Consider the following 144,179-nt stretch of genomic DNA (forward strand, 5'->3'; position numbering starts at 1 on the left):
ATTTAAGTCCAAAAGAACTTAAGAATCAACCAAAGTCTTATGCTCTCCATTAGAAGCAGCAAGCCAGAGACATGAATGGTCTTACCCATGATCCAAGGGAGACCCAAGCCATGTAACCCAACTTTCTGGACATTAACTCCACATATTTGCAGTATTTGACATTGAGTATGTGTCGGGCCCTGTGTTGGACGATTGCTGTTGAGGTAAATATCGTAGTTACCCCCATGAACAAAAAAGGAAACTGAAGCATAAGTATGCTCAAGGCCCAACGTTAGTATGGACTGGAGTAAGGCTAACTCTAGCTCTGGACAGCTTTGAACTCAGACTCAGAGGAATTCCTCCTGCTCAGTAATTAGCCCCCATAAAATAGTCTGTATAGAAACTGCTGTTCTCTATCAAAGGTGATTGGCCTTCATTGCAAAGCAACTGGTTCCCACTTATTCCAGATATACTAGTGGAGTGTGCTGTGTTCCAACTAAGGATGGCCAATATGTAAAATATTTAACAATAGAAAGCTCTGGGGGAGGCAATCTATCAAAACAGACGCCAGACCAAACACGAGAGAAATTGGCTGTAGACCATGGGAATGCCAGTATTGATTTATACCTGTGGAATAACTGCCTTGAAACCAATTAAACTCTGCAGTCAAGAACTAGAAGAGAAAGTATTTTTCCCCTAGCATCTCACCTCCTGCATTTATTAAATGAGGAAAGGGATAAAAAAGAAAATAATGCTAATATGGACCCCAGTGGGTGAGCCGCTTTGAGGCTATTTTGTCTACCATCAACAGAAAGTGTACAGAAGGAAAAAACATGACCTGTCTGAAGAGGATGCATGCATTGATTACAAAGAGTTAGCGGGGTGTCAGCTGGTACAGGTTTGCATCCGCACTGCAAAACCTTTAAAACATCCTTCCAGTTTTTGCTACCAGCCCCATTAACAGCCAGCCAAGTGCAGCTGTGGATCGTATGGCTGGTCGTAGAGTAAAATGAAATAACATTATGCCATTTAACGTTATAGTTTCCAGCACAGAAAGTTATTATCTTGATTATTTTTATGTTTTAATTTCCCAATGTTTTCTGAACACTCCATTCTGAAGTGCATTTGATACTTCTGAATTAAATTTCATCAGTAATTCCATGCATATGTTTTGAAGATCAGAGAGGAAACATGCTAACTACTATAAAGAAGACTATAAAGAAGTCTGTTCTTTTCTCCATTCAACGGTGCTGCTCAGTGGTCCCACCCATCATGAGACAGAGGACCTGGTATGATGCTGTGCTGCCTGATGGCACCTCCTTTTCCCCAACTTTTCCAGGAAAAAAAAAAAAAAGAAAAAAATAGGGAAAATGGGAAAACCCCTGTCAACATGTATCAATAACAGTTGTACACAGTTATGTGGAACTTGGGATGCTAATTACTTTTGAATAGTTGACTCTTACGTATAATTCTGATCTTAATACTCAAAAAGTTTGGTTTCTTCATACAAAGTTGGCACTACGTCACCCTGTGCTCACGAACGACGTTTGTCTGGAAAATACATGGTGCTCAATGCCATGCATTCAGTGCTTGCCTTAGTCTGAGACTGCCAGCTGCTCTCCAGGCCTGCAGTTCTGACATCCTCTGTATGTGTTCAACGTCACTGTCTCTATTTCAGGTCAAAGAAACTGATGGTCATAAAGTATAAGCTATTAACAAGGTCAATGGGCAGAGACAGGTTTCCAAAATAAGTCAGCCTGTTTCAGGTGTGAGTTCTTAATAAATACCACCTCCCCTGCCTCCTTCTTTATGGGAATATCATTTCTAGAAGATGACTACTTATTCTTGTAACAAATAATTGAGATAATAATATGTGAACCTCTAAATGATACATGCCATATTTTAGATATAAGATATGACACAGTGAATAATGACTGTCCCGTTTGATATTGCTGATGGAAACAAACAAACAAAAAATGATCTGCTTCTGTGTTTTACATGTGAAAAATTCATGCGGACTAGCAAACTGTCAAAGTGTTTTACTTTGATTTTATGTCTACCCATATGTCAGGTACTTCCCATATGACATTTTGTTTTAACACAATTCTTCAAGATATCTCTTTACATACCTTTCTGGAAGTTAGTTCAGAGCTTTTAGGTTGTCTGCAAAATATAAAAAAAGTATGTTCTTCAAATAATTTGAATAGTTCTCTCAGCCTTTCTTGTAGGTGCAGACATATCCTGATTTTCTAATCTAGGTTTCAAATCAGATAAATGTGTGGTCATCAATCATGAAAACAATAATTGCTATAGAAATTGCCATGGGTAAACAAGAGTTTTGTTTTATTTTTGTTTAGAAAAATGTATGTTTTGTTTATTCTTGTAAAGTGTACATTGTGGTATTTGAGCAAGGCTAATTCTACATATCCAGAATTTCACAGAACTTTCTGAGGCTTTTTAGAATGGCATCAAGCCATAGAAGATTGACAAGGTAGCTATCATTTGAACAGTTGCTGTTCGGGGAAGCCTGACCCCACAAGGAGCCTGCAGTCATGGCAGGGTCTCATGTGCTCTACTCACATTTTACCCAAAAGCATGTACTAAACACCTGCCAAGGTCTGGACACTATACTTAGCACTGGATGACGTACAGCAGTTGACAGAATATGTCCTGTCTTCAGGAGCATATTCATAGGCATGAAACAGACCCATGAAAAACCACAACATATAGATGCCATAAATAAAAGTATTTTAAGGTTATATTAGCTGCACAGAGAGCTCAGATAATTGACAGATATTATTTGAGAAACTTCCCGAAGGTGGGGGCACTTGAGTTGGATCTTGAGGAAGGAACATGTCACTGAGCAAAGCAGAAAGTGCCTATCGTAGGATAAAAGACCTTGAGCAAAACTACAGGAGTCAGGAGTTGGAGGTTCCTTGGAGAGACACTCTGTTCATATCAAATTTGGATCTAGTCTAGAGCACATAATGAATGAGGGGGACACTCTGGCAAGGAATGTCAGAGAGCAATGTATACATGGCATATACATCATACAAAGAGTTTGAATTCTCTCTTCAAGTCATGGCAATGGAATATTTTGAAACCAAGACAATGTCACAGTCAGACTTTCTTTACGGATCTTTGTCCTTTGTCCCACAGTGTGTAGGAAAAATGTAAGTGGACTAGAGACCACAGGAAGTGTCTTAGCCATGCCAGAGTTTAGAAACTGAGAGAAAAAAATACATTCATGAAATCTTACAAGTGTTGGAAGTAGAAATGTGCCAGATTATTTAAATGTAAGAGTGCGAGCACTTAAAGAAAGCAAAGAAGTGGGAAAAGCCTAACCCATGTGTTGAATGCCAGTAGCTTCCAGGGAAGATTTTCATTGATACAGAGTTACTGTCAGCACCAAAACTTACCAGGCCTCAGCAAGTATTTGTGGAATGGAAGAAAAAAGAAATGAAACTAACAAAGGCCCTTATGACCCAAATCATGGAGATTAGCAGACTCTTAAAAAGCACAGTTTTATATTTGGTTAAGAATAGAGTGACCCAATATGGATGTAGATTATGTCATTGAAATGATCAGAATCTCCTTAAAGATGCAATACATTTTCATTTAGTTTAGACTTTGTGCCAAGAAAATGGGTAAATGGGTTCATCAGTTGGTGTGTGTGTTAAAAAGGCAACTGTTTTAGAGTGTACCATTACAAATTCTTTACCCTTAACTTTCAGTATAACTAATGAAAACAAAACTCCTATATCCTCTAAAACACACATTTTCTATTTGTGCTATGAAGAAAAAAAAAAAAAAGCATAAATCCAGAAGCCGTTTGCTAAGGCCCTAATAGATTCTGACATACGAGCATCTGCAGCAGGATCTACAAAATACTTCGAGCAACCTCTCAAGTATGAACCAAATTCATTACCAAAAATAACTGACTCAGGTCCTTTTAATAGTTCTTTCAGCTCACCCTGTGGGTTTACGCATATCTTGATTCCATCTGAAGCTTTCAAATCAGATAAATATGCACTCACTCAATAATAACAAGCACAGAATTTGTATTAAAAAAAAACGGGATTTAAAAGACAGATTTTTTTTAGGTTTTAAGAATGTTCCCTTGATTTGTCATGAACAATAGTTAATATCATCCACTGAGGGAATCATCCCTCATCTCCATCATCACAAATTTTAACCATTGACAAAGAAGTTGCCTTGAAGCCTAGTCAGTCTTAAAGCTAGTTAATTTATTAAAAGACAGGAAATAATCAAAAGCCTAAGAGTCACGTTTAAGTTAATTCCGACTCTTGTCATTTTACAGGTTTTGTGATCGTGGGCCAATCACTATACTTCTCGGGAAACTGGGCTTTACAATCTGAAAAATGATAACATACCTTACATGGATAAAGACAAAATGTGACCACGTGTATCAAAGCATTCTATATATGGACTTACATAGGTGATCAATGATTATAAGGTGCCATTATTCTTGTTTTAGATTAGTTTATATTCAGGTGCCCAAAGGAAATTTAAGGTTGCATGTCTAATTACCAAACACAATTCCTAAATGTTCAATCATGTAGTATATGTTTGAAAAGTTAATTCAAATTCAATTCTAATTTTATCAATGCACTATCACTTTGTGTCATCTATTAAACACCAAGATCATCTAATATATACAACTAACGCATCATCAAATTTACCAAGAAGTACATATATTTCTTTTGTCACCTTAGACACTCTGGTGAGTTTGAGAGAATGCAATCTCTAAAAATCTGGAAAGTGTTAGAAAATGAGCTTATTGAATGATATGAGCTCCTTAGCAGCAGAGTCATATTTTTTCTCCAAATCCCCAGAAGAATCTAACATAGTATTCTGTAGAAAGTAGATAAGGAGTAAATACTTTGGATGGACAGATTTCTTTAGGAACACAGGGAAGTGGAAGATATGCTTGATTTGCCTAAGACTACATTTTATTTCTCTCTGAAAACTCTATACTCACCCAGGTGCCTGGAACAAAGTGGAAGGATCTTAATAACCTTTTTTTTTTTTTTTTTTTTTTTTTGGTTATGAATTGTATTCCTTGACTAAGGGTCTGATTTTCACAGAGTAAGGTCTGTAATTCTTGGTAAAAGTAACTAGGAGTTGCCTGGACATTACTTGACATAAAATCTCCCAAGTGTAATGTGAATCACCTGTTACCATTGTCTTTCATCCTTAATTTTCCAACAGAGAGTCTACAAATAATTAACACTAGTTGACTCAATGTCGTGATTTTATTTCCTGATTTAATCTCTGTCAAATACATTATTAGTGAAATGGTCAAGAAGAGTTAGAGAAAGGGCTCTGGCAAACCTTGAGATTAATCTGAGTTGAAGTGGAGCATATGAATAGATACATTTTCATGAGTGCTCATTAGAAGTGTGGGTACATGAGCTGTAAACAGATCTGAAGTAGAAATGTACCATGAAAATATGTTAAAGAAAATTGACATTTAAAACCAATAGTGTATGTGTTGAAATAGGAAAAAAAGATTATTCTGATTGGATAACTACGTTGGTATTTATCTCTATCCTAAACAACACAGATTTTACAAATACAAAACAATATGTTTGATGTATGTGTGTATACTAAAAAGATATTCATAGAAACACACAGTCTAGTTGGGAAATAAAAAAGAACATGAAGATGTCATAGAAACCCCTCACACAAAAAGGCTCACGTGGCCTTAAAAAACACTTAAGGTAGGAGAAAGGGAAAGATCCTACTACCTTCTTCATCCCTGCCATCCTCCTGTATCATCAGGAAGCATCCCATGTTTCTTTTTAACATTAAGAATGCAAGTATTGGTAGAACCCCAAGGAACTTACTCAGATAAACACAATGTGGTTTTCTTTTAAAATAAGCCTTTACTGAATATATCAACAAGGTACTGTATAGTGTGGAGTGAAGTTGATAGTTAACAAAGTGTGTGACATGGTAGGTCTCAGAGGGTGTGTAATGCAGAATCTTCCAGCCCCTTGCAGTCTCTTGTCACTGAGAACACACTAAACGTAAACCGGAAGCAAATCAACATATGGTTCAAACAAATAACAAATCACTGGAATTAACTTTCAGTGAATATATACTGGTCCTAGGAGGAACAGACAGTGGCGACAGCTTCACCTTACCTCAAAAAGGTTATAAATCTTACATCCCATGGATATCATTATAAATGCCTCGGGGTGTGTATTTGTGTGTGTGTGCACACGCACGCGTGTTTTTCATACTCATTTAAAAATGTCTGTTGCAATGGCCTTGCTTTGTGCTCTTCGGTGAATGTGCCGCTAGAAAAAGAAAAATGAAAACCATAGCACAAGACTCTGATCCATTTGTTACAACAACAGTATCAAACATGTACAAATCTTTTTCCCCACAATCTGTGACAAACATCCCCATTGCCAGTAATTGTCTTTTGACCCTGCTGAAGAAATCAGAGAAGGATGTAAACTACAGCTTTCTTCATTAGTATTTTGACTGGAAAAAGCAAAAACAAAACCAAAAGCAAACAAACAAACAAAAACAAAAATCAGGCCAGTTTTGACTATGATTAAGAACTAGGAGAGTGTTTTGTTTTGTGTTTGTATCTCTTTCCCTTTGGGGCACAAAGAAACTGCTTTGCTTGCCCATGAAGCCTGAAAATCATGGGCAAAACCATTCTTCTCATGTTCTAAAGTAATGTCTTCTTGTTGTAGGTTCAAGAAAAAAGCTATAAACAAAGATGGCAATGGAAATGAACCACTTCATGGTCAAAAGTTCCACTGAGCTCTCCTGCTGAGGTTCCCCAGACTAGTGCAGCAACTGTTCCCTGTAAGTTATGTTTGGACTGGGTGTCCTGCTGGCCACATGCAGAGCAGGTTCTCCACAAAGGGGAAGTAAGTTGTGATCTTGTGAAATGACTAAGACCATCATGATCTGCACTCATAGGAAATGGGGACTTAGAATTAGCTACTTCATTAATAATTTTGCCAGACTAGTCACATTACAGGTTTTTTGTTTTTGTTTTTGTTTTTACCTCAGGGAACATATCTAATATATTTTCAACAAGCATCAATGCAAGAAATTGCATTATTTCTCATGGGATGGAATGTTTTCCACTTCTCACACAGGGAAACACACTTTTTGTCTCTGCCCGTGGTCGTGCATTGCGATGACTGTTAATGCATTTGACAGTTTTGAGGGACTCCCAGAGCCTCTTTCTATTCAAGCATGTCTCCCCAAACAAATAGGTATTAATGACAACCCTGGGTATGAATAACAATCCATAGTATCTGTGTGATCATGACTATATCTTTTCCTTTTAGAATTCCCTCTGCACAGTGACAGTCCCCTAGCTCTGAAAGTGGCTGTGTATTATCTGATCATCTTGTTTGGTCAAACAGTGTCAAGCTCTTTATAAGACAGTCCCTAGTGTATGGCTTTGTTCACGGATTGGGCCTGCACCTTCAACTGTGACTCTTTTGACTCATCTCAAAATACAAAACAATGACAGCAAAAGAGGCTTGAATACAGAGTAGAACACATTCCTGTGACTGCAAATGCCAGTCAAACCCTAATCCAACACCTATGGTTGTTTTTTCAGCAGTTTTCCTAAAGACACATAAGACATTACAAATACAGTGATGTGCTTTCTGTCCTGGTGTAAGTGAGAGCCCCAGCTATGCCATGAAAAATGACACATTGATATGAAATTTAGCAGTCTCTGCCATATTGTGTGCAAGAGCAAAGTGAAGCTTATAACTACATTCTATCTCTTCAGGAACGTCTTCTAGCAAAGGAACCACTTCAAGTGACTAGGTCTTCAATGTACCAGTTAAGCCCCAAATAATTCTATGAATCCCATAAGATGTCATAAAAACCTCTCCAACATTGGATTTCTTGGCCCAAAGCAAAAATGTTTCAGCAGCCAAATACCACGTTAGGGTTATACACAAAATAGAAATAAATGAGAATGATTATTTTGTGGATAAGAGAGAAAAAAACCCTCAAAAGTCCAAGTACCAGCATTTGAACACATAGTTTTATCTACACAGCCAAGGGGAAGAGGACAGTGGAAGGGAATTATCCAAGTAAGTACACAAAACCCCATGTCATTTTCCTGAATGTTACATGGCTTACTGTTTACACTGATCACCTTCACAGACTGTCTTGTCCCTTCGCTGTGTGGAATTAGGTTTAAAATAGCAACAGCCAAAATTTGCTAGCTAATAGACTAAAATGGAAACCTAAGTCACTTTAGAATTAATTCAAATTAATTCGTAGCTAATTTCAGCCCAACTGACTGCAGTTTCGATTCTTGTTTCTACAACATTATAACTTCAGTTATATTTTCTGCTTATTCTGAGGGACAAGGGAGATTAAAACATATAAGTTGGGGGTACATTATTAAAGAAAATAAAGCTCTTACTATAAAGAAAAACTTGCATAGCATTTTATACCTAAACTCTTACAAAGAAGACACATCACAGTTCTATTTTGTTAAAAGTGAGAGAGAGAGAGAAAGCAAAAATGATTGTGACATTAACTTCATAGGTTCCTAAAAAATGGCCAGCGGTAAAGGAAATATGCAACACAGGATGAAATTTGATTTTATAAGGAATTTTCCAAGCGTGTGTGTATTTTAGATAATGTATGCATTCGATAGCCCTTCTACATCTAAGGGATGAAAAGGAGTAAATTATACACACTTTGTGAAGATGGGCATTGCTTCAAAAATATCTAGAATTAAACACAGACATCCCTCCCTTTCCTATGCTTTCCTCTGCTATATGCCCCACTCCTCCAAGTTTAGGGGAACAAGCTCACACTCCCTGACTTGTTCATTTTTCACGTTATCCTGTTAATAAAAGATTGACCATCCCTCCATGATTCCCAAACAAGAGGGACATCTAAGACTGAAAAGGATTAAATGAAATTTCAAAACTGGAACAGGATCAAAATCAGTTCAAGGTGGAAACTCAGTATTGCTTTAAAAAAAAAAATCATCCAGCTTTGATGTGTCCTCATAGAATTATTAACACTGAAAATTAGTATACATTTTAAAGTGTGTAAGTATACATGGGTATTTTGTGCAACCAAAACTGTCATCTGAGATTTTCTTTCAAATTTTAAGCAGAGTGGGAAAAAAATCAAACAAATGTAGCATAAATAGCTAATTATGAAAATATATGTGAGGTGATTGGAAGACAAATTTGCGAGGGGATAAAGGTATTAATTCAAGCTATTTCAACATGATACGTGTTAACACATTCATTTGATAAAGTATAGCAGAACCGCTCATCACTTGTTTTTGGCTAAATGGTATCAATAGCTTTTTAAATAACACGTTCAGTATATTCCAAACACTAACCTCTTGTTGGTCTAAATATCATGTTGACACAGCTGCAGTGAATCTACCCAAATAATTCTCATTATCAAAAATAATTCCATTCAATATAATTCTTCCCATTATTTTATTAGCCTCTTCTAAAAAAGTATTCTAGAATATATCTCTGTTGAATGTGATTCAACCTGACATATAATTTGAATAGTAACACTTTTAAAGGGAGTTTTCTTGCTGGAACATCCTACCTGTCCCTGCAGATGACTGAAATCAGACTCAGGTCTCTAACTCTGTTATCATAAAGGGTCAGGGAAGCATGAGGAGTGATTTTTAAGCTCCCGGTCAGAAAGCCAACACCCGAGTTTGAAGGTCTTTTCCAAAATGTCATTTGCTGGGTTCTGCCGGGTTGGGTTAACTTATCTTACAGGAACGGGCTTCCTCATGATGCTTTTCTCTATTTCCTGCTTTGGGTCAACTCAGGGTAACTACCTCCTTTCTTCTATTTCGAGATTTTTAACTTCTCTTCCAGACTAGGAAGGGCAGAAATAGCATGAAGGTATCTGGGCCATTTCTTGTTTCACCCACATCACTTAGCCTTACCCTGATGAGCTCTTCTAATCTGCCCTTTCGTCTAACCACCGACCGACCGTAGGAAAGGAATTTACTCCGACAGCTTCCACAGCAAAAATGGTTAATGTACCTCATGAGGAAGAATCACTCCGTCTTTGCCTTGGCGTTGGGTTCTCCTTGTACAACCCTGTACAGTACTTCAGCGACTATTTTTTTTTTTAAGATTTAAAAAGCAAAGAGTTACAAAACTGTTTGTAATTAACTTGAAATAGAAAAGATAGCACTTTTTTTTAAATCCCATTATATAGTACACCGTATAAATTACAGAGTATTCAAATGCACAAATGCATCTGGGTAACATTTATCAAATGTAATTCGCATGTCTCTAGGTGCACACACGTGTGCGTTCTCGAGAGTCTCACCGTCCGCCTTCCTAACGCCGGGGCTCTGGCTGTCACGTGTGGCAGTGCTCCAGATCTGGAACGCTGCTGTTGCAGTATCGCATGTTGTTGGGGATATGGCAGTCCGTGTAATTAATGCCCCCGTTCGGGGTGTAAATGGGCTGCAGTCTGAAATCTCCTTTAAGGAGCTGATCGTTATTTAAGGAGACGATCTGAAAGCTGGTTTCTGTCATCTCCAGGATGGAATTGTCCTTCTTCGTGCCTGCCTCGCAATAGTCATCTTTCCGCCGGCCTCGGTTGTACTTCCACTTCTGGGACGTGTAGCGGCCCTTTTTGTGCATGTGCCAGCAAAACACGCTGAGCAAGACCACGAGCACGAATATCACTGCCCCCCCGATCAGGCCGGCCAGCAGGAAAGGGGAGCCCATGCTGTGGGAAGTCGTCTGCTCATGGCTGGAAGCCGTGTTGCTGCCGTTGTTCAAATAGGAGGCGTGGGTGGTGGCCTCAGAGCAAATGGTATCTTCCACAGCTCGGTAGTTAAAAGCATCCAGGGGTACCAGACAAATCCGGTAGGTGGATCTGGGCTCTAGGTTCACCAGGCTCAAGTGCTGCTTCTCACCGCTGACGATGCGTTCTTGGACAATGCCGCCCACCAAACTGTGGCCCATTTTCACCCACGTGAGTTTGTATGCCATCACCGTGAAGAGAGAGAGCCAGCTGACTTGAATGGACGTGTCGTTCACAAAATGAATAGAGAGCTGGATCCGTTCAGAAATAGGCGGGGTCGCTCTTTCCCTGCCGTCCCAGTTGGGAATGGTGGGCAGTCGGGAGGTGGTGGGAGTCAGGGGTGTATCGCTTCTGCTGGGGGTTGGGGCAGAGAGGGTGGGGGGCTGAGTCGTTGGAGAGGCTGTACTTGGGGCTGGGGTGAAGATGGGCGGCCCAGGGGTCATGGTGGGGCAAGACAAAAGATTCATATTCAGCTCCCTGACAGCCATCCCCCGGACTTGCTCGGGCCCTTGGCACATGAAACCTCGCACGTTGAGAGATGAAGGGATGTATCTGAGCCATTCCGTTACCCATTTAATGCTGCAGTCACAAAACCAGGGGTTATTCCGAGCAGTGAGCTGCTTCAGGTTGGAGAGATTATCAAAGACCCCTTGAGTCAACACGCGCAGCTGGTTGTTGGATATATCCAGCCGTTCCAGCTTGCGCAGGTTCGAGAAGGCTGTCAGTGGGATGTGGTTGATCTGGTTGTCCTGCAGGTAGAGCTTGATCAGATGTGTACCTGGGAGATCGGGAGGGGGGTGGGAGAGGGAATTCCGCACGATGGAAAACTCCTTGAGCTTGGTGAGGTGGCTGAAGGTGCCCTCGGCGATGCCCTTGTTGGTCAGGAGGTTGCCGTCCACGATCAGACGCTCCAAGCTCGTGAGGTTCTGAAAGGCCATGTCTGATATGACAGCGATTCGATTTTCATCCACTCTCAGCTCTTGCAAATCCACAGGAAGCCCCACAGGCACACTGCTCAGGTGATTCTTGGATAGAAACAACAGTTTGAGGCTAATAGCCTCCCGGAAGGCCCCGTCCTCCACCCCCACTGTGGATATAGAGTTGTCATCCAAGTGAAGCTCCTCGAGCTTCAAGAGCTGGGCCAGAGCAGCCCGTGAAATGGTCTGAATGTTGTTTTCCTGCAAATGGAGAACTCTGACGTTCTTGGGCAGGTTCATGGGGAATTCATCCAGTTGGTTGCCATAAAGGTAGACCGTGTGCACGGACCGGACGTTGTGCAGTTCTGCAGGAAATCCAGCATTATTAATTTGGTTGTTGTGGAGGTAGAGTACGGTTACGCCCTCCGGGATCCCAAGAGGCACTGAGGTCAAGCTTCGCTCATTACAGTAGACAAAGTTCCTATCGCAGCGGCACACACTAGGGCACGCCAAGATTTCTGACACTTGTGAGTAGAGCCCCAAGGAGATAAGAAGCCAAGATTTCAGGAAAAAAGCCCCATGGTTGGGCCACTGTGTGGTCTGTAGGCCCATTTCTGAAGTACAGAAACAAAATACAAGGTGGTAGGGAAACTAAAAAGAAAAGAAAAGAAAATATATATATATATAGCAAAAGCAAAATGATTGGACAGGGTTCTGTTAAAGTCCAGAACTCCAAGTAGAGGAAAAGTCTTGAAGGCCTGTGGTAAAAGAATTCTCCTATGGTCTCTGGTCTTATCAGCCTGTGTTGTCTTCTTTGTTATTGTCCTCCATGTGGAAAAAAAAAAAAAAATTCAATAGGGAGAATTTTCCACACAGGCAATGAGTGAAGCCAAGTTATCAGCGGTCACCAGGGGCCCAGCTGGGCAGGCAGAACTGGAACTCCCTTCTCGTATTGTAGATTAGGTCAGTGTTGATCAGACTCTGAACTTCTTGGTTAAGCTCAATCTGCAATCTGTTGGAGGAGAGCAAAGAGAAAAAAGTCAGCTAAGGGTCCTAATGGATGAAGGGCTAATCTGATTCTTCGCCCTTCAAGAGCTGGGACCAAGTGACCTGAGAGGCAGGAGCTGGCTTAAAGTGATGTTTTAAGTAACAATAATTTGGTTGACAAGGTATTCAAAAAAGGAACATGATTCAAAGTTCCCTCTCACCCTCAGGGGTCATCCTGTGAAATTTACATCCCCATCAGTACCTTCTCTTACATAGCCATTTGCATAACAAAATAGAAAAGAGCAAGGCTCAAGGTGGAATCCACTGAATCAATCCTGATGATCACCTACAAATCCAACCGGTCACATCTTGCTTCAAGACAGCACAGTGACTGAGTAATTAATACTATTTGAGGGCAAACACGTGAAACCCTTTCTAGTTATAAATAAACAAAGGCAAGATAGGGACTGATGAAGTCCTTTATAAAAAGATGTGTCCTTTTGATAGGAAGCTAAATGAAATAAAGTCAATCAAAGTAAAATACCATATGATCACTCGTATGTGGAATTTAAGAAATAAAATAGATGAACATTGGGGAAGGGAAGGAAAATGAAATAGGATAATTGAGAGGGAGGCAAAGCATGAGAAATGCTGAAGTCTAGGAAACAAACAAGGTTACAGGAGGGGAGGTGGGCGGGGGGATGGAATAACTGGGTGATGGGCATTAAGGAGGGCACATAATGGAAAGAGCACTGGGTATTATATGCAGTTGATGGACCACTAAATTCTACCTCTGAAACTAATTTAAAAAATAAAATAAAATAAAAAGATGTGTCCTTTTGATCTCACACTGTGAGGGAGGGGGATAAAAGTAACACAGAGAAGCCTGCATGAAGGCAGAGAGAAGATTTCTCTTTTCTTCCCACTTTTTGCCTCTTTTCATCTTCGCCCTTCTCCAAAATAGTTTACGCTTGAGGTACCAAGGAGAACGACTAGGCTCCAGTCCGTGATAACATTTCTATTTATTCCCCCTTTCGGGACCTCCACGTACAGATGCCACGTACAGATGAGATACATCCTTCCACTCCCCTTGAGAGCTGCCAAGCTCATGACTGGGAATAAGTTATTTTTCAACTCTACCACCTTCCTCTCATCTGTGAGGGCTTTTTTCCTACTTTTCAAGAAGGACCTTCAGCAGACTTTGAAATGATAGCACACCCAGTTGGGTAAGTAAAGGCAATCGGCAGATAGCAATGATGCCTTCCTGCTCTGTGTGTTCTGTCTGTTTTTAGATCAGAGAGGTAAAGCAGTTAATTGAAAGGTGCCAGATTTGATTTCCTTACAAAATAAGCTAACATGACAGGACATGGCAAGCTATGAGTTTCTTAATTCTCACCAACAGACAGAAATTCAAAACAACTTATATCTAGAAGCACAGAGGAACGACTTGAAATTATTACCTTAGTTATCTTTAGAAACATAATTTAAAAAAGAAAAAAAACCCACTGTAAATGCTGTTTAAGTGTCAAGGATATTATAAATTTGTTCCACAACTTTTAAAAAAAATTGTGAACACCTTAAAAAAAAAAAATGCCTCTGGTGACCTGAAATAGCAAAATGCATGTCTTACCATTCAAAAACTTTTAAAAGGAAAGGGGTGGGATAGGGAATGTTTGTCCAGGCAAAACCTGCCTGAGCTATGATACTGCCTGTAAAAATCAAACATAATTTAATTTGTTAAGACTTAAAAATATACATTTCACCACTAGACAGGAGCCATCCCCCCACTCCAGCAAAAATCTCCCTATCTGCTTAAAGAATAATTTACAATACAAATGGGATAGTACAGGAAAAATGAGTTTAATGTCATCAACCTGATGTCATCCTTAGCTCAGATTTCAACTTTTAAAACCATCTCGATGTTCCCCAATAGCTTGCTACTCGCAGGTGATCCTGGTCCAGGAATGTGAGCTCAAGCTGGGAAGTTGTTGGAAAGGCAAGAACCTAGGATGTGCACGTTAACATCTGAGAGGCATTCCCCTAAACACAGTAACATCTTATTTCATTATTCAAACATTTTACTTTATTAAATATAAAACAAATGCATGTCAAATAACTCTTAAAGAAGAGTAAGAGCATGAGGCATATTGATCACTTTTGTCCCCAGGAGACAGTCTCAAATTATATCTTCTACCTAAAGGACATCTTGTAGGAGGAGTAGTGCAATGACATGCCATACACTTGGCCTCAACATACCCTTGAAAATGTGTGTCTGAGTGACAAGCTGTAATGCCTGTAGGAGCTTAAAAAGTTTTTTGTAATCAGGGAAGCCTGCTTGATACAGCAGGATTTATTTCAGAACAAACATTTGTTTGGTGCCGTTAGCATTTACTCTTCACAGAAGGTAGGAAAGTGAGACCCACAGAACAGAACCTAACCCAGTTCTGAGTATTCCGCAGGAATCTTCGACATGGGATGCCAGCACAGAAAAAATACAATCTCCAAAGAGAGAAAAACAGCTGCTCCAGAGTTCTAAGTTCCTAAGTAAAAAGAATGGATGTTTCTTAACTATGTTTATAGCCAAGTTTTAGGGCCCTGGAAACAACAAACTAGTACTTGAGGATGATCGAATTTACTTAGAAATAATCACTGGGAGGTAACAAAGTACTCAGGTTTTGGACCTGGAAACTATCATGCTCCCAAATTATACATTTTCCATTTGTCTGCACCTTGTCTTCTGTAAGGAAGGGGGAAAGCCCCATCCCCCTCACCCTTTCCCCAGGCCTTGCTCTCTTGCTGACAGACTCTACTTAGGAGTGCTTCTTTTGTAATTATGTAAGAGGAGGATGTGGTCCTGAAGAAATCCTCTAATAGGATTACTTCAGACAAACTGTCACGGTTTATCCACCTTAAGGAAGAAAAGTGCCATCAAGATCACGATACATTGATCAGCTATGACAACTTCAGTTCTGAACAAAAACAAACTCTCAGGGTTCTCTTTGAATTTCTTGAGAATCCCACAAAATTACAGCAAATAGCAGATTTGTTGTAATCCTTGCATCAGTGACAGCCTATATATGACAGTCAATATATTGTATCTTTGTTCAAATTAGTCCAAGTGTAAAATTATAAACATCTAGGCAATAATGACTTTTTTTTTCATTGAAGTAGGCTAAAATTTCCTCTATATTTTCAAGCTAATTCCTACGTAATACTGAGAGCAGAAATGCTTTCAGACCTTGAGCTGGAGACTCTATTCATAAAAGATGGGATCCAGAGGGAGACAAAGTATAAGAGACGCTTATTCTCAGGAAACAAACTGTTGTGGGGGAGATGGGGAGGTGGTAGAGATAGGGCCACTGGGTTATGGACATTGCGGAGAGGATGTGCAATGGTGAGTGCTGTGAATTGTGTAAGACTGATGCTTCATAGAGCTGTACCCCTGAAGCAAATAATACATTATATGTTAATTTAAGAAAAAAAAAAAGAAAAAAAAGAAAGCCGTGTAGTAGCATGGTCAAAAGCATAGCCCCCCCAGTTCTTGTCCCACTCCTGACAAGGAATAGCCTCAGGATCTTGACCTTTCACACCTTCCTTCTCTCACCTGAGGGATTAGGATAATAATAGTTCCTAACTCTTAGTATTCCTGAGAGAATTAAGCTTTCATGATGTCTGACACAGGCAAGAACATAATAAATAGAAACTATTATTCCCTCCCTAATTATGATTATTTATGTTGTCCAAAGAGGTAAACTCCAACATGCACTGCAAAATAAAATCACCTTGAACCCGCTAAGTTCTATGCCTTTCCATATACTCCAGAATTTCTCGACCTCAGCACTATTGACATTTTGGGCTGGATAATTCTGTGTGGGGCTGCCATGACCATCTAAAAATGTTTCCAGTCACACTGTCATAACATATGCCCCCTGGGGTGACAAAATCATTCCCAGTTACGAACCACTGAACCCACAGCGTCTTATAAGTGCCTTAGAAGATTAGCATTATTATTCTAATTTTATAGGAGAAATTGAGCATAGATTTGTAATAAACAGAAGCTAAAGATGCTTCTTGTCATGGACACCAGAAAAAACCATGAAAATATAACATGTTTTTCATTCATTTATTCAACCAATATTACTTGGGCACTAGAATGATAATACAGTCTGAGGAGGAGCTAATGTGGGTTTTGGCTTCATGTGCTTGACTAAGCAGTGAGGGGAGAGAAACTAATAAGCAGGGAATTACGGTACTATGTAAAGTATCCCACTCTTAGGGTATCAGAGAGTTACGGTACTGCATAAAGAGCTCTAACGTAGCCCCTGGGGTATCAGGAAAAAACGCTGCAGGACAGAGATTGTCTATGTGCTGGTCTGAAGGCTAAAAAGTTGCAAGCAAGGGAAGAGATTCCAGAAGTTCTGTACATGGACCCAAAAGGTGAAAGCCAGCCCAGATGAGAGAAGAAATAAAACTTGGACAGCACGTTCTCCCAACTCCACCTGCTTCTCACTCGAGGAGTCCTACTTCCAGAAGATAATAAACAAACCTATGTTTCAAGTTCACTGGCCATTTCCATTTATAAGTCTCTAAATATTGGGAATAAAAGATTTTGCTTACAAGATGAGTTTCAAATATCGAGGGCAAAAATTGTTTTTTGTTTGGTTGGTTTTGTTTCTCCTTTCCTATTTATTTGAATACTGCACTGAATATGCTTCCTTTCCAGGAAAGCTAGAGATTGTGAAGAATGGTTTAATGGAAGGTGCTAAGGAAAAACAGGAATTTTCACTGAAAATAGAAAACACAGTTTCCAAAGGCTGAGTATAAATCAACATGGAACAAATACTCTTTGGAGACCCCAAGAACCTGGCCCTGCCATTCTGTTAAAGCTGACCTAATGGCAGCAGTTATTCTGGGCTACTTTACTCTAATTTAACTCTTTTCATAGGAACTAAGACTCAAAGCATATAAATCACGTAAAAGCTTTCAGCAAAGTGTTTCTCTCCCAGTGCTGCCTAAGAAGATTTTTTTTTTTTTTAATTAATTCCAGGAGCCTGTATTCCAGGAGCGCTTACTAAACTCAGACTATAAAAATCATAGTACAGAAAATAAGAATTGTCAATAAGCACTGCCGATTACATAATATAATGACACCAGGACAAACCCGATAAAATCTTAATGGTCTCAGCATTGGCTGGATTGTGACAAGACAGCCCAGTGCATGGAAGGCTATGAATGAGAAAGCTAACCCAAAGAGGGATTCTCTACAAAAGTTTCCCTGGGTACCTGGGACTTAGCACTTCTGGAGTTAGACACTTTGTGCTGAAAATCAGACACACAGGTGCAGAATCCATAGCCCCAACTATACTACAAGTGTCTCTGTTACAATCTGGAAACACTAAAACAATTTATAGAACTTGTGCACATTTCCACATTCCGGAAGATAGGTTATAAATACTGTTCTTACAACAGTCAGGAGAGTTCTATAGTTAGCAGGCCAAGATGTGGGGATTAGCAGAGGAATTTGGGGACAAATATAACAATAGCCACCCCTAACTTGAAGCCATTTTTCCATTTCATTCACTGACCCTTAACCAAGCCCCTTGAAGTTTCTCATTAGACGAATATTTTTATTTGCTGAAAGAAATAAGGGAAGAGGGAGAGAAGGAGGAAAAGAGGAAAGGAAGGAAAGGAAACACTTTATATAAACAGTTGACAATTCCCTGGCTCCAGTCAGTCTAGAATTGAAAACATTAAAATTGGACCCCCCCCCCCCAAAAAGCTATTCTCCTGGCAAGCATAAAATTCTCTAACACATTTGAAGAGTTGTTCCCACGGGGCTTCCAATGCCGTTGGTTCAAATAATAAGTTTAGAACAAGCAACCAATGTTAAAAACTCAAGTGCATAAACTTTGAGGACACATGTGTTACTGTCACTGGCTGTTCTTCACCGGCTACAGAGCTCCTACTGACCAGTTCTCGGTTCCACTAAAATCTGCATATCAGGATGCAAGACTGGGGCTTCATGGTGTTTAAACTTGGGGGTGAACAGACACTAATAGAGAAGAATTCTACTGAGATAGGACCAAGAGGACTAAAGAAAAGAAACAAGTATACAGTCCATAAAGGATGGATCCCCTAGAGCCCATATCTATCTATTTTTCAATCCATTTCCAAAAAAAGGTAGTTCGTTCAATTATACATTCATTCATTTGCTCAAACAAATGTATACTGAGAACCTCACATTTCAAGCAAGGAAAACGGTTGGTTTCTTAGACTCTTCTCTCTGAGAGGACTTTGCCCCAGCATCTGATTCAGAGAATATCCAACCCCAAGGGTCATCAAAAACGCTAGGGAAAGATGGTGAAAAAAGGAGGTTTCTAGGAAAATCCTGCAGATGTTTGGTTTGATAGGTCTTCAAAGAAGGCTGTGCATGTGCCTTTTGTCAAGAGGGGATAATAAGGCATGCTCACAAAATCGTTGGGAAGACTAGAGGTCACACAATTGAAGTAACTAAGAATACCAAGTAGGCACTCAATAAACTGTGCTGGGCTCTGGCAACAGGTGACCCAGACAGTTTTCTGACTTGCCAGTGGTGTTAACCTGGGTGAATCATTTCCCCTCCCTTGTTAACTGATTGGCCAAATGGAGAAATTGGTAGTATTATTTTCTCACAGTTGTTAGGCTGCAAATCATTTCAAGTATAATCGAACATGTGGAAAACATCCGCTCATTATGTGTTGGCCATTCCCATTTTTAGCTTTAAAAACGAGCAGCAATAGCAAAAAGCCTCCTGCACGGGGAGCTTTTGTCCTGAGTTTAGTAGAGAGTTGGTTCTTTTGAATCCATCAAATTTTACTTTCTTCTTTTGTTTACTGATCACAGTTCTTTCCTTTGGAGATATACATATACATCTTCCCACCCATCAACACTGCAAATATGTGGAGACATGTACTGGGTCTCTCAGATCTTCTCCTTTCCTATGTAAATGTCCCATTTCTTTCCTTTGCTTCAGAATCTTAGCAATGCTGATGCCTCCATTTCTTGATATGTTCTGTCTGGAATGGAAAACAAGATGCACATGGTGTGACCAGCACCATGTACAGCCTAGCAAACCCATGGGGAGTACCCACTCCCTGCCAGGCATAGACCCGGTTACAAGAAAGATATCTATGGCACAGGTTCCATGTTTGAGTATCTGTTCACATCAGATCAAATAACTCTTTGCATGAAGCTCTTTATAATTCTAAAAGGCATCATTTCTTGTAATCCCACAACAACCCATAGGAGATAGGCATATCAACCTCAAATGAAGTCTACAGAGATGAAGTAGTTTGCTTGAAGCCATATTGATGGAATGAACAGAGGATGGTATTATAAATTTTCCCTAAGAAAATACTAGCTACTGGCATGATTTTATGAATGGCATTAGTTTTGACGGTATTAAAACCAACATGCACTTTCCTGCAAAAACAAAAGCCTCTCCCCACTGATTAAATATACAAAACTATCAGTAGCCTGGCATCTGAAGAGAGTAAAACTTCCAAGATGGACTGATGCATAAATAAAGGGTAATTATCCCAGGGAGCCCATTGTCTGTTCTTCCCTGTGACTCCAGGACTCAGCAGGAGTGGGAAACCAAGCTGCAGTTCAGCTGGTGGCCAGCATCAAGGTGCCAAGGACAGGAGGAGTCTGAAGGACTTGAGGCTACTGATAGGCTGCTAGCAAAATGAACAGCAAAGCTTCCCCTCCTACTTCATCTCAAAGAACCCCAAGTTGGCTGCCACACATTCTATAGCTTGGAAAGGTCTTTATGTGGGGCCACTGTGGCAAAAGCTATTGAAGGAGTAAAGCTAGTCACCAATTGCCCAACATATGGCCACCTTCTGCATACGAATAGCTTAGGATGAGATGTCCGTAGGTATCAAGAATTCCTTGAATTCCAAGGGAAAAAATCTGTAGAAAATGAGATCAGCATTCTAACAGACAATAATTTTAAGGAGGATCTTGCTAGATCTTTTTTTTTTTTTTTTTTCCTTCTGTAGGGGACTGTTTCTAAACAATCCCATAAGAACACTTGACTCCAGAAAAGTCAAAGATTTCTTCTTCTGTCTTCTGCCCTATGAATTACACATGGAGTGCTCACTCTGAATACTTGTGTCCCTTTCCACGCTGTCCCCCAGTCTCTCATGCCCCCAAGAATTCACCTAGAGTGGGGGAGAGGGGAACGAGAAGCCATCTTCTTTTCTTCCCTTCTTCTTCCTTTTTTTTTTTTGAAAGGAAAGCTATGTTGGGACAGGACAAGAGATTGAGCTTGCTGTTCACACTGCCCTTAATAATTCAACAGAAGAAATAAGCAAATGACTATAATCACTCTATGCACCCCTAGACTCTGGTGCATTTCCAACTTGAGTTCAAATTCAGCTAAATAGTCAAATACCTATTAAGAACTAACCACTGCTAGTATGGTGCAATACTCACAGAGCCCATGAGAAATAAGTCATTACTATCTCGAATTTGGAAATGAGGAGACAACCTTGGAGAATTCTGTGACTTACTCAAGTTCAAACAGTAGCAAATCCTAGCCATAGAATCCCAGGTCAGTTTTTCTGATAAGATTTAAAAAGAGAGAAAGAGAACAAAACAAAAGAAAAAGAACAATTTGGTGCTCTTCCCACCACATTTCCCTCCTATCTTACTGGCTTAGGGTCTATAACCTGTTATTTCAAAAATTCCTCCCCTGTATTCTTTCACTGCATTTTGAATCAAGCAAACAAACCCGCCCAATCACAAATCCAGTCTCCCCTGCGCCTTCCCGAGTTTCAGATTCTCACCAGAGAAAGTCACCTAATGGCACACATGCGATCTACCTTAAATAAGAGATCACTCATCTACAGTGAGGCTATAGATCACTCATCTAGCAACCCTGTTCTACTGCTCTGAAAGATTCCTCCCTCATTCTCCTCAAAGATGGAGTCAGTCTTCACTCTCCTTAATCACTAACTTCTCTCACTTTCAGTAGACAACCTATAATCTGAAGACAAGCAGAAGACGTCAGACAGCATCTCCCACGTCTTCTCATTGCCAAACATCGGAGTCCGTCTGTGTCTGCACCTACTTTCTTTTCCTTAAAAGCTGACCATTCCATCTCTCCTGTGGGGCCTTACCCTATAGGCCTCTCTAGAATATACCTCTCTGTGTTCTCCTCCCCTCTGCATGCAAACTCTCTGTCTCAGACTGGATCTATTTCTAAACATTCTCTGGGGGCGAATGAGTGGTTCTGTCAGTTGGGTGTCCGACTCTTGATTTTGGCTCAGGTCATGATCTTAGGGTCATGGGATCGAGCCCCGGGTGCAACTCTGTGCTTAACGCAGGGTCGGCTTCTCCTCTCTCTCTGCACCTCCCCTGCTCGCACTCTATCTCTAAAATAAATTAATATAAAATTTAAAAAATTCTTTAGTATTTTCCACTTAAAAATAATGCTTCCTCCAGCTGTTGCCCCATTTTTCTCTTGAAGTTTAGCCAAACTTCTAGAAAGAATGGGTCATAATTGAATCTCTGTTTTCTCACCTCCCATCCATCTCCCACCATCACTCTCCACACTGGTTCCTGTCTCTGCTTTCACACCAGCATGTCTCACTGACGTCAACAATCAGCCCCAGGTTGGTAAATCCAAGGGCTCTTGCCTGTCTCCTTCTTTATCTCACAGCATCATTTAGACCTGCTGTGTGCGCCTTTCCTGAAATGTTCTTATTCTCTAATGGCTGTGACACCATAGTCTGCTGGGTTTCCTCCTGCTCCTCCTATCTGCTATTTTTCTGGCTTCCCCTCCTCTATCCAGGCATTCAGTGTGAGTCCAGTAAGCTCAGATCCAGGTGCTGTTCTCCTCCTCTTTCTGTAGGACCTGGCATCCAAGCCCTAAGTTTAAATTGTCATCTGCACATACAAATGGATCGCAAACTACAATCTCCATCCTAGCTTGTCCTCTTAGCTCCTCCCCTGTACAGCCAAACGCCCACTGGACTTATTCATTTCCGTGTTTTAAGAGCATTTCTAACTTAGCATTTGCAGTTTCAGATACTTTTAAAGAACCTATGTACTGAGTCATAATAAAGCAATACATTTTTTTTAAAGATTTCATTTATTTACTTGATAGGGAGAGAGATCACAAGTAGGTAGAGAGGCAGGCAGAGGGAGGGGGGAAGCAGGCTCCCCGCTGAGCAGGGAGCCGGATGCGGGGTTCAATCCCAGGAGCCTGAGATCATGACCTGAGCCCAAGGCAGACGCGTCACCATCTGAGCCACCCAGATGTCCCAAAGCAATACATTTGATACAGTTATTACCCCCACAGAGAGAAAGAGTCCCAAGTTAGGTAGCTTCTCCAAAGCCGATCACCAGATAAGGGACAGGAAAGGACAGCATTTTAACCCATGTATAAGCTGCAGGATCTTGCTCATAACCCCTTTCTTGCTTCCCTGTAAACTCTATATGGGCAGAGGTTGGACTGCTTTTGCTACTATTGTTTCTCCAGGGCCTACAAAGGCAGGTACTACATTCAAGAAGTGTTTTTGGAAAAAAAATAGATGAATCAAAAAACAAGCTTCAGATGATTACTTTGCTTGAAGAGGCGGTCTGTTAAAACTCTTTGACATCTTCAATCAGAGGTTCCATAAGGAACCATACCCAGCTAATATTTTGGAAAAGGCTTCACAGGTTTTAAGCAACACTAACCTATGTGGAGAGATTGAGGGACAGATAGAGAGATGGGAAATAGTTTTCACATACAAAGAAACTAGATGACCTGAGCAAGGGCATAAAACATAAAACATGGAACTAGAAAATTGTGATTGCCACAGCACTATACTTGTTTTGCAAAATAACTTCAAATTCTGTGCTATTATGGACTGAAATGGGGTCAGTCTGACCCATTATTACGAACTTGGCTTGATGAAGGCACATCTGATCACCCTAGATACCTACCCTTTCCGTTCTATGATTCTGACCCAAATTCAGGTAAGTTCTTATGATCTACTACAGAAACTCTGTTTCTAAAAAAAAAAAAATAAAAATAAAACATAAAAAACCAAATATAAACCCAAAACAAAAATGACAACAACAAAAAATCCAAGTGTTGTGTTTCTTCTCCTATAATTCCAATAGCTTATAAATATTTACACAAATTTCAGAGTGACAGTTCAACTGTGCTTTAATTGCACGGCACTGTACCATTCCTCGTAGTTAGAATCCATACAAAATAGGCCGGGAACTTTGAGAGCTATAAGAAAGCTCGTGAAAAAAATAAACTGAATCCAAAAATATAAACATGACCCATTTTCCCACCAAATACTGCACCACATATGTAATACGTATAAAGAAACAGAAAATCTTGTTGTCTCCTTCACACGGAGAATACAGATTTCAGTCAGTGATACTGATCAGGCACATGAAATAAAATTACATAGTGTGTATTTGCAGGTGAGTTATCTGGTTTTGAGTTTAAAAAATGAAAAATTCATTGCATAAGCCTATTTTGGTATCATAGGGATGGCTCTGAATGCAAATGGCACAAAATATCCTAACTGAATAAACAGGTTTTACAGAGCGCCTCCTCGTCTTCAGAACACCTGTCACGCTGAAGTGTCAGGCTATGTTCAGGGGACTATTTCTGGATTTGAGGCATGAAAGGGAAAAAGAAACAAAAGAAAGATGATGATTTCTTATCCTTGACCTTCTCCTTTTCTCAACGGCATCTCCCCCAGCATGGTCAGATATGGGATAAGATAAAAATCAAGTGATTTCCCAGACTGAAAAATCAAGTGATTTCCCAGACTGAGCATTAAACCCCATTAGTATTGTCCAGTATAAACTTCACATGATTCTTCACAAAAAGAATCATTCAAAACAAAATATTAAAAATACACAGCAGATTTTAAAAAGCTATCTTTGAAAAATCTACACAGCAGATTTTCTCATTTGAACGAAATGTTGATGTTTCCCAAACAAAGGAGAATTTAAATGTACGAGCAGATCCTGTTACAGGTTTATACACAGTTAGAGCACTCCTTTCATTTACGAACACTGCAGGCTTCAAACTTTATCCCCGATGCAGAAAGTTTGTATTTTCTTAATTATATGCTGTCAATCAATTTCAATCACTTAATTCTTTGTTTAAAAAAAAAAATGCTTTCCCCCAACCCATGACAAACCACACACACACACACACACACACACACTCATTGGAACATGATGACTTTTTCTTTCTTTCTTTTTATTAAGAAAGCAAACTACAGTCTGACTCAATGCACCCATGTCCATACACAAAGCCGCCACCAGAGGGAGGCAACACAGCAGAAAGTGCTCTCAGTAACACACACCCACACCCCACCCCACCTCCCCACACCACACCATGCAAGAAAACCATTTGGACTGTTTTTTGTGTGTTTGTTTGTTTGTTTTGTTTTGTTTTTCCCATCTTTGTCTCAGCTACTTGATAGTTGTGCAGAAAAGAGTTCCAATCTTCACTTCTAAATAAAATTAAAAACTCAAGTATTAGAAAGTACCATGATGTTTGGGATGATAAAGCAGATTAAAATACTGAGATGGAAGAGGGTGGCATACATGTGTGAAATAAGAGCAGATTACTCTTTGCTTCATTAGCTACATTCTCATGCTTGACTAAAATACGGGCTCCCCAGACCCTTGGGAGTATCATGATTGGTCTGACAAGGTTTATCTTCTAAAGGATTACATCTAAATGGCAGGTCTGCTCTCTGAGACAAAACATTCAAGAAATAGGTCAAGGAAAAATACATATTGAATGGGCAACCACTTAACATGATGTGGTTTCCTCTAAAACCTTTCCTCACCAGGTCCCTGATGCTTAAAATTTTATAATTAGAAACCAGTTCCTTTGGATTAGAATGCTACTTTCTCCAGAAATCCAAACATTCTTGGCAGACATTCTAATAATGCATGTGTCTGACCTTTTCCTAGAGCTAGTATTTCTCACTCATTCATTCATCAAACAATTGTTGAGCGACCACTTACTGTGCCTGGTATATGGTGGGGTCTTTGTGATGCAAAGATGAGAAAGATAAAGTCCTTAGAGTCAGGAAAGTGACTTGTTTAGGAAGAAAGACAGAAAAGGGGGGAAAAAAAACCAAATTACACACATGAGACAAGAATAATAAAGTCCTGAGCAATGTCATGAAGGAAATAAAGAAAGATGACAGAGAATATCACTGTGGATGATAGGTGTGGGTTTAGATATGGCAGCCATGGATGACATCTTGGAGAATGGGATTCCCAAAGAATGAAGAGTTGTAATGAATTGGGGATCTGGGACAAGGAAGGGCAGTGCATGGGAAGAGAGAGGCCAACTCAATGTCTGGGTGTAGTAAGAGCAGGTGTAAAGGTTCAAGGGAGGAAGAGCTTAACCTCTTCCTGGAATGAGAAAACCAATGTGGGTGGCATTTATTTTAGTGAGGAGTAGAGTGAACAGAGGCCCACTGATGGGCCTGGTCACAAAAGTCTCGTGGCTCTGGCAAGCCATTTGGATTTTAATCTAAGGGCAATGGGAAGCCCAAGATTCAATGGACTAGACCACGGAGGGTATGGTGAGAGAAGGTAGAGATGGAAAGCAATAACCTGAATCTGTACAGCAAAGAGGGGAAAGAAGCTTTGGGAGAAGGGATAAAGTAGAACAGAAAATGTTACCGAGAAGAGGAGCTTGGAGAGGAAAAGTAAGCTCTGTCCTCTGTCACAATTTTTTTCTTTCAATGTCCTGTTTCAGGATAAATAACCCCCACATTTTTCAGCTGTCTCAAACTCTCTTTGGAAAGAGATGAAGTATAAATAATAAATAAAAGAAATAGTTTTGACTAAATAAGAACTTTAAAGACAAAGCAAGGTACCCATGCTGGGTAAAGACAGCCACATAATTAATTAGAAGGGCCTCTCCTCTTCTATCCTGAGAACCGAAGCAAGCCACCCTGGTTAGCATAATGTCCCTTTCACTGAGAAAGGTACAGACCACCCGCTGTTCCCTAGCAAGTAAATTGGTCCCTACTATAAATAATTCTATGTGGTAAGGAAAAGCACTTTTTATTTATTTATTTATTTATTTATTTATTTATTTATTTATTCCTACCGCTCTGAAGGCTTGGAAAACAACCTTGAATAATTTGAAAACAAAACAAAACAAAACAAACAAACAAACAAAAAAAACCAGCTTTTATTGGCCCTAGTGGCAAAAACATTTGCCAGTGTTGTCCAGGGTTGGGCAGGGCTGCATCATTCCAGAAAGGTAGTTCTGTCTCACCTGAGGGGTTGGGCACTGCTGCTTCCCTCCCTGCGGTAACAGTGGGCCCCACTCAAGGGAGGCAAGAACCTGGGTATTTTCTGCTTCCACCTGAAAGCTCACATGCTTCTACACCCAAGTTTGTTTGTTTGTTTGCAAGTGGTGAGTTGGTCTTTTGTGGGACTTAGGGGGCCAAAACCTGAAGACTTAGGGTCAGGACTTAATGGAGAGATTCTCAGGTGAAACGACAAACTCCGTTAGCTTCCTTTGGCTGTTGCTAAGCCCTGACCCTAATATTTCCTCAGAATGTTCTTTCCCCTCTCTTGCTCACTCTTCAGGGAAGTCAGAGTATGAGAAGAATCTCAAAATCCGTGAGAGTTCCTCTAACCATGACTGACCACAGTACCACCGTCAGACCTGTGACTTGCACCCTCCTACCAGGTCAAGATGTGCTCTGGGCCAAAGGCCAGGACCGTCCAAGCCTGGATGGTCCCGTCCAGGGTATGCTCTCGAGTAGCCAGGTTGCGACAACCTTCTCCCGTGGCCTGGACTGGCTTCTCAGCGGGGGCGGTCTTCCTGAGGTTACAGCACCTCTAGGTCTGTTTTTCTGGGTGCAGGAAGTACAGAGCTGGTATGTGTGTATACGTGTGTGTGTGTGTGTGTGTTTGCGTGTGCACGTGGGTGCACACACAAGGCCCCTTGGGGCTCAGGATGGGACCTCTGAGGGAACAGAAGATGCTTGGTACCAGTTCTGTCTATATTGTCCCTTTCCATGCAGAATGTGGTAGAGTTGGGGCACCTGGGTGGTTCAGTGGGTTAAAGCCTCTGCTTTCAGCTCAGGTCCCGATCCCAGGACTCCGCCCCAAGTCTGTCCCTTGGGCTCTCTACTCAGCGGGGAGCCTTGCCTCCCTTCCTCTCTCTCTGCCTGTCTCTCTGCCTACTTGTGATCTCTGTCTGTCAAATAAATAAATAAAATTTAAAAAACAAAAACAAAGCAAACAAACAAAAAGAATGTGGTGCAGTTTCAGAATTCTAAAGTTAAACCTGACTGGCCTTCCAGGACATTCTAGAAGGCATATCCGTCACATAGGAGAATAATACACACTTTTTAAGCAATTTGTTAATAAGATTTACAATTTTTGAGAGATTAACTCTGCGGTGGGCCTCTCTGTAACCCTTGAGCAGGGCCCTGCAAACGTCTAGGGCTGGCCTGCTGGCATCAGTGGCTCTCCAGGGGATAGGGGACCTGCTTTCATGGAGGGAGCAAATGAACATAGTTATTAAAAAACCACAAATACCCCCATGGGATTTTGTCTCTTTCGAGGTAAAATAAATATAAAAATTTTAAGAAACTTAATAATAACTCACAAGTATTGACAGAATTGCTAATTCAAATTTGGCAAAACAAAACAGAAATAAAAATCCATCCATTCATTCATTCATTCACTGTTGAATGTCCACACACCATGGTAGTGAGTTGTTATGGATTCATTTGTGTTCCACAAAACTCGCGTGTTAAAGTCCTAACCTCTAGAACCTCAGAATGTGTCCATATGTGGAGACAGAGTCTTTAAAGAAATAACTAAGTTAAAATTAGGTCATTAGCGTTGTCCGAATCCCATAAGACTGGTGTTCCTCCAAGAAGAGGAAACAGGAGATCAGGACACAGTTACACAGAGAGGAACCATGTGAAGACTCAGGAAGAAGACGGCCATCCACAAGCTGAGGAAAGAGGCCACAGAATCCTGCTGACATCTTGATTTCAGATACACAGCCTCCAGGATTGTGAGAAGACAAATTTCTGTGGTTTAAGCAGTCCAGTCTGTGGGGTTTTGCTATGGCAGCCTGCATAGTCTGGTAAATAATTCCCTTCAAGAGTTCACAGTATGGTGGAAAAGAAAGATATGCCAGAGTCAATCGTAAAATGAGATGAATAAGAAGCAGGTCACTCATACCCCACTCTCAGAGCAAGACCGCAAAGCAATTTGTTTGTACACCCCTGGGAAGTCTTCCTTCCAGACCTCCACTCTGAACCAAACTTCAGCTTCAAGGCCTTAAGCTTTCTCAGTTGTGAAGCTAAAATCTTCTTTTCTCAAGGGCCATGGTCATATAACCCCAGCAGTTCCAAGAATCCATCCACTCCCTATTTTTCAGGCCAGCGAATAATGACTTCATACCTTTGATGACAATCCATTAATAAAAAATGAAAACTGCTAAGAGGTTATTAAGAGAAGTATATTCTCTAACTCTAATTGCTCTTTCAGATTCTAAAGGTCCATGGTGTGCTTCAATCCTTTACCGGGTTCTCTGCATCAACACCTTCCAAATCAAAGTGTCCATCGCAGGGCAGGCTTCCTCTGGCGAGGCAGGGAGCATGACTCCCAGGTCAACCCGCCCAGTCTAATATTGAGCCAGCCCCACAGCGTTGGGTGGAGGAAAAGCACAATTACCTGACATACAGTAGATCATACATTCTCTACAAGGGTAATATCACCCCCAAGGTGGGTAAAAACTGGTTCTTAGGAAAAAGAGGGAAAACAAAACAAAACAAAACAAACTTAGATATTACGATAGTCTGTGGCCTTTCAAGGGGCCACGTAACACTAACAGACATACTGTCGATCGCAGTACTAAAATGTAACAAGGGAAAGGGAGTTTTAGGGAAAGAAAGTATCTAGGCAACCTTCTTAAGGGAGCAATAAAAATAAAGTTTGAGAGATACTTGTATAGACTGGAAGTAAGAGTCCCAAGCATGGAAGTAAGAAGACTAATAACTGACACGTGCTGAGTGCCATGTAAAACTGAAATGTACAACGCCACATGCTTGAGCTTTGTCAACACCTTTAATTCTCGCCACGACCGAAGAATAAACATTATTATTATACTGCCATTCTAGTGATGTAGATATGGAGGCCTTAAGTGTTTAATTTTGTGAAGGTTACACATCTTAGATCTATAGTGGCTTGGATATATGTAGCAGAAAGTTCCTTACCAACAGGCCACTTAATAATATACCTAAAAATACTATGCTCTCATACTCTCACTGATGGTACCCATGGCATACGGGGCATTAGTGGCTTCTGAGAGAGTCTTCTAGTACGTCTGGACCTGCTCTGGACTTCTGAGTTCTACGCCTACCAAGAGTTCCAAACCATATTATGCTAGTTACGCTTTTGTACTTTAATTACACAATTAGAATAAAGATTTTGCGAAGCAATATGAGAGAAGTACAAGAAGGGAATTACTCATATGAAAAGATGGTTGAATAGTTTAGAAAAACTAGCTTTGTTTGTTGGTTTGTTTGTTTTGTTTTTTAATGGCAAGTCAGTTAAAGTTGCCAGCGCATTAGGTAAGACAAAAATGGAGAGAGCAGAATCTTAAAGATCTGTTACAATTCTATACTCAGATTATTCTCCTAGATCCTGAATGTTTTATATCCAATAAGAAAGGAAACCGGAAATCAGAGTTGCTGCATTTGGGAAAGAAAAGTGTATTAATCCAATCAGGTTCCCCATGAAGATGGAACCCTGGTGCTTACATCAAAAATTGGCAATTAATGTCCACTTAAATAGTTTTGTTTTATGTGTGTACAAGTTATTATTAACTTTTTAATTATTTCTTAAATAAAATCAACTAACTGGCCCAATTTTTTTTGATATAGGTATCTTGTGCACTATGGACATTTTCAAATGCATATTGTCATTCTATCAGCCCTAAAACCTAGAAAAGCTGTAATTTATTACTGAGGCAAAAACTTAAGCAAAACCGAAGAGCACCGTACAATGCGAGACAGCTACCACTGCCAAAATAAATAATGCTCTTTATTTCCAACTACAGTTGTGAGTTCTTGAAAGGCACAATGCAGCTAAAAGAAAACAAAACACTGTGCTCCCTAAATGACCTTTCTTTTTTGTTCCTGAATGACCTTTCTTGATGAAAAAAGGAAAGAGAAAGAGATGGAAGAGGAAGAGAAGGGAGGAAGGGAAGAAGGAGTGAAAGAAAGAAAGAAAAAAAGAAGAGAAAGAAAAAGAGAGAGAAAAGGAGGGGGGGACAGAGGGATGGGGGAGAGAGTAGGGGGGAAGGTAGGACAGACAATTGAAAGGAGGGTATAAATTTAATTAAATCGGATGGAAAGTCTGGGATGTTATTAAAGGAAAAGATGAAGAAGCACATTTAAAGGCTGCCCTACCCAGGCACTTCTGACTACCTGAATTATTTATCAGGTGCACTGCAGTTAGGCTCAAAGGGCTATGAATTCTTAGTGGTGTTTTTTTGACCTGTAATGATTCTGAACCCTCCGTGTCAAAGCACCCAGTCTTTGCTAACCAGCACTGACAGCCAGACTGAGGCTGGGAGGGCCACTGTGGTCTTCCCATTCTCTTTCCTAATCCCCCAGGGCCACCCCTCTGCACACAGGCACAGCAGGAAAGACTAATTTCTTTCCCATTTTCTAAACCCTCTTTGAAGGTATTTCTCTAGCACTGCTCTGAACTGTGGTGATTTAGAGCAATTTAGTTTATCTGCATCTTTTTATTTCCTCTGCCATTAGTCCAATTTCAAAAACAATAAGAACAAAAAGAAATCCTTCTCAGTTTTAAAAACAATCCTTAGGCTTATTTATCTTGCTTATGATTTTTTTCCACTTTTGGTGGAGTTTTCCCACTCTCAATTTCTTTATCCACAGCAATTTGTGCAAACAAATGCTGCCCACAGCCACCATTAATCCTTGAAGTGTGACCTACTGTGAATAATAATGTTCAAAACTCAGGCTTGCTTGTGCAAGGTCAAAAGAAGTCAAAGATATGATCCAAGTCCTTGAACAGTTCACAGATTGGTTGGGTAAATAAATGTGCACAATAGAGAAGATTACAGGCAACAGAAAAACACGGTGGAAAACACATGAAATAAGGTATAACTAAAGGAAAACCTGGATAAGATTTTGGAGATCCTGATTTTACCCCTAAATGTCCCACCAACAGAGGCATGTCACTTAACTCCCCTAGGCGTTGTGTCCTATAAAACTTTACGGAAGGAGCTGGACTCACTTCCGTCTAAGCTCCTTTCCAATGTTAAAATAAATGACAAATTCACCCCCCTCCAAAATCAACAACAAAAACTCCACAAAAAAAAAAAAAAAAAAAAAATGGTTCAAAAAAACCAAAACAGTAAAACAGGGTGGTATTAATTTAGGTAAGTCTGTTTTTGAAGTTCTCGAGTTCACAGAAGTAATATTAATGAAAGCAATGATGTGAGCCTGAACAAAAGCAATGTGCTGGAACACAATCAAAATGATCCCATCAAAAACAGTGGAGGCACTCTTTTTGTTAACCCAGAAATCTGTAGTGTTAATTTCTGACTTTTTTCTCCATTCTTATCCTGGTTCTCAATTACCTGCCAAGATCTGACAAAAAGACAAGAGAAGGAAAAATAAGGAGTGAACCCCTTCATCTACTATCAGAAGTTATTTATCTGGACATATCATCTCCTCAAGCAGAAGGCTTCACTCATCAATGAACAATAAGACAGAGTCAGTCTTTATATGCTGGTTTTGAGTTTATCAGTTATTCAGTCGATGCCATTATTCTAGAAAGCATTATGACACAATTCCCCCCCGCCTTTAATAATCGATGCCCAGAACCTCAACTTTCGTTCTCCCTACAGACTCAAGCAAAGAGGCCTCTATCTTCTGTTCTCTGGGGTTTGCCTCATTGGAACAGCTGCAGCAGCTACCAAGTGAGCGAAAGCTAAGTGGAGGGCTCTGTACTAAGTTCCTTCAGGGAATTCAGAAACAAATCAGTTCAAGTCCTTACCTGCACGTTACTTAGGAGAGAAGAAGGCAAAGAGGATGGATAAATGAATCAATGAAGGCAGAAGGTCATAAATGCCATAAAAAGGGGGCATCCACAAAATTATATCCAGGCTGGTAAGAAAGAGGGATATTTGGGAATAGCTGAAGGCCTTGGAAGGGAAGTGGCATTTGAGACTAGCTTTATTATCAACTCCCCATCTAGTCGTAAAGAAGAAAATCACCTCAAGATCCCCTCAAAATAAACCAAAGAACAGAGATGATCATTTATCTTGGGTTATGGCATATATATCTTCCAAATGGTTATTAGTTTCATTTTCAACAGGAATGAAGGATCTCCACACAGAATTCTCATACATCAAAGGGTATGCCATCCATTTATGACATTGTAGCAACTCATTTCCTAATAAATAAGTTGAAAGATCCATTCCACTACAGGGCAAATGAAGTTATTGATGTGAAGGTATGGCTCTTAAAGCAAAATTACACTCATCCTTTCCATTTTACTTTTCATAATAATTGCAGCTTTTACCAAATCACAGTCTTCTGCACTGAATGTAGAGCCCCCTTAAGCTACTCTCACTTTGAAAGCTCTAACTTGGCTTTGAACAAATCCTGATGAAGACAAAGAGAGCACAGAATGTAATCAATCCTGATTTCTCCAATTTGTTCTCTGAGCTACAGGGTGCTTTAATGAAATCGGAAGTGCCATCTAGCCTTCCAATAGAGGAGCTGGGCTGGGAGAGGAGCCAGAAGCATACCAGGAATGATTCTGCAGCACTAACTTCAAATCTGAGCACAGGGACTATTCCAAGGTTGTTATAGCAAGATGGTTACTTTGAGAAACTGGAATAAATGTATCATCATTTTAGAAGACAGCTTTGTAGGCTAGAGCAAAGAAAATCAGGTAGGTATATACATATATATATTTTTTTCATGTAACAAACATGTAAAATTTTATATGCATTTACAGAGTATGTACGTGTATATATATATGCAAATATATTTATACCCATAAAATACACTTCTCCACCCTTTACTAGAAATAAATAATAAGTTTATTTACTTATTTATGTATGTATGTATTTATTTATTTTTAAAGAGTTATTTATTTTTTTAGAGAGAAAGCACAAGCAGGAAGGGCAGACGGGGAGGGAGAGAGTGTCTCAAGCAGATTCCATGCTAAGTTCAGAGCCTGATGTGGGACTCAATCTTACAACCATGAGATCATGACCTGAACCAAAATCAAGAGTCACACACTTATCCAACTGCATCACACAGGTGATCCTAGAAACAAGTATTTCATGATAAATTTTAGATATGGTTAAAAAATTCAAATCTTTATTGTGAAAAGAGCCTTTCATCCATATAAACCAAGAAGCACAATTTGACATAGATACTAACGTCTTCCACATGACTTCTTGTCACAACCATTCGTACAGCCTCATATTCAGAACATTCCATGGTGGACTTAAGGACAAGTACATTTCTGAGATATGAGGTAATCCTCCTGCTAGTACTGTTCTTAGCCATTCAAATCTCTGGGCTTTACCAATAATAGTGACACTTACGAAAGAGATAATATTTGCATAGATCTTTCAATTTTCCAAGTACTCCCCCCATATATCTCCTTTGATCTTCCCATTTCTAGAAGACAAGGCTTATGGTTGCGCCATTTTATAAAGGGCAAAACTGAGGCTCAGGAAGTTCCAGGGATTTCAACCTTATCTAAGTAGTGGGTAGAGGGGCTAGGATTTAAACCCAAGTATTCTCATTCCAAGGTTATGCTCTTTCCTCTGGAAAGATCTTTAGGGCTTTTCTCCCAGGCCATCCATCCACTGCAGCTTGCCATTACCCAGCTGCTAGGGAAACCTGCTGTCTTCCATTACCTAGAGGCCTGTAGTCTCTCTAGGGAATTGGTGATGTTGGGCATAATTTTAGTCTTGGCAGCCTGGCTATGCTCCAGGACCTCTTTATTAGGATCGTGCTGTGTCATTCAAAGTTCAAAGGGGCTTGTAAGCAATGCTGACAAAACGGCTCAACAACGGTCTATAGCCCAGCGAGAGTTCAACCTGGCCCTGATGGTTTGGCACTGTCAGTCTGCAGCCGGTCCTGCGCCACATTCTGTCAGGTGGTCTCTTTCACGTTTTGCTTCCTTTAAATCTCATCGTGTGTCCCTTCAGCACATCAGCCTCTGTCCCTCTCTTCACTGCCTTCCTCAGCTGCAGCCTCTGCCTGGCCAGGAGTGAACCTTCTTTCTGAACTTAGCTTGGTGCTCTTCTTCCAACCTCCTCCCTTCTTTTCTGCCTGCCTGGGGACATGGCTTCCATTTGTTTATATGATTCCATGCTGTTTTTAATAACTAAAATGAGAGTAAATCTGTAAAAGTCTAAGTGACACCACTCAATTAACAAATGTCTCCTGAGCACCGGGAATGGATAAGGCACAAAGCAGCTTAATGTTAAGACAAAGGCATGACCTCCAGCTAGATCTTCCTTGATGACACAGTTGATCATGTCTTCGCTATTCCAAAACCTCTGTCCCAATACGAGCTCCCACTTTGCCTTTCTCTTTGCATTTATGTAAATTGTATTATCTCTGTGTCTTACCCTCTGGTTACCAAAATCCGGCTTACACTATTTAAAACTTTCTCTAAAAAGTTCACATTATGGGGGCACCTGTGTGACTCAGTGGGTTTAAGCCTCTGCCTTTGGCTCAGGCCATGATCTCAAGTTCCTGGGATTGAGGCCCACATCAGGCTCTCTGCTCAGTGGGGAGCCTGCTTCCCCCTCTCCCTGCCTGCCTCTCTGCCTACTTGTGATCTCTCTCTCTTTCTGTCAAATAAATAAAGAAAATCTATTAAAAATAAAAACAAAAACTTGGAAATAAAGTCCACATTATAGTTTCCAAATATAAAATCTAATGGTCTGTCTTCCTTCACTTTGACTTCTCTACAAGCAATGCTGTGCCTGACCACATTTTCTTTCTCTAAACTCTCCCTTCCGTCAGTTTCTCTGATATCCTGTTAGTCTTCTTTTTACTTTTCTGACCACATCTGTTTTCCTTCCAACCCCTAAATGTGAGCAGTCCTTATAGTTTTACCCTCATGTACCTTCTCTTCAATATTTGATTAAATGTATGAAGCTGGATTCCAATCTTCAGCCCAGTTCCAATATTGATACATATGAACTGATTTCCAAACCCACAGACATTAGCAGCCATACATCTATCTGGAACTTCAGTCTCTCAAGCTCTTCTGACTTCTCCATTTCAACCAATGACATCGACATCCCCTCAGTTACCCACAGTAATGGCACCCACTCTTTCTACTTCCTCCTAACTTACCACCCACATGAGTCACTAGTGAGATCAATTCTTCCTTTATAATTCCCTCTTCATATATTGGCTGCTATCCCCATAAAGACCTAAACTGCACTTGTCTCATATCTCCTTGTCCCTAGTCTCTCCTTTCTAGCCACTCTCCATTCATATGAATATCCTGAGCATATCCTAGTATTACCTCACTCAAAATTTTACTTCTACTGTTTGTGAAGGTTACAGCTATTTAAACTTTTCCATAGCTGGATGCAGCCTATCTTTTTTATTTGGGTCTCTGATTGAAATCCCAGATTTACCACTTCCTGGCTGTGTGACCTTGGGGAAGTTACTTAATCTTGCCATGACCTGATTCCCTCACTTGTAAAATATATGGGCTTTCGTTAACTTACTGATGAGACAGAGAAAAGATAGATGAACGAATGATTAAACTGAATGTCCAAGGTGCAATTTAAGAAGCAGGAATTAAAAAAAAAAAAAAAAGAAGAAGAAGAAGCAGCAGGAATTAATTTTGCTGTAAGTGGCATTGTTAGATGTACTTTATAATTCTTTAACATTAATTAACTTTAATTTTGTTAGGCCAACATAGTACAAAGGGAAACATGTAAGCTTTATAGTTAGAGAAACCAGTGTTCAACTCCTGGATATTCTGATGAGTAGCTGTATGACAATGTAGAAATCATTTATCTAAACCGAGTCATGGTTTTCACCTCATAACTAAGGATAATCATATCTACCTTACAGAGTTACTGAACACTGTTACGCTGTAAATAAACAAATAAAAATAAATAAATAAATTTAAAAAAATTAGCAATAGCAACATGGTTTATCTACAGTAGCCACCAGCCTGATGGTGGTTATTAACACTATTCTTGAGCATGGTCTAGGGATGAAGCAGCCGGAACACGGCCATCTCTGACATTGGAAAATATTTTTGGCCTACTGAGTCAAGAGTATTTCATGGGGTCAAAAGCTGTTTGCATTGCCATCTGAATTTAAAACAAACAAACAGAAACCCACTTTTCCTGTTCATCCTAGTGCACAGTTGTATGAAATATGTTGTATATGATTAATTAATGTGTATGCTCTATTACTCAACAATATTTTTTAAAGGAAGGCTTTCTGAATAGTAGGAAGGGGTAAAGCCATGGATTCCAGAGACTTGGGTCTTTGTCTTAGTGTTTGTCACTAACTAGATGCATAGCCTTGAGGGAAGTCATTTAATTTCTCTTCTTGAGTATTAAAACCATAATAGGAAGAAGATTTTTACAACACCTCAAGTCTCTTTCAGCTTGAAAATCCTAAGAGCCCCAGGAATGGAGTGCCACCTGTTGGGTCCAACTGAGAATTAGCTTTGAGCTTTAAAGAAATTGCTCAGAGCATCTGCATGTTATCCTCATAAGCCAAACCCCACAATACATGGAGTGAATATGATGTGTCCATGAGGATGACAGAAAAGACTTGGTTTCCTCAATCTGCTTCTAGTACCTGGGTTCTGGTAAGGATGGCTTACACTCTGCAATCTAAAATCATTTGAAAATCCAAGGACGTTTAGAATTCCAGTAGAATGACTTAACTCAATTAAAAAAAAACGTTTAATTCACGGATGGATAAATAGAGTCAGACAGACTTGGATGTCCAGACATCCTCTCTGTCATTAATGAGCAGTGGGCAAACATTCAGCAAATCCTTTAATTCCTCTAATCCAAAAGTTTCTCAGAAGGTGGGTATAAAGATTAAGCGAGGAGATCTATACAAAATCTTTACTTAGTAAATGGCCTGAATGGACTGAGTGCACAATAAATGATAATCATTACTTTCATCATTGGATGTAAGCTGTTTTACATGAACTAGCGAGAGTAAAAGAGCTTCGAAGGAGACAACTACAGTGAAACAGTAACAAGAATAGAGCTACCAATGTGAGTCTAAAACAGAGGAGCTCAAAAGCTTCTTCCCCAACTGCAGAAATTATATTTATGACTGTAAATAAGCCAATTTTGTTAGTGTAAAAAATGCCACCAGAGCATATCCTCTCTGCGATCCCACTGAGCTGTAACATCCTATCAGTATATAATTTTAAGCCCCACATCGACTGTATAATTCACGGATATCTTTAGATTTCTGCAGAAGTAAAAGTGAGTGAGCTGTAGAGAAGTGTAGCGCCTCCGTCAATCTGTGAACAGACAGAACTTCTCACGAGTTGTTTCAGCTCTGAAATCTCTTAAAAACCAACTGCATTTTATTTCCAATATTGTTTAAACTATGAAAATAGAACAATTTAAGAAAAAGTAACTTCACAGATTTTTATTTAGCTGGGAACAGCAGTCAGTAAAATCTAGTAGAACAAATGAAACAAACTTGGTAATGACACCGCCATGATGTCTTTCCTCATGAAGAAAGCAAGTATCTTGAAGTGGCTCATCATTTACTCACATACTTCTCTCAGTTAATAAGAGACTATGCACCGCGTACTATATACATAAATGTAGTTCATGCCTAAATAGTTAATATTTCTCTTCATCTTTCTTTCACAGCATGAACACATTTTCTCTCATTTTCCAGCTCCTTGAACTACATTTTTCCTTATTATATTTTAATTGACTTTTCATATTAAATTTTGCTTGAAAGGATGATTTGAGTTCAAAGCACCAAAGGAGTCATACCTTTTGAGCAAAGCCTTATGTCATATTTAATTTGATTCAAACTTCGATGGCAAATTCTGGTTTTCTCTTTATGTTTTCGCATTAACACAATAAAATATAATAAAGGCACAGCTGAAAATAATACAGAGGGAAGAAAGAGTTTCTGTCATTCAAACACTCAGATTTCACCTTGACTTCACTATCAAGAAACTCTATCATTTTTAAATGTTTTCTTGGTTTCTGAGAATCAAATTGTTAAAGCCATATGCTATCTTCCAGCTCAGCATTCTCATGACCATTTAAAGTGTGCTTAAAATCAATTGAAAGTCAACATATCACATAACAAGGCATTGCTAGCGTGTTCTGATCTGTACAGTTGCATGGTAACTGCTCGCATATGAAATAGCCAAATTCTCCCAGGTACCATGGTGATAGGCAGAAAGAGTTTAAATACTGAAAATGCTAAAAAATTTAAAAAAATAAAAAATCTTTCAAAAGATGATGCATTCAGCTACTTCAAATTTTTAAGTCTGAAATTCTTTTATTTATTTCTGCATTGGAAAAAATCTAAAAAAAAATAAATTTTCACATTGAAATCCTTTTTCCACATTAAATAAAGGAAAGAGAAAGGAAGAAGAGGTTACCTCAAAAAAAAAAAAAAAGCTGTCTTGTGTTTGTGTCTAATCTCCTTTGGTCTCTGACTCTACAAGGCAGAGGGACGACAAACAGCAAATGTGCTAGAGCATCACAAAGAGAAAACAAAAACAAAAACGAACTACATGGAAAGGGTGTGTCCAACTATTTTAATATTTACAGAAATGCTCGATTCATCGTAACTCACTTATGAAGTTGAGGGCTGATGATTCTTTAAGAGACCCTACCCCCACCTCAATCTGTGCAGACGGGTTCTCCATCATTCTCCAGATCTGGAAGAATGGATAGCAAGTGAAAACCCCTGAAGGACTTCAGGGAAGACAGTTCCTGGCCCTTAGGGGAGACACTGTCTTCCTGACCTGTGCAGGGAGAGATAGTTTGTTTGCTGGACGCTAATATTTTAAAATGTCCTTCCTGAACAGTCAAAAAATGAACTGTAATTTCCTGAGAGACGCAGGCCTAAAGCTTGTCTGAAAATGAATGAAAATGAGCCCAATCCCAACTGCAGAATTCTCAAAGACCCCCAAGCCTGTCCTTAGGGTATTTGCGGAAGTTCACTCTAAGCACCAGACCAAGCAAGGAACACACTCACCTCTTGCCAGTCAACTGAACCTTTCTCAGCCCTCTTCACGGCACCGAGAGAATGTATATGTAAAGACAGGAAAAAACAGCGAAGCAGACATGGCCTAGTTTTCCCGCTGGGCCTGTTACTTGATATTAAGAAGTGATCCCCCTATAGAAATAGCTATGGGTTTCATTTCCAGGGCCTTCTGTATTAGGACTTCAAAGAAAATTCTGAATATTAATCCTATTGATGCTCTTTGAACATGGGAGGCACTTATACCTTGGATAAAAGAGGGACATTAATTCCTAAGCTCTTTTCATACAGACTTCAAAGGGTTCTTTCTTCTGTATCTTTGAAATCCATGATTTTTCATAGCTATGTGCATATATACAAACATAAAACAAATAAGTATATATATATATACTTATTTATACGTATACATATATATACGTGTATATATATATATATATATATATATAAGTATATATATATACTCAAAATGTGTGCCTGCCAGCTACTAAGCATGTTCTTAATGCCAAGGACACCTTCTCAGTCGTTTTTTTACATCTCACCACAAATACTCACAAATCACTTGTAGGACATTATGACTAACCCAATTTTGAAACTTAAAAAAAAAAAACAAACAACAACACTAAATTTAAAAAAGTGAAATAACGTGCTCAAATTCACACAGATTATAACCATCAGCCATCAGCTCTTGAATCTAGGATTATGCAACTTCCAAAACCCAGGGTCATTCTGACATATCACACACATCTCCTACTAACTTAGTGTGGGTGTGTATGGAACTATTAAAAAAAAGAGCTTTTTCAGGACTATATAAAATAAGACAGGAGCTTTGAGTCAAAAGTACCAAAATATAAAAGCCTTGTGTATGTTCCTCAAATGGAAATGACGGAGACTGGGGCAACTGTAAAGGCTGAAATTTCAGAGCACAGGGAGCAAATTCCCAACTTTTATTTGAGCAAATACCACAGTAAGAGGGATTTAGGGTGTGTGATGAAGGGCTGAGTGGGTGCATTTTATTTTAAGATTCATTTTTTATTTGGGAGACAGTGTGTGCATGAGAGCTGGGTGTGAAGTTGGGTGGGAGGGGTGGTGATGCTGAGGGAGGAGGGAGAGAGAATCCTTAAGCCGACCACCCACCCAGCGTGGAGCTCAACATGGGGCTCCATCCCAGGACCCTGTGATCAGGACCTGAGCCAAAACCAAGAGTCGGAGTTGGACAATTAACCAACTGAGCCACCCAGGTGCCCTGAGCATGTACATTTTCAACAGGACATCTGAGCTGAGACTCGTAGGTGGGAGGGAACTGGGCACAGGGATAGCAGGGGAAGCAGTTCCAAAAAGCTCTACTCAGGCAAACATCATACTCAGAAGACACACATGCAGTACATTCCACATACAAGACAAATCCCCAGTGTTTAGTAGTCATGGCCTAGTCCCGCCCTGAAGCAAACTTAAAATACAGGTGGGACCTGAGCAAGACCTTTGCCATCACCCATAGTCACTCATCCTTGAACTGCGTTTTTAATTCCCTGCTAACAGGTCACTTCCTTTCACAGACTTGCAACTTTCCTTAGGGTCAAGACTCTGCCTGTTGACATACTTAGGGTGTGTCTGTGGAATTTCTTCTCTTATTATTTCTTTGCTGTCCCTGTGGGTCAGATAGATTGTTCCAACTGGCCTCTCCTTTCTGCAGATACTTTTCCTGGGCTTATTCTTATTCTAAATTGGAAGCCAACATCATCCCAATCAAAGTTTCTTTACCTTCCTAATCAAGATTAATTTTTATTTTAGACTTGGGGCACCTGGGTAGCTCAGGTGGTTGAGCATATGCCTTCAGCTCAGGTCATGATCTCAGGGCCTGGGATATAGCCCCACCTTGGGTTCCCTGCTCGGTGGACAGTGTTTCTCCCTCTGGCCCTCCCCCTATTTGTGTTTTCTCTCTCTTTCTCTCTGTCTCTCTCCCTCTAATAAATAAATAAAGTCTTCAAAAAATTAAAAAAAAATAAAGTGTATTCTCATTTTTGGAGATCTAACCAAAGGAAGTCACGCTAATAGGTACCAGAGAGTGGAGGTGGTGTTTGGGGCAGGACATTCAGCTTTATGTGTCTCCTCTCCCCACCTCAAGTTTCATGTTCTCAGTCATAGAAAGAGGCTCATCTTGGTTACATGAAGACAGAACTTTGTCTGTGTTTCATGGGGCTGTTGGATTACCTGAGTCTATCAACTGCATTATGAATCTTCTTGACAAAGTAGATTGAGGCACTTGGGTCTAGAGTCAGTTCTCAGAAGACCACAATTTGAGTGGCACATTACTGTTCAAAATAAAAATTTTAGCTAATTGTATTAGGTAAAAAATAATTATGGTCATTCAGTTACTATCAGTTAAAGCTTTAATCACTTGTTTGCTTCATATAATTTAAATAATTTTCAAATATTATATACTCCATATTGACTAATACTGTTTTTAGATAAATTTGGAAACAATTATTAAGAGATACTTGTAATCTTCATATTCTAAATAAGCAGAGAAATGATGAGATCCCTAGGATATAAGGTGAATAAGGATGTTATATAAAATATAATTTTTAAAAATCAGAGACTGAGTACATTTAATGCTCAGAGCCAGATATAAAGTTATCTCAGTTCCCAGGGGGGAAAAATTTTTTTTTAAAGTTAACTAAGAGCCATATAAATAATACTAAATAACCAAAAGAAATAATTAAAGGTAGGCAATGGTATAAAAAGCCCCAAAACTATAAAACATTATTAATTAGTTTCCAGATAGACTTATAAATATTCAACAATATTCCTTCAATATTTCCAATCCCCAGAAAGTATATGACATATTTAAAATTCTGATGACACCTACTGTCTTTTGTTCAACATGTTTCAATCTTATCAAATCAATAGGGTTCCAAGTGTATAAAAAAAAATCATATGAAAGTTTTGGTAAACCTTAAATTAGCCTACTGGCCATGCAGCCAGGAGATGAGGCGCAAAAACAGAGTTTGAATATCATGAAGAAGACGCAGCTGTTATCTTCATGGAATTTCAAAAGCAACACAGAATAGAGCCACGCAGACATCACAAAACAAAACCCTTAGAAGTTTCGAGAAAAGTCTAAAAACTCATTAGTTAACCATTTGAAAGCTAGGCTCAAATAAATGGAAACTTAAGGTAGATACTTTATATAGACATCTAACCAAAATCATCTTTTCCTCCTTTTTTCTGAAAATCAATGTTCTTAATAAATCCTAGTATAAGCCAGTGGCAACTGTACAGGAAAAGAAAATGTTACCCATAACCAGATGTGAACTGACCTGTAGTATATACAGCAGATGAAGACATATTTTGTGTATTTTCCATCCACTGATTTGAAAATATTATGCAAAATATTTCTGTAATTTTAAAATATTATGGATTGGCTGCAGAGAAGGCCCTGAGCTCGTGGAGCTGGCGAAGCAGCATATCCTCCACGTCTAGATCCCCCAGGGCACTCTGCGTGGCATCCTGCACGAACAGGTGCAGAATTCACGTGGTTAGTTTTTGACGGAGCAAGTCATGCCAACACTTCTTCACACATACCAGACCCCATTTATTCTGAGTTGATGCACTTTTATCACCAAGTGGGAAAGCGTGTGCTAATTCTTCTTACCTGTTAAAGAAGGAAGAAGGGTGGAAGTCACCAGATATTGTGTGTCCCACAATTGCTATCAAGTGGGGAGAGAAAGCAGTGATGTGACCCCTGGGATGATGGTAAAAGACAGAGCAAAGGAGGGGCTGTCTCCTTCCTTCTCTAGAGTCATTTCCTTTTTCTATTTTCTCTTCCCTTGTCACAGGGTATATCGATTAACATTAAGAAATAAGAAAGCCACCTTTATCATGTGTTTTCTCTTAAAAAAAGAAACTTATAAAAGATTTTTCTTCCTGTTCCCATCTATTTTAATGACACATTTCAGGCAGGGTGAAATCAACTACTATGTAGACAAATATTTAATTTGACACTTAAAAAATCAATTTGTAATTAACTTTGTTATTTCAATTTAGTGGAGTCAATTTCTTGACTGTTATATGTGCTTAAAACAACAAGATAAATGTATATTAAATTTATATAGCATTCTCCATAAACACAATGCCCCTTTATTTCTCACATCCATAAGAGTCAAGGCTTAGCTCAAGAAATATTTATTAGGCAATAAAAATGCTATATATTAAGTAGACAAAACTGAATCTCATTTATAAATTAGGTACTCTTGTACACCTGCCACTCAATAAATCAAAAGCAATTAAGAAGAACCATTTAGTTGCTTACTAACCTAGGTATATAAAGATTTGTTTAATTCTCAGCTATTTTATATGCTAATTGACAAGAACTTTTTTTTTAGAATTTATTTATTTATTTGACAGAGAGAGAGATCACAAGTAGGCAGAGAGGCAGGCAGAGAGAGAGGGGGAAGCAGGCTCCCCGCGGAGCAGAGAGCCCGATGCGGGGCTCGATCCCATGACCCTGAGATCATGACCTGAGCTGAAGGCAGAGGCTTAAACCACTGAGCCACCCAGGCGCCCCTGGACAAGAACATTTTGATGGCTATTGTGCAGGCTGAAGGTGATGGGATTTCTGATCACCTAAGCATTTACCTATGTTACCTTTCAAGTGCTAATAAGAACCCGCTCCCTAACCCACAGAGCAACAGGCAGGGCTGTGGTCCTTCCCCTGCCTGTGCATCTTCAGAATCTCAGAGTTCAGATTCTTCTTCACAGCAGACTTTCTGTGGAGAATGAATTCCCACAGGACAATGCACTTCAAACACACTTACACTGGAAGAGGGCAAGATATGTCCTCAGCTTCTGTGAAATGAACAGATGATACCAACATCAAGACACCACTGATGTGTGCTTTCATTGCATTTTTTTCCAAAATGATATTTGTCCAAATCCTTAGTGACTATAAATCCTGAAAAAGTGTCTAATCCTGAGAAAACTGAAACCAAGCTGAGGATAGCTTGGCAGAGCCTTGAGTCGCTACCTCCCAGCTTTCTTCAACTTTATGTATCGATGGTGGACAATTGGACCATTTCATCTTGAAAATCAATTCCACTGGATAATGATTTGTCTTTCAAAAATTACATTTAGTTTTCAATACATTGGATGCCTCAGAATTCTTTTCAAAGCATTTCGCAGTTAACATCGCACCGCTCTCCGAAGTCAATGGTAAGAGGCACCATGGCAGAAGGATGGTTCTCATTTTGTCAAAACAACAAAGAAAGAGGAAACACCACACGGATGATACAGTGACTCGCTCAGGGCCACCCAACAATTCATAGGAAACAGGGATTAGACGTCTACTCCGTGAACGCATGACTACTACATCACCCAAGCACATACCAAGCAAAGCAAGTGAGACGAGCAATTTAAGAAATGCTCACTGTATGCTTCCTCCTGCATGCTTGCCCGCGTGTGCGGCTCCTTGGGACTGTAGAGCCCTACCCCTTTTTTCACCAACTACACCCACAAAAAGGATAGGAAGGTGTTTATCACGGCACTTAACCCACCATTGCGATGAACAAGGAGACATAGTAACCACTTATCAAGGGCCCAAATCCAAGTTCATAAAAAAAGAAAGGGAAGGGGAGCGAAGGAGGCAAGAAGAGCTGTGAGCTGTAGCTATGCGCTTTATGAACAGAGAGAAGGAGTTCAAAGGGGAACTAAGAGGAAGGGGGTTAACCTAAGACACTCCCAAGCTGTGCCACGTAACCAGGGCAGTGGTTCAACAGGGGCCATTTTGCCCCCGTCTCATAGAGGATATCTGGCAAAGCTGGAGACATTTTCAACAGTCATGACCGGGAGCACTATTTGGTGGGTAGGGTCCGTGGACCCTGCAGGAAGCAGCACCACACCCCACAACACTGAGCTCCTTAGGTCAAATTGTCAATTACATTGTTGTGAAGAAACCCTGAACTAGTCATAGGACATTGAACAAGATAATGACCTTCTGGAAGCCCAGGTGACCTGATCTGCATAAAGGTAATAATAATGTAAGAGAATCTATCTTGAAAGGTGGGTGAAGATGTTGTAAGACAAAAGGCAAAAGCACTTCATCCAGTTCCTGGAAGGCGGATTGGATTAGAAGTATTTTTCTATTAATTTGTATTAATAACAGTGCTTGTGTCTTTCATTTAACAACGCATGAAGACAGAAAACCTAAGAGGCCACAAGAGGAATCACTCATCTCAACTTGTAATAGTATTACAAAATAAAATTCAGCACACAAATAGTCAAATCTGGTTCATTTCAAAATATCTTAATCTAATTCCATCACCAAAAATTAAAAAAAAAAAAAGAAGCTAAAATGAAAGCAATCCCCTAGAAGGTTTCCTCATCATTCACCACACAAGGGTTCCAGAGATCTCACTAAAGGATGATGAAGACAATATAGCCTTGTGGGTAGCCTTTAATCAGGAAAAATTTATGCTAAAAGGGGATATTAAAAATTACTATCATTTTAATATCATCTTTGAACTATGAGCTCTTCTTCCAAGGATGAGTTTTTATTTCAGGCCTTAAAGTGTTTTGATTTCGTTCTTTTGAACTGTCAACTGTGACCACATCCAAAGAGACAGTTTGCATTTGTCTGCTGACTCTGCTGACCCTGTGGTAGGGTTTGAGGAACAGCAAACTGTTCCCATTAAAATATATATATATATATATATATATATATATATATAATAGTCAAGTCCTTTAATTTGTTGAAATAGAACTTGAAGAGCAAGTTTCAATTAAAATGACCTAAGAATCCAGTATGTTTTTCTGCTTCAGATGGTGAAGGGGGCCAGAAACCACAAGATTATACATCAAATGAGCAAACAAAACAATCAGGAAAACCTCGGACAGCAGAAGCAGCTCTTCCACAAGAATTCTTTGGAGCTGTTGGCACACTGGTGTCTGCTGTCGGGGTCAATTAGAGTGACCACGATGAACTCTTTTTTTTTTTCTTTCATTCCTTAGCCATCTACAAACCGGATGACCAAGCAGTTTCAAGCTTAACATGTACTTCTGCCTATTTACTGAAGTGCTGGAAGAATGTAAATGTATTTTTTTTTAATATCATTTTGAAAACAGTATAAGACTGAGTTTCCTTATTTGATGGTAAAACTGGAAATTACAACACCTTACCTAAGATGTAACCAAACGCTCAATATCAAGTAAGATATTGGTTATATAAAAGAGTGACCGTCCCCTATAGCCAAACTGGGGAATACTGATTCATGAAGGAAACCCAACTCCAAAAAAAAGAAAAAAGAAAGAAAGAAAAAAATCTCTTCTATCGTTAACGTTTACACATTACCTGGGAATTACTTTGATTCACCTCAATTCCATGAGAACCAGCTTACCTTCCTGTGTTGACCTTTTGGATGTGAACTTTGTCTTTCTGACTTTGAGGGATGTCGTGGCCCCATTGTACAGATGACAGGATCATTACTAAAGTGATTCCATGTCTACCATGCCCAGGAGAATTGGCCTGACTGGTGTTCTAACTTCAACTCTTTAAAAAATAAATAAATAAACAAAGACCCCGTTTTATCTTTTACTTTTTACTTTGAAATAAATAGAACAAAACATCATATTTTCAATTCCTAAACTATGGAATAATTGACATGTTAAATAGAGGTGAGTTTTATCAGGATTATGAAACACCAATTTGGGATATTGTTTCTTTTCTTTTTTTAATTTATTTTTATTTTTAGTATTTTTTAAAGATTTTATTTATTTACTTGACAGAGAGAGAGAGATCACAAGTAGGCAGAGAGGCAGGCAGAGAGAAGGGGGGAAGCAGACTCCCCGCTGAGCAGAGAGCCTGATGCGGGGCTCGATCCCAGAACCCTGGGATCATGACCTGAGCCTAAGGCAGAGGCTTTAACCCAGTGAGCCACCCAGGCGCCCCTCTTTTCTTTTAAAAAAAATCATTTTATTGGGATAAGAAAATTAATAAGATCCTTCTTAACAAAATTTTAAGTGTATCATACTCTATTATTAACTCTCAGTGCAAAGTTATACAGCAAATCTCTGGAACTTATTCATTCTGCAGAATAGAAACTTTATGCCCATTCACTGAGCATTATTTTTGACACCAGAACTCTCAGTGAGGTCAATGAATTTGATAAAAGCTCAAGTTGCACAGCCCCTAGTGGTTGAAGCCTGGTTCCACTGTTCACTGTCTGTGTGACTTGTGGGCAGGTTACTTAACCTCTCTGTGCCTCACTTAGCTCTTCTATTAAAAAGAATTATATATAAATCATATGTATGTGTGTATATATAAATCATACACATGTGCATATGTGTATTATATAAATGTGTGTGTGACAAGTAGAACCAATGCCAAAGAGGTAAATGATATAAAAGTATTTGCTGTCATTATTGTTGACTAGCAGCAAAGCTGAAGCAATGATATTCCTAAAGAACGTTAAGAAAGGATAATGTACGCACAATTGTATTTGTCAATTATACCTCAGTAAAGTTAGGGGAAGAAAAGAAAAGAAAATGCAACTGCCCATCCTTGGTTTCCCAGCTCTCCAGGTAAACCTTGTCACAGCTTCCAGGACCAGATGGTATTGTCAAATTCCTGACGATTTAGATATATTTAAATCCGAAGAAAATAAAATTCACCCACCCTTAATCTCAATGAACTTTATTTTGCAGAATCTAGAACTCCAAATAACACATTAAGTAATACCATATCTAATAAAATACCCACCACATATACCCTCCTGCATATATAATGCACACACACACACAAAACACACACAGACAACGATTCTCTGTAGTGAGATTACAACTGCTGGGTATTTTCCTCTTTGACTCTGGATTTCTTTATGTATCTTCAAATAAATTTATCATATTTGTGATCAGGAATAAGTTTTGCATTTGTTGAAATGCAGATAATTTTAGTATTTCTATTAGAACCAAACACTACTGAGCCCCCTTTGAGTGGGGAAGGCAGGATCAGCACACCGATAATATAAATACTGGCCTAAAAAATGACAGTATGGGATAAACCAAATCTGAAGAAGATTAGTAAGAGAAATAAAACATTTGAACAAGCAGTATTGCTTTTTCAACCCAGAGCAATCTCCCCAGAGGGGAGATTCTGGGAGGGATGGCTTCAGAAGGCTGTGGGACTGAGGACACTTACTGAGTGTTGATGACAGATAACTCCACAAGCCTTGTATCTCCTTTCATCTCACCGGTACCTTGCAGGTCGCTTTTTAGACCACCATCTTACAAGTAAGGAAACCGGGGTTCAAGGTCACAGCCTCAGTAGAAGGCCAACCGCATTTCCTGCCTCTAGTTAAATATCTTTTCACCCTGCCACAGAAGCCTTCGCCTGTCTCTTGCCTTTCCTCAGTCCCCTTATATCTTTATTCATTGTCTCTTCCATGCCCCCCACCCCCACTTCCAGCCCACCCTGTCCATGCTTTTTTGGATGATGCCCCATTTGCAATGAAAAGTAACACGGGGCACAAAAGCCTCATATAGCTCCCACACAGAGGGCCTGACGGAGGTAGGGCCAGCGATGCCCGAACACACCAGTCTTCTCACAGACGTGCAGCTGCAGACATGCACACCGACTCTGCAAGGCTCATAAAGCAGCTTTCAGCGCCACTTAGAACCCTGTGTGAGCGGGCATCTGCGGCCAGCTCCGGCACAGTGACTGATTCTCTGCTGAACCCCAGCGGGCCTGCCGTGTGAGCCGAGACGTGGCCACAGGAGCCCAGAGAAGAATGTCTTTCCTCTGTGGCTCTGGAGGGCATATTGTCATGTCCCAAAAGACAGGAAGGGAAGAAGGCTTAGCAGGAATGGCAAAGGAAGAAACTCCAAGTCCGACCGTGTCCAGTCACCCAACCTGGGCACTCGATGTCAGCTGCTTTATGCAACTACAGAACGAAGACACCAGTAAAAAAGGCCTTTCATGGCTTTCACTGACCCCACATTTTTCTCATTTATACCTTCCAGCATTTCTTTCCCATGTCATTTCTTCTGCTAATTATTGAAACAGGGACATGAGTGCAAGGCCCCCAGGTCAATACCACGCAGTCTGGTATGCGCATGCCCCATTCATGAAAGACATTTCCTAGTCCTGTGCAAATACTAACCGACTCTTGCACTTCGCAAGGCAGCCTGAGTTCCCCGGGGCTTAAACAGAGAGGTTAGGATAAGAGAATGATTTAATTATGGAGGCTTCCCTAAACTGGAAGCTCACAGGTTCCAGGGAACGGGGAGCCCTTATTCCCAGAGGGATAAATAAATCAATCCCAGTGCAGGGATGAAGACAGTCCAGTGCACCACAGGAGCCAGTCAATACCAAAAAACTAGCTCTAGTCACCGCCTATTCTTAAAACATCCACCCGTCTATCCTCAGATTCTGATCAGCTTAAGAAAGGCCCACTTCCTCGTCCTTCTGTCCTTGGTTTTTCAGGAGGTCCCAGCTTTTGCTCTCTCCAGAGCACTATAATCAATGTGCAGAGCACTATAATCAATGTGCAGTGCTCATGTTATAAAAAGGAAGTGATATTTTCTTCTTTGCCCACAACGTCTTGAAGAAATACCCCTTCCGTGGACCTGGAGTCTGATCTTGATTTCGTCCTGGAGGAGTTCTGGGATGGGCTTGGAGCTTCTCTGTAAGGCATCCACTGCCTTCTTCTGGGTGTATCTGGAGCTTCCGGCAACTGCTGCCAAACTGGGAATGTTCTGCTCCCCAAATTCATCGCTTTAACCCATATTTTGAACTCTGTTCATGGTAAAGACTACCCATCAGTCACTCAACGGATTAATTCCTTGATTGCTACTATGTGGAGAATCTGCCCATTCAGCTCACCAACAGCGAGGATTCTGAAAGGGTTAAAAGTGTCTCCTTACTTTCCAGTTTAACAAAATGCATCGACCTTCTGTATTTTTTCTCATTACCTCTGCTTCTTTAAGTATTATAGCATAGTGTAAACATTATATGAATAAAAAATTAATTTATCACACACAAACAAGTGTCCCTCAAGTATTTATTTTTGGAAATACTGGAGAGACAGTTTCACTTTCAGGGTCAACCTCCCCACCCCCACCAAGTAATTTTCAGCATCTTGTGGAGATTATCTTTCAATGGTTTTCTGCATACAGGTGCTAGAGCCCTAACCCTTCACAAGGACAACCTCACTCCTCACATGGGAATTTTCTGTAGGTTCTTTTCTTTCAGATAGCTATTTTCAATAAGCCATGGGAGGGCAGGAGGATGGTGTGCAGCAAGTTTAGCTGTAACCTCAGAAAATGTGCAGTGAAACAATATACAATTTTTATTCTGAGAAAAAAAAATTATATAGAATATTGTAGAAATAAATTAAACAATTAAAATATATCTAACATACACAAAACCCTTTAAAACGGTGTTCTTTTCCACAGTCACTACTTAGCATCTCTCAAAATTCGGTGCCTTCATTCTGAGTTAATTATAAAAATGGCTAGACTTTACTGACTGCCTTCTTTGCAGGACAAATCAGTGCATGGCTATCTCATGTAACCCTCACAATGACTGCATGCGATCAGACTTTACCCCATCACACATATCATAGTAATGATTACAGCAACAGTAGCCATGATTTTTTATTGAGTGCTTAACTATGTGACAGGTGCCTCCCTTCAGACATCTTTATTTAATCCCTGCAAAAGCATGACAGAGTCAGTTCTCTAGTTATCCACCCTTATACCAATGAAGAAACCGAGCCCACAGTGGTTAAGTCACTGACTCAAGATAAATACTAATAAATGCCAGAATTTCAACCCAGATTGGCCTGATTCTAGACTTCTTAACCATTTTGCTCTACTGTCTCAAACAAACGCTAAGTACAAATGAAAATCAGTGAGTGGGGATGAAAAAGATTTCCAAGAATAATTGAGCAAATCATTTCGACTTTTTTCTTAGTTTCCACAACTCTGGCTTTCTATCACTTTCATAAAGGCTCCTAAGTCAAAACAAACCATTACACCCCCTCCCCCCATCAACCATCTCTCACTCTCACACAGGCACATACACACACATCATATAATTGTAAGGACTTATTACATCAAAGAGATGCTCATCTAGCTATTGAACAGAATGCTATCCAAACTCCATTCATTCTGCCTTACCACCAGCCTGTACATCTAAGAGCAGGACCTGGGCATACCTTAAGCCTGGTATATCATACAGGGTACGGGGTGGTAGCCGTTAGGAAGCAAGTATCTTCCATTGTTAGAGACGCTATTTCCTATAAATATCCTCTTGTTTAAACTTCCTAAGAGTATTCCAGAAGGATTATTATTACTATTATTTTTTTTTAAGATTTTATTTGTGAGAAAGCGCATGAGCCGGGGTGAGGGGCAAAGGGAGAGGGAGAAGCAGATCTCCTTGAGCAGGAAGCCCGATGTAGGCTTGATCCTAGGACCCAGAGATCACAACCTGAGTCCAAGGCAGACGCTTAAGCAACAGCGCCACCCAGGCGCCTTCCAGAAGGACATCTTATGTATTTTCAGAAAAAATAATGCTCAAATATGCATTTAAAATTAGTTCTTCCTCCAAAGCCTGTGCTCTTTCCACTGACAGACTACACTGGCAATACTCTCCATTTGCCGACCCTCCAAGAAAACAAAAACAAAACCAAAACAAAACAAAACCAGTCAGGGTAAATTAAGATACCCACAAAAAGAAAACCATACCCCTTACTGTAGTAAGACACAAATTAATGCCAGATTGCTTGCACGTTCACAGGTACATCTGTCCTCCACAGCCAAGGCTTCATCCCTTCAAAGGCTATAACCCAAGTGGAAATGAAATGACAGAATCATTTTTGTCACACATCCTATTTGTGGATGACATAATATGAAGAAATAACCCTGCAAAATGACCCCAAATACTGGATCTTTGTTTTCATTCCAGTGAAATGTGGCAAAGGAAATCTGGGCACCATCTTCATGATCCCCATAAATACACACATTTCTTTTCCTGAATAAAAATTAATAACTGTATTATTGAAATGGATTTCTATAAATTTAAAAATAATTGATACCATAAAACAAACTTTATCACCATTACAAAAGGAGAATTTAATCTTTTATTCCAGAAGAAAATGGAAGTCTTCATCCTGGATCAAACCCCAATGCTCACATCACTGCTCATCACTATGAATGTCCACGAGGACGATGGCTTTGAACCAAAGGAAGGGAACAACCATCAATTTGTTCCGAGAAGTGGAGACGTGGTAGAATTTTCTAAACTGTTTAAACTGGGACTCAATGGCACTGTCAAACTATTGTTTTCCTTCCTTTGACCACTAAATATAGAGGCCGGGCCTCTCTGGGCTAAGTGGCATCCTGTAACGAGCCATGTGAAGCCGTGGGCTTGTCATTCAGAGCACCGCTTGCTCTATTCTAGAATCCTGGAATACTCCATGACTGCTGCTGCCCTGACCATCTCCAAACAAATGGGAAGCTAATTTGCATAAGCCTCATTTCCATTTTATTCATCCTTTGCCCAAATCTAGATCAGGATGTTTAATATCATCCCGCTGTGGGAGGTCACAGGAATTTAAAGGGCATTCCTGGTCAAGGATTAGAAAGCATAGGTTCCAGAGTTGAGTTTCTATTTGAAATCCAAAGCTGAAACAAGAGAAAGTCTGTTGCAAGACACGGTAAGAAAAACAAAAAGACCAACTAAAATATAAGCAGGGAAGAAACCAGAACCATCACTGCGTTCTTCTCTCCCCACAGATGAGTTAGAAAGCCACCACTGAGGAATGTACACCAGCTACCTAACTTGCATTTCCATATTCGGTCTTTTTTGATTCCCTGATACAGAAGTAAAGGGGGGGGGGTGCCAGCGGGTGTGCAAGGTCAAAAGGCAGGTGGTTTTCTCAATGTTAAACATCCTCTACAGGGCGGAAGCAAGACTGAAACACAGCAGTCCTTCGGTTTAACTCTATTTCCTTTACTCAGGGGACCTCCCTTCTGTGGACATGTCGTTTTCTGACATTGCTCTTCATACAACAGGAATGTGTCCTGATAAGTGTAAACAAAACCCTCAGGGGCTCACTCAGCATTTGAGTGTCTTCTTCTCCTTGAACATTAAACAGTCCAGAGACAAGCTGTTCAGTGAGATGCAACCTTGAGGTTGAGGAGCCCAATTATTTAGGTGTGTGAGTGAAGGTTAATTTCCCAAACATAAATCAGCTCGATGTCACGGTGAACGTACACACATACAACACACACACACACACACAGGCCTAGACGCAGACACAAATGTCTTTCGCAAACACGATCCCATTAGAAGGAGAAACAAAAGTACTTCTGAAAACTCTGCAAAAATCCTGCAACCCCAACAGCGCCTTCTCTGGCTCATTAATTCTGGCCTAAATTTGCTACTGTCAGGCAAATCAGGCGCACTGTCCAGCAGACACCCACCTGCTATTAGGCTGAATGTGCCTGGCATCTTGACATTCTATTGATTCTAATCCAAGGCTTATGTAAAAAAAAAAAAAAAAAAAAGGCAGCCTCAGAGTCCAAAAGGAATTTTAGCCACAAATACTTTGGGAGAAATCCAAACAACTAAAAACAGAAAGAAAGACAAGATGCAAATCTGAGTGACAAAATTGAGACAACCCAAGCTGGACTGCTGAGCATTCAAGGACAAATCTACAAATGACCAGGCACCCCCTTATGAGAGATACTTATTTTAGGAAATGCCAATAGCTTGGGCATTAGATGACCACTCCCTCCTCGTCTAGACTATTGGCCTATAGATTCTCAAGGGCATTCATTATTATTCCAATGGGATTGCTTTTAAGGATGACCCTGTCAATTCTTGCCCTCTAGATCCCTATACATTTTCAGTGAAAACATTCTACACTCTAAACACGGTCCTGATAATGACCAAGGATTCAGGTTCTTCAGTTGTTAAAATAAACCAGAAACTACTTAAAGGGCTTTAAAAGACAGTGTCCTTTCGTCTTCAAAACAGCCCTTTGAGCTAAGGGTTTGATTTCCATTTTTATAAATAAGGAAGACTGAGGTTCTGAGAGGTAAAGCAATTTTCCCTGGTAGGTGGAAAACGAGATACTAGAGAAGAGAGAGCATCAAGATGCATTTATAAATTTTCTGACACCTCCCAGCCCTTGTCCACCCCCCAAATACCTAAGTAAAAGGGGTCTATGTCCAATTTCCAAATCCTGGCACTGATGACTTAGGTGGCAGCTGCTTGTCACAGTCAACTATGCATAAACAGGATGGCTCTGGGGGAGTTCTTTAAAACCAGACCAGCGATCTCTTACTTTAGCCAAGAAAAGGCATACATTTCAAAATAAAAGTGAATATATATATTTTAAAAAGTGAGAGAGAGAGAGAGGAGAAACCTGTAATCCCACCGAGAAGCATGAATTTCAGCTGGCTCCCAGTCCTCCCCTCTGGCCCCCCACGCCCACCAGCCTCTACTTCAAAGACAGCTCTGGGAGGAAGGGGGGCACGAGATCCATCCCATCCGGGGCAGCTGGAAGAAGGACCTCATGCTTAGGGGAGAGTAGAAGAGGAGTGGAGATTCACTGCCGATGTCAGTCATCTCAAAAAAAGAATTCAAAGTGTTTTCCAAAAGCTGATTTCTATCAGGGCTGCCGGGAGGTTCAGAAGAAACAGGGTTTTAAGTGGGAGGGATGTGTTACTGCTGCACAGCTATTTCCAAGGCTTTTAGGACGGTTGCCTGTTTTTGAGTGCTGGTCTGGGTTTAAGGAGCAGGGCCAACCATTGACATTTCAATGAGACTCGACTTACCCCTGTGACCATGACAAGCCAGGAGTATTTTACCCTGCAATACAGCAACTCTGCATGACTCTTGAGCATTCCTTCTGTGACTGTGCGTGTCTGAACTTTGAAGCCATATATTTTTTTTTTTTTTTTTTTTGGTAAAAGAATGCTCCTACATTGAGCCGCGTAGAGTAAACATGTGAAATAACCAAGCAGTTCCTTCAAAGGGCTTGTTACGTTTCCCGATCCCCATCTGCCCTAGTCTGCGGTGGCATCTATTTTTTCCTGCCGGTGTCAGGGGTAGGAGGTTCTGCCTGCAAGTCCGGCCAAGGCATCCTTCCTGCCGCTCTGCCTCTGATTTACAAGGTGACTTCTCAGAGACAGCCACTTAGCCATCCAGGCCTGGGTTTATCATCCATCGGTGATCATGGTTACTGCTGGCATTATTATTCAAAATGGTTATAGACTTATAAAGATGTTCTCATCTGATAATAATGTTTGCAATATGCTTTTTACACTGCCTAGTTAACAAAGTGATTTTCCGTCCGTCCAGCACAAGTCACAAAAGCTGCTGCTAGGGAATGGTTAGCGGCTTTCCGAAGGGTTACACCTAGAGATGGGGTTGGGGGATGGGGAAGGTGGCAATGTATTAAAAAAAAAAAAAGACTGGGTATCCTTTTGTGCATGGTGATAACAAAAAAGGCAGCACCCTAGGCAATCATAAATATATCTGACTCCTTCCTCCTCAACTCAGAGCTTGATAAACTCCCTCCAAAGGCAGTGATTGCCATTAGCAAGTCTGTCCTTGACCTTCTCACTCAAGCCCTATTGACAGCAGAGGAAGTAGAACACACATATTGAAGGCAGAGCCTGGTCCTTGGAGGCTAATAAGCTGACTAATAAAGGGCATACTGCCTAGAAAGCAGAATACTGAAGGGGAGCACGGATGCAGGGAATTAATAAAAATCCGTGCACCTTCTTCGTAATGACAGCAACAGTGGGCTTGTGACTAGAATTCTCTTCTTCCTCACGCACTCATCTCTCTTGAATGTCAACAGGAGTTGAGTAAAAGCACATCAGGAGCAAATGGATTCCTAGGTCATTTATAATGAGTCCTTTCACTTCCTCTCCTCCGTATTTACATATACGGACAAAATATAAAAATGCATTTTAAAAAATCGATTCAGCTTTGTAGTTTTCTACTCCAACAGCAAACGGAGACATCAGAATTATGAAAGCTGATAGCCTTTGAATAATTATTTAAATGGGGTCACCCACAATGGAATCCCACGGGCCTTCGATTTGCCAACCCCAGATGAAAAATGCAAGTGGCAATGCGTTACAAGTCGCTCCTCATTTATGGTGAGATTTGAATTTCCATTTTGTTTTTAACAAGAGCGTCACAGTTTGCTGACAAATGTCCTGAGCTATATTTAGAGGAATAACAATATTTAAGATCAGGGGCAGAGTTGGCTTTTCACTTTTTCTAAACAGAAATGCGAACCACATGCTCTTTCTGTGACTTTCAGGTCAAGGATTCGGGTTGGCCCTCAGAATGTCTGCTGCCTTCTGAGCCCAGGGCATCCCTGCTCTTGAGGATCTGGAATGTCTTCCAGGTAAGTCGATAAGGCCCTTCCTCCACGGAGATAGAATAGAACCATCAAGCAAGCAATTGGTTTTAATATGGAGAGCTGTAAATCTGAATGAGTTTGATAACAAAAAAGACAAACGGATTGTTAACTTACCCCCAAAAGGTACAAGCAGTTTGTACTGCCGTTGCTTTAGGGATTGGATTCTCAGAAATAGGAAAACACAATCTTTGGCTTTCCTTGAAAGAATGCTAGAGGCAATACACTGATTATTTTTCAAAGGAGGGAAAGAAGGTGTTGAAAGCTCTTAACAACATGCAAAGTTCTGAGTTTGCAAGCACCAAACACAAAACAATGATAATGTTTTAGCACTTTATAAATGTAAGTCACTCTGTCTACTCTTTGGAGACAGTAAATACTTTCAAAGTACAGCATCCCTGCCTCTAAGCTCAAATACAGGAAAACAGCCAAATACTTTTAAGCATCAGAAGATAACCATGGTGATGAAAATACATAGCTCTTGTCCTGAAAGGAAAATAAGAAAACACATGTAATTAAAATAGCAGTGAATCTGAAAGAAACCCAAAAATGTACGGTTTTGGTCCTGAGTTTCTGAAGCTGCCTCTGACGTCCAGAATTTCAAGTAACAGCACAAACTGTAAGGAAAGGAGCACCATTTTAGCTCAAGACTGGTATCCGGTGAACCCAAGAACAGTCGATCAATAATCAAAGAACATGCAGACCATAAACAAACAAGGTTGTGCATGATCTCTTAAAGAGTTAGTGTAATAAGCTTTCTTTCCAATGCTGGAATATACCCTCACAAATGGAGTTTTACAGGAAAGAGGGAATTACTGAACTCTTTAAAAGCTATGTGTCTTCCAGACATCGTGCTAAGCACCTAACGTATATGATGTGATCTATCTATCCATCTATTTATCTATCTATGATCTAATCTAATAATCTAATCTGATCTAACGATCTGATAATGATCTAATCTCCTGGATAGCCCAGCCAAGTAGGTAGTATTATCACCTTTTTACAGATGAACAATTTGACCCTAGGAAATGAAGGCACGGAGCAGTATAGCCCTACTTAGAAGCTGGCTGAGCTGTAACAAAGGCAGCCCCCATTCTGTCTCCCTTGTGCACACAGTCACTGGGGGTGGGCACTGCAGCTGTGGTTGGCTTCTGCAATGTCCTTTGCCCCGGGGAAGGAAGGGGGCGGGGACAGTCTGAGGCAGGGTTTTCAATACTTGCTGTAAGCAATGTTGGTTGGGGGTCTTGGGAATCCGAACTGTTCCTCTCCCATAATCCAGTTAGCTGCCCTCTGCATAGGAGTCATACTGGGGAAGCCCATGTGCCTATCCCAAAACAGAGAGCTAGCTTCACTTCCTTAGTTCCAACCTAATTTGTACCCAAAAATGGTGAGTGAATTTGGGGACACCCATCTTGTCTTTCTTGAGCTGCAGAAGCCCTTACTCCATTCTAAAACAATGTTTTGAGGAAACGGAGGTACTAGTAGATACTGTTTGAGTTTGAAGAAATACTTATGTAAGAACTTAATCAAATTGTCATCAGCTCCAGAAAATGAGAAATGGGGTCATAAGTCAAAAAGTCACTTGCTCCAGGCACCCATACTCCACTCCAAGGCACCCAGAAGTATCAGAAATATTTACCTGCAGTATAACATTGGGACTGTTTCACACAGGAGGACTGTCTGGGATGATCTGGGTGTCCGTTTTGAGATCTCTGTGAGATGGCAAAAGCCAGGATCAAAGGTTGGGAATTAACAACCTTCAGGGTGATGATAAGGTTGGGTCCAGCCAGCTGAACTATTTCCTTCACAATCACAAACATATTACAGGCTCTGGGCTAGTATCTACCATATTCACAAGATAAGTGCACCCACTAAGTACATAGAAAATCACATCTGAGAACTTTATTAAATAAAAACCAAAGGGAAAGTATTTGCTTGCCCAATGACTACAGGCCTTCCCTGTTGAGTCATTCTATAATCAGGTGGGTAGCCCCCAGAGATCAGTTTCAGTGGAAACGAATCTTAGTGGTGTTGGCAATGACCTGGTCTCCTCTTGAATTATGGCCAATGCCTTTGTTGACTACCGTACTCAGTTACAACCTGGGTAAATTTTTTTTCCACAGGAGAGTAAAGAGATGCAATTCAATGACAGTGGAAAACATTCTGTTTGGAAGAACAACTATTTGGGAAGACAACAAATGGGTCAGCAGGGAGGTCTTGGGTTCCTCATAAGCCTCACATCAAAATAGAGCTCTGTAATTTAGAAAAAGGTGGTTGTACCCACATGAGAGGCCTTGGAACAAATTTCCACATGAAGTGATGTCTTAATAGGAGCCATGCGGCTAAATTCCTTTGCACTCTAAAAATCCCCTCAATTCGTTAAAGAAATAAAAGTGAATGCAACAGTGGCAAAATGCAGCATAAAGGCATGAAAATGAATAAAAGATTTTAAAAAGGCATCTTCAAATTTCTTTCTTATATAATGCTTCTCTAAAGGATCAAGATACAAGTCTACAGGCAGTACCAAAGCCTCCACCAACCTTTTTGTATTAGGATCCTTTCCGACCTCTCAGGACTGACTGTTGTGAAAGAAGCAAGATTGCCTTGAATTTCTATAGCATGAAAGGTTGTCAGATAAAATAAAATAACGTGCAAACAGAGCACAGGACATATGTATGCCAAAAAAAAAAAAAAAAAAAAGTTACTGTTTACCAAGAATTCAAATTTAACTGGGCATCCTATATTTTTATTTATTAAATTTATTAACCTTATTATGATCAAGCAGTCATGAGCAAATTTTGAATGACCTGCTTTGGGGCTGGTGAATGGTGCAACCAGAAGTCCATAATCACTAACGCACTTTGTGGTTTCCTGAGAAGCTCTTTGAAAATACTGACTCCTAAGACTTTCCTTTACAGAGTCATTCTTCAGTTGGCCAAACAGCACAATGTTTACCTGCTCCCAGGTGAGTCCTGATACACACACATCTGAGAATGACTGTTTTAACCCAGACTAATACAAAGAAATGAGAAAGACACAATAAGCTTGATTTCTCTGATGGCTGAAATCACTCTATTAAGCCTTCAAAGGTGCGTCAGATGTCTGAAATCTTCAGACAACTTGAGGAACTACCTAAGTGGCTCAGTGGATTAAGCGTTTGCCTTCTGCTCAGGTCATGATCCCAGGGTTCTGGGATCGACTCCCGAATTGGCTCCCTGGTCAGCAGGGAGTCTGCTTCTCCTCCTGACCCTCCCCTTCTTCCCTTCTTGTGCTCTCTCTCTCTCTAATAAATAAACAAAATCTTAAAAAAAAAAAAAAAAGACAGGGTTAACTTGAGAATGTCAAAAGGAGTTCATGGAAACCCAAATATTGCTTAAGAAAATATCGTCATGGACCATTTCTTCACTACCCAGATGAAGACGCTGAGGAAAAATCACTCACTTTAAATTAGCAATCCAGAAGCACAACCAGGAATAGAATCTCTGATACCTGATGCCAGAATTCACCCCATGCTGTCATCTTGAAACAATTCCTCCTTCCATCCTTTCTGTAACAGCTGAAAGAGTTGGCACACCCAACAGAAGGAGCTGAGATATTTTTCTATCCTTAGCTAATGTGTAAACTCCTTAGCTACAAAGTAAATGTCCAACCACAATACAACATAAAAAATCCACATTTGAATCAGAAATTATCTCAACAGATGTAAGCTGTTTCTTCATTGTATTAGTAAATGTTAACATAGCATTAAAAGTGAGTAAAGAAAAATTTAACTGCACTTTACTGAATATAAAACTTGATTACTTTTTGCTTCCAAGGATAGAAAGTGTGTGTGTGTGTGTGTGTGTGTTCATGTGTACGTGTGTGTATGTGTGTGTGTTTTGTGTCTGTGGTAGGAGTGATGGAGGAGAAAGTGTTTCCTTCTCTTACTATTGGCCGAATTTCTTTCCTGTGATATTCTGCCCATTCGATGTAAGTTCCCAACACTCCTCCACTTACAATGAATGAGATCTTACCTCCCATGGAGGCCAGTTTGACAATTCTAGGTGACTAACTATGGAGTTCAAAATGTCTAAAAACATGACTCAGCCATGAAAGATGTTAACATAGAATCTATGGTTAATCAGTGAGTTGTAAGAGTGGAGAACGGGAAGCCAAAACTGCAGCATGGCCTATATGCAATAGGTGTTCAGTCGAGTGGAAAGTGTTGATAAAAGCTCTCTCTCTCCAGAGTTGCTCAGACCTCGGTTCAAATCCAAGCTCCACTGTGATGACCATGAGACCTTGGGCGGGTTATTCAAGCCCTCTGAGCCCCTTCACCATCTGTAAAATGTAAATAATAGCATCTAGCTAAAAAAGTTAGTTTTTTAGTTTAAAAATCCCACCATGACTATGAGATTAATTAAACTAATAGGTGTGACGTACCTACCGCAGGGCTGGGCACATGGCTCACTAAATGGTGAGAATGCGAAGCACAAGTGTGTATTTCTGTGGGTCCACTGGTTTACCATGTATCTGCTCCTGCTGAGGTACAAACCAGTTCTGTGCTTGGCTAAGTGCAGAATCAATGAGCAATAAAAGAATATCAAGACCTACTCACTGCCTGCAGATAACTGTCTGATAATCAGTTAACCAACACAACCAGCTTTTCCACTACTGCCATGAACATCGGACCTGATTAATCAATGTCAATAATATCCAAAATCCCAAGATGTGCTTTCCTGGAAGCCCAGGTCTCAGTTAAGGAGGTGACCCATACCTGTGTGAGAAGTTGATAAAAATGAAGCCATTTAAATACCACCAAAGGACAACACAGAAGTACAAATGGCAGTTGATGAATGGCTGATGGAGAGTGGGAGACAGGGTGTAACTGATAAGGCCTGGGAGCTCAGGGGAAAAGGGAACTGAGACAGTTGATGTAGTCGGGGAATTCTTCATGGAAGATAAGCCACTTGAGACTGGCCGGGAAAGAGAAGTGGGATTTAGATAAGCAGAGAAGAGGAAATTCTCGATTTCTGATACATGTAAAGCTGCAGAAATGAGAAAACACAGGGCTAAGGGATGACTTATTGGTAGATAGTACGTTTTCCACGTCATTTGCAGCACTGAATGCCAGGTACAAAAGCTGGACCATCACTATTTACGCCTGTGGCGCTCAAGACTTTAGTGTTTGTTCTCAGCACTGTGTAACTGTCAGATAATCACAGTGACTATTTTCAAGACTATACCCAAACATGTTTGGGGTTGCTTGGAAAAGATTGGCTATAGAGTACACCCAATCCTAGTAAACTGAAACTAGCACCTTCTTCCCCCAGTCATCTCCATTTTATTGACTACAAAAACAAGGCTGTCTCTTGACAAATGGTTTTATAGCACGGGAAACAGGAGCCATAAAGAGCTTTGGCAAACCCAACGAGAGACACTTGATAAGGAAGGTGCTAACTGTATGCTTCGGATGGCAAATGCAGAGTCAGAAAAGAGTCCCACTATAGTTCTGCCCCAGTGGCTTCACCTCAGCCCACCTTGCTACTCCCTTACCTTGTTACTCGCTTCCCACTCCACCACAGTAGGAAAGTTAATGAAGTACCAGACAAATAATGATCATCTTTGATTCCCCTTTTTTTGGCATCCATCTTTGGCATACCCTTTGGACATGTCAGTGGAAGGGACGAGCTCAGAGTTTAGACAAACGATTTCTCCTTACACCCACATCAACCAGCCCATCCACGGGTATACACCCTTCAATGGTCAGGTAGGCACCATTAAATGAAGATGCCATAGCACACACTGTCTGGTCCCCTAATAATTTAATATTCTCCCTATCCCATAACATTCTTTATGCTTATAATTTGTTAAAGTTTCTGAAACCAATATATAAGTGTGATAATTTCCATTTTAAAATAAATTGTAGAATATTAAAAAAAATTATAATAGATCCAAATATAGAAAACGTTATAGCCAACCCTGAGCTAATACCATGGTGAGTGTTAAAATGCTGTACACTTCTACATCTGGGTGATTCAGTTGGTTGAGCGACAGCCTTCAGCTCTGGTCATGATCCTGGAGTTTGGGGATCGAGTCCCACATAGGGCTCCCTGCTCGACAGGGAGTCTGCTTCTCCCACTGACCTTTCTCCACTCATGCTTTCTCTCTCTCATTCTCTCTGTCTCAAATAAATAAATAAAATCTTAAAAAGAAAAAAGAAAAGATGTACACGTCTAGAGAAGAAACATAAGCAGATAGCATCCCATACTGAAATAAGTCTAGCCATTTTAAACCACTCAGGCTTGAGCAAAATAGATGCAAAAAAGCTCTGGGTTCCAAGTCTTTAGGATGTCACCGGGGCCCAAGATACACAGCCACTTTGTGCCACCCAAACAAAATACCACTGACAAACATAAACAGACACTTTCTTAAGAGCCAGGTCTTACAAACACTTGAAGAAACAAGGCTTTAAAATCTAAACTCTTGACTCAGTATAGAGTGCAATGGAAAAAAACCTTAAAAATTATAATAGAATATATTAAGCTACCAGAGTTGTTTTCAAAGAAATAATGAGAATTTAAGACAAAACACAAACATAAAGAATTCATGAAAACCATACACTTCACTCTTTGCTCTTTCATTAAGAGTACAAATTAAAGCACGGCTATTTGATGTTTTAAAAAATAATTGACCTCTAAATGTGAATTCATTTAGCTGCTTCCAATGCTGTGGTCAGTTTGAGGTAAGAAAGTACAACAATGAACCGTAATGCCTAAAATGAAAAAGGAGTTGAATTACTGCATGTTCTGTTTTCATAACTACTGAGTTATTTACAATAACCTCACATAGATTCTAATCTAGAGTTGAAATGTGAAACTTAATAAAAACCAAGAGCTTTCACTTTTAATGGTCAATGCCAAGTTGGCAAAAAGAACAAGAGAACATCTTTAAAGGAGCCAAGGTATAATGTATGTGTCAAAGTGACCACTCTCCCCTCTTGGATGATGGCTGTCAATGCCAGAAGTTAGAGAAGGGGGATGGTAGAGATAAACAGTCTTATTTGGTGTGAACGCAGCTTGTCATTTTCCATGCTTGACTTTTTTCTTATGTTGAAAGACCATATGCCCATTTGGAGAACGCCTGTTGGAGGGATACTGTGGTAGGTGAAATGGACATACCAACATTTTATAAAAACCACTAAGATTCACTGTCGCATTTAACCAGCATGATCCCTAAATTGTACCGACGGAAACTTTTAAGAGAAAACATCTTGGTAAGGACAGCACTTGAGATCATTTGTATTGCTAATGCAACATCCCTCCAAAAGCACAGAAAAAGAATGCTTTCATAATATCACTTCGGGATTGGTATTCTGCCATTGGCTCGTCAGTGTTTAGCAAGAGAAATGTATTTTTCAGTAGCTCTGATAAAACCCAAACAAACCATGGTAACCAAAGGGCTTGGGGACAAAATAAACTTCATCTGAAATTCTTAAAACACATTTCCCACTGTGACTGTCTGCAGACTTTTATTAGAACTCTCAAGTGCCCTCACCATGTCCTGGTTCCTCAGGTCTCTCTGTCTCTAACTTTCCTCCCTAAGGGCCAAGTTGAATGCCTCCAGTGGGGTGGAGGGTGCTGGAGATGATCTCTCTTGCCCAGGTGTTGTCCTGGCCCTGCCCTGGTCCATGGTCCCAGCCCAGAGGACTCCACGCTGGGTTCTGCACTCCTTTTTCTTTGTTGTTTCTTGTGCCATTTTCTTGTCAGCCTAGGGAACCAGGGGAGCTCACATTTCCCGCTCACTCCACCCCACACTAGAGAAAGGAAGCCTGTATTGACACTCAGTAGCCTTTACAATAGAGGGTCAGCTGCCAAAGATGTGTGCTAATGACAGAGCTGCTTTGGGCAGGGTTCTTTTCTTCCTAGAAATCCCAAAGTCGTGCTCAAAGCCTAAACGGTAATCACCAGTACCGGCTAAGGTGCCCTTCTTCTGGCCCAGAGTCTTCGCGAGTCTGCTACAAGCCCCAAAGGTCCATCATTATATAGTCCTTCCGTTTCAGCGAAGGAGTGTGGTTGCCAGGAAATTACTGTTAAAATGTTAACTATTTCTCATGAAAAGGTGTACTGATGAGTTTGTATCATAGTTGGCAATTTCTAAGATAAAAGATAGACTAACTGGCAAATCTTTAACAGAATTATGAAGCATGGAGAGGCGATTAAAATATGGCAGGCACTTTCATACCATGTCTGTTAACCTCTGAAGTCAGTAAAAGCTGTTCCATTTTATAGGCCATGAAACTGGGGTTCAAAACATTATAAGAGAAAGGTACCTATCCCAAGAATAACAGGAGAGAGTAGCCAAGGCGGGGTTACACAGGGAAGTGTCTCATTAATGGAAAGGCAGGGGATGTCGGATTGGGACCCAGGGTCCCAGACAAGTGTCATGGAATGAAGAAGAAAAGATAAAGAAACATCGGGAAATCATCACACATAGAGTGTGAAGCTCAATCACCATTTTTCTGTGCCCCTCTGGTTCACAATTGCTTCAAGCATCCCAAATGTGAGCACATTTTTAAGGAAAAGCCCCATTTACATTATATAACGCAAGGAAAGTTAATTAGGAAATACACCTAGCAATGACCGTTATCTTGGCATATTAGTGTCTCACACAAATTAAGGTTTTCCAGTCATCTTTTAATTTCAGTGTTCATTCGTACAATAGCACTTTTGATTGCCCAAGCAGGGCACTCCTACCCACTGAGAATGTGAGTGACCTGGCTAGGCCCCAAGAACAAAGCCATGTGCCTTGCCCCACGGGCCCGTGTTCTTCCCCAGCACTGCCTCCTCCCGAGTCAACACGGTTCTGCTTTCACTATATCATCCCTATTTGTCCCATTACGAAAGAAAGAAGGGACCAGATTCCCAAGGGCCCAACCACAAGGAGAACAGGGATGACTAATTTCCAAATAAGTGGTAAGACCTTGCTTGGTGGCTCTCTACAACCCTTCTGTAACTCACCTGCTGGGGGAGTGTAAACCATGCTGTTCACAGAAATTAATCATGCTAAGCGTTCCCCTGATTCCTACAGGAAAACAAAATTCACTCATCAAGTTATCTACTTTGTGCAAGACTCCATTCCAGCCCTGTTGCAGAAACCCAACTCATTCAAACCCTACAACAACTCCAAGAGTAGGTACTATAATTATCTGCGTTGTACAGGGCAAGATACCAAGGCAGAGTGATAAAGGAACTTGTCCAGTCTCCTACATGAGTAACTGGCAGAGCGGAGGTCTGAGTCGAGACAGTCTGGCTCCAGAATTCATGCTCTTAATCCACACAATGTGGCCACAGGGCAAACACACATAGGACATAGACAGACAGCGCCTGCTTTCCTAGAAAGCGCCATTTTAGTCTAACAAGAATGGTATGGAAGGAAGCTCAGAGGTCTAAATCCTTTTGGAGTTTCTATTATGGGCAGGCACCACACCAGCGATGGCAAAACTGTGATGTTCACAGCATGGCCGAGGTGCCCACAGAGCTCTGAGTGGACATGTCAGTGTGGCCGCCGAACTAGGATGGTTCTACCAGTTCTGTAAAGCTCGAATCCACAATCCTGTTTGCAATTTATGGATGTATTTGCACACAACTTTCCCAGCCAGCTGCTTTGAAAAGGAAAAAAAAAAAAAAAAGACCCCTGAGCATTTTTCATTTAAACAGGTTCCAATAGACGTGTCCTTCCTCCAACTCCCAGAGACACAAGTTGAATCATGACAAGCTCTGTGTGACTCGTGGAAACTATTTTCACTACTTTTTAGTCACAGCACAAATATTAATACTGCTTGAAAGTCCTGCCCCATATTATGCTTCATCTGGCAGAAACGGACTGTTTTTTTCATCATGACTAATTCACAAACGACCAAACTGAAAAGTATTTACACTTGCTTCATTCCTGGGAAGCTGATCCATGGAAGGGATGTATTTCCTTTTATTCATGCCAAAGATTTGATAGGGCCCAATACTGAGATTATTTTTCAGCCACCAGATGACATTTTCTTTTGCTGCAACTAGGCCAGGAATATAAATCCTGTGTATTCTACCATACATATTTGGATCAACTAATGAATAATACCAAATACTGCATTTTCCAAAACACTTTCACCAAAACAGAAGCAGAAATGTCCACCTTTCTTAAGCAAACCCACACACTCACACACACACACAGGCACACATTTACAGAGTGGTAAGAATGGCTCCTTTAGGATTAACCTTGAGAACTTACCAAGTGTTATCTTATGGGTTGAAAAATCAAGATAATCCCCTGGATTCCTTTACAAAGCCATTTTATTCTTAGTGAGCAGAGGCTGATTTCAGTCTGAATGGAGAAAGAATCTGTTACATTTATCTCTCAATGATAAATGTTTCTTGTAAGTTTCCACAATCAGACCGGCCGTCATCCACTGAATACCATCTCCCCTGACCCATGCATGCATGGCTCATCAGGGTACCTCAGTCCGCAACACAGACTTTTCTTCCTCTCTAACACATCTAGAACCTATTTTTGACTCATGTGCCCTCTTTAAGGCCTTCAACCAGAGGGAATTAGGTAAGTGCCAATATGAAAGTGCATCTCTCTCCAATTATACCTTCCCTTGTCCTCCGGTTTCCATTGTATGAATAATCAGGATACTTCATCAGAAAACTACTGACACAGCAGCATTTGTAAATTTCCCTCCATTTGTGGTTTTACTACTCTGATTCACCTGGGAGCATGGCCTAGATTTGGCAGAGGGCAAAGATGCATCTTTTTTATTTTAATGGTTGGGAGTTGAGAAAAATCTTACGAAATTTGGTGCATTTTCCCAATTCATCCTCTACTAAAAGCACTCCACAAGCAGTGAAGTTTCTATCTGGAGGACTAACAAAGAAAGGACATTTTCCTCCCTAGATATGGCCTGTTGGTTGGCATTTTGTAATAAATTCCATTACAGGTTCTAAACCTTCCCAAGGACCCAGATTCAATAGGTACGAATACATCAGGGTCATGTCAAGCACACTTTCCCTCATGACTTGCAACAGCTCTCTCAATGTAGGAGTCTTTTTTAATTCCATTTCCAAGTGTCTTTTAAGCATGACAACCCCAAATAGCAACTTTTTAAAAAGCGAACCACCTATATTTTAAAACCAATAACCTGAGCACAAGAACTCTCAAGCATGTACATCTTAATGCATCCCCATGTATATGGTTCCTGAAATGACTTGAAAATTTTAAAAGTAAAGAAATTTGGTCGTTGGTCATGCACATCCTGGAGAGCTGGTAATAATCCTATTAATAAGACCAAGGAAATACTGGGGTTCCAGATGCTATGTAACACTTGGAATAGCTCCATCAAGGTCATTATTTTTACACCCAGCCCATTAAAACAACTGCAGAATCCATTCGTCTCATACTCACATTGTAACTTAAAATGAATGTGACAGATTTCTTATGAGAAGAGGAAGAGCACACAAGAGATATTATGACAAAAGCTATTTTTATGACTCCATACATACTGGAGGTATTAATATCACTCTTCCTATGCAAAAGCAATATATGACACCCCAGATACATGTCATTTGGATCAGGAAGATTTTCATTATCCTCAGCCTACTCCTGCACTCCCCAAAAGAAGGAACAGTTTTTAAAACAGGATTTCATTCATATTTTCCCAAGATCCTTGAAAAGAATAGAAGCAACAGAAATGGCAGTCTAGTTTAAAATAAAACTCTGGGGTGGAGGGGGGTTGCTGGTGGGTTCAGTCAGTAGAGCATGTGACTCTTGATCTCTAGGCCATGAGTTCAATCCTCATGGTGGTGTAGAGCTTACTTTAAACAACAACAACAACAACAACAAAAAACACAAAAACTCTACGATTTCCATTGCTATGTACCTTGACTACTGTATATAATATCTTATCAGTTCTGTTTTGACAACTGGTATAGCTTATGACTCCACTACCCTTTTCTTGCTGTCATAGAAATAGTAAGACAGGAAAGATAAAACCAGGTGTCACATGATTGATTTCTTATCTCCTCCTTACTATGAAATGACCAGTGTATGTTCAACAGCTTCCTTTTTAATATTATATAAATTACGTTCAACTCATCCATTCAGGAGTTTGAATTCTCTTTAACATTAAGAAAGCAAGGGGTGCCTGGGTGGTTCAGTGAGATAAGCCTCTGCTTTCGGCTCAGGTTATGATCCCAGGGTCCTCGGGTCGAGCCCTGCATCAGGCTCTCTGCTCAGCCGGGAGCCTGCTTCCCCCTCTCTCTCTGCCTGCCTCTCTGCCTACTTGTGATCTCTGTTTGTCAAATAAATAAATAAAATCTTAAAAAAATATATTGAGGAAGGAGCATTTTAAAATCTCTAATTCCTGATTATATTATAAAATTAAATTGTTTGCTTTTTGGTAAGGCCAGGATCGCATGCGAGAACTAACTCTTAGTTATACAGGAAATATGAGACAGTAAATTAGTGAAACCAAAGGAAATAGATTTAAATTGGGTATTATTATACATACTTCTTATGACAAGACAGGCTACATGAAATACAGCTTAATGTATGAACTATTCTGTAGATGAGAATAATAATCACCACTAGGACTTCCACATGAATTGTACCCTTCAACTTGCAAATCACTTTCAGATATAGTCTCACATCTGATCACTACAAAAAAAAAAAAATCCTTTGAAATCAGCACTATTACAATCCTTATCATATAGATGAAGAAGCTGATCTGCAGGATGATACCGAGCTGCACAGTTTAAGAACTATTACATTAAATTACATATCATTTGTTTCAATCATGACAGGTAGAGTCATATTTTTCTGTAATAGTGTTACCTATGTCTACAAAGACATAGACAATGGTTTTCTATGGTCTACAAAAGACATAGAAAAAGACAAAACCCTACTTTCAAATACTTTATTTTTATACTACCTATGAGTCCAGTGGCATGCTCAGAATACCAGCCCTTTTTGCCAAAGACAAAAATGTCTTCACAAAGATCGTCCATAAGTACATTTGGAGTAGCCTTGGTTGGTCCAATGGAGATATAATGATGTAGGCTTCTAATTATCTTGGTATGTTTCTAACTCAGGTGGTTAGTGATGGATATTGTTTGCTGAACTCTTTGTTATCCTCTATTTCTCTAAGTTAACCCATTTATGGGTTCAATAAATGAAGGAAAACAGTGTGAATTTTGACATTACCAAACTGTTATTCACTGTGAGTTCTTAAAAAAAAAAAAATCACTAAAGTTTCTAAACGTATCCATCCAACTTAAGGAATACATAGTCGTTGACCAAATAAATTCATGAGACATGGGGAAAAAATGCCATTTGGCTATAACGTTCTGCATGTACAGGCAGAGAAGAGTAAGTGTCCAAGCGCCACTTTGGTTTCCTGCCGTGTAAATAATGGAAACAGAGCCACCGAGGCACCCATACCTGTCCTTCACTTCCTTTAATAAAGGTCATCTCCTGGAAGAGTATTGGTGCCTTGACTTCTGGCTCTCCATTCAAGTGCCACATGAAGGGCTGCTTTTTTAAGGATTTTTTTTTTTTTTTTTTTTGCTAAGATTTTTACATGTGTCAACACCATCTCCTTTTCAACTTCAGTATCTTCATTGACATTTTAAGTCAATTATCATCTGTTAAGTTATGTACGAATAATTACCAGACACATCCATACTTTCCACCTAGGACATTTCACGTTTCTTTGCAAGAGAAGTCCACTCTGTTTTTGTTTACCTTTTCTAAGATCAGGTAAATACTGAGGTTTACAGATTACAGAAGATCTGAACCAAATCAGTTGCAAAAGGTGGGACTTGGGGTAGGGTGGCATTCAATACATCGCCATTTGATAGACTCTCGAGTCAGATGCAGCTGGTCCCATTCCAATTTCATCGTTTCCTGGTTGTGTGGCCTTGGTGACAAAAGTAACTGCTGTGGTATCATTTGGGCATGACCATGACAATTCATACTTCATAAGCCTTCTGTAATGATTCAACTGAGTAGGGCAACAGTGTCTAGAAAACTATTTCTCAAAAATTGATATGTGCTATAGATGCTTCCGGATATCTGATTTTATGTAAGAAAAATGGATTTAAAATACAGATATTTATTATTTAGCAGTGTGAAAACAGTCTTAGAAAAGTAAACTAAAAAGTCCTGGCTCCTCTGGTCCACATGGCTTCTCTAGGTCTCTGGGACTCAGGAGCTCTGCCTCTCCACGTAGGGTTGTGTTACAATCCATTGATTTTTCCTTACAGTATAAAATTTCCTTTGTTTAATTTCATTGGGCTGTTTCCCCTGGGTCAGTCTGACCAATTATGTCCCTTGTTGTTTATACTGTTCAACCATCAATAGATTACATTTTGAAGAACATGATGTAATCATGTGATGGCATTATTTACAGTTATTGAACTATTGTTGCCTGAAGAATGTCCTAAAGAACAGGAAAATAACTGATGCCTGTGACCATCATAATCTTCAAGATAATTATGAAATAGGTTTAAGATCTTTTATCTAGATTAAAAAAAAAAAAAAGGGTGCAACAGGGATCAAGTTGGTACCAGCTACAACTACCTGACATTTCATGCCCATCTACTCTCTCCCTTTCTCCACTACTTAATAACATCTCATCTGATCTTCAGAACAAGTCTATGAGGGGGTGCTATGAACCTCAATTAATAGAGGAAGAGAGCACCCTGCTAGAAAATCAAATAACCTGCATTAGGTCCTCAAAGCCAAAACGTGATAAAAACTTCATTCAACCTCGGTCCTCCTGACACAAACTACCAGACATCGTCTCTGGGAAACCCAGGGATCATTAAAGATGTTCAACTTTTTTTTTTTTCTTTACATAACATTCCAATTACTTTGGGCTTGAATTTCAGAAATGTCTGTCCATGTGAAATGAAATATCCTTTTGAAAAACTGAGTGAGTCCTATGGATTTTAAGAAGCTGACCTGGTGTTCAAGGAACTTTCACAAGGAAATGATGCCTTTCCCACCATGAATACTCTTCCCTGTTAGTTGCTCAGTCGCTGCCAAACATTCCATTTTAGAAACAACTTGCATTTAGCCCAAGGCTTTACTCATAGTTTTAAGATGTAAATGCTTTCAAAAAAGTAACCTTTAGCGCTGGTGGCACTTATATTCCTTAGGGGAATAAGTTACCAACTTATCTGGAGACCTGTTTTATTGGTAGAAGCTTGAGGACCGAAAAATAGCAAAAAAGTGATGACCAAAGTGTCCCATAGAAGTAAAATTAGGGAGTTCTGGAATTTTAAGGGCACTAGAGGCAGACAACAGCAAAATCAAAGACAATAATAACAACCACCCCCAGGATCTCATGATTTTACTAAAGTCTGAGGCGGTTTACAGAACTGATGATTTTCAGAGCTACATTATTACACATTTTAAAATAAGGGAAATTTGCCATTCTGTTTGGAAGTATTTCTGTTATGACTCTATTTCATCTCACCCCTACATTAGCATTATAAACCAGGCAGCCATTCTGCAACTTTATTGGTTGTCAGCAATATCATCTGTTGTAATAACGGAGGGAGAATTTCCACGCAGGCAAGACTCATGCATCAGGATGCCTCATTGTCTACCTGCCAGCGTTGTGAGTGTTCGAGTCGAATCCCAGCACTCACTCTGCACAGTTCACAGTCTAACAGATGGCACCATCAAGCCAGTGTCCCTGGTAGTCTGTCTCTTTGAAAACAAGGGCAAAGAAATGCAGGCTAAAATTAAGTCGACTAGAAGAAGGCACGTCCTTATTCCTTACAGTACGTTGACAATGGCTGACAAATTTCTAGTGGATAAAATCGCACAGAACACGCACAGTAACGTTTTACAACAACATGAACTGAGATTGTAAGATACTTTGATAAATAGCTACTTTTTACCCCAGGCTGTGCGCTCCTCTCTCCAGATACAGGGACAGCTCCTGTCACCATCAAACAGCCAGGAGAGAATTACAGACTGCTCCAGAGAAAGCTTCGGAAGCTATGAGGAGCTGTTGCAAAGTTGCATTCAAATCATGGGGTGGTGGAACACAAATGTGTTCTACAGAATGAAACATCATTTTCGGAGGGAAAAAAAAAAAACCAACAACAACAACCAAAAAAAAAATATGTTACCAAAAGGTAATGAAAAAAAAAAATTTAGTGTTCTACACACTGACAGTGAGCTGTTAACAAGGTAAAATTACCAAATATTGGTGCAATTTGTAGCTTGCATTTTCTGTTTGGGAAATTATGATAATGTGACAAGGTTATCGTTATAATTAGGAGAGTAATTAAAGTAACGGAGTAATTGCTCTTCTGCATTTTTTCTTAGTCAAAAAGATCTTAATTGTAGGGGGAAAAAAAGAGAGAAAAGATATTCTTCATTTTTTTTAATGTCTCACAAGCATCACAGAATCTCAAATCAGGCAGACTAGTCACATTGCTACACATAGCATCCTTCAACTTTCTTCTTATGAGCAACTTTTTTTTTTTTTTTTTTTTTTAGCTAGCTGTTACAATTTTTTTGCTACAGAGCTTGGATGGATTCTACATGTGAAGATTGTCTTTATTAGCAGGCAGTCCCTTCTTGTGTGATATCACTTTTAATTTTTATAGGTTACGGGGTTTTTCTCTTCCATGCTTCCTGATTCCGGACTTAGTTTCAGTTAATTACATGGTCACACGGTCGCGCCTGTACAAATGAGGAAAACCAAAATCGTTCCTCCTGGGTGGATGTAAGTCCACAGGTAGTAGACAAATAACGATTAAAAAAAAAGAAAGAAAGAAACCTGCCCATCCCTGAAGAGTCAGAGCTAGGGCAAGGTCTGTCTGGCAGGAATACTTTGAAGTACGGAAATGAGGATGCAGCATTAAGAGATCTGTTTAAATTCCTGCGGGGAGAAGGGAAGCGGACCTAGCAGAGCTACGAGAAAGTCAACATTTTTGCTCAAATCCTATGGGCTTCCCGAAATAGATAAAGAGCCTTGTCAATTTTGCATGAAGTGAGAGCGATCAAGACAGGCCCACTGACTCATGTTAACTAGTTATCCATCACTAGTGACTAATGATGACTGAATGCTGCCAACGTGGGAGATCCTGGGGTCCTTAATTAAACCTGGAATCCACCATCCACTCTCAGAGTGGCAAGGGTCAGTGTCGACCCGGGTCCCAGTGGTGAGTCCCGGGAACATCACTGGAGGGAAACCCGACCTATGACCTTGTGCACATGGTACCACTTCTGTGAGCCTCCCTTTCCTGACCTGAGAAATAATGACCCAATTCATCTAACGTGCTGAACTACTATGAGGTAAAATATAAATAAATAAATAAATAAATAAATAAACAAACAAACAAATAAATAATTTTATAAAGGGCTTTATTTATTCCATATAGACATACATATGCACAGAGTACATATTGCATATAATCTTTACAAGGAGCTGAGGTTTGGCTCAAGGACTCCCCTTTGTTTGGGCAGTGAGCACAATGTATTCAAAGAATATTGAAACTGTTTGTAAACAAAAGAGCTCATATTCATTTTGGTGTCATTTTGGTCCTGAAGTGATAGACCTCTTTCTGCTTATCTGCCTAGCTGTTCCTTCATCAAAGATCAGCTCATAGGTCACTTCCTCCTAAAGCCTTCCTGGGTCCCAGAGGGGAAATGAAGCTTTTACTTACTTAAACAGCTGCATACACAGCACCCCCTATCAAAGGTTATGATAACTTGCTCACCTGCTTGTCTCCCTCCAGCCACAAGAAACCTGAGACAGAGGCTGAGTCAGTCCTTTGAATCTCTGCCACCCTAGGCTGAGCAAGTGTTCAAGGTATATACTGACGGGGCTGGAATAATAAATTCTTCAGCAGGAGTAACTAGGACCCTTATAAATGCATGAATATGCATGCATCGGCATAGGTAAGTACAGGCGTGTGTGTACGTATGTGCTTACCTGTGTCTTCATCAGCTCATATCTAGATCGAGGTCTGTATCTCTTTTTAAATACAGGTTTCTTTGATTAGGATACTAAACTCTTAGGAAGTTACTAGCCACCCACATTACCCGATCCCGAGAAGACCATGGGAATAAACAATGCCTTTATTCCAGGAAACATTATTTCCTGAAGGTTATTATCTGCTCAGGCAATAGCAATATCATGGCAATTACTCTAAAGAAACATTATGTCCGATATGCATGATGCAAAAGCATTTCAAAAACAAAATGTTGATCTGTAAAGGAATCATGTAGCAGGAACTCCCCGGTGACTAGACACCTCGAAGCTGATGCTAAGCCTGTTGTTCATCAGAGCGGCCGCATCTTCCCCTCTCTTTTGTGATGTGATTTTTACACTGGAAGCATTAGGTAGCAAGAAGCACTGTAATTAAAGCTTCAAACAGAAAATGATTGAAGAAACACTGAAAGAGATGTCTCCTTTGAAAATGCATTTCAATTCTCCCCATGTCTCCAGAAGAAAAATGCCTCTGACAGTCTATATTTTACCACTGTTTCACTTAATAATGCATATCGACATTTATCTGGGAACATCGGCCGTTGCTTTGCTTCTCATTAAAGTCAGCTAAGCACCTGCCCTTGACTCTGATTCTCCCCCCCAACACCCTCCCCACTTTATTTTCTCTGTTTGTTCTCATTTCCTTGTTTTGAAAATGAACTTTTGAGGCAAGGAAAAATAGAGCAAGGGTGGAGACACGATTTCCCTGGAAACTTGAGGATAACTCAGGGGGGAACTGAGAGCTCTTTGCCTCTTGTTCTGTCGCAAAATGACAATTTCATCACCCACATGGAAACACATACAGGCCCAGGACATGTATATTCCAAGAATCAAACAAACCACACGGAGGGTTCATTATCCTTATGCTCTGTGCTTAGAAAATCTGAAGAGACACTTTTTACAGATGCCCACTACCTGCTCTACTTTCTAAAAAGGGGCTCAGATTAACTATTTGTAAATCACTTTCTTCTAACGTGAACTATTGCGATACCGGGAAAAAAAAAAAAAAGCAGTTGTAAAAGAGTGTCTTTGTGCTTGCCTTTTTTTTTTTTTTTTTTTAAAGATTGTATGTATTTATTTGACAAGTAGCCAGAGAGGCAGGCAGAGAGAGAGGGAGAAGCAGTCTCCAGGCTGAGCAGAAAGCCCGATGCAGGGCTCGATCCCAGGACCCTGAGACCATGACCTGAGCTGAAGACAGAGGCTTAACCCATTGAGCCACCCAGGCATCCCTACCTTTGTTTTTATAACCTCTGGGTCCGCAGAGGGACCTCACCTGGTTTATTTCCTTTTGGAAAATTGAGGCATTCTCCTCATAAAACCTAGTATCCATCGTATAAACGTAGAGAAGAAGTAGCTCAGGCAGACTGATTCATCACAGCGTTCATACTTGGTTAGGAGCTGTGGAAGTATTACGAGATGAATGTACTGTGCACACTGCTCTCTAGGTACCTGCAAACTAATAATGTAGTTACCTAATTTTAAAAAAAGCTATACAAAAGAACACTGTAACTTAGTCATGACTTTAGCTTCCAATTGAATAACAGGGTCTGTGTATTTTTTAGGTTTTTCACTTAGAAAACAAGAGGAGTTCACAAAGTCTTTTACTAGACGATTACAAATGGTACAGAAATGGTGCCAGCAAAGCAGTGTCTAGAGCGAATCAGAATAGCTAATGATGTGCACATACTCCATGCTGGGCCCTGTTCAGAGCACACTGTATGTATCGACTCATTAAAACTCCCCAACAACTTTATAAGGTAGACATTATTTCCTTATTGTAGATATGAAAACTAAGCCACGGAAATGTGGTGACTTGTCTAAGGCACCGAGTAACAAGAAAGAGATGGGATTTGAACCCAAGGAGTCTGGCCACAGGACAAGCTTGGCCATTTTCTACAAGTCTGTCTAGGTCCAGGTGTGCCCCTGCACAGGAAAGCGGGTGCAACAGTACTGGACTGAAAATAAAATTCTCTCCAAGGAACATGTGGTTCTCAGACCAGGCTCCGGCGATGATTCCATTTTTAAAGCTAAAACATTTTCGCAATATAATTTTACCACCAGTTTTTTTGACACGAGTAGAGTACCACTTGTAGGTGAAATTTAGGGAAAGAAAGCAGGGTGTTTGAGGTGTAGGCTAGAGCTTGTCAAAAGGTTAAGCTAACTATCTCCAATAAAGCTCCTACCAATGAAATCGCTGTGCCTTGCACATACCTCTGTATGTTTAATTTTCAACAGCCCAATTGGCATTCTCTCAAACTGACAAATATTGCAGATAAAAATCTATAAAACTGTCTCTAGAATACCAGACTTTGAAGTCATTTTAAATATCCAAACAGCACTGCCTCTTACTATTGCTTTAATTTTAAAAGAATCATCTGCATATTCCAGAGTTTTAATTACAAAATATCTATATTCACAAGACCTAATTTATCAGCTTAAATAGTAAATGTCTTAGTAATATGCCTTCTATCCATATCGTATTAACATCTCACTGCTAGAAAATAGAAACATGTATACATCTTAACACTTATTTTCATCCTCTAATAAAATTTTGAACAGCTATTTCTTCTCTAGTTTTCAAACAGTTGACGTTCTTCCCCTCTGGTTCTCTTCTTACCAGATTCATTTTAAGATTTTTCACATAGGGAAGAAATAGTTATGTTGCCGACCGGCAGCGAGATACAGGAATCTGGGCATAGTCTAGCAGACTGACTAGTTCATTTCTGAAGGCACAACAAGAATATGAGGGCTGCCAACCTCCTTTGGCCCCTTACATCACGTTCTGAATCTACTGTGACATTTGATGTGAAAAGCCTTCAATACCTCGCCACCTGTAAACTTTCCATCTCTCCGTTTCAATAAAGATCGCTCTTACACGAGGAGTAAAATCAAATTTCTAACTTGTAAGTGTCTAAGGACCACAATTACATTACCAGAATGATGCCCTATCTCCATTAGACAGGCCTTATTAGATGATGTTATAGGTCTTTAATCCACATCAGTGCCTTCTGCAGGGTGTGATGTGTAGGGTGAGGGCGTGTGAGGCTAGCTCATGACAACGCCGCCTCTGACTCTACCATAGGGCAAAGCTGACCTTCGGGGGGAAAAGAACTTCAGACTCACCTTACCAGCTTCCTGCAGTGGTAGAATACTGTTCTCTGAACCAGGCCAAATTTATTGAAATTCACAGCAGCAGCTCTCTGTTTTTACAATCAAAAAGAAATGGCTACAAAGACATAACCATTTCTTGGATCAGGTTAAACATGATGCTCCTATTCACAATGGTAACTGTTTGGTCAAAGACAAAGAGCTGAGTTTTACTAAGAATGGATCAAGTAGAAATACAGCAATTTTAAGAGGGAGGGATTCTCAGCTCTACGGAGTTGAATTTATTGTTGGCTTTAATTGGAATGTCAGCTTTCAGTTCAGGAAAAAGGTGGAGAAGCCAAAATGGGTTTTCAAGCAGCGAAGACCTGGTCTGATAGGAACTTAGAGTCATCTGTATGCTGCAGCAAGCTTAAAAAAAATGTTGTACATTCTGGACTGTATTTCTTAGCTGGACTAATATTCCAGGAAAGGAAGCACATAATACTTCTATTCTGTAGAAAGGACATTTGCAGCCTGTGACTGCTCACTGACAAAATGTTTGTCTCCTACAGTGATTTTTTTTTTTCTTTTTGCAAGATGACAGTTTATTAAATCCCTCAAGAAGACAACTAAACTGGCAGTTGGAACTTTCTGTCATTTGGGACTTCAATAAATAGTTGTTGATTGCTGGCTCAATCTTGCATCTTTCTTTAAAGTTTTGTAGTGTTCTGCAGAGCATAATGAAGCCCTTTAATAGGTAAGTTAAGTGCTTTGAAGAAGAATAAAATAAAACGTGTTCTCCTTTCTTCTATATGAGAATGGAAAGAGAAAGGAGGCTTGACTTTCTACTCCTGATTAAGATTTTCTTTCCAATTTAAACCCTCAAAATCATGTCTGAAAAGTATGTGTCCTGCCCTATAAGTTGATGAACACAAAACTGAATTTATCCTCTTTGCATAGTAATTTGGATAACCGTGTCAAGCACAGAGGCAGAGCTGAGTTTCAACACACTCCAGAAGTCATCTATATGCTACTTCTTCAATAGGACAAAAAGGCTCTGTCCTTTTCCAAATGCATAGTGCAAAACCACCACCGACAACAAAACTGTTTATAATCAATGGTTGGAAGTAAGCTGAAATATGTCTTTTTTTCCTCTTCCTCTATCTTTCCTTCTTTTCCCCTCCTCCTGTGATTCCTTCTTGCCTTCCACAAGTATGTGTTGAATCACTAACCATGTACCCGATCAGTGCTGGAACTGGGGATAAAATATGAATTACACAGCTCTCGTTCTCAGGGGTTCAACAAGGAGAAATGACTCTTGGATGATCCCATTGGTATCACCAGGAGACACACACACACACACACACACACAGCATGTGGAATACTGGGGGCAAGCATTTGAAATTTGGCCACTACTAAATACCTTGTTTGCATTATAAGGAGATTTGATCATCACATCCTGTTCTGATTTCATGTTTCTTGGCCAATAAATTTTATGGCTGCATTATCCATTGCATCCTTTGTCTGAAGGCTGCAAAGGAGAGTGGGAGTGTATTTCATAACAATGACTAAGGCAGATACCCATACCACCTTACTGGAATCAAAGGAAAAGAGCTACCAGGTGGAAGGTGGCTGCTCTCTGAGTCTTCTCTGCCTTATTTGCTGTACATGTGGAAGCTGAACGTCTTTAATTTGAAAAAAAAAAAAAAAAAAAATCCTGTAGTCGAAATTAAATGCAAGAGTCATATCCTGAGCCTGGCATCAAAAATTGTCATTACCTCTGCAGTCTTCTGAAACTAGATCTGGGTGGTTAGGCTGGTAAATTTCCAGAGATTTAATGCATGGCAGAAGCATCAGATATAAGAGAAACAAGACTTGTTAGTTACAGCAATTTAGGACTCTTGGCAGGATTTCTGGAATAGCTCACTCACACCAAAGGTTTCGCAATCAGCCTTCCAGATCCTGCCAGAAACCGAAAAAGGTCCCCATGTCTTACCTGTCTGCACCAGTAAACTCCCAGCTATGACAATCATCAACATTATCACCGTCAAACATTTACCGAGCTTCTACAGGGAACTAGAGGAACTGTATCTCTCTTTGAGAGGCCAGTAGGATGTTCCTCTGTGATCATCTCCCTTTGGTAGCTTTGAGGGTGTGACCGAGGCTGTTGGGTCAGGAATGTGGGGACACATTAACGTCTGTTGCTTTTTGAAAACATCAGAGATACTTACCATACTTTTTTTTTTGAATAAGTCATGTTGGAAATACCTGTCAGTATCTATTGAGCACGGAATTCGACCAGGTACCATGCTAGATGCTTTCCATGTATACCTCATTGAATCCTAAGGCAACTCTTTAAGGGGGTTTTAATTTGGCTATTTCCACTGCACCGCCGATGAAGAAAAGGAGGCTTATATAGATTAAGTTCCTTGCCAAGGTGCCAAAGCTGTCAAGTAGGGAAGGTACCTCTAAGTCCAAGCAGATGAAACCCAAAGCCAACCTCCCAATCACTAATGTTAGCTCCTTAGATTCTAATAATTAATGAATTACAGGAATTGCCTGGTGTTGAGCAGAGGAAGAAACTGAGTTTCAACAATGCTGAGTAATTTAAAAGAAAGCAAAGGGGTTTTTTTTAGAGGTAGCACAAAAACTAGAACTCTGACCTTCCGCCCACCCACGTAATGATCTTTTAAGTACTCCACACTCCCTGGCCCATTCAATTCATGGCATCAGCTGTTGATAGGGTGACTGTTCAGGACACAGTCACACAAAACAGAAAAGCATTCCATTTTCCTCTTGGCGATGCTATGAGGAATGGATAATGATACACACCTGCTACAGGAAACAGGGAAGTAAGACCAAATGAGTGGTTTAAGACTTAAATATGAGTTACAACAATGACAGGGAATACGAAGCATGGTTCCCATCTCTAAGTGTCTCCCTTCACACCGTACTTTCTCTCTGGTGATGATTAAATCAAATCTTCACGTACTCCACTAGAGTCCATTGCAATCTTAAGTAAAACGAATCTTTTAGACATTTCAGGGAAGAACCTCTACACATATTCATGTGTATCCTCATACACATATCCAATCCATGCATCTCTCCAAACTTTAAAAAAAAATAAAAAGAACTTAGGATACAGTGATAATTTGTCAAACACAGAAAAGCAACAACAATACACTAAGATCCTATTGTGTATAATGCTTTTCATCTCTTATGTCACTTAATCTTTACAAGAACACTAAAAAAAAAAAAATTAGTATCTTCATTTTACAGAAGAGGCTTACATAAGATGTATAATTTGCCCCCGGTTTCACAGTCAGTTAACAGTACAGCTGGAATTCAAACTCCAGCCCACCTACTTCCACCCTGAACCACGACGCTGTTCTTCACATTCCCTCTGTATGCAGTAGTTCTTGGATGTGCCCATGACCACAAGGAACTGCCCCCGCCCCCATCCATTCCTATTAAACAGGACAAGTGGAAATGACACTGGGACCTCTACTGCTGTCACCTGGGCTTCACAAACTTAAATTACAGAGTTACATGAAAAAAACAAACATTTCACGTTTTTATGAATTCCCAGGACCTATCCATTGGAGAAGGATAAGAGCCACTGTATGCAGAAAAAGAGATTCTAGGATGTTATCTCTACTAGTGATGTGCTTGGATCTTTCTTAAGCTTCTGTCTCCTGGATCCCATTTCCTAACTTTTCCAAACAATCCCATTCCTTATGCCAATTAGGACCTAAGGGCCCGGCTCACCAGAGTTCACAGATACTAGCTACCACTCCTTCATGCGCAATGTGCTCTTAATCTTGAAGAAAGAAGGACATGGCCCTTGAAATTCAGTCCTTTCATCTTCATGTTAGGAGTCCCAGTAAAAAGGTGGAGTTAGGATCAAACCCAACTACCAGTTACATGAATTTAGAGATTTCCTCTGGATCTCATTATTTATAAGTCTCTCCATCCCTTAAAGACAAAGAATTATCTGAATATTCATTTTTTTTCAGAAAGATATTTGTTATATATTTTCACAGAAATTCTGGTAATCGTTTAAAAATACAAAATCACAGAATAGGAAGGGCAATGTCAAGTCAGCTTGTTTCGATGCCTCTCACAAAACACCAAACTTCAACGAAACCAGCAGGATAATTATGCTTGTTATTCTCATCACTAATAATGGGAATGCTAAAATTTTCTTTTTTTTTTAAGTATCTTTATTTTTAAAAGACTTTATTTATTTGACAGACAGAGATCACAAGCAGGCAGAGAGGGAGGCAGAGAGAAAGAGAGAGGAGGAAGCAGGCTACCTGCTGAGCAGAGAGCCTGATGCAGGGCTTGATCCCAGGACCCTGGGATCATGACCTGAGCTGAAGGCAGAGGCTTTAACCCACTGAGTCACCCAGGCACCCGGGATGCTACAATTTTCTCATGAACCCCTTCCAGATTTCCATGGTATTTTGCATAAGGAAATCAATATCCTACACAAAGAAAAGTATCTTCGAGGGTGAAGTTCCAATACCTGTGTATTATAGGTTGAAAAAACAATCATGCTATATAGTGTAGATCTTTCTTTATCTTCTAACATTGCGTTTCCAGACTATGGATAAGCCTTTAAACGGAATTCTAGGTAAAGGCTAAAACAACACTGATTTTTCACCAGGAAAGAGGCTGATAAATATAATTTTGCACAGCTGTGGTGTTTTGATATGAAAAACACCGCCATAACTATGGATGACACTAATATTATGCATAAAAAGAAAAAAAATTATTCCTTAGCCAGTTATAATTACAGTGGTCATTCAGGGTAAACGAACTGTGACTCTATCACATCCTATTTTCCACAATGTGGTCTGCAATGAAATTATTCACTTAATTTGCCTTTTTCTTCCGTCTTTGTCATGGTTTTCATTTTGTTTTTTACCTGTTTCTTAATAGACATTCCCTGGGGTTCTCGGAGAGTTCATGTTCATTCTTAGAAGCTGTTCCTTGAGAATTTCACCTAGTGGAAACATTCACAGCCTTGTCCCCAAAGAATATATTATGAATGTTGCTATTTTCATGTTTGTAGTGACAAGCTGAAATTTAGTAGAAAAATTCCTTTTTTTTTTTTTTTTTTTTTTTTTTTTTTGCCTGCTGATAAACCAGACTCTGCAGGCAGTTCTCTTTAAGAGCACGTTCTTTGGATAATTCCTTTCTAATAATCCATGATACCTACTGTTTTTGAGGCAATGAGACTGTTGGAAAGATTTTTTTTTTCTATAAAAGGACATGATTTTAAGAGTTTTTCATCAGTGAGTGTCCTAAGTCAGACAGGTAATGATCATTTCTGGGGTACTATATCCTCTCCTGGACCCTAGAAATAGTGTTCTAGAGCAACTGGGCGGGAGGTAAACCATGTCCCTACAGAGATCCTTCGGGGAAAAAGTAACACAGAATTGCAGAACTGCCTTATCTGTACAGGAAAAAATAGTCACTTGTAAGGCACAGAATTCATATTATTTTAAGTCAGAGGGCAAGGGGGAAGGGAGCTAAAGCTTATCGTACTTCATGTATGTCAGGCATCACCTGCTCTATTTGCTACAACGAAAGTGATCCTATGAGATGCATATCATTTTTCCTTATTTAAAAATTGAAAGAGTAGATACAAAGACAAAAAGCAAAAACAAAAAGAAAACATGCTCTAGTTGCCCTAGCTGGCTGAGGTAGAACCAGGATGCAAATCCATCTGTCGGAATCCAAACTCGGTGGCCTTCCATTACCCCCTGCCCTACGTCTTTATGCAGCTCTCTTTTAAAAAGAATACAATTATGGAGATAATAAAAAACATGTGATTGCTTTATTTTTCAAAACATCCAGATGTCGTCAAAGATTCCAGCAAGCTGAAGTCTATAGTTTTGGAATAACACAAGCATCTCTTTCAGTATAAACTAGCACACCACTAATTTTGGCTATCAAGCCTCAGTTATAAGAATCCAATTCAACATAATCAAGTTCTAATTCCTCTGATTATGTCTATTTGCTCTTGCCTAGAGGCCTGGAAAGACTACAGGTTTTACAAATATAAACAGAGGGTTCATGATGCTGTTGGAATGTTCTACCTTCCTGTTTTCAAAGCAAGAGTGCACTGCTTTGACAAAGAATTCCACAGATGGAACAAAGAGAGCTTATTCCATTAAAGAACTTTAAAACTCAAATACGTGAGCGTTATCTCTGCAAACTTTGTTAGTATTAATTTGCCCCATATTTGAAATCTTCCGGAAAGTAGTACAGATAGAGGGAGACACAGAATTGTGCTGTAAGGGAATTTCACAGAGGTAGGTTGGGGTCAGCTGCCTGAGGTCAGTTTAGCACCTCAAACATTTATTGGGCATGACATTTGCCCTGGGTCAGCTCACAGATCACAGAGACAAAGCACTTGGTAAAATTTTACACAAGACTACTACAAAGATAAAAATAAGGACATACTCTAAATTTAGTTCAGGAGAGAGGAAGATAAACTTTCTTTGGGAAGATTAGGGAGAGCTACAGAAGGAACAGCCTTGAGTAGCAAGCTAAGAAGTTTAGACTTGACCTTGTACGTAGTGGAAAGTAATGTCCTCAGCACCGGAATGAGGAAGAGTAAGATAACTACGTGTGCAAGTCAGGGGAGTAACAGCCTATCTGGGCCACGATGGAACCAACAAGGGTAAGAAGGACAGGGTTTTGAAAAGATGCATAAAACTGAGATAGAATACTTGAAAATGAATGAATGGGTGTAATCAAATAAGGCTCAAAGTAGTGGTTCTAGACAATATAGCTTGTTTAATAAAGAAATACAAATTAAGTTCTTTGTTGGGACTCCATTGCAAGCAATCAGCTCATGCTGACACACACCCACACTGGAGTCCTACGGAAAATGCAATCAGGTCAGCTCTCAGAGTGGAGAGGAAAGAGTGACCTGGGGTCATTGGCTGATCTGTTACAGACACAGGTGGTCCAGACAAGTCAGGCAACCATTCCTGGTAGGAGCAACACTAGTATGTTTACATTTCTTTTACATGGCCTGATCATTTCTCAGTTGCAAACTACAGATAGCAAACGTTTGGTTCCACCCAGTTCAGCCAAATTCAGACCATCACAGACAGAAATGCCACAGAATTTCCCGAAGGGCCAAACAGAGCTAGTGTGTTCATGTGGTCTTGGAGCGGGCTGGCCATGGGGCCATTCACCAATCTTCTCCCGTGCCTGGGCAGAGCCTGCTTTCATAACTTCATCAATGAGCTCATCTAGACTGAGTCTACTATGCCAACCATCCAGAGTTGCCTCATGACACAGAGCAGCCATATGGTGACAGAAGGACACAGAAACACCGAGAGCCATGGTCTAGCTGTCTAAAGGGAAATGGAAGGATTAAGGGTGGGAAATTAGGAATTAAGGCAGCATAGATAATATTCACATGGAATTAGAAAGGACAGATAATTGGGAGGTCTTCACTACAATCCCTGAATTCATAAAACACAACTTTGCTACCTGCAGAAATGAGTGTACCAGTACAAATGAACAAAGGGAAGGATGACCAAAAGGAGGAGGAGGAAGTAGGAGGAGGAGGAGGAGGAGGGGCAAAGGAAGGAAGGAAGGAAGGGAGGGAGGCAGAGGGATGGACGGATGGACGAATGGCCAAACATCATGTTCAACAGGGTGAAGACTTTCAAATACATCTGTGCTTCTTCTCAAACCACCAGTGAAGTGCAGCTTTTTCCAGCCCATCTCAGGTCACTCTTTTTCCCTAATAAAGCCTACAGCCTGAGCAATTACATAGATCTAGAAAAGGAGAGAATCGGACCTATTTGTAATGCAGTCAATTATCCATTATTTTCAGGCTCTCTCGGAGGCCACTAGCTTTACGCCATTATCTGCCCTCTGGTCATTCCATTGTCCATTATCACCTCCACAGGAAAGAATCAATTCATTTAACTATTTATTAGTAGTACTAAAGGAAAGAATAGAGATGGGCACTTGGGTGGCTCTGTCATTAGGTGTCTGGCTTTGGCTCAGGTCATGATACCAGGGTCCTGCATCAGGCTCTCTGCTCAGTGGGAAGCCTGCTTCTGCCTCTCCCGCTTCCCCTGCTTGTGCTCCCTCTCTCACTGTGTCTCTGTCACATAAATAAAATCTTAAAAAAAAAAAAAAGAAAGAAAGAAAGAATGGAGAGTATCATCTGTAATACACATACCCCACAATCTGGTACTTATCTACAGACTTTCATTAGTACAGAAAATAGGACCACAATTGTCACACTTTATTTTCAAACGAGCGATTCTTCCCTCTTCCCATTTTACAGAAACACCTTTAGAGACCCAAGAACCATTTTCACTCAAAAATGGCAAAGAGCAAATAATGACTTCTTAAAAAGTTATCTACTAAAAAAATCCAACATGCCGAGCTGTGTCACAGATTACTTCCTGGACCATGAGCAATCACCTCCAAATTCGATTTTCAAGGTACAGAAAAATAAACGAGGGGTTAATCTTGAAAATTACTCAGTGCTCACCTATACTATAAAGATAAGTAATAGCTACAAAATAGGGTAAGCAACCTGAGGCAATTCTCTCTAATTCAGTTTCCCTGTGTGTAAAACTGAGTTATGAGCAGTATCGCTAAACAGAACCTACTTTATGGGGGTTCATGAAAATTTTAATGTGATAGTATTCATGAACAGCTTAAGTAGCACTCCAAATAATCCTTACCTATGATCCATATCTGCATGTATTATTTACTATTATTATTATTAATCCACAGGTGAGAATATGGCCTTGCTGATACTCAGTGTGATTCAGGAACAAGGAGAGCATACTGCTTCTAAACAGCCCCATAAATTAACATTATAAGATCTTCTGGGTGGTGTTCTAAGCCTCTTACATTAAAGCATAGTGGCTAACAAAAATCATCTCAGGTGTCATGCCATGTATTTCCAATTGGCATTGAGTGTGTAGTCAGCATACAGGCACCCCAGAGGGAACCAAGGGTTAAGGGAGGAACATATCAAAATATGCTCCACCATCTTCTACTCCAGAAATTTTGCTGAAATTCTGCACACACCCTGGCCACATTCATGCAAATCATCTCTGTTCGTCAATTGATGATTCACTGTGAAAATAGCAAAGTATTGTTAAAATCATGTTTTGGCAAAGAAGAAGGGATGAAGGTCCAACTTTTGTCACCGTTATGACCACATTAGACAAAATAGTCTTGTTTAATTTATTAGACCCTTCAAATATTCTTCAATGTGCACATCAAGGAGACTAAGGTGGATCCTGCTTTGTGGAGACAGAGTGATTAAGAACTTATGATTTCTAGTCTTCTTTTCTCCTCTCTGGAGAGCCCTGGCTCCTCAGAGATCTCCGTCAGGAAAAAATGTGCCTACGATAAAATCAACAACATCAAAGTAAAGGGTAAAACAATGAAAAATGAGAGTGCACATACACAAAATTTTCACAAGTTCTTTGCTCTCCTTAATTATGCCAAGAGAGATATACAATGTTAATTCTATGAGCTAAATTTCTCATCCTATGGTTAACCACATCTGTGTGCACAACTGCTTAACTGATGGTTTCACTCGGTGGCAAGAAGCTATATCATCAAGTGGAATTACTTCTTCTTTAAACAGATCTCCCGGTGTGGCATCTGAGTCGCCTCACGTACGGTTTGGAGGCTTTGATGCTGACCAGGATTGGGTTAACCAGCAGGCAGAGACCTGACAAACCTGCTCAGAGGAAGGCAGAAAGGGATGGTTGTCTTTTCTCCCCATTGGGCAACCAATCTCTGGGACTGGAGGAGGGAGTCCCTGCCACTAGATCATGAACCTTCTGGTCTTCCAGGACTGGCCAGCCCAATTATGCATTTATTCATTCAACTGCATTATGCAGAACCTGGTGCACAGGGCATTATTGTCAACACTAGGGAGATGGAATGAATGAGCCAAGGTTCTTAGAGTTCAGTGGAAAAGAGACATCAGAACTGACACATTACAAAACAATACGAGTAGGGAAATAATAAAGGTACAAACAAAAAGCTGTAGAAGCCCAGAGAAAGGGATGAGTAATTTTGACTGGGAGGGAAGGTGACATTCATGTGGGTCCTAAAGGAGAAGAGCTTGCCAAACGTAGAGGGAGAGGTCATATTCTACATAAAGGGTAAGCAGCATGGGAAAGGCTAGGCATCACAAAGCCATGCTTTACCATGAACGTGGATGCAGGAGATGGGTGTTTAAGAATGAGGCTTGGTGATGGTTTGAGACGCAGATGGTCATGGATCTCACATGTCCTGATAAGAAATTCAGATGGGCTTTATCCACAGGGACAGGGAATCTGAGTGGTAGGTGACTGAAGTAATACAATTTGTTTGTTAGGAGAATGTGGGGATATCAAAACCAGTACAGTGACCAGTGTAAGGGACACAGATGCCTGGTGGTGGCATCAAACAGAAAACTGCGGTACCGAGAGAGAAGCCAGGCCTGTGTCTGGCCCCTCAAAAGGTTCTTCACTAGAACAGTTGGGTTAAATCAACCAATACTTTTTAAGTGACAAAACACACAGAAAAAAAAAAAAAAATACCGTCAGAAATTCACAATTGACTATAAACCAGATGATTATAAAACTACTGAGTCTCTGGGCCAAAAAAAATTCTAAAAATGGAGGTCAGTAAACTCCAATCCTGGAGGGTTTTGCACATCCACATTTCCAGGCTTCATCAGGGGCTTAACAAATCAGAACCTCTGGGCCTAGGTTCCAAGAACCTGGGTTTTTAACCAACTTCTCTAGTTAATCCAGACTGACGAGTCAAGTTTGGAAGAGGGCATCTCTAGGTCAAACCATCACATTTCTTGATGAGCAGGATGAGGTCTTCTTTGAAAAAATATCCCAAATGCCAAAACGGCATGGTGCTTGGCACTCGGTAAGGATTCAACTTTTGTCAAATCCCTGGTTACAAGCGCGTGACTAGAACGGCTGTCTGCCGTGCATTCCTTCAGGACGCAGAGATTATTAGACTTTAGTTTTAAATTCCACTGCTGTCAGCACTACTGGACTTGTTTCTTACCTATTTGAGTAAAATAAAATTTTTAAACCATTTTCCAAAGAATTTTAATCTCTCTTCCATGTTCTAAAGTAGCAAAACAAGGTCTTATTGTTTTATGCTGGGTGGAATGTTGGGTCGGAAACTACTTACTAAGATGCTAACACCTTACAAAATATACTCTAGTGTCTGCTTCTCTCTGCTCCAATTTGATTAATTTTATGTGTATATATTACATGTATATGAGATGTTCTTACCAGGAAAAGCTTCTGCGCTTCTGGACTTGGAGGTCTGGGGCCTGCCTAACATCTTGTTAAGTATAACTTTCATATAGCAATGAATTTACAGATTCATAGTGGGGGGAAAAAACATAGTGCTGAGTAGAAAGCAAAAAATTATACTACATATTCATCCAATTGTGATGGCAACTGAACAGTAACCCCAGCATTTTGTATTTTGACCTATGCCTTTGAGTTGTGCACTTGTTCAGAATACCTTCCATAGAAGGTCCCTTCTATTCAGAAGTCCCTTTACTTAAATGAACTGAAAATTACTTTCTGAAAGAAATAATTCCGTGTTAAACTGATCATCTAATAACATCATTCTGATTTGGGCATCTGTCATTTTATCAGCAAGGTACAATCATTCCATAAGTACAGACTAAGCATTATATAAATATAACAATAATTTATATGTTAATCTTCTATAACAAAATAGTGTCACGACTCTGCCAAGAGTCATGTGTGAGATGAATGGTGTGAAGTAAGTAATTAAATTCATTCTGATAAAAATCTCGGGACACTGGCAAAGACGTAGTAACCACAGTTCCGTGTGCCCAGTGTCATAGTCTGGACACAGGACTTGTTGTGGCAAGTCACCGGTATTGGTCCCTCATGGAAGGGGGCATAGAGGTGTTGTGGGGGGGACACGCATTAAGAAGTATTCCTCAAATGTCAAAGCCTATGCTTTCAATGAACAGTAGCAACAGCAAGGACAACAGACTACAAGATGACATTACTTTCTGATTCCCCAAACTGAGATGAGTCCTCTTTTATGTTCTCCCTCCCTTCTCTGGCCCCTGTCACACCAGCAGCCAGCACTGTATACTACTAGCTCTGAGCTCATCCTGTCACCGTGCAAAGTGCTTATTTCCCTTACTGTCCTTTTCATGTTCTGTTACACGCATAAATATTGAAATTTTATTTTGCAGAAGAGGCTGTATCCTGTGAGTGAACAGGCTCAAGGGGTCCAAAGCCTTTTTGGGGATTCCAGAGAAATGGCAAAGATATTCGTTGAAGGCGAAAGTAACATAATGAAATCATTATCATTTCAGAGAGAGAAGGATCTGCAGTGAGCATTTATTAGGCCTCTACTGGCGACAGGCAGACATTTTACATAATTATCTCAGTCCTCCAAAGAACGGCCCTATGAGTATACAGTGTTTTCTCCCATTTTTGACTAGACACAGAGATTGAAAGACATTTAAAATTTCGCTCAAGTTTATCAAATTAACAAGTGACACAGCCAGTGTGAGAACCTGAGACTATCCTTCTCCAAACATAAAGGTTTCCTCATTAGCACTACGTATCCCTGGCACACTTATTAGGATTGACTGTCTTCAGTCACGTACAAACCAAATGCAATTAGGTTTGTGTCTCCCTCTTTCCTCTCCAGCCTAGGCAGCCTCACGTGGAGGGATCCTGCATTACCACTTGCCTCTCCAATCTTACTCTGCCAGGCATACAGCAAATGCTAAAAATCACCCCTCGGATGAATGGAAAAGCTTTCTTTATCATCTGGTATATAGCCTCTGCCTCTAAAAGGATCCTATCTGCTTCATGAGTACCAAGCCATTCGCACGGAAATAAAGTCCTCATTGCATTTTGTGCTTTTCTTTATTTAGAGTTTCCTTAGGACCTATTTGGAAAAGAAAATGTCCAATTAAAAATAACTTGGGCTATCTCATTCTTCTATTCTGTTAGGAACATATGGGCTAAATTAGCACCACCCGGCTGAAGAGTATAAGAAGCACCCCTCTCCCCATGGTATCTAAGACTGAGATTTCTTTGTGCCTTTCTAACTCCCCACACGTATACCTCCAGACTCTTCTCTTTTTATTAGCAGAACTCTTCAGAGTAGTGGCAAACATTTCTCTTCTTCAAATATTATTATTGTACCATTCAGCACTGCCAGGACAAAAAGCACTCAGGTTAATTTTGCCAAACTACCAAAGTAATTTGTCATGTAAAAATAGAGTTATATAGTCAGGTGTTTCACAACATACGGCTAAAATTCTCATCAACTTAAAAAAAAAAACAAAAAAAACCGGGTTGGGGTAAGTGTCAGAACTTTGGCAAATAATAAGTCAGAAATGGAAAAGAATGCCATGGGATACACACCGCCGTGTATCCAAATAATGGATAAAAAACATTCCTTCTGATCAAGAGTCACAACCTAATCATACGTTTTATAAATACAATTCACATATGCATGTGTTTTCTGCAAGCTTCATTTAAGCAACCATCAAATGATTAAAAATTAACCTTTACAAAGGCCTACATGTATACAAATCAGGAAAGTAAAATAAACATGCTCAGTCTTGGAACATTTAAAATTAAAACTGTCTCAGATTCAACAATTATAAAAATATAACTGAACGAAGTATGGGAAAATAAGTTGTAAAAAAAAAAAAAAAAAACTGCTCCACAAAGATTTTGTGATATTCACAATGTCAAAAGAAGGCCAAGCTTTGGAAAGTATGTCGGTGTTGTAATAAATCAAGTCTTTCCATTCACTGAGAAGGAGCTCAGGAAGTTTGCCCTACCAAAAAGGCAGGCCTTTGCACCAGCCTGCCTCATGTTGCAGAACCAAAATTTTAAACATCATCATATATTCTATTAATGGCTTATGTCTTTGTGAAAGGTAACTTGGACGACTCAAGTATAAATCCAGCCAAAAGGAGAAACAACCTTATTGCAGGGAATGTGGAAGGTTTCTTCCCAAAAGAGCCCCACTGGAATCCATGTGTGATAAATTCAGTTTCCAACAACAAGCCAGCCTGTCAAGGATGGAAAGTTTGGCCCTTGCATAGATCTTATCCTAATTACCCTCGATCCTTGAAAAGAATACTTTGTTCAAAACAGAGCAAACTCACAAGAGAAGACAAGGCACCGATAAATGAATGGAAGAAAAGGTATAGAGGGCCACCAGACACTTGACTGCTTGGATGATATCCCATTACATTCACAAACACCAGAGTTCCTATAGGGAAGGGCACTCTGTCTTAGTATAAGACCTAGAATTATTCTGGCACATGGCAGTCCTATGGGGATAAATGTTATCAACTTGAATGATGCATCTTTATAGGTATATAACACTGTATGATTATCAAGGTATTTTCCCACACATTAATCTCATCTGACCCTTCAACAACCCTGTTGAACTCTGCAGAAAGGAAACTAAATCTCCGGGAGATTAAGTAATTTGTCCAAGGTCATCAGTGTACAGAGGAGTGTGCTGACATGAGAATGCAGGTTTTCTTTATATAAGCACATATTTTCTTTCCTCCAAAACAACCTCCCTACCATTCACTCCCCACCCACAGTTAAGGTCCCAAGTCACAAGGCCTACATCATAAAATTATACTCATCCATAACATGAAAAACTTGTATCTACTATAATGGTGGAGAAACAATGAAATGCTATTTTTTATAGTTACATGTTTATGTGATTGAAATAACTGCTACTATTTTAAATAAGAAATCATTTCAGGTAAGTTGATAAAGGGAAAAACTTATAAACTGCATCTGGAGAATTCAAACATCTATGTGATTAAATGTAATGTTCCTCATTTTGTGCAAAGCCAAATGGTCTGAGGGAGAACTCGGTGCAGCCATGGGTAACCTTCAACTTGTTTGGCTCCAGTCACCCAATGAGAGGCCAGGCTAATACGGTTTTCTCGGACCAACTCACAGAAGGAGTTGTGAGCCATAAAATCCTGCCTGCAACAATTAGGAAAGGTAAGAGAGGAAGGGGTAAAGGCTAGGTATGAACCAGTTTCATTCCTTGGGCCTAGAGAGAATTTCCTGGTACCTGTATGGCAAATGCTTATCCAGTCTATTCCTATAACCTTCATATCCTCTTTATCTCTGAGATATTATAATTGCCTGTATTATATCCTTCTTCGAAATATTTCAGCCCGAGTTCTGGAGCAAAGTGGGAGAGGAAACTATCACAGAGGCTATTTTAACACTGGATTTCATGAAAAGTGACGCCCATAGGCAGCTGGGGATAAGTGACACCAGCACATGGACCTATTTCGGGACTGATAGGAGTCTACTGTTTTCCATTCAGCTCATGACCTCTGTTGACTTCAAGGGACACTATATTTGTGAACAGACTTTGGGAGCCACCCTTCTTTCACTCCCTGTTGAGGAGTGAAACCTCCCTGAAAGGAGGTTTCAATATTCCAAGGACCTCACAGCCATCGATGAACTTTGAGACATGATGTGTTTTTGGTGGGTTTAAATCCAAAAGCCCTCAGGTTCCTAAAAGGTTCAGATGGAAGATACTTTTATCTGTGTCTTGAAAGCGCTAATAAAAAGAACTGAAATATCACACATGACCTGTGAACTGAGGGGGGACAGAGGACCTTTTGCCAAGTTTCCTGCACATTCCCTTAAAAGCAACCTGGGAAGAAAGTGAGAAAAACTGCTCAGCTCTAATGAGCGCGTAATGGGTAGGAGCACCAGAGATTTATTTCGTGAATGCTTCAAAAAATGGCTGAGGTCTTTAACCACTAAACTGCCGGAAAACATGTGGTCTTATTAAGCATCAGCAGAATAACTGACCAGTGTTTGAGAATCATGAATGTGGCCTTTCTGACTTCCCAAAGTATACAAGGATATTTTCTTGGACTTTCCCTTCTTGCAGATCCATAAAAACGACACTGCTTTGTTCAGGAGACCCGGGACACATGGTGCTGCATGCCTCTGCAGACACACATCCCACATTAAATTAAGTTAGAGGTGGTATTTGAAAAATAAATAAATAACGGAGTTCCAATTCACTGCAAATGGTACAGGAGGCCCGTAAGTGGGAAGCCTACAAGAAAAGGACTTCTTTTAGAAAGATGTTTTACAGGACTTTTTCTGCATCATTAACTCTTCTGGAATCCTGAATATAACATGATGAATTTCCCTAAAAAAAGTAGCTACTGTTTAATTTTGAATCACTTCAAAGAGCCTCAGTAGAAGGAATCAAAGAAAACCAAAAAGACCAGTAGATGTGAAATTCGCCAAGAAAAAAAAAAAAAAAAGTTTCTAACAGATTTTGACCATGTACTGAAAATACCACTGATTATTTTGCTAATACAGTATTTTACTGTTCCATGCGGCTGAAATAAGTCTCTGTATTCATCGGAACACAGGATATTTTTATTACAATATTTGTGTCATAGCTCTTCAAAAAGAAACATATTTAAAACCTTGAAAAGAATCTCTGTCTTAAAATGGTTCTTGATGTGTAGGTGAGTACGTGTGTTTTACTATAAACAGATACTTAATGGGAGTTTACTTTGCTAAAAAGAGTAAAAAGATACTGGTAGTCTTAGTCCTATCCCCAACATGTAGTTCTAGGAAAAAAAATACCTAATTTTTTAAAAAGTAAAGCAATTTGGAAGGTGGGGAAAGAAAAGAAAGTTGGCTGGGGTATTATAATGGTTGTTTGATAATCACCATCACCATCATCATCATCATCATTGGTCTTTAGAAATGTCTTTTACATAAAACCTGCCCAAGGGAAAAGAAAGAAAACCTCCTAAAAATTCCACATCCCTGAACACCACTACATCAAAAACCATCTGGAAAATGTCAGATAATGGTATCCACCCACCTAAGAAATTCAGCAAACTTTGTCTTCAATTACCATTTAGAATAATCAACTCAAATTGAAATTTCAATTTGAAAACCCTCAGAAGACAAAGCTGGGATTAGGAATCAGATTTTAAAAGTCTCCTTAAAAGACCATCTGTTTAAGACACCCTTCTCACATCCCACCTCGTCCTTGATCTGTACCATAAGTTCACAGCAGAAGCACAGCTGAATTTAAAGACATACACACGACTACTATGAAGTCTAGTTATCACATGTATGTTCGGAGCTTGTCTCAAGTTTCTCTTGTTATGTAAGCACTTAGGGGCAATAAAATTTCACTTACATTCAGCAGCATTGTGCGTCTCAAAACATTAGTCTACCTGACTGTACAATCCTTTTACTGGCAGTGGATAGCCCTGGTATTTTATTTATATCGATCATATTGTCGATGCTATATGGAATAACCATTTAGTAGCCTATTAGCCTGTAACATTTTATTACTGTTTTAAAATATCATTACCCATACTGAACTCCATATTAGAAAAATCAGGTTGGAAAATCTAAATATTCAGAAAGAACTACAGAGCTTTGGGGTCCCCCCCAACATAATCTGCAGACTGATGAGAAGAAAGGAAAACAATGAGTATCCACTTCTCACAGATAGAGGTCACTAATGGACTGAATTTGAATCACTGTGGCAGAAACCACAAAGTTATTAAAGTAATCTAGTGAAAAATGAACTTGAATTAAAATTAAAGTAAAAATACCAAAAGATGATTTTTCAGAAAGGTCTGACCTGAATAGAAACAAAACTGCATCACCTGGCTGTAAAAAGTCTTGTTTAGAGCTGTCTTCTAAAACCAGTGAGCAAAACTGAGAGCACACTGTCCTTTGCTGTTTTTTTAACTTCAGTCACTTCTGATTGCAGAAGCAGCAATTCTTCCTTGTAAGGTACAAGACTGAAGAGTCAAACTAGATCAGATGTTCACCCTGAGTCTCTACAGAATAAGGTTTCTGGACATACATACTTGAGCCTTTCTTGAAACCACAGCTTCAGACTGGGAAGATATAAGGTTGCTTCAGGGAGATATGTCTAAATCCTAAATCAAACTCTCCAACAGGCCAGAATATAAATGTAACAGGCATCAGAGGAGGTTCAAATTAGATCCAGCCGGTCAAAGTCAAACTGGGATAAGATCACATCATCTGAAACCTAGCATTCAGGGGAAAAATCATGACTGCCTAGGGGACCTCAAGGCAGCCCAGCATGGTGTCATTTGGGAATCTACTTTCTTCTGTTAAAAGCATCCCCTGGAATTTCTAAAACTGCAGTGAAACTACTGAAATGTTAAGACATGGGCATCTTTTTTAAAATCAGCATTCTTTCCATGCTAGGTTTGTAATAGGTTCTGCTACTAGGCTAGTCCACTTCTTACAATTTCTTGTACCTACTGGCAGAGACATGGAATAATGCTTGAAATTTCATCTTCCAACCTCCTCCACTCGGATATTTGCGACTCAGCATGACAGTATGGGGCTGAACCTCCATCAGTGATTATTAAAAATTCTTAAATGCTTTAACCCTATCCTGTATGGGGCTTTTGAGGAGGGAAGGAAGAAAAGTTGTATTTGGAGGAGCAATAACATCATGGGGAAATAAGCAACTTTTCATGGAATGTGTATTTCCCAAAGATTTATTTTCTTCTAATATGGTGGCCTGTCGATCTTCTATATCTGATGTATACTGCTTAGTAATTTTTAAAAAAGTCCAGTTCTAACAGTTTAGATACTGACCTAAAATTTTACATTCATACAGCAGCAACCCAAATACCTTCCTGGGCAAATGCCAACCTGCATTCTATTACCCCAAATTATTGGGGGATCCTCTCACTGGAGACTTGGGAAACTCATATCACTTAAATCCACAGACAATATGGGCTCCTATATGGAAGCTAGCCTACATATTAGCTTTTGGCTAGGAGAAGTTAGATGTAATAAATTTAACAATAAGCCTGTGTGAGCAAGGGGACATGCCCCAAAGCTCCCAGAAACCCTGTGTGATTTAAGAGCCTCCCAGCTGAGTGGTAAGCAATAGCTCCCATTTAGATGAGGCTTTGCATAGAGCAAATGCAGCATGTGAAGAAATCTAATCAGCACCTTGCACTCTTGTGCGAGCATTTACACGGATTTGTGCCCTGCACTAGATTAGCTTACTGCAAGCTTTACAAGAGATCTCCTCCACTAAAATTAATCAAAAGCTCTTGGAGACTGCTTTCCATTTACAAGAGAAGTCAAGATGAGCTTCCAGGTGAATAAATAATGATCATAATAATGATGACGGCAGCACCAAATGCTGAGCTGCTCTGAAACTCAGCTGGGGGAAAGGGGATGGTGGGGAGTTGGGGCTGGAATATTTCTGGAGGTCTCCGAGGGAAAAGCAGAAGCTATTTTTCTCAGTTAACCTAAGTAAGGCTGCTGTTTGGGAAAGGTGACCATATTTTCTCTCCACTGCCCCTGGCCCCAAGTGCACCCAGGAGACCACTCTCTCCCCCCACACCACCGTGTATCAGGCCACTGAGGAACAAAATGCCTCTCCACAACACCATTACCCACTACCCCCAACCACACACACACACACACACACACACACACACACACACACACAGAACAATCACAGTAAATTCACGTCGCCAAAGGCTAATGCGTTTCATCTCATACTGCAATAAATACGTGACTTCTAAAGTTTTTATTTTATGACGCCAGAAGGTGAATGGAAGGAGGGAGGAAGGGAAGGCTCCAGGGACGTCAAAGTGGGAAAAGGAGATTTTCCCCTTTACTTGATATTCTCTCTCTCTCTCTCTCTCTCTCTCTCTCACACACACACACACACACACGCGCACACACATTTGCTTTCCTGCACCAGCTAAATGAGGTGGGCTCCTATCATTTTTAAAAGATGCTAAGCTAAACAGGGCTGAGAGAGTGAGAGGGTGAAGGTGAGGGGTGAGGGTGGGAGGGAGCGAAATCTATGCACCATTCCCCCGGGTTGAAGAATACTAAAAGCCCCTGAATCCACATTCTCAGTTTCCAAGGAGCTACAAGATGAGGCTCCAGCTGGGGCCGAGGTTTCTCACCCATCCCCAGTGGATCCTCACCTCCCTGCACAGCTGCCCACCGAGGGCAGAGAAGCGCCGCGGGCCCCTCTAACCTGAGTGTAGATCTCTCTGCGCGGGGTGCCCATCCCCGGGATCTTGAACTTCGCCTCCCTCTTACTTTGACTCAGATCTGCCGAGCGTCAGGAAAGGCGCTGGGAATGAGCAGGAGCTCAGCGGCGGGGCAAGGAAGGAGAGGGTTGGGGGCGCGCGTTACCTGCGAAGGTTCTCGAGGTCTCCTTCCAGCCTCGGTGGTAATCTCGCTCAGCGCCGCGTCCTCCCCCAGATCCAAACTTTTGCTAGGTCCTCCGGGTGGCGGCGGCGGCGACGGTGGCGGGTGCTGAAGCCCAGCCTTGTCTCCCGCAGCGTCGGGGCGCGGGGGTGCGGAGGCCGGAGCCTCAGAGCGGCGCGCGCCTCGCCGCAGCCTGCCGGAGCCCGGGCGCCCCGCTCGCCTAGCTCGCTCTCGCCTTTCTCCTCTACGGAGCCGCGGCATCGTCTTCCCCCGTCCTCCGCCACCTCCGCCTCCAGGGCTCGGGCATGCCACTTTCTCTCGGCTCCGGCCGCCGCGGCCCCCGCCTCCTTTCCTCCTCAGCCTCCCCCTCTCCGCCTAGACCAAGCCACGAGTTCCGAAAGAAGCAGAGAGAGCGGGGAAGGCAGCGGACGCAGCGCCGGGGCTCCTCAGAGACCGGAAGACCTCGGGGGTCAGCCGGAGAGCCGGGCGGGCGCGCCGCGGGCGCTTGAGAACCCACGGCGCGGAGCCCGGAGCAGGGTGCTGCGCTGGGCGGCGCGGGGGCGGGCGCGGGGCTCGCTCCAAGTGCTGCGCCCGCGGGGCGTGGGTCCCGAGGCTGCTTCGACCTCACTGCTGCCTCGATCGGCTGCGGAGGGGCTAATGTAGACGCCGCGGCCCCCACCCCCACCCCTCCTGACACCCCCGGGAGATGTTTACAGTAATGAATTCGCGGGATCGCCTGCGCCGCTCCGGCGCTCCTCCTCTCACTCTGTCCCTCGCGCTCTGGCGCGCTCCCCTCCCGGAGCCCTCTTTCTCTGCCCCCCTCCTTTACTCCCTCCCTTTCGGAGTCCCTCCCACATTTCTGGTTTAAAGAATGCTTGGGAGGCGCGGCTGCAACCCTAAGCTTTCCAAGAGGCAAAGTCGGTCTCGGTTTTTAACCCTCTCCTCCCCCGAAGAGAGCTGCAGAGCGCCTGGACCAACACCATGGATGCCACCCTGACCGAGCACGCCTTCTCGCTCTAGCCAGCACCATCCCACCCCCAACTCTTAGGGATAATGCCACCGTCTGAGCTCTGAAAGTCGATTTCCCCCATGCCCTCCAAGCCAGAGGATCTATTACTTAGACACTGAGAAATGATCAAAACGTGAGATTAGAGGGTAAAAATATAACAAGTCTCTCAACCAAGATGGCGTTATTTCAAATGAAGGCAACCTTGATGATTTGCGCCCCAACCCCCACCCCATCACCAGTTAACTCCCTTATCCCGGACCTTATTAAATAACTCTAATTGGAAAAATAATCGGAAGTTTAGTATGATTATATTGAATACCTATTTTCTCCCCTCACTCTAGCTGCTGGGGGGAAAAAAAAAAGGATTGTTCACTTTCCCCATACATTACAACAGACAACTAAATTCAGCCTCAAAGATTCAGGAAACTGACTTAGACAGCAAAAGGAGCCTGATTTGTATACGGGCAACGTTTCCACTTAGCAATCTCTTTGCAAAGGTTAAGGAGTAATGTAAGAAAACCAGGTGCACGTCTCTTTCTTGGAAAACGTATTTTAAAAGGTTCTGTTTTTTTCTTCTCATTTCATTGTCGCTCCTCCTGCCTCCAGTAAGTTGCTGTCATGTTTTAACAAGTCTGTGGAGAGGCTGAATGTGAACAGAAGAGGGAGAGCGAGCTCGCGCCAAGCTCCAAGCAGCGCCAGAGACGCGCCGTCGGTGGGGCCACGCGAGAAGCACCGAGCGGGCTTGAAACTAGCTCAGGACGAACTCCCTAGGGATCCGCGGGGCTGTTTCCGCGGAAAGGTTGGGCAGGGGCGGTGGCCTTTACAGACTTAGGAGGATTTCCCAGCCTTCAGTTCAAAGTCTGAGTCACTTGGCGCCACTTTCCCAATTGTTTTTATTTCCTTCGCATCCCTGTTGTGTCTACCGCCTTCACTTATTTGAGTGCCTTAGTTGTGTTAAGAGGACTTGCAGAAACGCCCCATTTGCCTCCCAAGCACAAGCCACGCATGGATCCACCCAGACGCACTGCCGAGACGCACGCTGGCACACGCTCTCACAGGCGCGCACACACGCACCCACGACCTGGGTTTGTGCCCGAGGGTCGCTGTTCCTGTTGCATTATGCAGTGGTGAGGAAAATACTTTGATTTACATCTACATAACCGCTCTTCTCCCCAAACTCAGTGTGTGACTAACAAACACCCTGAAGAGGAGGGGGCACGGCGGGGGTAGTTAATTGGACCAGGACAGTGAGTGCCATCTTGCTGGGAGGTTCCAGGAGCAAGGCGCCAGCGTCGACTGCCGCGGTGGCCTCCACCTCCACCTCTAACAGCAGCTGCCGCTGGCTTGAGCCCCACGCGATCCAGGAGTTTCCCTGGCATCACTGAGAGTCCAGACGGCCCCAGTCACCCTCTTTCCCGATCCTTAATTTCCTTGGTTAATGCCCCGACCTCAAGTGACAACCTTGATCTTGGGCCTGATTAGAAATGAGAAGTGACCGCGCCGGCGCTGAAGGCATGGAGACCAACCCGGGACTGGTCAGCGCGGCAGAGGGATCTTTGCAAGCGACTCCGAGCCCGTGAGGGGATACGGTGGCAGCTGGCCAGGCTCTGCTCCCTCCTTCCTCGCCGCCGCCGGCCCCCGGCACTCAGTGCCAGTGAGGGGCCCGGCACTTTCCGCCCCCTCCCCGCGTTCCAGGCACGAGGCTCAAACAAGGCAACCAGAGTTCAGCCTGGTCCGCTGCCTGCGCCTTCATCACCCATGCTAGCGCGCCGGGAAGACGCTCCGGCCACAGCTCGGTGCCCGGCCACTGAAGACCGGCAGAGCTGGAGAAAGACTTGGTTTTGGTAAAAAGAGTAGCCCTCTCCCCAACTCGGAGGAAAATGCACTGGCATCCTCGGCATCTTCTTAGCCACGAATCAATCTCGGATTGCGGGCGGAGCGGGGTTGGGGTGGGAGGCTGGTGGCTTTCGATGTAACCGCTTGATAACGTCGGCGACATTATCAGCAGATGGAGTGGGCGCGAGGGTGGAGGAGTAAGGGGTGTTACTCCTAGAAGTTATCGTATTCATCCTGGGGAAGTGAGACGCTGGATTACAGCAAGCTTAATGGTTCTAGAACCCCGATTTGGGATCTATCCTCCCAGCACACTCACAAATGTGTGTTTTGACCCAGAGCTCAGTTACAAAACTCTTTCGAGGAGATGAATTCTACCTGCAAAAGTCGGGGGGAGATTTAAGCAGCCTATGCTCTCTCTGGAGCCAAGAAAAAAGCTAAAAACATCCCATCCCGTTGGCCACCCTACGCTGGTTCAAAAAAATATTATCTTCCCCCCAACCGCGTAGCAGCAGCCCCGGCGGTTACTGGAAAGTCCACCTGGCACCTCTGTCCCTTTACCTGGCGGCCGCCGTGTCTCCTCGCTGTGGGCTCATCCGAATCCGACCGGGTCGGGGAGGTGGAAAGGGAAGAAGCTGGCGCGGCAGTAGCGGGGCTCCCGGGGCATGGTATTGTTTTAGGGGTCACCGCCAAGGTCCCTCCTGCCCATCGTTGAAAACGGTCAACCTGATCCCGGGTCTGGGTGGACACCGCGGCAGGCGCAGTGCTGCCGCCTCGCAGCTGCTAGACACCCGGAACCGAGGGTGAAAGACGCACCCCGGGCGGAAGCAGCGCAGCGCCTTGGCGGGGAGACTGTGGCCACTGATGTTATCTCTGAGCGCTCGTTCTTCTGCGGTGACAATGGAAGATGACAAACTCGCCAAGTGACAGCGACAGGTTTCGAACGTACAACTAACTACAAGGTACCCAGCCTGAGACAGCAGGCTGCTTCCCCCCGCCCCCTTCTCTCCCTCCTACTGGGGAGGGAACTAATTTAACCCTGTGTGCGTCCTATTCTCCCTGGAGAAGCTGGAATCGACTCGGAAACCGCCAGCGGCGGCTCCCGGGGCGAGAGCTTTGTTCACGTGCGTTTCCAGTGGGTGTGTTGCTGTCTGGGGGCATTCGCGTGGCAAGACGCCAGTGGCAGGCTTCCAGCGCCAGACTCCGGCATGGGAAGGAGACCTAGCGTTTCATCCGGACCAGACCCAGCCCTTGGAATCTATTTTTTGCCTCCAGTTACCCGATTTATTGAAGTTGCCAGCAAAGTTGGGTTTTATTCCTTTATTTCTTCCTCTCTCCCGCCCCCCGTATTATTTCCTTTCCTAGCGATGCTTTGAAGAAGTGGAACTCTCCCCTCATTCTAATTCTAGCTTGTAACTGTTTTGCGTGTGCGAGACGAATGGTGGAGGGTACCCATCCACCCACACAAAATTTAAATGAAACCGCAGGGAAAGCTGTCTCCCACCAACTCACCCAGTGTGGGCAATGGCAAATGACCACATATTCAAATAAGACCAAGACACCCGGAAGATGAAGGGGAGGGTTTGAGGGAGTTAGAGCTGTGGGAATAGGGGAGATGGAAGGGAGAAAGAATGCGCCTTAGAATGGAACAAGCAGGGGAAACACAGACAAGAATGATGATGCAGAAAATATACCTGAGCCCCAACACTGAAAACAGCAGGTCAGCTTTAAGTGCCTAGATTTTGATGGGCAATATTTCCCCAGCTCCTTGGAAGCAGAATGAATGAATGAATGAATGAATGAATGAATGAATGAATTTGGGGGGTTGTTTTGTTGTTGCAGTTGTTGTTTAATGAGAGGGAGAATGTGAATATGTGAGGCTCAGCCCTGGCAACCCAGATGCTTTGTTTTGTAAACAGCTTTGTCTAAGTGCTCGGACTCCCAAGAAGTAAACTGGAGTTGGAGGTCAGTCATCTCCTAGATGTGGAATGGAAACTTAGACAAGAGAAAATGACAGCTCTAGCCTCTGCTGTCATTGTCCCCCAAATGAGCCAGAACGTTGCCCACGGCGCAAACTCAGACAATTTTCAACAGATTCCCTTTTTCTCCACCTCCATACTGAACTAAAGAAAGAAAGAAAGACTGAGTCTTTAAAAATCATTTAGAGGGTAACACTTGGATCTTGCAAAAACCGAGTTATTTTTTAAAAAAAAATGTGTTTCTCCATGGGATAGATGTTCTAAGTTCTCTCTGCAACATACCCAAGCCAATGGGAATCTGTAAGACCCATTTTAAATGCCTCCGGAGCCAGGTCTGCCCACGGAGGCAATGGGAACAGTTTCCAGCCAGCCTGGTGCAGAATTTTGTTGTAAATCCTTCTAGTTTGCCAAGGTGGCAGCAAAGCATAGGGAGAGCTTGTCAGGCAGCAGCATCAACACGGAAGACCACGTTTTAGGACAAATACTCATCTACCTGCTTTTTAATACTCATCTTCGTGTATATAAGTGTACATAAGTATCCACATGAGATTCTTTCTTTGAAACCTTGATCTGAGATAACAGTATAATTATTTCATCTTTAAGAATACGTTTTTGTTTAAAAAAAAATGGAACTCCGTATAGGTTTTACTTTCTGATTTATGCTGCCAGAAATTGACTAAGATTAAAAAAGAGAGACGAGGTGGCTGCAGATGTACAGATTTTCTATTTTAGATTGCTGCTGTTTATAAATTGTAAGGAAACACTATCATCTGGCTGTGCTCCCTGTGAGAGACTATTGATGGGATGACTGTAATCAGGACAAGGAAAACAAAGTACAGAAAAACATCACATCAAATATATGAAGAGAATAACTGTAACACATTTCTTAACCACACGACCTACAAGTCAGCTGTAGAAACGTGTGCTGGTGGAACCACAGAAAGTGACAGAATAGTAAATGTGGTTCAGGTGCTCCAGAGGGTAATAATTTTGCAGACACACAAAACTGGGATAATTAAGTTACTTTATTTTTATTAAGAAGCCATCACTAATGCAAAAGGATAGAAGAGTAGAGAAACAAAAAGTAAATCTGTGAATCTCAAAACATGGAAAGTCACAGGGCGCCTGGGTGGTTTAGTCAGTTAAGTGTCTGACTCCTAATTTTGTCTCAGGTCTTGATCTCAGAGTACTGAGTTCTAACCCGCTGAGGGGCTCTACACTCAGCAGGGAGTCTGCTTGAAGATTCTCTGTCCTTCTCCCTCTGCCCCTCCCCCCACCTGTGCACTCTCTCTGGGGTGCACGCTCTCTCTCAGATAAATAAATAATAAATAAAACCTAAAACAAAAAACAAACAAACAAATACCAGAGAGTTAGCTCATTCGTTATTCTTTGAACTTCATTTCTCCATGGAGTTTTCACATCAGTTGACACTTGACTGCCATCTCAAATCTTTTTTTGCCCCTCTCCATGTTTTTTGTGTACCTTCCCATCTATACAATGCACATGTACGTTGGCCTGTGTTTCTAATACTTTGTAGAAAGGTGCCTGGGTGGTTCAGTTAGTTAAGTGTCTGCCTTTGGCTTGGGCTGTGATCCCAGGGGCTTGGGATCAAGTCCCTAAATGGGATTTGTCTCCCTGCTCTGCCAGAAGTCTGCTTCTCCCTCTGCCTCTGTCTCTCATGAATAAATAAATAAAATCTTTAAAATAATAATAATAATAATATTTTGCAGAAGTAAAGATAACACAGGATTTGGATTTGTAAGATCATGGTTTAAGCCCAAGGCCCTGAAAATTTTGATCTTGGGTAAGACTGGCTCTGAGCCACTGTTTACTCATTAATAAAATGGGCATAAAAATACCTGTTGTACCAGTCTCATAATATTGTCACGTTGTGAGTCAGTGCATGGGAAAGTGCTTTAGAAGATTCAGTTGTTATTCAGGTATTGCTAACAATATTATCATTACATCACACAGTTGCAGCCTTCAAAACATTGGAAAGTTACATCAACCTGAACAGCTTCCCCTAATGCTATCATCTTACATTACCTTGGAACATTTATCAAAACAAAGAAACCAACACTGCTATGTTGTTATTAACTAAACTCCAGGCTTTACTGCTATATTGTCATTTTTTCCAGTAATATCCCTTTTCTGTTTCAGGACCCCATCTAGGATACCACATTGCCTTTAGTCATCATATCTCCTTTGCTCTGTGACCATTCCTCAATCTTTCCTTGTTTTTAATGACCCTGGGAGTTTTGAAGAATAATGGTCATGTATTTTGTCTTTCCATCTGGGTTTGTTTGATTTGACTCTAGTTCTGGGTTTGGGGGAAAAAATTACTCAGGAGGTGGAGTGCTGTTCTCATCTCATCATAGCAGGTGGTGCAAGATATGGGCATGATGTCACTGATGATAACATTATCACTCTCTAAGGTATTGTGTGCAAGGTCTCTCTACTATAAGGTTATCGGTCCTTTTCCATACTCTGTTCTTTAGAAGTGAGTCACTAAGTTCTGTTGACCCTCATGGATTTAGAATTTGTAATTGCACAAGTTAAGTCTTTAGTGCAACTCATAAACACCCCAAATATTGAATCCACCTAGGAATAATCTCCCAGGAAATTCTTCCTGTATTCTACATCCTGAGGAAAGTGTTCAACTACCTCCTCTTGGCTATGTCTTTTGAACCCATCTTCACCACGCCATGCTTTACAATCCCTAAACCCAGTCTCCAAATACTGTTGATTCTTTTCTAAAATGTCTCCTACCTTCCTAGTTCTCATCGTCACATCTGTTTGGTTTAGAATCCCAACTTACCTACAGAAAGATGGCATCCATGATCTCTTATCTTTTCTTCCCTTTCATGGTTTTCTGACAGTTTGGTATTCGTTTCAGTCTCTCTCCAAGTGACAACAGCAATCAACTAGTTTGTCTTTGGATAGTCGAAGGGTCTCTGAGAATTTAGCTGGTCTTACCTTTCTTTTATTCTGGTAAATACTTGAAACATGCATGTTGACTTCATGAATAAGCTTCTGTAGTAAGTAGAAAGAAAGCCAACCTTTCTTCTGAGATGAGAGCCACTGTAAGGAAATCCGTGGTTAACACACAGGGGCTAGGTGGCTTTTCATTTCTCTCATGAGTATAAAAGACTCCTTATGCATGTGTGTGTGTGTGTGTGTGTGTGTGTGTGTGTGTGTGTGTGTGTGTGTGTGTGACATGATTCATGTAAATCTATGACTCTGAAATGCATACTCCTCTGGTTTTGAAGCATCACGGTACAGTTTATTGTTCATCCATTTATTCAACAAACATTGTAGAAAACACAAAACATGTAGCAGAACTTTGATAAATACACTTAGTCCTTACCCTATCAAAACTCTCAGTGTAGTAGAGGTACACTGTTAAATAAGTATACACTTAAATAATTGATTAATCTTAAATTGATTAATTAAATTATTAAATTAAATTTAATTACATGATAATAACATATGTATAATATTATAAATACTATATATTAATATATAGATAATAATACATTTAATTAAATAATTATAATCATTGGGTAAATAAAACAATTTGGTATATGCAAAGCACATCAGTGACCTAAAATAGATTCTCTGAGGAGGGAAATCCTCATCCAAGTGATGAGGGCGTTTTCTTGATAATGTACTGATTTTATAGGGGAATTGTGACATTATTTTTACTTCCAGCCTTCTGCAGACAGCAACCCCAGGAACCAACCAGAGTCCCTTGTCTCAGGGAAATCTCTTTGGGCCAAGAATGGGAAAATCAGTGCAGAAGTAATTGCTTGACTACCCATTTCCCCTAAGCCTTGGCTTCTTTGCCTCTCCATGCAGGTTACAAGAAGATTATGCGTGAACAAAAACAGAAGGTCTACACTGACAGGAAATAAAAGCACGTTAAACCTTGGAGATTTCCTCATACATAAACCTGCCGTTTGTCAAGCACTTGCTCTCTGTTCCAAAGGGAAGCTGACAAAAACTTGAAGTAAACATTCTCCAACAATTTATTCTTCCAGGGAAGAATAAATGAGGGAAATGCCCTTTTTAAAAAAGGTAAGTGGTTGATATAAAGATGGAAGCCATTTTAAGAAGAGATGAAAGATCTACCCAGAGACGGATTTGAAACTTGGTGCTACAATTGTAGCAAATGTGACTAAGTCTCCTGTATCTGACTATAGTTCCAATGAAGACGGAAGTTTCATTCTTTTTTAAAGATTTTATTTATTTATTTGACAGACAGAGATCACAAGTAGGCAGAGAGGCAGGCAGAGAGAAGGGGGGGAAGCACGCTTCCTGCGGAGCAGAGAGCCCGAGGTGGGGCTCCATCCCAGAACCCTGAGATCATATCCTGAGCCGAAGGCAGAGGCTTTAACCCACTGAGCCACCCAGGCGTCCCTGGGAAGTTTCATTTTAATGGAGAAAACATATTCATAGAGTGAGTATAAAAGATTCTGAATTAGAATATATATTTAATGCATATAACAAATATATATATATATAACTTCCACTAGACTACATATCTATCTATCATTTGTCATCTACATATCTATTTACAAACACACACATATACACTTCTCATTGTCTGTTGATATAGTAGAGAAATAAAATTGCATTCTTTAGAAGGTCAGAGATAGTTTTCAAGCCTGACTCTTATTATAAGGATTAATACTACATCAGTTAAGCTATGTGTAGTTGTAAGAGGCCTGAACTTGGACTTGGATGGTGGGACTCTAAGTCTCTACCACTTTATCAGGGAAATCACTAACAGCCCAAGGCCTCAGTTTCTCTTTTATCCAAAAAGGAAAAACAAAACGATCTGCCAGGGTACATACATGAACAGTAAGTGAAGTGGGTTATTTTGAAGCTCAAATTAAGAACAAACTATTATTATCTATGTAATGACTGTGTTTAACGGACCATAATTTAATGTGAGATCTATTTTACTCTGTATAATCCTAAGACATTCCTGGCTTTAGGGGCACCTGGGAGGCTAAGTGGGTTAAAGACTCTGCCTTTCAATCAGGTCATGATCCCAGGGTCCTGGGATCGAGCCCCGCATCGGGCTCTCTGCTCATCAGGGAGCCTGCTTCCCCCTCTCTCTCTCTGCCTGCCTCTCTACCTACTTGTGATCTCTGTCTGTCAAATAAAAAAATAAAATCTTAAAAAAAAAAAAAAGACATTCCTGGCTTTTCTGGTAACCTGTTTTACACAAAGTTTCAGAGCTTCAAAGACACAGAGTTATTAAATTCATGCAATGTTGCCTCAAACAATACTTTCTGGTGCCACTCAACCAAGTTTTGTCTACCTGAACAATAAACTTGTCCAACATAGGGAATTCTTAGCTGTCTTCTCAATCCCTCACTGAAAAATTCATATACATTGCTGTTGGCCAATTTTCTTTTGCAGTTCCTCCACTTAGCTAATAGAAATAACTGAAGTTTTCTAAGTGATTCTTCATTTTTTAAAAATTTTATTGTTAAATTGTTTTCATGCTTGCGTTTTCTGGATTTAAGTCATCTCATTTGCTTACTCAGTTGAAAAAACTTAGATTTAATGTTTCCCCTCTCTCCACTTGAAACATTTTTGAAAAATTAAATTGTCACTAAAACTTGTTAGCAAAAAGTTTAGAGAGGTAGCTCCTCACAGAGAGTGTCTCTCTGTCTCTCTCTGTTTCACCTCTGGAAGTTTTCATCAGTACCATATTTTGTTGACATATTAGAAAGTCATACGATATGAATGAAGTGAGCTTATTTGCATTTGATTTCTACCCTTTATCGATAGTACAAGGGCATAAATTAAATTCTTCTTCCTAAACACTGAAGGGCCATTGTTGATCACAGTCTGGTGTATAGTTTGGCAAAGGTCATGGCATTCCTTTCTCCAAAGAAGGCAATAAAAGCTTGATTTCCAAAGGCTTTCCCATTTTCCTTAGTGTTTTGAAGAATATCTAATGAATCTCAAACTATATGAAACCATGAAAATATCTGAATCATTCTGTCCTCGAAGTATTTATTTATTTGTATTTCTAGGGATTTTGCGACAGTTTTGAGTTTCAACAGTAGAATTTCCTCTTCATTTTACTTTAATGCTTTATAAATGATATCGTATCAGATTATTAAGTGTAGCAGATACAAGAATACGGATTGTCCACCAGAGTTAGTAGAAAGACAAGAAGTTAACCTTTAAAAATCTCCATCTGCAGGGCGTTTATCTCTTACATCGTTACCAAATGGATGACTATGTCTGAGAGCTCTCTGCCTTCCGCCCACATGTCGTAGGTTACAGAAACAGTGAGGCAGCTAGTAGAAGATGCCAGATCTCTAGAAACCTGTCCAGAGTTTAGCCACTACCCTGCTATAGATTTTGTTCTCTCTTCAACAGGAAGTATTCTTTCTTATCATTTAGATAAAACCAAAGTCATTTAAATTTATTTCTAAGTCTCTATATTTATTTTTATAAATTTATTTCTAAGTCTCTATAAATTAAAAGACTGTTTCCTTAAAAGACATCCTGTATTTCTCACATGTCTGTCCTAAGCAGACAGGATTAAAAATTATAGAAGCAAGCCCGTGAAAGCTAAGGGAGCCTCAACATCATTAGGGAGACAAAACCATAGTGAGAAACCAGTGCACTCCCACTAGAATGTCTATTTAAAAAGATAGAAAATAATGAGTGTTGGTAAGCAAGTAGAGAAATCCAAATCAACATACCTTAATGACGGGATTGTAAAATCTACAGGCACTTTGGTGTGAAGGTTTCCTAAAAAGTTAAACATTAATTTACCATACAACTCAGAAATCCCACTTTAGTCATATCTATCCAAGAAAATGGAAATATATGTCCACACAAACACTTCTCCGGAAGTGCTCTCAGCAACATGTTTCATAGTAGCCCCAAACAGGGGCTAGAAAGACATATAGGCTATCAGCTGCTGAACACATAGACAATATGTAGTATATCCATGCAATGGACTGTTATTTGAACAAAGTAAGGATACATGGTAAAGCATGGGTGAACCTCAAAATAATTTTGTTCCATAAAAGAAGTCACGCTCTAGAGATCACATATTGTGTGACTTAATTTATAGAAATCACAGAAAAAGCAAAGTTTTTCAAGATAGCAAATCAGTGGCTGCCAGGGGAAGAAGGAACAGAGATTTACTGTAAATGTACATAAGAGATCATAATGCAGTGATTAGAATGTTTTAAAATTGATTCATGGTGATGTATGCATAACTTGGCAAATTTACTAAAAATAAGAATTGAATTGTACACTCAAAAGGAGTGAATTATATGATATGCAAAATATGTCTAAATAAAATTATTTTTTAAAAGCAAAGAAGATTAATGTCGATATCTATGAATATTTAATCTTGGTAATATTCTTGCTAGGTCCTCTTATTTCACCAATAAATAGGGCTTGAATTATCTTAAGACCAATAAATAAAGAATATGGAGAGTAGTAGAAATAATAAACTAATATGTGTGTCTAAACATTCTTCCTATTATCTACTTTTTCAGAAGAGCAGATCATTTGCAATCTGATTAAATTCACCCATGTGATCTGTAAAAATTCAAAAGTAAAATAAACAGAACACAGGGTGACATATCCTTTCCACTCCATTCTCTTAAAAAAAAAAATAACATCTAAAGCTGATTCCCTGCTTTTTTATTAGGTCCTCTGCTCACCAGTCTACTCTGCCAAAAAGATTCTTCTATTTTTACAACACATTACATTTGTTTACTATGGCTCAAGGAAACATGATGTTTTACTAATAAAAATCCACTTTTGATAATAGAATGATCAATTATTTTAACATACCCTTTGAACAGCTTAATTCTTTTATATAGTCATCAATCAGGAATCTTCTTTCTTTCTGTCCAGCTAGGGCAATATAAATATCATTTTGTGAGGATGTCACATTTTTCTTTTTTTCTGGCAGAACAAGAAAGCATAAGACAGATGGGTTAAGAAGAAAGTCAGAGTATCAGTTGCCAGAGGGAAAAATAAAATAAAATAAAATAAAGACAACATCTTGTCCATCAAGGAGCTCAGATCAAAAGTCTTTCTTTCTTCAAATGATGATAGCTCCAGAGCTGGAGCAATCAGAAAATAAATAAAGCAAAACCACTAAAGGTGTTTCTCCACAGTTTCCACTGTAATGCCTTGAATAGATAAACATGTCATTTTACTAGGAGGATTACCTGAAAAAAAATTAGCTAAAGCAGACAAGAAAGAAGAAGAAAATAGAATAAGGGCATGTCATGTCTATTACTGAGGAATGAACGACATCATGCTTTTCTGGGTACCGCTGATGAAAATATCTAGGAAGAATAATCTACATCTGCCTTCAAGAGTAGAAAAGGAACCAAAGCACAGATTTATAATCCTCACATGAGGAGCTTTAGGGCAATTGGCATAGTTGTTCTCAATTGAAAATGGGCCCTGATTGGTATTCTGCATTCATTTTTCTCCAGCAGGAGCTTGGCCACTAGATGTGGTGAAATCAAGTTTATGTGCTCTTCAATAACCTTTCTCCAGCCAGGAAGACCTTGTTTTTCAGGTGTCTGGAAACTGTTGATGGAAGAAAGGAGGTTGGAAGTGAGGGTAGATCTACTGGACGTGTGGGCCCTCCACCGTGCACTCGCAGCAACGTCCCCGATGGAAGAGAGATGGTGGTTGGGGGACGGAGTGCACACTTAATGAGTTGTGTAAATGTGTAAAAACACAATTTTGAAGGTTTTTAGGTCGATGTCTTCAATCGACATGATGAAAAATCTTTTATCATAGATAGAAAAATCAATTGAGTAGAGACTACATTTGAAGATATGGAGAAAATTTGCGAAACTGGCCAAGTTCTTCGTCAATGCCTTATAGGATGTGTGTAAGTATAAGTGCATGTTGCAGTCTTTTTGGAAGAGAAGCAGGGTGAGTTCTGGTATCAAATATGTTCCCAGCTAGCTGAAGATTTAGGAAAGCCACTCAATTTTCTTAGGCCCCAGATGTCTCTTCTCAGAGGTGATAATAATTTCTGGCAAACTTGCTTTGCATCATTTTGTAAGCATAGAATAAAATGGTAAATGTAGAAATATCTATGAGGAAAGCATTTCCCCAAGCAAAAGTGTCATTCTTATTGAAAAAAAAAAAAAATTGTGGATGTCACCTCTTTAACCCCTTAGGTTACTTGAGGATGAAAACCAGGGTAACTCTCTAGGAAATGATCAGGTTCTGGTTTACATTTCTTCTTTGAGGAGGGTGATAAAGGACTGATCTTTAGATATGACAAGTACAAAGTTCCATGCTTGGGCTAGAGTTTGGAGAGCTTCATTAATCATGTTCCATTGTGTTAGAGGTTCTGTAAACATTGCAAAAGCATAAAGTACAGCCCTTCTATTAGTGACATCTTTCCAACCTAACTCCAGGAAGCCTTTGAGATTTTCTTAACTGACTGGATTTCATTTCAGTCATTAGTTAACCCTGCTTAGTGGGTGACTCTGAATCCCACCAGGCAGGAGTAAGGGGATATGTATTCAAACAGTACAAACATGGCTTGTCCCAGTCACATAACCATGAAGAACAGTAGGGGGGATTTCCTTTCTCAGGATAAGTTAAATCGTTTATGTGAATCCCATAATATTCCTTTTTCCCCCACTTTGGAAACTAATGTTATAAAGTTATAGTTAGAAAAAAAAAATGCTGACAATCCTTCCTATGGATACTTTGGGTGAGATGAAAAGGCAAGTGGTATTGCTTACAGATTTGTACGTCCTGTTGGCAAAGTCTTTTTATGTATGAATGAGCCACTTGAAACAACTAAGAAGCCAGGCCACCTTTGGGATATGGATTGGAGTACATTTGGTATTCACTAGGACTAATTTGCTCAAGGTTACTTTTAAAGCCTTGGTTACATTTAGCTTCCAAAGTCTGTAAAATCCTCTTCTCATTTGTAAATATTTTTATTTTCATATTTAAACATATTTTTAAATATTTCATTTTTATAATATTTTATTGTAAACATTTATTTTATTTATTTATATTTTCCTCCCTGGAAATGTTTTCAAGCATATCCATCAGTTGGAATGTAGTTCTTTTTATTATAATAGCAAAGATCCCAATAAAGTTTATGCAGACAAGACCATTTAAATAGCTGCTGGGTGAAATTTGTACAGAAACATATCAATGTATATTTTAATGTTATTTATTAATTTTATGATTTAGTTGAAGAAGATAATAGTAATTCCCAGTTTCAACGTTTTTTTATGGAAGTTCTAGATATGGTAAATTGAATAAAAACACTAATTTCTTGGCTGTTTTTTTTGCAGTTGACTCCCTCCATTTGTTTACACCTTGGGAAAAGCCATGGCTCTGATGGGTAGATGTTGGTCTACTAAGGCAAATGTTGGAGTTTATATAAAAGCAAGCTATCTTCCTTCTGTGTAGACAGAATGGAAAGCTTATGAGTCTCCCAGCAGGATGACATTTACACACCGAGAAAGAGCATATAGCTGGGTCAGGTATAATCCATAACCATCTATATATGAACTACTTAGGTTATGGAACATACTGACAATGGGTGACAATTCATACAAAGTTTATGGATAATGAAGCATATATTTCCTATACCTACAACAGCAGTTTTCTTCAGATTCATTGTTGACCCTACCCTCTCTCTTTTTTATCTTCAAAATGTTTGCTCTTCTCATACTAGTATCTTACACATATTTCAAAATAAGTGAGATTCAAACTAAGCAATTGCTAAACATAATAATAATTAATCAAAATACAAATGTAAATAATTGCAGAGGGTAAGTTAGAATCATTAATAACAAGGGAATATGGATGTGATAATGTCAACACTTATAATAACGGACTAAAGCAGTATGAAGTACAGCTATGGGACTGTTTCCTGGTCTTTGCATATCACATTCCAATAAATATGTCTGGTTATTGCCTCATGCTTTCTCATGGTTAGACCATATTGCCTACTCAAATTTAACTATTTCCCAACAAATCCATATTCTTTCTACTACTCTTGGGACTACCTCTCTCTAAATTTGGTTATTCTCTTTGTATGTTTATGAACTTCACATGGTAGTATTTTTTTTTCATTAGTATATACACGGCATCCATGTTTTATTGTTTACATAATTAAATATTTCTTAAACTCTATGATATGCTACACATGACAGACACTATAATTTATGGTGGTAAATGTGTCAGCAGGAAGTAGATTATTATGGAGATTCAGACATGTAAGTGAAACTACAGTTCTATTTTACGGCTAGTGCTAGATTAGGAGAAATATAACATTTTATTAAGGAACATGGAAGAGGCACCTAACTCAGTCTTCTGGAATCAAGAGTCCTTTCTGGTAGGGATATGGAATATTATAGAAAGTTAAAGTTGCTCCTTTTGCCTGGAATATCCGTTGTCGAGGAGAGGGAAAAGAGAAGAGACATAGACAGTAATAGGCCTTAAAAGTTGTGTTTTGAAAGTGGAGATTTATCCTCAAGGAAAGGAATCTTTGAAGGTTTTTTAAATGTGGGAATGATAAGAACCAGTTTGTGCTTTTGCTACTTAACTCTGCCATAGACAATATATAAACAAATGAGTGTGGCTGTGTTTCAATAAAACTCTATTTTGAAAACAAGGCATTTGGCAGGAATTGACCCCCAGGCCAGAGTTTTCAAAGACAAAGCTGATGATGAGGTAAAATTGCAAGGTTTTTGTCACTGACTAGAAGGAAGGGAGAGGGAAATGTCAAGTTTCTAACTCCCTTATGTGAGAGGGGTCACTAGAGTGGATGACCCTAAGTCTGGTTAAAGGTGTATGTATTCATTTATCATGTAGAATATTGTAGAAGGCAGCGACACAGTAAGAGGAGTGATTATAACCTGCGTGATATCTTTCAAGGACTGTAGGAACACAAGTTAGATTAAACACTGTAGAATCAATGGGAGCTAGTCATTCTCTCTCTCTCTATTTTTTTTTTTTTTTTTTTTACAAATTATGACATGGCTTTATACCTATAAAATGAATAATCACTTTTTAAACCATAGTAATTAGGAAGATAGTATTTATTTGAACACCACTGAGTTCTAAGGAAAGAACAGGCCTGGATACAGGCAGTGTATTACGATGTGGTAACATGTAATATTTTGAAATGCCTAACAAAGAGTCACACATAAGCTGCAGAGAGAGAGGGTAAATATGGAAGCATTTAAAGAAAGGATGTGACTCACAGGAAGAGAGCCAATCTGAAAATTCAGAGAAACTTAGGGAGGAGACCAAGGAGAAATCCAGAGTGAAATGGAATAACTGTTTGGGGAGCAGATGGTGCAATATCTCATTCTTAAGCGATAAGACGAGTGAAGAATCTGCCTCTTCTCCTCAAAAAGTTACATTGGTTATATTTTGTATTCCGTTTCTTTCCTTTTGGGAGTGGTTTCATCTATAATTTATCTTTATTCAGGATGGGAATTTTACTAATTTTCCGTGGAACGTCACTGCTGTCATGTTAAAGATCTAAGATTCTCGTGCCATTTTTTTCCCTTACCTTCTCCATGTCTGTATTTGCTCCCATCCTTCCTATTCTGCAGATGAACATAAAGTCGGTGACTGTGCGCCATAAGGTGATGTTAAAATATTTTGGCAACTCCTAATTACTGGTTTCTGCAAGACATTTGGGAGATATTATATACTATGAGTAAAGGAAATCCCTTCACCCCTCCTTTTTGGCATGCTCCTCTTGGGCTATCAGAGTTAGGCCATCAATGGGAGAAGATGTAGCTTTTAAATTCTTGGCAAATACAACTTGGAACTTCAGCCTTTCATTGGTTTTAGCATCTAAAATCCAGACATCCTGCCCATGCTCCTTCCTCTTGCCACTTCGCCAATTCCTATTCTCCGAAAACATGGTGTCAGTATCTTCAGCGTCTGGAAACTTTTGGCATGGAAACCACCACCATACAATGAAACATTTCCTTTTCATGTATATTGAGTCACGTCAATGTGCTTTAGATCTCAAGAACTCCTCCCAGAACTGTCTAAAATGCCCCATTTTAAAAGAGGGCATTGATACAAATGTCAGAAACCAATGACAGCAAGGTTGATGCCATCCCAAGTTCTTAATCCCAACATGACAACCCCTGAGTATGTCCAGATGTATGTGGATAAGGTTTCGTTTAACTTACTCAGAAAAAAGAACATGGAAGAATACAATTGAAGATTGTTTATTTAGAGCATATATATATGGTGGTTTATGTTTCAAGGCAGGGGGAAATCCATTGTCCAGAAAGTAAAGTGAAATGCATGGGTTCTTTATGTCCCAAAAAGCAGATCCTAAGCTTTACTATTTTAAAAACTTTTATCAACTTCAAAAGATCCTCCTGGTTATAATATTAGTCCTGTGGAAACAAGAACACAGGTCTAATAACAAATCCTTGAGCACTTCTATTTAAAGAAATGGTTCCTTTTAACGAAAGAGTGCATGGGTTAAAAATAAAAATGAAAGAAAAGATGCTAGCTTTCTACGAAGTATATTGTTAGCATGAGGCAGAGGTTACCCAGGTTTAACTCCAAGTTCCCCTAAAAGTGGTTCACGGTATTCAAAGTTTAAGGAAAATTTGCATTCTCCCACATCCAAATCATAGCTAAAAGGAATCTAATGTATGTTTCTTTTGAAAAATTCTGAAGATTCATATATAACAATGTTTTATTGTCTTAAGTTATGTTAATATATCCATTACTCTGACTAAGTAATGAGGGTTAATATGGCTTAATCCTAATTTAATTTTCTCAGAGCTAAGTGCCTGCAGAGAGCAAGCAAATTACCATATCTCTTTATTAGGTTCATTAAAACCACTGAAAGGTGATATTTACAATTAGTTGTAAAAACTTATTACTTTGGCTGAAACAAATCCAGAGAAGGTGATCAAGATTGTAACTCGTCAACATTTCAGAGGCACAGTGAATGGAATACATTTTAGATAATTCAAAACAAAAAGCTTAAAAAAAATAGAACACTTGAAAGTCCTATCTCAGGAAGGAACTACCCAAATCATGGAGGAATGCTTCGAGATTCAGCACTTAAAATATGCTTATTAATATGTTTCTAGTCTATAAGTTGCAACTTTTAATGTAGCAGAATTACACCATCCATGTCATCTTTGCTAAGTATAACAGTGTATTGATGGAAACACGTTTCTAGCAACCAGTAGACCCATTGCTGAGAAAACTGGCAGAAAGCAGAGTTCACGTGCACCCCAGACCTTGCATCTACTTGAACAAACATCTTATGCTCTCAGACATATTCATAAGTCCTCCAAAATGAAGACTAGAGTTTTTCGGCCTCCTTTTGTTGAAATCCCTCTCAAGTAATATGCCTGTTGTGATTACATGTGATCTAGATAGATACTCAGAAAGCAAGACCTTTAGCTCAGCAAATAATAACTGGGAACTTAGCACAAATGTGTGTTAGATACTGGGAACGCGAAGCTGAGTAGGAAGCTCTCCTAGCTGTGGTCATTAGAGTTTATTTGATTGAAACTGGAAGAGAGGACACCAAGTTGCTTTGGTTGACAAGAATGGTAGGTATGTATTAGATAAAACCCATCCATTCTTGTCCAACTAGGGAGTATTGGTTTCCTTTTTTCCAGATCTAATATTTTTTAAGGCAGTATCTGGTAATTTCATTGGCTGTCTTAAACTTGTCAAAGTGACAAATTATTCTTGCACTAATTCTCTGTTGATTCCAAGACAAAATATCGTTTTAAAATGTGTTTCCTTGTTCTGTACTTGGCTGTGAATTTACAGGACAAAACCATTAAGTTAACAACTGGTGCTGCAAAGAAATCATTCTCTGGTACTTAAATAAATCTCAAAACCTCTCAAGTTCAGTAAGGGTAATTGCCAGGGAGAGGAGATGGTGGACTCTGCCCGTCACAGAGACATCGTTCTCTTAGGTTTTCCCCACTTTCCATTACTGGTGTCAATGCACTCCCCGATGTCCCTTGGGTCCCTCAGCTGTAAACTCTAACCTTTTCCCTGAATGTTTACTGTGTAAACTGAAAAGTCCTCCCTTTGACTGCCTCTTGGTAAAACTGAATTAATCTGGAAGTTCTCAAATCTTTACTGAATATTAATGGCGAACCGATGGAAATTCAATTAGAAAAATAAAAGAAAATAAGAACTATTTTCCCTGAGAAGGTACAAGTGTTTTACCACAGCCAGCTTTCCTTAGCCTCTGCGAGCCTTATCTTGTTCAAGTAGTTAATTAGCTCTAGACGCTATCAAGGCTAGTTATGTCCATGAGGAGGAAGACCCAGAGGGAGAGTAGTGGAGTTTCTAGACTTGACTTAACTGTTTTGCTTTTATCTGTTTTGCTTTCATCTGTTCTGTTTCTTTACATTTCTAGAAGAGGTTCCCTTTGAAGAAAACTTTCATGAACTAAGAATATTTAAAACCAATACATAATCCATGTTAAACTAGCTACTTTCTTACCTATGTGTGGCCAATATATGACATAAGTACTTCATATCATGTTCCTCATTTCTATGGAAGGCATCACTCTACTCATGCAATCCCTCACTGATTACTGATAAAGCTTGAGAATCCTTCTCAATACAGCACTTCAGACAGCTGCAATAATTAGTCAGCCATCAGTACATTTAATCCATTTAATTTAATACATTTAATTTAATACATTTAATCCAATGCATCACTGTCTCTCTTCGAGCCCTTTCTTAGAATTTCTTACTTCCTGCTCCAGGCCTATCATGATATGTGTGCAAGAATGTCTTCTTGCCTAATAGTCTTCCTTAGGATATCACTCTCTGCCCAATGTCTTAAACTGGAAGTCTGAAAGCCAATTCTACTAACTCAATAGCTTTTATATTAAACCAGTCTCAACAGTTTTTTTTCTGAACATTAACTTCCATTTCTTTTGAAGTATTCTTTGGAACATGATTCCTATTGTATATGCCATAAAAAATATTCCTGAGGAAAATACACTTGGAAAATGCTACATACTATATAGCCCCTTGTGAAGAGTAACAATGTGTAAAAGCTAAGGAAAGAGTCCAAGAAGTGTTGTATTAGAAAAACCTGTCTGATCCCATTTAACCAAGAATTTCCCAAACTTATTTGACCATAGAAAACTTTTATTTAATGACACTTTTTAACAAGTCCAGGGACACATTTTGGGAAGTGTTTTGATAACTTGACTGATTTCTTTTCTTTTCTTTTTTTTAAATATATATATATATATATTCATTTATTTGATAGAGAGAGGGATCACAACTAGGCAGAGAGGCAGGCAGGGAGAGGGGGAAAGCAGGCTCCCCACTGGGCAGGGAGCCCGATGTGGGGCTTGATCCCAGGACCCTGAGATCATGACCTGAGCTGAAGGCAGAGGCTTAACCCACTGAGCCACCCAGGGGCCCTCCAATTTCTTTATTTAAACTTCTTCTCCCTTCAATCCATCTAAATACTGCCACCAGGATTATTTTTCTATAATTACATGTCTGACCATAACATCCCTGTGTTCAAAAGATTTTAATGGTTTCACAGCAGCAATTGAATAAATTCAAACTTTTGACTATAGTATTCAAAACTTGAGGTTCTTCTGCAATTCATCTTTACCAGCTGAAATGACAAGGTAGAGAACAATTCTTTGCACATTGTCAGTGCTTTTATGAATGAATTTTCCTCTCCTCAGCCCCAGGTCTTCCTGACAGCCAGTCAGCAGGCACCAACATTTTCCCTCACTTTTATGTCTTTCTGTTTTGGATCAGTCCATTCCCTCAGCTGGAATATCCTTTTTCTTCACCTCTGTCAACCAACATTCTTTAATGTGTATCTTAATGAACACTATAGGTGTAAAAAATTTCCTTTGGTTTCCCCATACCTCTAAAGAAACTAATTGCAATGTTAGATATTTTCTCATCATACTCTGACTATCTTTCTCTGCCTGTTTTTACTCTGTGTACATAGATGGAAACATCATTAAAGGATTGGTCTAGAGCTTCTCAGTTTAGGCACTCTTGTCATTTTGCAACAAATGACTCTGTTGCATAGAACTGTTCTATTCTTGGTACATGAACAGTATATTTAATACCATCCCTGGCCTCTACACACCAGATGCTAGTAGTACCCCTCTTCCCAGATATTGCCAATTGTTTCCTGAGTGGGAGGGTACAAAATTGCCATTCTAGGCTAAACATTTGCATCTCCTTAGACTTAGTCCTGTGCCCCCAAATAGGCACTGAATTCAACATAACTGAATGTTCTTATTTGCCTCTTGAGGGCTTAATTGTAGTTGACAAGGAAAAAAGAGGGAAAAAAAAGACAAGGAAATAAGATATTTCAAAAACGCTGTCATTTGGGAATCTTGTGAGCATCATTATTTTCTAATTTTGGATTTCTCAGAATCAAAACTGAGAGGATGCTGGGCCCATTCTCTCCATTCAAAGAGTACCTAGACTTTCGGAGTCTGTTTCTCTTTTTGAGGATTTTGTTATTCACGATTCATCTTTTGTTTTGTGCTCTCTCAAGTGTTCAGTTTTGGTGAAGTGAATGCACAATTCAGCCATTAAGACTCGTTAACTTCATTGATTTGTCTTTTTCTTTCTGTTTCTCTTTCATTAATGGTACATAGCCATTTGTCTCCAGAGATTTTTTTTTTAATCCTTTAGGAAAAAAATCTCGTATTTTATTTCTTACAGAGAGTGTCATATGGCATGAAGACTCGTCAGAGTCTTAATTACATTGCATTTGTCTGCATTGAACTGTCCCTCATCTGTAAACATTTGAGCCTGTCACGGATCTTTCTGCATTTGTACCATATTTTTCCAAGTTACTTACCCATCTGAGATGATTTGTTAGTGAATATAAGATACTTTTGGCATTCTCTGCCTTTAATTTTTCCTGGCTACATAACAGAGTTGTTTATAATAGTCTAGGTGTCCCTAGGCCAAAATAATAATGATGCTATTTGTAATTTTATTTATAAAAATTGCTAAAAGATATGTTTGTTATTAACCTTAATGTTTGTTTACGTACTCCATCTCCACTGGAAATTTCTATGTTTTAGTTACAAATACCCATCCACCACTTTAGGTGGAGAAGATGCGTTTTAATGATTCAGCTGCATCCCTATGTTAGGATCTTTATCTGAACCTTATCTGAATGATCTGGGCTTTCTGAAACCCTGAAATTCTGAGCTGGAGATTAGAGAACAAACTCTCTCATTAGGCTTCCCACTTTTAAGAAAACTGGCAAATGCAGAGGGACTTGGTATATGCATACAATTTCTGTACATCAGCCTCTGGTATTTGATTAAAATTACCACAGACACTTTATCACTTGGTTTTGTTTACCAGGACCTATTATTTGGACCTGGTGGATCACTGAGGATCCATTTGAGAATCTTCAATCTGCAAATGAGGATACCCTGGTCAGGGGGTATTAAATAGTTTGTATTTTATTTTTTTTTTAAATATTTTATTTATTTATTTGACAGACAGAGATCACAAGTAGGCAGAGAGGCAGGCAGAGAGAGAGAGGGGGGAAGCAGGTTCCCGGCTGAGCAGAGAGTCCGATGTGGGGCTCGATCCCAGGACCCTGAGACCATGACCTGAGCCGAAGGCAGAGGCTTTAACCCACTGAGCCACCAAGGTGCCCAATAGTTTGTATTTTAAAAAGAAATACAAAGTTCCCCTAACAGAAATACAAAAGTCAAGTTTAAAAGGGGGAGAAGAAACTTTAAAAATATTTTCGACCCTTCTAACTTGACTCTCCAAGTTCACGGTGAAATTTGGCAATCCGTGACCGGGACTTTTCCTTTTATCTGATTTTGCCTCAGCAGATGTGTGTTGTAATTTTAACCTAAACACAAAGTAAAGGCAAGGAAATAGGCAAAGAGTCAGTTTCTCTCCTCCCTTGTCTTGTTTCTGCTTTTACTTCAATTTTATAATGTCCATTAATTCCATTTATAAAGACAATCAAATACATTTTCCTAGGCATCCCCAGTCCTCTTGACTCTTACATTCACGGGAAGAAGAGAGCATGACTTGTAAGCACTCCACAGTTGTCACCATATATTTTCTCCATCTTAGAATTAAAATGCAATATTTACCTCAAGATTTCACTGACTTTTTTCCTAGTTTAATTGCGTTTCTTCCAAAAACACTAAAATTTTTGAAAACGTTCACCCTTCTATATCAGTGTTTCTTGAATGATGGTTATGTAGACCACTTGGGCTAGAATTATCTAGAATGCCTGCCCAAATTATAAATTTATGAGAAGCCTCATCCCAGTTATAATCAATGGAAATCTCTGAACATACGTACCTAGTCTCTCCATTTTAAGTGGGTCCCTCATGGGAATACACTGTTAACCAACTACTGAGGTGACTGCCTCAGAAAGTGACTCCTAGAGACTAACTGTTGCACTAGGTGACTTGTGCAGACTCTCCTGGATGCCTTTCTTTCGGACTCCACATCCAGATCTGTCAGTAGATTCAAAACAGATCCAGTTTGAGTCTTTTGCTCCTTTTACTCTGTAAGTCAGGCCAAGCCATCCTCCTCTCTTGCTGCAAGGGATGCAGGCTCCAAGCTGTTCTCCTTCTTCCATCCTAACTCTACTTCAGTCTGTGTCAACAAAGCAGAGAGAATGTTTTCTTTTACAGCAAGTTCAGTCATATCCCTCAGTGCTCATAGCCCTTCCGGGGCTTTTTGTCTCTCAGAGTTCTGGTCAAAGTCATTACAGTGGTCCATTAGGACTCTTGTATTCTGACTCTGTGAACTCCCACGTCCCATCCCCTGTTGCTTGCCCTTTGCCCATTGCTCTACCATTGCACAGCTTTCCTGCTCTTCCTGGACATGTCAGGATAGCTTCCACCTCCTGGTGCCCAAGCCCAGATTCCCTTCTCATCCTGGGCTGCTCAGCTTGCTCCCTTACTCTCTCCAGATCTTTGTTTAAGCTCTCAGCAAGGCTTCTCCCAGCAATCCTATCTGAAATGGAATTGCTTTACTTCTGGACACTTCTGATCTGCCTACTCTGTTCTGGGGCTCACCCAAAGACACCACCGTCTGCTATTCTGGACATCTTACTTATTTTGTTTACTGTAGTCCCTCCTCCAGCTGTAATCCATAAGGGCTGGAGAATTTTTAACTGGTTGTGTTTAGTACCAAAGACCAGCCCCTAGAACAGTGGACTATGCCACAGACTCACTAAATATCTGTTGAAAGAAGTGAAGAAACCATCTCTTCTTAAGAGCTCTGGACCGCAGGAGCTCTTCTCATTATTGACAGACAAGAAAAGCAAGGCTTAAAAAAGAGAAATCAATGACTCATCCAAAGTCACACAGCCTGTGCATAGCTGGGCAGAGCCTTACATTATGCCAAAGCGTCCATTTTTTTTTTTCTGTGAATCCTCAGTGCTTCTTAAGGATCCTCTTGTTCAATTTCTTCATTCTTCAAACAAAAGAATGCTTTCAGCCTAAATACCACATTTTCAGAATGAAGGAGAGAGCCAGACAGCACACAGTTCTAAGTGTCGAGGATAGACAAAGTGCTTCCCGCCTTCCTGACCCTTCTCAGACGCTTGCACACCCACCCACAGTCCTTTTCGGGAGTTCCGTATTGTGTCAATCTACACAAACCTAGCTGAATCTAAAACACACTTTTCTTTTTTCTTACTTTATTTTATTTTTATCATTTTGGCTCTTGTTTTCCAGAGCTGAACTTTGAGTTAAGTAAACTTATCCATTTGCACCAAATTACCATTGTGAATTCCAGCAAGTGTTTGTCTTACTTCACTTACCTGTAGTTTTTCCCCTTTCGTCCCTGACCTCTGCCCCCCATTCCTTTCACCCTGTAGATATTTACTACCGTGTTTGAGATATATCTTTAAATACATATGTATCTTTGTAAGAAAAATGAATGCGGGGCTGTTGTTGTGTATGTGTTAAATTTACATAAAAGATATTGTGCTATAAATACTATTTCTCACTTGTTTTAACTAAGTATTGTGTTTTTAGAGATATGTCTGTTTATTCTTTCCAATATATAGTATCCCCTAGCATACATCATTGACATTTTGCTATTCATTTCCCCAGTTCTATCTTTCAATGCCCTGAAGAATATTTATATACCTGGACCCTTACAGACCTCTATGATCAAGGTGCTTGCAGATCTTAGGGTATGTGCTTGATTTGTTTCAGTAAGTACTAATAGACTACTTTCCATATGGACTGTTTTGGTTTACATGTTCATGAGTGTATCTCTACACATCCTCTCCAATACTAAGGTTTGTGATTTAAATGAACATAGAATAACATCATTAAAATATCAGTTTATCTGATTACTTACTAACAAGTTGATACCCCTAATCATAGAATTACTATTTGAACTTTCTCTTTTGTGAATTATTTATTTTAATACTTTTTACCACTTAAAAATTTTGAATTTATGTCTTTCTTTAAAATGTGGAGTTCTTTGTCTATTACAGATGATCATAGTATGTTTATTTTAGAAATTTCAAAATGTTTCTCTTATCTGTTAACTTCATGTATATTACCCTGATTAGATAGAAATTCTTTTGTTTAAGAAGTTTTCTCATCTTTGCTAAGTCAAGAGATATTTGCAAAGATATTCTTTAATATTTTACTTTGTTAGCATAATGGTATTGCCCCAATTATTTTTTATAATCTTTATGGGGTATGCTTTTGCATTTTGTGGAAGGTAGACAACTGGTCTAATTATTCTCTATAGAAGAAACCTGTTTTCCCAATACCACATATTGAGCAATCCATCCTATCCTCTTTGCTTTGAAGCATCACTTTTATTACACATTTTTTAATAATGTAAGTTTATTTGTATAACTAGGTCTGTTTATAAGCTATGTATTCTGCTTCATTGACATTTTTGTTCCTGCATACATGCCTTACTGCTTGTCTTATTGTCATCATATAACATATTTTCATATGTGGTGAAGCAATTCTAAGTCAATCTGGTTTCTTTCATTTGTAGACCATCATTATTCTATATTCATTATAGAAGGAGTTTTATCAATTTTCTATAAATGTCTGCTGGATTTTTACTGTAATTTTTTTTGAATTTGTAGAACAATTTGGAAAGAATTGATGTTATCATGATACATTGCCTCATCCATATAAATGGTTTATCATTGTTTATTCAAATATTCTCCTATGATTTTATAAATGCCTTCTTCTTTGTATAGTTAGTAGCTAAAAGTTTTGGTGTTATTACAAGAGAATTTATCTTCCAGTTGCTTACTACTAGGAATAGCTAGCTCCGGAAGGGTGGGCAGGACTTGGAATGGTAGAGAGAGGCAAAGAGCATTCTAGAGGGCAGGCTTCAGTGAAAATTCAAGGCTGTAGATTGGAATATGAATTAGGGATGGAAACAGTGTCATTTCTTTGGAGCCACAGATATCTGGAAAGAGCTTTTGAAGAATAAAAATAAAGCAAGTAGTTGAAAGATATACATGGTGCAATGGAAGTTAGGGTTCAGAGGTAGGCTAGTCTAATGGTTGGAAAAGCAGATTCTGGAGTCAAACTGCCCGTATCTTGGCTCTGTTTCTGATTAGTTGGGTGACCTTGGGTCTTTCTGTTCTTCAATTTTATCATTAGTAGAGGAGGATGATAATATTATTACCGTATAGTAAAGATTAAGACGTGTAGCACCTGGCACTTGACGTAGAACAGGTTAAAATGTTAACCTTTATTGTTGGTATTGCTATTATTACCATAAAATGGTAAACCATTAAAATTGTTTATTGATTTGCCCGAGGTCAGAAAACAGAGCAGTGATGTACCTGCAAATAGAGACTTAGGTCTCCAGATTCCTGCTTTTAAAATTTGAGACAAGTAAAAAACAGAAATAAAACTGATTTTAAAGTTTGTGGAAACAAACAATAATTTCATTTTTTTAAATGAAAAATTGTGTGCAATTTTAAAAAGGCTTACTATTACCAAAATATAAATAATATAGTGGTCTCAATAAATGAACTGGCATAATACACCCAAACACTGTCTACATACATTTTTATTTATTTTTAAAGATTTATTTATTTATTTTAGAGAGCGAGCACAGGAGCATGGCAGGGAGGGACAGAGGGAGAGGGAGAAAAAGAATCTCAAGCAGTCTCCCTGCTGACCCTGCAGCCTGACACGGAGCTCCATCTCAGGACCCCAATATCACGTCCTGAGCTGAAATCAATAGACAGATAATTAACCGGCTGAGTGACCCAGGAGCCCCACGTCTACATAACTTTTAAAACAAAATTAATATTTATGTACTCAAGAACTGAATTTACATAAAACACCATAAAAATAATTTAGAACTTCCTTGTTCTGGCAAGTAAAGATGATACAGGTATACTTTTAAACATCTATTCAAATATGCCACCATGTATTACATTATAAGGAAAAGAAATTCTTAACAGAATATTTACTTTAAACTAGTAAAGTTTTCAGTGGTATCTTTAGGAATTAAGGGCCTCTTGGAAACTGCGAACAGAATAGTAAAGAAGGATTCAACATGCGATTTCTTCACCATGAACAAAATGTCCGTGTCATTAAAATTAAACTCGAATTGGGGGCGCCTGGGTGGCTCAGTGGGTTAAAGCCTCTGCCTTCAGCTCAGGTCATGATCCCAGGGTCCTGGGATGAAGCCCCACATCGGGCTCTCTGCTCAGCAGGGAGCCTACTTCCTCCTCTCTCTCCCTGCCTGCCTCTCTGACTAGTTGCAATCTCTGTCTATCAAATAAATAAATAAAATCTTTAAAAAAAAATTAAACTCGAATTGGAGATGTTGATAAAAAGTGGCATATCAAGGAAAGCTGGCTAGCACTGACTACCTATAGAGCAGGTTTTAGTTTCTTTTCCAAGTTAAAAAAATATATAAATTATTTTAGCTTTTCTAATGACTGCTGTAAACATGAACAAGATGAGCTTGTATGTTATTATCATAACATTCCGTATCTACTTACACAGGAATTCTTTCAGAATTGAGGAGTTGATAGTAAGGAAATTTCCTTCCTTTTTTTTAAGTCAACATTACAGTTTTCTCCTCCTTGCCAGATACACACACAGACAAACACACACACACACACACACACACACACACACACACACTTTGTTATTTCTTGTGTGTTACATCTGTGTCCCTTGTTGCCTGTACATGACAGGCTTCTTTGAGGACAAAAAAAACAAAAAACAAAAAACAAAAAAACATGCCTTACAGACCTTGGATCTTCCAGAAGGCACTACACAGGATAGTTATATGGTAAATACTCACCAAAATAGAGTGGCTTTTGCCAGAGAGGGCCTGCATGATTTGTGCTCAGTGAGAAATGACTAACGTTTTTGATTGAAAAGCCTTTAATTTAGTTTAAGATCCAGAGAGCTTGGGAACCCATGGAATATTACTTCCAGTTGGGGGTCACAGAAAATGTGTAGGTCTGTATAGAGAGTGGTTACTGACAATTGATATGCAGATTTACCAGACAAGGTTTGGAGTTGTATAAACTAGATGATACAACATCGCACTAGGTCTAACATTTCCCAAGGAACTTCTGAATATGAATTTCACCAATATATCTTTCTGCTTTGTCTTTAGACCACTAAAATCCCAACTACCCCACTCTCCCTCATGCACACACAATCTTAATCTCTTTTTTTCCCCTTCCTTTTTTGGTTGTTCTCTCTAAAACACTGATAAAGTGTTGAAAGCCTGAATGGTTTGCTTTGAACCAAACAGCACAAATTCATACACAAAAGCTGTTTCCTCTGAATTCCCTCTGGGCCTGATTCTAGGACCTCTATTCTTTGGGTAATAACTCTAATTTGGTTAATAACTAGGATAGAAATAGAAAGAAAGGAAAAAAAAAACCAATTCAGATAAAACAACTACCTCCTTACAATTTATCTTTTAATGGATTTCAAATATGAAGCCTAAGGACAACTTTTTTATTCCATTCTTTTTTTATATTTTACTTCTTTTGTTGCTCTCAACAGGAAATATAAGCCACGTGTACACAAAAATATGTATCAATTTGGCCTTTATAGAAAACTTGTTTCTCTTGGTCTAATACTCATTTAAATTTTAACCCAAGGTAACAACAAATGTGTCAAATATTCCAAACAGCACACCCTACTCTTTCAAGGATATATAGAATAAATACAACTGGTCACATTTAAACATTTTCCAACTAGCAAATTTATACCAAGCTTTAGAGATTCTAATTACCAGGGTTCTAAACATGATTCATGTCAAAACCCAAACTGACCAAAAAAAATATATATGCAATTTTGAAGAAATGAGTATCGTCCATTGATAAGTGCCTTTGTTGCAAATGGAGAAAATAGACCTTTCATCTGCCTTGGCTCCAGTATTTAACATTTGGCATCTAATTAATGAGTTATCAGGGGTGGACTCACACAGCGTAGCAATTCCCTTTTCTCCTGATTACGGATTAGATTTTGATGGTGAAATTGTTGGTTGTATCCCCCTTTAGTGACAGATTTTGTGTGATTAATGTCTCTAGTGTCTATTTTTCTTTGTTCCCTTCACACAAAAGATGCCAGAAAAATCAGAATCACCAAGGGAAATGTAGTTTCTATCCCCTTCCTCCCACCTTCTCTTGTTATGGTTGATCTTTAGCTTAGTGTACTTGAATATGAAAAACAAAATGAAAGACCACAAAGTTTCTGTACATATTACTGCCAGTTCAATGTAAATGATGACTGCATAGTTCTGAGCTTCACTACATGTTTTACATAGATGAGATCATTTGTAGAGAGTAGTTCATTAAAGGTTTAACAAAATACCATTCAACGAAACATTTTTTTTCTGCAATTGACCTAAACATGTAGTTATTTAACCATGGTTCTGTACATGTTGTTTGTTGACGCCCGTGGGCGGATATACCTGATTTCACAAGCATGTGCTCAAATGCATGAGTAAGATAATTTTTTTACATAGTTAATATAAATATAGCCTCATTGTGCATTTAGCTGATGAGTTTGTATATTAGCTTGTTTGTAAGGATGAGAGCTCTATTCAAGTTACCTTAAAAACGGTGATTTATAGGCAGACTGGTATTTTAGGAAGCAAGACTTCTCTAGGGACCTTGTTTTATTATCACAGATTCTGTGCTCTCTTCTTGCTTCAGTTTCATTTCCCCGTGAATTAATTTCCTGTGTACATTGTGGTTTGCCCCCCCCCCCATCTTTGCTGTCCCCATGGACCTTCACTCTCATCTCTAAGTCATTCTCTGTCTTAAACTCTATCAGGTGGTTCAAACTCTCAGCTCCATAAACCAAACACTTAGGAGAGGACTCCTCCTGGCTCATTTCACTTCCTTAGATGAAGCTCCAGTGATGAGTGGTCGTTGGCATGACTATGGATTTCTCTGCACTGGAGTTGTAGCTCATTCCTGGTCTAATCAGGCCCAGAAGGAGCATTATCATGTGGAATACAATATTGCTTTGGTAACCAACTTTTTAGTTATGTGGGTAAGACATATCCCCTTGGAAGAGGGGTCCTATATGAATGATGCTATCTACTAAGTGTTTGTGTTCTCTCACCCCTGCAAATTTGTATATTGAAACATAATTCCAAGGGTGATAATATTTGGATGTGGAGCTTTGGGATATGATTACATCCAAAGAGTGGAGGCCTCCTGAATGGGATTAGTGGCTCATGAGAAGAGATCCTAGAGCACTTGCTTCTTATCTCTCTCTCTGCTTTCTGTCATGTGAAGATACAATAAAAAATGGCCACATGTAAACCAGGAAGGGGGCTTCCCCAAGCACTTGGAAAACCAACAACTTTGTTGATGGACAGGATCTGGGATGTGAGTAAAATGCAATTATTTTGGTTTTAGCAGAATTGAGTTTTTATTAACTGAGATAAAAAAAATATGGGGCACCTGGGTGGCTCAGTGGGTTAAAGCCTCTGCCTTCAGCTCAGGTCATGATCCCAGGGTCCTGGGATCGAGCCCCACATTGGGCTCTCTGCTCAGTGGGGAGCCAGCTTCCTCCTCTGTCTCTCTCTCTCTGACTACTTGTGATCTCTGTCAAATAAATAAATAAAATCTTTAAAAAAAATAAAAAAGAAAAGAAAACTGCAGGAGGGATAGGTTAGTTGAGCAGTGGCGGTTTATCAGAAGGCTGGTTTGAAATATGTTAAATCTGACTTGCTTGTTAAATTCTCAGGTGCAAATATCATGCCAGAAGTTGGGTATATATTTTAGGTCCGGAGCTCAGGACAGAGTTATAGGTTGGTGATATAAATTTGGTTGTCATCATCATACAGGTGGTAACTAAAGCCAGGAGACCAGATGAGATTACCTAGGGACTGCATTCTTAGTTAAGAGAATGGGTTACTTGTTGTGGATGACATTGACATTTAGAAGTAGAGAAATGAGGGAGATGTGAACGATGATAGCGTTAGTAGAAAGATAGAAGCTTAAAAAAAAAAAAAGGAAAAGAAAAAGAAAGATAAAACTTGTTGATTGTGATGTCCTAAGAGACAATTTAAGAGAACATTAAACTGTATAAAACCCTCCTGGTAGGTAAAGTAAGATACCAAAAAAGAAAAAATACTGATGATTGGATTTAGTCACATGGAGTTTATACCAGTCAGCTCCGGCTACCAAAAGAAAATACCACAGACTAGGTGAATTAAACAACAGGATTTGTTTCTTTTTTTCTCACAGTTTTGGAGCTTAGAAGTCTTATTGATGCCTCTGGCTGAGTTGGTTTCTCCTGAGTCCACTTGCCTTGCCTTGTAGATAGTACCTTCTTACTTGTTCTCATATGGCCTATCCTCTGTGCTCACATACTCCTGGGTCCCTTCTCTTTCTCATAAAGACACCAGTCCTGCTGGACTGGGACCCCACCCTTATGAATTCATTCAACCTAAATTGCCTGCTTCAAGTTTTATCACCAAATACAATCACATTGGGAACTAAGGTTTCAGAATGTGATTATTTTGGGGAGGGAGAGTCACTTCTCAGTTCATAAGAGAAGCCATTGATGAATTAATAACCACAGTTTTGGGTTATGGGATTGTGTTAGAGAGAATGTGACTTGAGTGGCTTCAGAAAAGAATAGGAGGAGAGAATTAGAGGCAGTGGGTACAGACAACAACTATAAGGAATTTTGTTACTAAGGGAGGGCCAGAAGTCGTGACAGATCTGAGGAAAAAAAGACAAAGAATATATTAATTTTCTTTCTCTCTCTCTCTTTCTTCCTTCCTTCCTTCCTTCCTTTCTTTCTTTCTTTCTTTCTTTCTTTCTTTCTTTCTTTCTTTCTTTCTTTCCTTCTTTCTCTCTTCCTCTTTTTCTTCCTCTTTCTCTTTTTCCTTCTTACCTTCCTTCCTTCCTTCTTTCTTTTTACCAGATGGAAAAGATACAGCTTGATATTTGATTATCTCAAGAATAAGCTGCCTTTTGCATTGGAAAACTTCCTGCATTTACTTTGTGTTGACATTGGAGTGACCAGCAGAGCTGCTGGAGGCTACAGAGCAGAGATGGGTCTTGAGAGATAGGTGGAAGATAAATGATGGGTTTCATAATTCGTTTGAGTGGTTCAAATTCCAGTTATTTATAGGACATTTAAAAATATTATTATAATATACACTTCTGTTAGCTGATTTATATAAATATAATGTAACATTTATTTATTATATAAACATGGTCTTATTTTTGTCTTATTGACAATCCCGAAGATGAATGCTTTTGAAATGCTTGTATGCTTTGTTCCCTGTAGAAACTTCAGTTCAAATGTACATAATCACCGTATGTTTAAGTGCTTAAGTTGCATTTGTTTATGATTGGTACTGAGTACATCAATGGTTGATTAACTATATATCCGCAGAAATTTCCAAAATATTAGTGCATTCCATTTATTTATTTATTCATTTATTCATTTACTTTTAATGTTAAATACAATTTTAATTTTAAATATATATTAATATTACTTATATTATTTTTAAAAGACTTTACTCATGTATTTAACGTAGAGAGAGAGTGAGAGAGAGAGAAGGAGAGAGCACAAGCAGGAGGAACAGAGGGAGAGGGAGAAGAAGACCCCCACTGAGCAGAGAGGAGGAGCCCCATGCAGGGCTTCATCCCAGATCATGACCAGAGCCAAAGACAGATGCTCAACCTACCAAGCCACCCAGGGAACTCTGTGAGTTCCTTTTTATACTCAGAGGAGAAAGAAGTGTCTGCTTACCTGGTGTTGGATACTGACGATTCCCCATGAGTATTTCTCTTTAGAAGTAAAATTCTTTTGCAACATGGTTTATACAAAAGGCCATGGAATTTGGTGCCAGCAAATCCAGATCCGTGTTTTACTAGCCTTACAAGCTAGCTTCTCTTATTTTATTTCTTCTCTTCAGGTTCTGTATGTGCACAGCAGAGACAGTATTACACACAGCTATACATACTGTTTGAAACTATGCTTATCTGGCCCAGACATACACCAACTTTTTTCCAGAAATGAAAACCCAACTTAACATATATGGGCCTTAGTATTTTAGATCCATTTGTCAATAATATGGTCTGAGATTTCCTGTGAGTTACTGCTCGTCTTAGGAATGTAAACCAGGGTCTTCAAGATAGAAGTTGCCATTGAAAATAAAAAGGGGAAGGAAAATTTCAGTGGTTATTTACGAACAGGTGTCTAATGGGGATCAGAGATTTTAACTGGGGAGTACCAGTAAAGAGATGTGGAAAGGCCAGTTCTGAAATTAATGGTAGACCTGTAAAGACAAAGTGAGCTAGAGACTTATGCTAATTTTACCACTATAGGACAGCAAATCTGGATGGTTTTGCCATTGGTTTTCCCATCTTAAAGAACTACAGTACCAGATTTAGAAGAAATTGAATGAAATCAATTTCATTCTTTGCTTTTACAGACAAAGAGAGGCTTGGCAGGGGTGGGGAGGGGGGAACAAACCCTGGGAAAATACATATAACAAAGAAAACTCTTACATTGTGATTTATCCCTCCTTTAGTTTTTGGGTATGGAAGAAAGTCACTATACAGAAAAAAGCAGAATATAAATTAAAGTTCTTTTACAGAATGACGTTATTCAGGTTTCCTATTATTCCATCATTATTTTTAGCTACTTGCAATGTATCAAGTTTCTTAATTATTCAGGTATATGTATATGCTTTATTCTCATATACAGAATAAACTTCTTTCTACAAATAATAGGCAAAGCTAATTAGCAACTTATCAGTCTTATTTAGGCCAGAAGCCACTTCTATTGAACTTTCTACCTATAACCTAGCTCTAAGAGTGTTAATTAATCCGTTCTTTCAATAGCCATACACTTTTTTTTTTATGAATATCAGAGAATCTGCTTTTATTTGGGTGAGCAATTATTTTGCCCTTTTTCAATTTGGTACTGTCCATATGAAGCATTATCAAGTAGTATTATGAAGCCACGGAAAGTTACACATATTTCTACAGCAAAACACAGGGCCTCCACTAGCAAGCAAATTGATCTTTTCCCAGAAGGAGTACAAAATAATGTTTTCTGATTTCAAATTCATCAATTTCATGACAAAGAGAAAGACTGGAAATACAGAGGCATCATTCAAAGTTCTACCCTTTCTAGAAAAATGTAAATTAAGTCACTGTATTGCCACAAAGATAGCCAAACTGATCACAAAACTGATGATGACTATTGTGTGCAAAAGCAAAGTAGAAAGAGCAATTGGTTTGTTTTTCAAAGGATGCTGCTGGATATGGCACACCATGAGTGATATTCAATATAAGTGAGCAATGATGATCACTCTGTTCATGGAGAAGACATTTAACTTTATAGTTAAATATAAACTATATTTAACTGACAACTATATGATCTGCTCTTGGCGTATGTGCAGTGTGTTCATATACATATGTCATGCATATATGACTCATTTCTGTTAACCTCTTAAAACATTTACTCTTAAAAGCACATACCATACAAAACACTTGATTCCAAAAAAAACTATTTTCTGAGATGTAATGGAAGCTGGGAACACATCATGCGCACTCTGGAGAGAAATGACTGTGAGCAAAATGTTGCCTTTGAACATCCATACACATAGTGCTACGTGGGCAGAGAATGGTGGGAGGTCAACTACATGCCTCCTGGTCTACATTCTCTGCTGAAGAACACAGTGAAAATTAGGAATATATTTAAGCAAAGATACTGTGCCTTTTCTCCAATCTGATGCCTCAAGAAAACCGACCAATGATACGACTTATTTTCACAGTAAAATACACTTTCTTTTTGGATCAAAGATAACAATTCACTGAGCACTTTCTAGGTACCAGACATTCTACTTGTCTTATGTAATTTTCATTATTTCTCATGGATACACTTTTAAAAGGTAAGGTTAGTGTATTGTCACAGAGCCTAAGGCTTCTTGTTCCTCTTTCTCAAAAGGATTGGAAGCATTGTATTGTATTTCTTTATAGGGTTTTGTTAAAAAAACAACAGTGACTTTGAAAGCCGAGAAATTTGGGATGTTTTGAACAACTGAGAAATCTAGAGGTTTCTGGCTTGTATTTGAATGACAAGGAAAGAAAATGCCAAATGTTGATGAAAGTTACAATCTTATGACATAACTAGGTAAGTAATTCATCTGTGTTTTGTTTATAGAACACAATGGAACACAGTCTGCACCAGCCACTTGGGAATACAGTGAATGTAGTGAATACAGTCAATAAAGTAGAATCCCTGAGAGCAATAGTCTTCAAACCAGCTTCATGTACTTCGGAGACTTGCGGAGTTTTAGTGTAGATAAGACAGACTGGAAAGTTCTACAGATATCCATGTCTAGACAGTCTACTTAATCCTCATACTTTCCTAAAGTTAATCTGCCTGAGATGGAAATTTCCCACCTCCCCCTTCTCTGTAGCCCTTCAACTTACAAAACTCTTTTAGGTTCTGTGTGGTGAGTTAAGACTTCTCTGACCGAATAGTGATAATAAGAAAATGAATCTAAGGGCTGTGTAACAAATTTCTTTACAAGTCTGGTGGTTTTCAATTATTTGCTTACAAAAATGGGAATCTGATTGAGCTGCAGATTGATGGATTGTAAATATTTTTAGATGGTAGATCACTGTGTTAATTTTTGCTCTAAAACTCAAAAGATGGGCCTATAAGTTGAGTCTCCCAAATCTCTCTCATTTCCAACTACTTATTTATGGTAATAAGATTTGTCAGTGCCATATCTAAAATCAAAGAAAATAATGAAAAATAAGGGGGAAATCTCAATGCTGAGCCCTGAGTTATTCTATGCATTCATGACATGGTAACCTAGAGAAATAATAGATGAAAATATCCCAGTCCATCTCATTGTGAATCTTTTTACAGTGACGTTTTCCTTTTTATTAAAAAAATTAATGTTCAAAAAATTTATTTATAAAAAATGTAATGGGCCAAATTTATGCTGAGAAATGGAGCAATAAAAACAGTCGGAGAAAACAGAGCAACTCTGCATTGATATATCGGCATAAACAAGAAGAGCAAATGCATCACCCAGACCTAAATGTCTGCAGGCTGATTTTGTACATGCTCCTTTGAAACACCACTTGGAAAATATCTCGTCATTTTAGGTAGGAGAATGAATACACATGTAATCACAAGTACACACTGGATCATGCCTTTATTTAAAATTTAGGGAACAATACTGTAAGGACATTGGTATGTAAACTTTTAAAATGCTGCGTCTTAAATTTAGTTCGCAAAAACCACATTTAGCTATAAGCTTGAGTTTAGTTTTCCATGTAGAAACCAGATACTAAACTGTAAAACAAACAAACAAATAAACAAAAAAACCCTCCTATTGCTTGAAAATCCCTGTTTAAATAGGTGGTAAAAATGCACAGGTCTTTAATCAGAGAACTAGTTATGCAAGAGTATTTCCCTTTCACAGTGTTTCTTTTTACTTGGTATGGGAGTTGTTGCTTACGCTGTAGTACAACACTAAAAGGCAACTGTTTAGGGGAGAGGCAGAAAATGGAAAAGCCAATAAAAAACCCTCATAAGAAATTATAAAGTAGTTCAATTGAACATTAATGATAATTGTAATAATACCTCAGCCCAGGAAAAAAGTATGTAATATTTATAAACTTACAGTTATTGGATATTTTAAAATAAATTTTAATTCATTTATGTTGTTGTATGTTAGCATCTTTGGGAAATAAATAAAGGCTTTCATTCATAAAACATATGTCATTAGGATCAAATTCCCCAAGAAGAGAGAAATAGAACTCTAAGTGTAAGGATGAATGATTAAATGATTTAAAATGAATGATGGGGGTTTTCTAATTGCTGTTATTTAGTTCCAGTGGATACGTAAAATAAATGTTATAATACACACATGACACACTGCAACTATTTAAATTCAAGATTAGCAATCTTAGATGCCATTGAAAAATGGCTTTTCAAATTATTTGATGGTGTTCAAGAGCAAAAGATTAGAAGAGCACCCCAGGATAGAGAACAGAGCCCAATGAATGATCAATTTCCATATGTGCAGTGGGGTTTAGGGGTTAGGAGTTAGGGGCAGTGAATATGAAGTTGTGTTGGCATGAAGTCCAGTTTCCAGGGTAAGAGACACTCTCCCAAATGGGGGGTGGGGTGGTGGTAAGCAGGATTTAGCTGATAAGAGGATGAGTATGGAGAAAAGGAGAAGTGCTCCAAGAAAGCAATAGCATGACTTGGAACTCAAAGTAGAGGGACATTATGTTTTAGGTTCCAATATGACTGAGTGTAGCCAAGATTGAGAATGTTAGTTACTAAAGAAGAGATAGAGATAGAGGGGTGGAAATGGGAAGATTTTCTCCATCAGTTTGAAAGTTGAAGTTTAGTCACTTACCACTAGGGTCTACCTTTCAGGACTTATGGATGATTGTCTTGATTATGATTGTGTATTTTTTCGTTGAAAATGAGGGTTACAAATATTTTCTGTAAAGGGCAGGATACATATTTTAGATGTTGATGTCTCTGCCACAACTATTCAACTCTGTTGTTGTAGCATGAAAGCAGCCGTGGGCAACACATAAATGAATGAACATAACATGGTTCCAATAAAACTTTATTCAAAGAAATCAAATTTTTGATTTTATGTAATATTCTCATGAAACAAGATACTATTTTCGTGTGTGTTTGTTTTTATCCCAACCATTTAAAAATCATCCTTAGTTTGTAGATTGTGGGAAAAACAAAGAAACAAACAAATAGTGAACAGGATTCAGTCCATGGGCTTTGTTTGCCCACCACTGATCCAGAGTATATCAAGGATTTTTGACATCCTCTAACTCTGCTTTTGAAATTAGATCACAGTAATCCAGTTTTTTTTTTCCCCTATTCACACCGGAATTGTACAAAAACCAGGATTCCTTGGCACATAGATTTGTTTTGCATTCTGAAAGAGTTATATCTTATTTATTTACTGGTATTTCCATATAGGAAAAACCTTAGCAATACTGCAGTCCTTCTTCATTTTAGCAAAAATCTACCAGAAGTGTTTATTCTCCTTAACCACTTGCATTTTGTATTGAGTAACTATTTAGTCCTAGGTAGTCAGTATCCAACATTTTATTTGAGGGTTAAAAATTGCATTTGCACAGGGGGCGCCTGGGTGGCTCAGTGGGTTAAGCCGCTGCCTTCGGCTCAGGTCATGATCTCAGGATCCTGGGATCGAGTCCCGCATCGGGCTCTCTGCTCAGCGGAGAGCCTGCTTCCCTTCCTCTCTCCCTGCCTTCCTCTCTTGTGATTTCTCTCTGTCAAATAAATAAAATCTTTAAAAAAAAAATTGCATTTGCACATTATTATATAGTGGAAACACCATCAACTTCAAAACTGATGACCTAAGTTTGAATTAATTAATTAATTTATTTATTTATACTGCCTTTTCTTTCTTTCTTTCTTTCTTTATACTGCCTTGTACTTGGGCAAATTACATCACATTACTGGGTCTTAGTTTCCTTGTATGTAACAATAGATGTGATTATATAGGTGGTGGTGGTTGTTGTTGATGTTGTTGGTTTGCTGTGAGAGTTGAGATAAAGAATGTAAAATGTACAGCATATGCTGCATAGTATTCATTATATTTCAATTCTTAATATTAACAACATTTGTATCAATATTTTTACTTTTCACTTTTAATTCACAGAGAGCTCTGGTAAAGTAAAAACAGACCTGTAATATATTCTCTATGCTTTATTTTTATTTTTGATGCATAGACTAGAAGGCCTAAATAACCTAGCTATTTAAGACTCACTGGTGACCTTCATCTTGATCACTATTGTCTGGTAAGAGGAAAATTATTCCCCTGGGTGGTGAGTCTTTTCCTCTTACTTCATTGAATCAAATAGCCAAGGAATTCCTGAACACAGTTCTAGCTGATTTCAGGTCCTGCCTGATTCTCTAATCTCTGCAGCCTCTCCTTCCTCACCACTAGGGTTTCTTCATCTCAGTCTTACAATTTAGTCCTTTCCCACTTTTAGGATCAATTGGAAACTGAAGTTGACTAAATTTGAAAGAAGTTCCAAGGTATTTCCTGGTTCTTGGCCTGGAATATCCCAATTATTTTTAGATATCCCCAGAGCCTTTCCCCAGAAAACCCTAATCATGTCTGTCATATTTATATTGCATGCCCTCTGTGGTCCTTTTCTTTATTTCTTATCCTAGGAACTTCTCTAAGTGCCCCCTTTTGATTCTTGGAAAATTTCTCTCCAGACTATTTCTATTTTTCAGGAATTCCGTTGATGTTGACTAGAATCCTGCCAGTTGCTATCAGGGTTCCTGTCTCTTTCTACAGGCTATTAAGTTTCCCCTTCTGGGAAGTATTGACTTCCCCAAATTTCTTGTTGACTGTGCTTCAGTTGTGTGGGCTGTCACATTGCTCCTGATATTTGCTGTGGATGTTTTTGCCAGGACGAATATTTGATGTTGTATCACACTAAGTTTGTTCATCTGCAAAATGAAACCAGTATTAATACTTACCTCATGGGATTGAGGTGAGATTGAAAAGAAAGCACATAAATACTTAGTGGAACAACTGAAAAATCAGTGGTCAGTAGTGTTCAATAAATAATAGTCATTCTTGTTAAGGATCTTAGATCAGTGTTTCCAAACTTGTTATTTGAATCATGTAATTGTTTTATCCTATTGGCATATTACCTGTACTATTATCTCTTAATATAGTTTTCATAGACTTTTAAAAAAATTAAATGAATATAGTCTTCTCCTACGCAGTTTTTACATCCAGTTGCTTTGATATACTATCTTATTTAATTGGATCTAAGATGTCACTAATTATAAAGGACACTAAGATGTCACTAATTTTATGTAACATGAAGAAAAAGCACTGTCAGTTCATTTAGGATCTTCCATTAATTTCAGGAGGCATTCTGATATCAGAGATGTTAAAATTTCAATATCTATCTTTGGAATCAAGTTATCAGATTTTCCATAGAATCATACCCCAGCAATTTTTTTTTAGCACTATGCAGAACTCTCAAGGAGTTCTTAACAACTTCTGCAATTATTATTATTTTTTTTTCTCACCATACCACATACCCTCCCCAATGTCCATCACCAACCACCCCATCTCTCCCATATGCTCTCTTGAGATAATATGATAATTGTCTTTCTCTAATTGACTTATTTCGCTTAGCATAATACCCTCTAGTTCCATACATATAATTACAAATGGCAAGATTTGGGGTTTTTTTGATGCATGCATAGTATTTCAGTGTATATATATATACCACATTACCTTTATCCATTCTTCTGTTGATGGACATCTAGGGTCTTTCCATAGTTTGGCTATTGTGGGCATTGCTGCTATAAACATTCAGGTGCACATGCCCCTTTGGATCACTACATTTGTATCTTTAGGGTAAATACCAAGTAGTACAATTGCTGGGTCATAGAGTAGCTCTATTTTCAATTTTTTGAGGAAGCTCCATACTGTTTTCCAGATTGACTGCACCAGCACCAGCTTACATTCCCACTGACAGTATAGGAGGGTTCCCCTTTCTCTGCATCTTTGCCAACACCTGTTGTTTCCTGACTGGTTAATTTTAGCCATTCTGACTGGTGTGAGGTGGTATCTCACTGTGGTTTTGATTTGTATTTCCCTTATGCTGAGTGATGTGGAGCACTTTTTCATGTGTCTGTTGGCCATCTGGATGTCTTCTTTGCAGAAATGACTGTTCATGTCTCCTGCCCATTTCTTGATTGGATTATTTGTTCATTAATTCCTGCCATTTTATAACCACTTGCACACTGATGACTCCCAGATCCACTTGTCCAGGACAACCTCTGTCTTGAACTTCAGAAGAGCTCTGTTTATCCACCTGCTTGACATTTCTGTGTGGACACCACAAAGACACACCAGACTCACTCTGCACAAAATTAATTCCTTTTCTTTTCTGTTGTTTGCTTCTTGGTTTTTATTCCTTATTTTGATGAATAGCAGCAACAGCAGTGAATAGCTGCTCCAACCTGAAAGCTGGGGCTGATCTCTGACCCTGTCTGTTCGGTCCCCAGGTACTATGATGCCATCTCCTTTGCTTTGTCTCTGCCACACTCCCTCCATGTCCTCATGCAGTAACTTCAGTTTTGCTCCCCCTCTTCCCTTTCTGGTATATCTGGGTCTACCTCCTTCCAGAACAACCACCTTCAATGGAACTGCCCTCTGCTCTTATCTGTCCCACACTGCTGCCAGCTAACCTTCCCTACCTGTCACACGTATGCTCTGTTAGATCTCTTTAGAGAGATGCAGTGGCTCCCCATTACCTTAAACATTAAGTCTGACACCCTCAGTATGCCATCAAAGGCCTGTTATGATCTTACTTAGGCCTTCTGTAACCCAGCCCCCTTTTGAAGTATCAGCCCCCCACCATGTCCCCACACCACACTCTTCTCTTAGCTAAGCTGACCTCCTCCTCTTCTGCCTATTCTGGGATAAGCCAGGGCCTCTCTTGCATTCTTCTGCAGTAGTTTCTTTTCTCTCCTTCCTTCCTGCCTCTCCCTTTCTCTCTCATCCTTCTCCCAGCCACCTGCTCTCCTCTTCCTTTTCCCTACTTTTTCCTTCTTCCCCTTGATCTTTCTCAGCTGTTGCCACTTCTAAGAAGCTTTTGCCACCTCCAAGTCTGAGGTAGGTACTGCTCCTTTGTGCTCCCAGAATCTCTTTTGTTAACTATAGCCATAACAAATGCTGAATTTTTATGTTGTATTTGATTACCACTTGACTATCTCTCAATAGAGCTGCTTGCAGGTGAATATTTTAGTTTTATATGGCTATAACAAATCACTCCAAATTTAGTGATTTAAAACAAGCAAGCATTTGTTATTATTTCTCATGGTTCTGTGGACTGACTGGGCTCAGCTGGAACATTCCCACTTAGCAGCTCATTTGGATGAGTCAGTCGACAGTTGGGGCTGGAGTCATCTGAAGACTATTTTAGGCTCAGTCCCATCTCTGGTTAGTTGATGCTGACTACTTGGCTCAGCTGGGTTCGTCTACCAGAGAACCTACCAGTATTCTGCCCATATGGCTTGGACTCGTCTCAGTGTGACAGCAGGTTCTTAGAGGGACCCAAGAATGAGCATTTCAAGAGGCCCAGGTAAGAGTTTCTGGTCCTCCCAAGATCTGGATTCAGAAGTTCAAAGTTCCAGACCTTCTCTATATTCTATTGGTCAAGGCAATCACAGAGACTACCCGAGTCCCAGGGGAAAAGAACAGACTCCAAACACTGATAAGTGTGGCAAGACACGTTGCTACTGAATACGTGAGATGGGAGGTGGTACAATGACCATCTTTGGAAATGCCATATACCACCGTGGGAAGTTGACTTTGAGCTCTCTCTTTTCACAGTCAAGCACTGTGTCTGGTACGAAGTTTGTGCTACCAGTTCCCTAAACAGAATAACATACTGGTTAAAGGTATGGTCTCAGGAGCCAGAACTGCCTGCGCTGGTATCCTGGTTGTTCCAGTTTCCTCGCCCTCAGATCTTTGATGAGGTGTGCCTCAGTGATCACAGTGATAAAATGCAGGCAGGTACCACCTCATAGTGTGGTGAAGAGGTATGACCAGATTAACACAGAAAGGCCTTAAGACAGGGCAAGGTACATAAACTCCAAAGTTAGCTATGGCACAGAGGAGGGAGAGGAGAGAAATCAGTTATTTCCCCTTCCTCAATCTTTATTCCATAACTTCCACATCTCTTCTGTCCCGTCGTAGGCCACAGGGCAGTACTTGGTGGAGCCCCCAAGTTTCCAGGTTAATTAAGTTCCTTTGTGACACTTCATTTTGGCAATCTAAAGCATACTGAATATTCCATTCCAGTTACATACATAATAATGCCAAATATCTCGAGATTTGTTTGGTGTGTGCTGTGTTCTCATTAGTTATGCTCTTTAAAAAAAAAAGATTTTATTTATTTATTTGACAGACAGATCATAATTAGGCAGAGAGGCAGGCAGAGAGAGAGAAAGGGGGAAGCAGAACCCCCACTGAGAAGAAAGCCCAATGCAAGATTTGATCCCAGGACCCCGAGATCATGACCCTAGCCGAAGGCAGAGGCTTTAACCCACTGAGCCACCCAGGCGTCCCTTATTTCAAAGTTTATCTAGTGCTCTCAAACAGCTTTGAACTTCTTCAAGGACTAAGATTCTGCCTTATGGAGCCTGTGTATGACTGCCTTAGAGTCCAGTACCGTGCCAGAAACACTTGTTTCTGGTATGGAGGAAATACTTGTCATTAGTCTATCATATTATTGATATATTGATAATTAAAGAACATTGATAAATAAAATTCTACTTATCACAATTTAATAGAGACAATTTCTGGGATTTTCAAAGGGAGAAAGAGGTCATGGGATATCACTCCAGAGTCACGCATTCAGCTCTATTTCCATGGTTTTCAAGTGAGTAATCGTATTGCTGGTACACCTGCTCACATCTGCGCTCTTGTGCTGGCTCTTTACCAAGAGAGTCACTGAGTAGAAACATGTAGCATTTGGCAAGAAGGGTTGCCTCCTGGAATGGCACTCAATCTTAGCTGGAAATCGTTTACATAATTAGTGTGTGAACCTTTTTTCTTAAACTCAGTTTCTTCAGGAGTTCTGAGCACCCTGAAATTATATGTCAGATTTTATGTGCACGTGTAAAAACATATTTTTTTCAGAGGAAACCTATGTTTTTCATGAGGTTCTCTGAGTGATCCCTAAGAGAGAAAATGTTAAGAACCACCAGTTATGAAAGCTTGGGCAGAATTCACTGATCCTTGACACATCCTGGAAGTTGTTTACATCTGACCAAAACTTTAATGGTGTATTTACTT

General features: G+C 39.8%; 1 protein-coding gene across 3 annotated transcripts; it reads right to left on the reverse strand.

The window, feature by feature from the left end:
- Positions 1-4,205: 4,205 nt before the first annotated feature.
- Positions 4,206-103,087, reverse strand: FLRT2 (fibronectin leucine rich transmembrane protein 2). 3 transcript variants are annotated; one of them, XM_046008521.1, is made up of 3 exons: positions 102,341-103,087; positions 59,129-59,201; positions 4,206-12,747 (listed from the first exon to the last, which is right to left on the reverse strand). In XM_046008521.1, exon 3 carries the CDS (start codon positions 12,345-12,347, stop codon positions 10,365-10,367), a length of 1,983 nt encoding a protein of 660 aa, XP_045864477.1. In that variant the 5' UTR covers positions 12,348-12,747; positions 59,129-59,201; positions 102,341-103,087; the 3' UTR covers positions 4,206-10,364. The 3 variants fall into 3 exon arrangements, with proteins under 3 accessions (XP_045864477.1, XP_045864474.1, XP_045864475.1); XM_046008518.1 differs by lacking the exon at positions 59,129-59,201; XM_046008519.1 differs by lacking the exons at positions 59,129-59,201; positions 102,341-103,087 and adding an exon at positions 98,923-99,639.
- Positions 103,088-144,179: the final 41,092 nt, after the last annotated feature.

Source organism: Meles meles, chromosome 6 (assembly GCF_922984935.1).
Source record: "Meles meles chromosome 6, mMelMel3.1 paternal haplotype, whole genome shotgun sequence".
NCBI lineage: Eukaryota > Metazoa > Chordata > Mammalia > Carnivora > Mustelidae > Meles > Meles meles.

Bases quoted from the DNA above. Each gene is read 5' to 3' on its own strand.
- FLRT2 (XM_046008518.1), bottom strand. From the start codon at position 12,347: ATGGGCCTACAGACCACACAGTGGCCCAACCATGGGGCTTTTTTCCTG.